Here is a 144,179-nt window from a genome sequence, read left to right as displayed (position 1 = left end):
AGCTGCTATTTAGCTTTACACGTTAGCAAAGTGCTGAGGGAGGATGTCATTACCCTGGCAGTCTCCTCATACCTCATGCCTTTTATAACTGTAGGTACAAGTTAGAATAACTTGAGATACGCTTATAAAAAGTCACTTTTTGAAGTACAAAACGATTTTAATTTCCCTCCTTGGAAATACTAGTACCCCGTTAATGACTTATCTTATCAGACCTCCCAAAAGACCATTGACTTCTCTTGAGAAGAAGCAGAAGTGCTAATAAAACATTAGGCATTCTCCCAAAGTCAAACAGTTGGCTCAATCTGTACTTTCCAAGCTCTGCCAAACCCATTAATACATCTCGTCTGTTTACTGAGATATAGTACACCTGCATTTCAAGCTCCAAATGTACAAGGAAACTTTTGAAATATAGTTTATTTAAACCAAAGATATCAGAATATTCTAGTCCATAGTTATCTATGGTTTTACAGCACATCTTCAGCACTGGGGGATGCACAATGCAAAGGAGCACTTACTGAGGTATAATTTAAAGAAAAATGCGTCTTGTCATAAAGAAGTGCTGTGGCAACAAGAATTTGGCCCAGCATTATTCTACATTTTTTGTAATGACATTGAAGAAGGAGCATACACCACATTTATTAAATCTGAAGATACTACTAAATTAGGAGGTGCTGGAGGCTGTGGGGAGGATGGGAAAGTAACAGAGAAGGAGCCAAGGTTGTCAGATATATGGGCTGGGAATACTTAGCTGAAATCCATCCTGGACACAAGGCAAGTCAAAAATTAAAGTAAAACACTTCAGCCTGTATTAAGCAGAAGGGAAATGCTGAAGAGCTGGAGAATGAGAGAAGATGATAGTTGGTTAAATAAAAACATCTGAATCTGATAAGGATCAGTGAAATATGAAATCCCAGCACTGACAGTGGCTCTCTGTGACCATTGTCTTTTTGTCAGAGACCAAGAAATTGTTCCTACATGAACATGAAACATCTCTGAATGAATCATCTCTACATGAACGTGAAACATCTCTGAGAGTGAGCTTATGAAAAAAATGTAGCGGTCCATGTAGTCAAAAATCCTGTCTTCAAAAGGGACTAATCCTACATAAATGAGGATAAGGGGTAAGGAATTCTGGAGCAGAGAGTTGTTGAAGGGATGAAGAAGTGGTGTGCCCAGAAATGCAGAAAAAGTCTTATATAAACTCTTTCAGGGACTGGGAAGACCCTTAGTCCCAGTAAGACTGTCAAGTGAGAGTACTGCTGTAGGAAGATTTTTCCTGCTGGAACCAGAGTCAGTGTGACTCCACACTTGGGCACAGGGCCTGGAGCTCTACCACATCATAAATGACCAGCCCACAGGGAGAATTTCCTACCCAGCTCTACTCATTGGATGTTCCTCAGTCTCCTGAAGAATGATGGTTTACATCCATTTCAAGATTCCTTAGGTAATATTTTAATCACTTGGAAATTATCAGTAAACCACTAAGCTCAGTGGAAACAGGATTTCTTCCAATGGATATATGTTATATGGCAAAATCTGTGGAGGAATTGAAATGGCTGCATAGCAGCCTGCTTAGATTCTTCCTCTTATAAATCTGCTATCTCCCTTTTGCTACTCCGGTAACAACTTACTCTCCCCAAAGGTAATGCCTGAAAGATATCAGATATCCATGAAAAATCGTAAACTAATTAATCAGGAAACTGGCCATGGGAATCCTTCATAGAACTCTCTGAACATTTTGAAATCTTGGTGCAGAAGCGGGGTTGTGGAGAATGAAACAAAGGCGTAAGAAATGAAATATTATTTCATCATTTTTGGCTTAAAATACACAAAGAGAATTGTCAAAGTTATCTTAAACAGAACAAAAATATTGAATAGACATTTTTGATTCTTCTCTCCCAACCTTTGATTGAAGTGCTACTGAAAAATACAAAAATGTATTTTTTTTCTGCACTGAGGAGTAGGGCACAGGGAGGTGTATAAATGAGTAATTTCCTCTAAACACTTAGTTTTAGGATGCTGTGTTTTCCCCAAAAGCATAATTTTCTATGTTCTACCCCACAGTAGCTGAACAGTACAACAAAGCTGCAAAGAAGGGAACAAGTGTCCTGTTAAATTTCATTGCTGCAGAAGAGGACAGCAGTCCTGGGTCAGCCTTCTGACCCTGTCACTGACCCTGTCACTGACTGCAAAAGCAGCTTTCTGTGCATCTTGCAGCCACACTGAGCTCACAGATCCAAAGTCTTCTTCTCTCCCCCTTTTTTTTTTCCCCTCTTTTCATTATTTTCCTAAAAACTTTGATATGCTAGGAATTTGTTGGAGTAATAAGGCTGTAAAGCTCACCAGATCCCTCAGTGAAAATAATCTACTACTACATAGCTTTCTTCACAGTCTTGCTATCTCTGCTTTTGTGATACTACTGCATCATATGTATGGAAACTGCATGAAAATTAACACTGCTTATGAAGTGTATCCTCTATAGAGATTTTATTCAGCACATTTAAGCAATAACTATTATTTGATTTCCATCAAACAATGATTTCTTGTGGCAACATTCCAGCTTCTAAATTGGCCAATTGTGATTTCTTCCCTTAGAGAAGGATGAACTAACTTCAAATCTGTTGTGTGGAGCTTAGATAGAACTGTTCTGATCACTTCTAGAACCAATCTAAAGTGAAAGACACCAGCTTAGTTTCATCTTCTTTTGCTTTTATACTTAATATTATAATGTATTCAAAAATTGAGAAGGAATATTTATTTTTAAGCTTTGACTTAAATGCAGACAATTTTTATTCAATACTATTATGTTGGAAACCAATAAATGCACAGAAAATGTTTCTTCATGCCAAAATATTACAAAATTATTAACACAGGTCACTACCATAAAGCAGCAGAGTAGAGATTTAGGAAGTATTTCTAGGATTTATCACTACTTATGACATTTAAAATTTTTGCTAAGTGAGACATATAAACTAAAATGTGTCTTGGTTTCCTCATTCATAAAACTCAGATAATTATAGTTTCTTTTCTTATGAATGTGGTAGGAATTTACTTTTCTGAATATTTTAATGTGCAACAGATTATTATTTCTATATTCAGATTGAACACTTGGACTCCCATTTTCTGTCTGATTTTGCTAATGTAGGGTTTCATATTTTTCTCAAACAATAGCAGGACTCTGCAAAGAGTGGGATTGGGCTCCAGTGTTTTCTGGTGAAGAGTTAGATCTTTATTAGCTGAGTCTCAGTGAGGGAAGGTGGACTCACGGCTTGCAAGTTGTGGTGCTCTCTGCAGGAAGCCCAGATCATGGACTGCAGAGTTCTCTGGATTGAGGCATTCCCAGTCTCACCTGTTGAAATTGCTCCACCTTTCCACTGAATATTCAAACCCCACTGGATATTTCAAAAAACGTTCCCCCAGGTGTCTCTCCTCTCGACACCCTACCTTTTCTGAAACTTTTTCTTTGTCACCAGTTTTTCTGGGTGTTGAATGGGTGAGCACATGCAGCTGCTGCAATTCTCTGGACTCCATCCCAAGCCAGAACAACCCTTATCTAATCTTTGAGACCCCTGGGGACACATCTTTTATAATACTTAGAACAAATGGCTACTTTTAACTGTTATTATGGAAAATGACAGTGGTTGTTGAAACAGTTTTTACTCCAAGGGGTCAAATTACGATGCATTCACTTCATGGGGTTTTTTTGTTTGTCTTGGAAAATGTTGTTCCATTGATTTTTATGATATTATGCTAATTTCCATCTTCTCAGGTTGATTGGCAGATTGAGGTTTTGTGGAAACAGTGAGAGATGAAAACTGCAGTTAAATAGGAGCAGCAGATAAACTACATAAGAATGCTGGCAGATAGAAAGCAATAAAAACCTATATACCTATGAAGTGTGAGTCTGCTTAGTAGGTAAGAATAGTTTATTTTCCTAAATATTTTATTTTTATTATGTCTTTAATTCTATAAACAATCAAACAATAGATGTCTGTTGTATTGAATCAGCAGCAACAACAAAACATCAAGAAGGAATTAGATATTTCTAATTTTCTCCTTATGGGAGTGTAAAAGTCCAGCAGCTGCTGCAACTGGCAGTAAAGTCACCATTTCAAAGAACTTATTGAGCAGTAACTGTTAAAAAATCCAGGTTGCCACTAAATCACAGTTCTTCACTTGGTTCCCACACTATTGCAATGTCTTAAGCTATACACAGCTGCCACACATCTCCCCAGAGGTGGCTGCATTTCAGTGGCATGCAAAAGAACACCCTTGTTACATCAACAGGCAGATTAATCTACTCTCTTATTCTACATGACAAGCAATAAACAAATGCAAACTATCATTTTATTCAATAGGTGACAGAATTCCTTCTTGGACAATAGAAACTAGTGTCCCAGCATATTGCTAGAAAATACTGTATGGTTACAAGTATTTGGCCACCTCTCAAGCCTCACTGCACTGTGTGTGGTCACTTAGAACTATTTTGATGCAGTCTTGTAGTGGTGCAAAATCAGCGTGGTAACTTTCTATACTAACTTCATTTTCATTTCCACAGAGACAAATAGTCATGAGATGTAAAACGCAATGTTGAATGAAGTTCAATCTCACTGAAAATCCCAAAATATCAAATGTGAATGCAGGGCAAAATTCTAAGAGGACTATTTGGACTGGAAAGGAGTATTATGTAAATTAGAAATATGGTAGGGTTAAAGGTGCATAAGAAATAGTGTGAAAAGTAAATTTTATGAACATCAGTAAAAAATTCTTCTGATGTATACGTATATCCTCTAAACACAAAAAAGTCAGTAGGTAAAAATAGAGATTAATAAATATACAAAAAAGTGTCAATAGCTTATTTTGTTGTAATACAATTATTTTTACATAATTATTTATCAAATTCCTTTTCTGTGCCTGGAAAAGCAAACAGTAAGCAGCACTTGACTTTCCAGCAGACACAATTTTCCCATGATAATTGATATACAAGGTTTGTGATAAATCAGAGACTCAGTGACATAAGGGAAAAGAGTTCCTAAGGGCACAGGTAAGATGCCAAAGGCAGCTGAAGAGAAAAAGAAAACCAAGTTTTTGTACATCTCACCAGAAATAAAAAGTACCCTTAAATATCTCCATTATTACAAAGTGCCAGTGTACTTAACAGATCCCATAACTGCTCTGAAAATGAATAAGAACTTATACAAGGTATTTCACAAACTGTCTTCAAAAATAATTTCACAGCAACCCTGGTATCATCCCTCCTGTTTTTCTGTACAGGTTTTATTTACTCCATATTACTAGAGCTCCAGTCTTCAGGGCAATTTTTCAAAAGGAGTTGGTGTTTAACCTCACAATTTACTTCTCCCAGAAACCTAAAATTCCCTACATTAGCAACAAATTCACTATAATTTGGAAAAGCCCCACTCCTCTAGCTTCTCTTAAATCAGAGCAGAGATTCAGGCTCTAAACTACAGCTGCAAGCTCAGTAGGAGTGATTTATTTGAGCTGCTGCCACCAAGAACGTATTCTTTTAGTAGTGCTGTGTGTTGAAATTGTTTATGTAATCTCAGTTTGTCATTTTTAGGGTTTTTTTTTTTTTTTACATCTCTGTGTTTGAAGTGAATATCTGGAAGGACCTTCCTCCTCTTGAACTGCACTTGGTGACTTGTGCTGTAATAAAGTAACTTGCCTTGCTCTGTTTGGACAATTTTGGTAGCCAATAAACAGGAGAAGTTTCATGTTGATTGCACAGAGTCAAGGCCATGTATTCATCAGTACATTCTTTTTTTCCCAGACTTTCTTCTCTTGTTTGCAATATGGAATGAAGAAGAGTCGTCTCCAAAGCTAATCTGAGTTGACAAGCTTCCTTCATATTTTATATGTGCCTGAAACTCATACAGGCACAGAGCAGCTGTTTTCTGCTTACAGTGTCAATGCACGAATGTCTTCACACAGCCACTGACTGTCCCTGGAAAACCATGGAACAGCAGCAAAACCCCACAACTCATTGTCCTGGATTGCCAAGCAAATTGTATTCTATTTGCCATCTGTATGGCAGTTGTCTCCTGTTAAGTGGACAGTTTTCCTTATCTCTTCCACACCCACTCCTCCCTCCTGGGGTGACATCTGCTGATAACAGGCTATGGAATGTCACTGCATGGCTTAGAAGAACGACATAATCCCATTGGGAGATGCTCCGCCCAGAGGGAGGAGCCAAGCATTCCTACCTGGATATAGTCTTGAGTTTGTGGAACACCAGCAGAGCTTTTCCACTGGATTTCCCAAAGGAACAGCTGCCTCTTCCACTGAATCTTCAGAGGAAGACTACACTCTTTCTACAGGATCCCTGCTCCAACAGAACCATACCTGACACTCCAGGGGGGCTGCTGCCACAATTCCAATTGGACTGCTACCACCACCCTGACTAACAGGGTGTCAGGTCATATTCTGACTCTGTCAGTGTTGTTTTGGTTTACTGCATTGTTTATTTTATATTTTTATTTTCTTCCCTAGTAAATAACTGTTATTCCTGCTCCCATATTTTTGCCTGAGAACTCCTTAATTTAAAATTTATAGCAATTTGGAGGAAGGGGGTTTACACTTTCCATTTCAGGGGAGGCTCCTTCTTTCCTTAGCAGACACCTTTTGAAACAAAGACATTCATACAAAAGCTTTCTTCAAGGCTGGACATGTAAGGAAAAGGTGCAGAGGGTTTTTAAGTGCAAGTCAGGGAAGACTGTGCAATCATAATCTCTTTGGTCACATCTTTGGTGGTCATATTTTACACAGTGTTCACTCCAGACCAGATTTCCAGCCATGAGAAAGATGTGTTCATTTTTTCTTAGATGTCTGGGCTAGGTTCTAAATGTGTCTTTAGAGGCTGTAACCAGGACTAGCTATTCTTATGAATATAATAAAAATGTTAATAAGATTGGAATAATGAAGGGGAGATATGAATCATAAGGAGGGTAATTGGTGAATTTGAAATGGTAGAAATATTATTAGCCAAAAAGGTTCATATTTTAAAACCAATGATTAATCACTTGCAAGGTCCTGGTTAACCCTGGCATTTAAGTAGAGTTTTATGTTGCCTGTGTCATCAGTAATTCAATATGCTCACACAGACATTATACTTTCATGTTTTTTTCTGTATTTGACTGTCCCAGTCTGCTTCAACGACACACTGGAAAATGTACAAGAACATGTGGTTCTTGCACCATTATTTCTTATTCATATCACCAGGCCACATTAAGACATCTCAAATCAATTCAAAATTCCAGATACTGCAGTTAAAAAAAAATTCAGGGAGAGCAGGTGAAAGGATTAAAAGCATGTGCAAGATAAACATAAGAGAATTCTATTTGGAAAGTCTTAAATAACAATTTCCTAAAAGAAAAAGCATTTGAATTTGGATGGTTTGACAATGTGTAGTTGTGAGCCATTTCATTTCTTATTATTCATTTTTCATAATCCCTTCTTTGTCTAGGCCCACGGCTTGTGTAGACATTCCTACTGCATGTGCACACTTCCACAAATACACATGGAAATTTGAGTCTATAAGGAAAGAATATATTAGGAGCTTCTTAATTCATAACCATGTTTGGGTGTTGGGTGTATGTCCTTTTGTGGTTGAATTTTGGGATCTGACGCGCCTGAGCCTGATATTTTTTACTGCCCTTTTGACAGCTCCAGCTTGCTGCTTGCAAAAAACATGCTTATTTAAATTATCTGAATCAGAATGAACCAGGCCAGCAAAATCTGTTTTAAACGGCTTCAGCTAGCTGAAGTCTTTTGCAGCTGAGTTAGGTTAGGGGGCATTCAGAGGAGCAAACTGGCTGACAGACCTGCAAGAGGTGTAGTCTCCTGCAGACACTGCAGCAGGAGGAAGGAAAGGTCTACTGCTTGCCTGGAGTCTGGAGAGTGTCTGGACAGTTCTCAGCCTAAGCCAAAACTTGCTTGTTCTTCAGCCATCTTCACTAGCACCTTGTCAGCAGGCAGAGACCCTGAATCAGAACCAAAAAAATGTTTAGGTCAAAAAATCTTTTCCCATATCCAGCCCCCTTACAGCTCTCTGCACAGTCTAATCTACATTTTCTGTCCTCAGATACTGCCAGACACACACAATTTGTCTTGTTTTTAACTTGCAGATTTCTCGTCACTCTCAGCTTCTCCAGAACGCTCCTCAGATGTACAAGTGCTGAGTCCTTCAGGCAGCTCGCCATAGGTGAAAGCCATTGCTCTTGCAGTGGTGGCAGAAAGGCAGGTTCTTCATTCTCCCCTTGTCTTAGAAGTATTGCTCATGTCTTGTTCCATGCTGTGAGGGGAAGTGATTGACCAAGTCCATGGTCTGGCAAAAACTGAGCCCAGGGATTGGCACAACCTCCCCAGTGGTGCTTGAAGGAAATTCTTCTTGCCTTGGGGATACATAAAGTGACAAACGTCTTAAAATTCTAGGTTGTGCTGACTTCCGTGCCTATTGCTGCAGCATTTATTACTGCAGTTGCCAGAGTTCATACAGAGATTGTCTTCATGTAGAAGTCTCTTCCCACCACCACGGTGATGGTGAAGATGCTGAGGCTGAGGAGATCTACACACTCACCTGATGCCAGAGCAGAAGCAGTGCTCTATTCCACTGCAAGACACTTATGGCCTGCTAGAAGTTTCATGAATGGCTCAGAGCAAAGCTTGGTGACTCTCTGAATCTCTCACTGGCAGGAGGGAAGTAATTTCTGCAGCTTCAGCACATGATGAGCTTATTGTGGCTGGAGCAAAGAGGTGGCTGAGGTGAGCTGCTGGGAAGGTGTGCAGCAGAGGGCAGCAGCTCACAAGCACACACACACCTGCACCCACAGCTGCCACACTTAACACACACCCCAACAACACTTCTTCCCGTCAGACACAGACTGGCAAGTTTTGGATCTCTGCAGGTCAGTGAATCATGTTCAGTCTGAACATATGAGCTCATAAAAATAATATCCTCATACTGGGCAGAGGATCAGGGCTGTTTGCTGTGTTTTGTTTCTGTGATGTAACCTGCATCCACAGATGTGCTCAAGAGTTCTGTGCTGGCTTTAGGGTAATGAAGGATACACCTTTACAAAAGAAGCAGGGGTATTTATTCTGAAAGTTCACATGCATGCCTTGATCAACTTTTAAACAACCAGCTCCAACAAGACCAAGAGATCAGAAAGTGTTTTGTAGACCAGAAAACTGATCATGATGCTGGACTCATTAGTCAGTTAATTTGTCATCCTGTTTGGTGGATTTTCTCAGTCTGCCTTTCTGAGGCTAATAACCACAACCTAATAACCACAACAACACACTGCATTGAGGAGTGAGACATTACTTTAGGTATGGGTCACGTTCTCTTTGTACAGGAAAATATAAATACCATTTCTTTCTATGAAACAGAGACAGAAGTGTAGGGGGGGGAAGCCTGCATGCATTATGGGCCATTTCACCAATTCTGAGGTTTTCAAAACGTTTGTGGGAGTCTTCCTCCCAAGAGTGTTCCAGAAGTATATTCTCCCATGTCAATAAAAGGTACTGTTGTCATTGATCACAATGGTTCTGATGTTTGAAATGCATCCAAACAAAATGGTTCTGGGCCTAAGAGTGAAAGTCAGGCTCAGATATCAAGTTTCTTTAAACTTGATGCTGGTTGCATTTAGTACTGTTTGATAATAGAGGTTCAGCCAGCTGGAATCAAGTAAATGCATATAAATTTTTTTCCATAATCTGCAAATTATTTGGATCCAGTGTTTCAGCCTGTGTCTGCCTGATTAAAAAAAAATATATTTAGTGTATTTAGAATTGCTAGGGTGTGTTGTGGAACCCAAGACATTGTCTTGCCCAAAGTGATGAAAGAAATCTCTGAATGGTTAAAGGAGAATAGTCTGCTCATAAAGAAATTGTTTCTAAATATCTAGTGACTGATTTATATATTTCCTTCAAATTGTTCCAACAGCAACATTACTATCCAGCTCCCTGTCTTTGCCTTACTCATATGAAATTGTTACTCCCCGTGTTAGTTTTCAGAAGTAAGATTTTTCAGGATACTTGCATGCAACAAAATTAATTCATTTTTAAATTATGTAATTTTAAGAACTGATTACAAATATATAGGAGCAAAAAAAACTCCTTTAATTTCTATGTCACCAGAAAGCTTTTAGAATATCCTTGCATTTTTACAGGGAAAAACTTTAAAATGCCAATCAATAAGTTTAACAGAGGAGAATACAAAATAGTATTTTTTAGTCTTATAAGACATAATTTAGTAATATAATCTCTTGATTTTAAACCTGTATCACAAACTGAGTGCTTATTTCTGCAGTGGAGCCGTTCACAATGTAAGACTCTAGCAAGCAACAGCTACATAGGAAAGAAATGAGTTACTGCTGGCTCTGACTCAAATAATTTTCATGGACACCCAGGCAGGATTACAATAAATGGTGGTTTCAATGCAACCAGGAAGTGACAAGCAGCAACAAAAACTGAATCCAATTTTTCTGTGGGAATTTCCCACTGACTTCTCAGACACAATTCCATCAACTTCTGCACTGCAAAATTCTGGCACTGCATTGATAGTGCCTTGAGATTCATTCCAGTTTACTCAGCTCCTTCACCTCATTCCTCTGTGTGGGGAGACTTCAGTAGAATTCTAAATCATTTGAACAATGTCAGATACATGCAAATCTGGCAGAGTGAGCAGTCCAAAAAAGGACAGAGGATTTATCTATAACCTTCTGCTCTTTCTGGCTGTATCACTCACTTTCATCAAAACCTTTTCCCAGTGAGATTTCAAAACACCTTTTAGAAAAAGTTATCCTGCCACTCATTCACCAGTACTTTCTAAGGTTTGTCTGTATCAATACTTTCTGTTTTATAACTCTCACAAACTGCAAGAATTCACTCAGAGCCCTTTACACTTTTTTAAGCTCAATGATAATGCATCAATTGACCAGGGTACAATATGTTTACAAAACTTGGAGGGATCTCAATTGAACCTGGCTTAATGGAGATCAGAGTGCAGCCTGATACATAAGACAAATTAGTTGAAATGTTCTTTTTTCAGAATAAAATTTTATCCTTTGGACAGACTCATTACAATGAGTAAAATATCTTTTGTTCCTAGAGTCATAGAATGGTTTGTGTTGTGCAGGACGTAAATATCCTTTAGTACCACCCCTCCTGCCAGGGGCAGGGACACCTTCCACTAGACCAGGTTGTTCAAAGCATCATCCAACCCAGTCTTGAACAACTCCAGACATGGAGCGCCCACAGCTTCTCTGGGCAAAGTGTTCCATTGCTTCACCACCCTCACAGGGAAAAATTTCATTTAAATTTGCCTTCCTTTAGTTTAAGGCTCTTCTCCTTTTCCTATACCCTTGTGAAAAATACCTCTCCATCTTCCTTTAGGTGTTGGAAGAAATAGTCCTAACTATTGTTTGAAAAGCATTATTAAGAGTGGCTTAATTGCAAGTAAAACATTTGTTCTTTATAGCTCAACCATCAAATTTGATCTTGATTGAAGTGGGTTCATGACTGTTGAACTGCAGGAATTTATATTGGTTTTGTGATTTTATGCCCTTTGCACAGGACAGATGCCTCTTCCATCAAAATATTAAATCTGGTGCAGACAGAATAGTTTGAATAGCTCTGAACCAGCAGCATGAGTTTATAGCACATTTGAACTTTCTTATATACCTACAGCATTTTTCACTTGGCAGTAGTGGAACCTGATTATTCCAGAGAAAGTCAAGAAAGCAAATCTTCAACCAATAACAACCCTTCAGACCTGCTTTGATTATATTTTTGCTAACACTCACTCTGTGAGATACTTGGCAATTCAGTTATTTCAAGTAACAGGATTCTTTTCAAATCATGATTTCATGAAATCATAACTGTCATTGCAATAGCTCAGACCACTATTGTGGACTCACTGACTACAAACTGTATCTCTACTTCAAAAGGACAGTCAATATAGAAGACAATTAAAAAAAGAGGATGAGCTAAAAAGGGGTCAGTATATTACTCAGAAAATAAAGAGGTTTCCAATGTCTTATTTTAGAGCAGTAGTAGAGTAAGATATATATATATAAATAAGTCCTCCTGGAAGTTCTTTTGGACCCTGAATCATCTAATAACTTCAAGGACAAGAAGTCCTTCAATTTAAGGACAAAAAGTCATGAAAATAGATAATTCAGTTCAGATTCTCCTTGTTCACCAAAGTTCATAAAAATAAGTTAGCAATTATTCTCCAGAGTGAATTCCTTCTTTCTATTTTATGTTTTGTCTTCCAGTTTCCTTATTTACTTCTAAAGTTTAATTTTAATCTTAATATTAATTAAAACAAATAATATCTTGCACCTCTTCTATGTCCCATTGGAGAAGTGGATAAACTTGGATTTGTAAGTCTCAACACTCTTCCCCTTAAGAAAAGTTGAACAGGTTGGCTTGGTCCATCATGTGAACAGCCCTTGTCCTGCCCATCCTGCACTGTCCCATCCCATCTCACAAGCTGGGCCCAGGCACTGCCTGGCAGATTTTTGGTTGGCCCAGGCCAACACTTCCAGGAAAAGGGATCAGCTCCTCTGATTTTCCTGATCACTAATCCATGGGCATGATGGTGCCCTGGGCCAGTTTAGTGCAGAAGCAGAAGATTTCCAGCTCTCAGGCTTCCCCAGAAATCTCCATTTTTTATTTACTGAGATCTGATTCTCATGCAAGTTAAAGGAGAACCACAGCCAAGTATCTCAGAAAAGTTTATAACTCTAATAAAGACAATTAATAGCAGATATCTGAGTAAGAACAGACAGAGCATGGGTTATAATACAAGCTAATAAAAAATACCCTGTATATCACATGAAAACAAAGAGTGAATAAAGCCCCAGATCATGCCCTGTGAAAAACATCACATCAAGAGTAGAACAAAAGTATTGATGGCAAGAAAATGAGAAAAATAAGTAGCAAGTTAAGCCATAGCCCAAAGGTTTTAATTTCATGCTTTGAAAGCCTCTTGCCTCTCCCTTTCCAATTGTTATTTCAGGTTCCAATATCCAATCATAAATTAACACTGCCCTTGTCACTCAATAGCTACTCTGGATGAATTAAATGTAGGGAGAAATGCCGATCCTTGGCAAAAGCTGAAGTTCAATTTAGAGTTCAACAACCAAAAAATGTTGTGAATTAGGCTAATGAAGAAAATGCAGCTGAGAATGTCTTTGGATAATCACACAAAAAAACCCAATAAAAAATAAACAAAACAGGAGCGCATTCATAGGATGTGTACAATTTTACCCACTACAAAAACACCACCCAAACTGTTGTTTTCAAACCAGAGCTGTCATCTGCTCTATTCACTCTCCTAACTATAACATCAGCCATGAACAATCACATAAAAAGACATTGCCTTGAGCAAACAGGGAGTGCTTGCTCACCATTCTGAATGAATGAAGCCAGCCAACAAGCTGTATTTACCTCCACCTTCTCCCATCCCTGTTTCTGGCACCTGGTATTCTGCAGACACCATGCAGGATGCCATCACTGGAATGGGATCTGTGTGAGTGTTGTTCCTTCTCTTCCATGAATTATGTGAAGCTTGTGTGCTCATCCCACTGCCAAACCTGTCGTGAAAGCAATGAGGGCACAGCGAAGGGTAGAATCTATGTATTGGTTACTTTATAGAGTGCACAGTGTTCACATCTGTACTCTTTGGATCATCTAGCCTGAGTAAAAATGTCTGTAGAGATGCAATTTTTACTTCCCTCCAGGATGATGTAGCAGTGTAGGAGAGTTTAGGATAAGCTCCTCTCACCAGCACAGAAATTATACACTCATACGCTGCAAGGTTCAGAAACCAGTGAGAAGTGTGATTTTTTCAAGAAGATCATAAAATGTTTGCCTGAGGATGCAACCATCCAACCTTTAAGCACTGTCTTCATAATCTAGGAGCATTCACTTTTCTTAAATGAAAGAACCTAACCCAGTCAGAAATGGCCTTGTGTCTTTTGGTAGAACCCAATGTCAGTACAAAGGGTACAATGGGATTATTTTTTTTTTTGGGGGGTGTGTTTTGTTTTTGTTTTGTTTGTTTTGGTTTGGTTTTTTTTTTTTTGGTTGTTGTTGTATTTTTTGTTTTGGTTGGTTGATTGGTTTTGGGTTTTGGGTTTTTTTTTTGTTTGTTTTTTTCTGACTGAACTGTCCAGTAACCATCAGTGGAAAAGAGGCATTGAAACAATGAAATGTCCTATTCATATTATACTGCAATCACTGGAGGCGCACATCTCCAAATGATGAATCATTTGAAAATCCAGGATTCAAAGCCTGATCTCAAATACAGCTTATATCCAAGAAGCATTTAAAAAAAAATTCTAATTGTAATTTTGACCAAAACTATCAGGAAAATCTGAATCAAATCTAAAACATGGATCAAGAAAATAAATATGTTTTAGTTTTTTTGAGATTTTCTTTTCATCAGCTAAAATAATAATTGCAATGACAGTTATCATGCTGTCAGTAAGGCTGTTAGTGGGATAAATGGATCATTCCTTGTCGGTATTGCTTTGCTTCAGCACAGTAGGAGTATTTTATCTGCTTCCAAAATTATTTCAGACAGGGAACAATGATTACCCAAAGAAAGGTTTATTTGAAAGTAGAACCCAAAGCATTTAATGAAAATTTCCCTGTTTTATCTGACAAATAATCATGCGGCCAATCAGGCAGAGAGTGTTGGAAGTTCTTCAGTCCATGATACAGAGTTAAAAAAACACAGATAGTTTCGCTAAAATGTTATTATCACTTAAAGTTTTTCTTCTGCATACTCCAACCAACTAGTTTTACATGGAGCCTGTGAACAGCTAATTATAAGATCAGTTTTACAGATGGGAAACAGATATCCACAGTCTAAGGGATCTGCCAGAAGTCACAGAATGCTTGACCCACATCCTCATGAAGCTGGTAGTAGTCTCCACATTCATTCTGTAGTTATGCTTAACCCCATGGGGAGCCGTGAGTAGAGCTCAGTTAATTGCAGGGTCCTGTGCAAGCGTGTAACTATTGCCATTACAGGAAACCCAGGTCATTTGTTACGCCACTGGAGCGTCCAACTGATCCTGTCATTAATCACTATGACATCACAAGACAGCTACCATATGGTGCAAAACAATCCCCTCCCTTGCTACAGAAATCAGATATCTTTAAAGACAAAATCATTTTTATACCGATTGGAAAGTACATTAGATTTTGCTTCCTTTTAGAACTTTGTCTTAAAATGCTGGTTAAGACAATTTGTGAAGGAAAAGAGAGACCTTCAAACATTTCTGCATGAGAAAAGAGTCAGCCAGTGCAACTCTTACTATATGAAAGACTAACCTATCCATAACCCTAACAATATCAATCTGATCATTAAAAATCTATCCCTCCTAATGCACCAGGAAAATATTGGTCAGAAGCAATCATTCACATTCTCACACACACTTACCCTCCTATTCACATCTTTCCTTCAGATGGAAAGGCTTGTGAAAAGTTCTCCAGTGGTGGCTACAATGATTCTTCAAGCTTGGGCCTGTTGAAATGAACAAGATGATATCCCACCATATGTTGTTTAGGTAAAGCTTTACTCCCAATTCAAGCCCATTAGTTACACAGTTTTAGTTTTGATCTTATATTTCAGTTGTCTTAATCAGAGGCTTGGATGATAGCACATTCTGGTTTCACTGCATTTCAAGCAGTAAAGACATTAGCAGCTTTCAAGGCTTAATAAGTCTTCCCTCACTAAAAATATTTTCCCTTTACACAGGGAGAGTTGTGCCAAGTCTACATATTGCAATACCCTACTTTGGTACTAAGTTTTTGCAGCAGAATCTGGTACAGCAAGTACCTTTGTATAGCATATTCAAAATACCCAACTTAGTCAAGGAGGAGGTGCTGACGTCAGCCGGGGCAAAACATTAAGCATGCCCTGGTACTTCATAGACTTACATTTATTAGAGAAGAAGTTAAACACCAGAGGCTTGTTTCCACTTCTCATTAGTCCCCATACCTTTTTTCTTCAATATGCTGCTAATGACTCACCTCCTTGTAGGCTTTAGGTACCCCTTCAAGTACTGCACTGTGTTGCAGTTTGGGATTTTGGTACCTATATTTTTCTGAATTCAGCCTTTAGTCTCCATGTAAAGGAGTGAGAATGTGGCAATAGAGGGAAGCACACCTGTTGCCAGTGGTCTCCATGCTTGTATAGAAGTACCACCAATTTTTAGAAACCAAGTAAGTGTGATAATCTTCCTTTTTATGCACACATTCTGGATGGATTCTGGCTTGGCAAGACTTGTAACTTAAACAGAAAGTGGGAAAGGAAAGTTCAATCACTGCTTTACTAATGGAAAACTGAGGCACAGAGAAATTAAATTCATATAGAACACCAGATCATTCAAACCAAGGAAGAAATTGGATCAAGACCTCAATCGAGTATGTTAACCACAGGATCATTCTTTTTTCCTCAATCTTTTGTGAAAATCTTGATGACTATAGTGGATTCATTTCTTTCTTCTTCATCTTCCACAGGAGATTTGAAGCATAACTGGAATTCCTAAAGTTCTATTTGATCAGACTCAATTTGGTCTAATTATGAGAACAAATGTTTCAAGAATTTATTCTTATTTCTCCACCACAATAAGTGAAATACAAAAAATCTTACAGTACTTCATTTTGAAAGAGAAAGCTTGTAGGAGAAATAATGCAAACCATGTGATGTCTCTTCTCTGTTTAAAATCTTGCTGAAAATACTATTTCCCAAGAAAAGAAGGTTCCTCATGTATAACCAAGTCCAGATTATTATTTCATTTGGTTCAAACATATTGTTAACATCCTGCAGTATTTCACATATATTTTGCATACATACCTATGGCTCAAAGTTAAAAAAAAGAATTCTCCACATCAATGGCTGTAATTGCATTTGACTTAGAGGGAATATTCATTAATATCTCCACTAAAATCTGTATCAGCAGGAATGACACTCAGCTGAATAATGGTAATCTGTTTAGATGTTTAGATGTTACTGGTGGACACTGCATCACTATTTGAAGGTGATAGAAATGAAGCCAAATATAAGTCAGACTAATAACTTTCAGGACTACATGTTAAAGCAGATAAAATATCATGGGATTTTTCTGCACTTGTAGTTAGTTTGAGAAACAGACAGGAGCTCCTGTTGCAGGGATGAGTTGCTGTCTCTTCTTCTAGTTGAGAATCTTAAAAACCAGATAACTTCTGCTGTCTTTCCTCTGATCCACAAAATAGATTTTAAAATTACATCTTATAGGAGTAATTATGATGTTCATTCAACATCTATGAAAATATGTTATACAGAGGTGAACCTGTCAATAAGAGCAATGGTGCATATTCATGACTATTTACCTCCCTGGAACCTCTTCAGTGTGTCCAAAGGGTAGCAGAGGGTATACCCAAAGGAAGCAAGAGTGGTGTTTTGACAGGGATCAGATGTGTCCCCACAGAGAAGAATTGTGACCTGTAAAACTTTCTGACATGAACTAAGTCCTCAGCAAGCTGAAAGTTTTCAGAGCATTTGTCAAAAACAGGTTTTCACAGAATCACAGAATGGGTCAGGCTGGAAGGGACCACAGTGGGTTGTCTGGTCCAGCTCAAGCTCAAGCTCATCCCACAGCATATGGCACAGACATTTCTTGAATACCTCCAGTGAGGAGACTTCACACCCCCTCTGGGCAATCTGTGCCAATGTTTGGTCACTGCACAGTAAAGAAGTTCTTCCTCATTTTCAGGTGGAACTTCCTGGGCATCAGTTTCTGCCCATTGCCTCTTGTCCTATTGCTGGGCACCACTGAGCAGAGCCTGGTTTGTCCTCTGACACCTCCCTACAGACACTGACAGACATTTTCAGTTTTCTCTTCCCAAGGCTGAACAGGCCCAGCTCCCTCAGCCTTTCCTCATAAGAGAGATTGTTCAGTCCCTTAATCATCTTTTTTACTCCACTGGACTCACTCCAGGAGTGTCTACGCTGTATGAGGAGCCCAGAACTGCAGAGATCACTCCAGATGAGGCCTTGCCAGGGCTGAGTAGAGGGGCAGGATCACCTCCCTCCCTCTGATGACAAAGCTCCTCCTAATGCACCCCAGGACACCACTGGCCTTCTGTTGGCTCTGAGAAGGGTTTTGTCTGAGTATACTGAGGAAATCTATTTAATCGCTCATGTCCAGTGAATTTTTATTTTACTGTGGTAAGATAAAGGTCTCCCAACTGCCAGGAATTTTGGTCCAGGGATAGGTGACTGAAATGGTTCGGGGGAAGGGCAATCTTGTTGTTATATATTTGTAATAAGCTTAAATGATTTAAAGCATTCATAGTAAGATGGTTTCTCAAATTTAAAAACACTTCCTTTCATTTGCATAGATAGGTAACTGTTGCTCTACACAGTTATATAAATATGCAGTAGACACATAAAGGCATACAAATATAACAGCCAATAGATAAATTTAAAAAAAATAAATATTTTATTTTGATGAATGAAATATTAACTTGGGATCAAAAATTTGATGTGCTTCATTCTGTCATTTTCCTATCAGCATTTTTTTTAAAATAACATGCTCACGTCAGTTAGACTTACCAGAAATAGCAATTTTTTCATATTAATCAACTGTTTTTCTTTTTCTGCTTGAAGAGTATGTAACCCAGGTAACTAATTGCTTGTTTTTTCTTTTTCTTTTTTTTTGGTAAGCCTTCCACAGTACTCATGAGCTTTAGTTATTTCAGTAAGTAAAATTCTATATTACTCCAGCTGAGATAACATTCTTTGAGTTCAGTGCTGATATAACATCTGGATAATGAATTCATTCTACATTAATGGTAACTTGTAGTCTAGCTTTTCAGGTCCTAAGCATATTGCTCATGGAGAAGAAATTCTCACTACTTATGCATTTTTCAGATGATTCCATCTTAAAACAATCAATGACATCATCTTCCTCTCTTTAAGACAATTAAATCTCCATATCCTCTGCAACTGATTAATTGAATAATCCAGAGATAGTATTAGAATACAGTGCTATGAAAAGCAACATAGAAATGGCCAGGCTGGGTCAGAAGTTTTGCTGTCCTGTCTCTAATGGCAAACACCAGCAGGGCAGCAGTAGCAACATGAAAATGAACTTCTAGTGGAAAAGAAATTTGGCCTACAGAGATTGACCAGCAGTCATTCTTTAGACTGTTTGAACTTGCAGTTTTTTTCCAGAAAGTGTATCAGATCCGAAACATACTCTATGGGGAAATATAGGGGTTAATGATAAATAGATGACAAATAGATGTATTTTTGTAAGAAGGGGAATAAAAGGAATTTTAGGAATACTAATGGCAGTTATTTGCCTTGGAGTACATTAACTTGAACATCTGAAAATCCTTCCCCAGTCCATATGCCACAAGTCACTAAAAAAGTCTTGATTTTCAGCAGTGATTAAACTTCACTTGTGATGACCTGCATCTCTGGAAACCAGGCCAGCTTTTCCTGTCAAATACAGATGACATTTATCTCAACCAAACATTTAATATATATTAAAGGATGCTTGCCAGCATGACTAAAAGTGCAAACTAAGGAAGGTCTACGTGCTACATGTAGGACGTTAGTACAAGCTGAGTAAATCTAGGTCTAGAACTGAGAGCCTGGAGAGCCCAGTTTAGCTGATGAGTCTGATGTCTGAGGGCTGCTCCTGTTTCAGCTGTACATTTTTACAGGTAGCTGATGTCCTGCAGCTGCATGTACCCAGCAGAATGTTGTTTTAGACAAAGATGAGTTTAAGCCAACTACTTTTTGTGGCCAGTCAAATGCCTTGATGGTAAGGCCACTTCCTATTTGGATTTCAGCTGTGCTTTAGTAGTAGGAAGCTACCTGGGCTGCTTCCATGCACATGCTGACAACTAAATTAATACAGCTTAGAAAACAACGAGTTAAAGAAGAAAGTGCTCAATTTCCTAAGCTGTTATTTATGTATAAAGCACAAGGGAGCCTGGCTGTCACACAGGATATGGATAATACAAAAATTCTTGACTGATAATTTGTATTATGTCTAATTTCTTAAAGGAAAAATAGAAATAATGGGTCATTTGCAGATTTTTTTTAGATAGGCATGAAATGCATCCAATAAATAGTAGCATAGGCAGGTGCTACATCCTGTGTAATGTCCGTCAAGTCCACAGCCAGCTCCTTGTGGGTGGGGGAATGTGTCCAAAAACTCCATGTGAAAGGTTGGTGTGATATATAAAAGCTTGAGACAAACTATTTGTCTATATTAAAAATAAGTTAGTGATGCAGCATGATTCACCTTTTAGGTGTATGGCCAGGTCAGTTCCACTACTTCAGCCAGCACCTGCCATGCTCATTTCCCTGTGATCGGAAATCCAAACGTAGAAGTTGCTGTGAATTCAGTTGAAATAAAGCTTTTTTTTTTTTTTTTAAATTATTCTACAAGACTCCAATGTATAAATTTGCATTTGGCTTCCAGAAATATCCTGCTTCCTAGAAAAGTGGTTAAGCATGCTTAATCTATGAGGTCCCTCTCCACAGCATTCCCTGGTTTTGTCTAATAACTGTGAGGAACAGCAGAGGGATTCCTGACAGGATTTCAGATATTTAAGCAAAAGCAAGGCTGGAACAAGCCAGCTCTGTTGCAAAAAAAAAAAACCCTTTTCTTGCAGCTCTCCTATTTGAACTTTGTGAACCCCGGATAGCCCAGCTGATTCCTCCAAATGCCAAGTATAGTTGTCATTGTTCAGGTCTATTTCCAGAGAACACCACACGAGGCATTAAAGCACAGAACACATATTTATCGTGTTACGCACTGTTGGATGAAAGCCCACATCTGTTCCTTGAGCTGACTAGACAAAAATGGGTCAGAGTGAAGGGAATAAAATCATTAATACAGATCTCTCATATGTAAAATAAAAATCTAGAAAACTTCTGACCTTTAACTAGAGCATTTCTCGTTCCTCCTGCCTGTGCCTCCATGAGAACACAAGTGCTGAAGCAGCCCCACAGAATGTTGGCTGTTTCTAAGAACTGAGAAAGTTCTTCTCAGAAGAGAAGAAGGTTGATGCAATTTGGAGGCCACAGATCAAAATACATTTTCAAGGAAAGTGTTTTGTAATCATCACAGCTTCCTATGCTTAGCTCAAATTCTACTGCACACAGAGAAAACTGAGAGGATGAGCACTTCTCAGCCAGAGCATTTGCCTGGGAGAACACCTTTGTCTGCTGATGACAGCAGATGGGAGCTCTGGCAGGGATTCTCATATCTTTTTCCTGACAATAGGAGGTTGTTAAGGCCTCATTTACATCCATTTCAAAATGCTTCAGCAAGGGGAAAATTATGTATAATTTCCCACCTGCAGTGGGGGAAACCGAAGCATGTGAGTTTATGTGCTTTACATCACTACAAAAGTCCAGCCTCAGATCTTCTGTTGCAAACCCATTTGCTTGCTCCAAAGTGATACAGCTGATTTTAGTCTGAACTGAGCTTTGTGCTCTGCTGTTCTCACAGAATACTTGGGAGATGTTCTTCATAGAGACTTCACTCTGTTCTGGATTTGTGATCATTTTATGAACATCTCTGATTCTCTTTTTAAGGATATTGGAAAGATGATTAGTTTTCCTCAGAGCTGGCTACTACGCAGGTCATTGTTTGAAATCAGTGCTGAGTACTTGGATATATCACAAGTCAGGCTGCTGATAAGTTTACCTGCATGTGTTCACAAGACCATTTAGGATCATTTTAATGAGTAATATTGAAGACAACAGCAGAAAAAACCCACAAAATAATAGGTCAAGTAAATAATAAAACATAATTTTGATACCCAAAACACTGTTCTTTGTCTGAAAGCAAAACTTTTTCTCCACAAAAGACCATCACTTAAAATTTTAGTAAAAATATAATCTTAAAAGCAATAAAGGTCACTGGAAGCTGTAAATATAGTATTTTAAATTAAAAATAAAAAAAAAAGAGACTGCAATTTACACTTTCTGTTTGACAAAACTGGGTAAGATTCACTAAAAATAAATGAACTGCTTCTTGGAATAATACTTGCTTTTATGTTGAAAACACAAGGATTTAGAAGAAAGAGCAAAAATACCATCTTCAGAAGATTACAAGATCATCTCGTAGTTGAAATACATAAAAGGAACAACTCAGTGAAAAATATATTCATAGTGCTGTCACTGCACCCCTGCAGTGTCTCAATGTCTCAGTTTCCCCACGCAATGCTCACATTTTCCTCTGCTCTGCCATCATTCACTCACCTTCACAGGACACCAAAAAACTCCTCTTTGTGAGTGAAGGCTTGGAGGTCTGGTTATCCTGGGCAAGTGCAGTGAAAATAGATAGTGCTTCAACTGCCAGATGATCACAGAATAATGGCATTTTTCTGACAGTTTATGAAGATGCTCCTTAATATTTGGATTTTTCTAAGTAGTGAGAAAAAGTTACATTCATTTTCTTTGCAGGAAAACTAAAGTAAATCTCCCCTAAAGGGGGACCAAAGTTCACCTTCTTTCTGTGGGAGAAATAGGAAATTAAATACCATAGAGGACAGGGCCTAAGAATTTTGTTCAAAATCTTACCTGTGGTGAGAAACCTGTGGTGAACCATCCCTGAACTCAGGGGTTGCAAGTCCCTATCTTAATTTGGACTCGGGGTTGTCAAGGCTCTCTGGATGTGGATGCCAAGATGGTAACCTCTCATTATGAGTTCTAGGCAGTTGCAGCTCACACATTCCTTTGATTTAGGTTCATGAGAGATACCATATGCATTCAGTCTGCCCTTCAGAGATGAACAAGAAAAAAGTGAGAACAATGCCAACTTTTTAAATAATAATTATACGTATGACATATTAAGACTTGTTAAAATACAATACTATTTCAAATAATAATGTAGAAATGAAAAGCATGGAGCAATCTGTGTGAACCATGTTATGGAAAGACAGTCATTATTAATTTCAATTTTAAAAAATAGCTATAGTGGATTGATGATGTCTAGTTTTCCAAAGGTAACTCTGAGATCAGTGCATGTTTGTCTGGATCTCTTTGTGCTAGGGACCACACTTGTGCTAGGACTGAGGCTAGCCCGTGTCTGGAGCCAGAGCTTCCACAGCAGAACCGGAGGAAACAGCAAAGTCTGTGGGTGAGCAGAGGGAGTGAGGATGGGCAGAGACAGCACATCGTGAGTTGCTTGCATTTGCATTCTGATGTGACAAAGGGGGATTACCCAGATGAGTCTAAAAGCTGCTGATTTAGTAGAATCAGGAGACACCTTTGCTTGGGATTTGCTCTGATCATTATAAAGAACAGCTTTAGGAAAGGGTCCCCCAAAAGCCATTGAATGCAGCAGAGAGGATCCAGTTGATATCATTGATCATGGATAAGCAGTAAAACCAAATTTGTGTAAAACTCACACCTTCCAGGGCTACATATCAGGGACCATTACCAGAAAGCCAAAGGGAAAATACCTGCCACAGCCACAACACTTTTGACTAGAGATGGTGAGAAAATGAATCATCAGTATTATCTGTGTGCTGTCACTCTCTGGAAATTCTCAGTGAAAATGAAAGCAATGAAACAATTACTGCATAGAGAAATCCAGAGAAGAGCCAGTCTCCCACACTCAGCAAGGGACAAGGTAGTGGCACAAGCATGCAAGACAATTTCAAAGACCACAAAATATGCCAGTATTTTCTAAGGAGAGCTCATAATTTTACCAAAGAAGTCAAAACTGAAGTATTCTGACTGTGAATGTCCCTGTTTCTTGTAGATCCTGGAATACTTTCCTTAGTAGGTTAACTCTCTTGGTCAGTGGCCTGTGCTCTAATGAACCATGGTCTTTTTGTTAATAAATGGGAAGGATGAAATGGAGACAGTCTTTGTGGTGAAGCATGCAAGTCATGGGTCACATAATATGTCTTATAAGAATATATAAAAGAACAAGGAGGTGAAGAAATGTGTAGAATATTGGCCAGGAAACTCAAAAGAATTGTTTCAATCCATTATCTGACTGAAATATTTTGGTGTCTGTGGTATCATTCTGTTTATAATTAAGGAAGTCCAGCATGTCCAACAAAAATATACTGTAAGAGGAAAAATCCTTTTTTTGCTTAAAAAAAAAAAAAAAAAAAAAAAATTTCTTAATTGGAAAGCTGTTTCAGTACTATTTTAGTCTGAGAAAGTCAAGATAGAGTACTGTTGGCATACTTTTTTCTCTACACTTAGCAGGATAAGACCAGAACCTTTTTTCCCTCCAGAATTAGGGTTTCCAGTTGCTATCTTTGTGCCTTAAGGTGGTGTAAGCTGCCAGCTGGATTTCAGCGTCTGTAATTTTTTTGCCAGGTATAAACATGCAGCATGAAATGTTTCTTGTCTCAGATGAATATGGGATAGTGATATACTCTGATACATATACATATACAGTGATATCCATTCCTGAGAAGGGTAAGAAACCTGATACAGGGAGAGAGAAGGAGGGACTCTATCAACAGCTTGGATCTAGTTATATGTGAGTATTTGAAATGAGATTAAAATCAGTGGACGGATAATATCTCTGTGCTTGCATCTTGCTGAAAAAGCAGCCTTTTCCTCTCCCTTTACGTCACTGGCAGTGTCACAACTGTGAGTGCAACCACATGAAGAGAATGAAGACTGCCAGCTTTGATGGGCTGGCTCTGCTTCCCACGGCACCACGTAGGAAAATACGTGGGACGCTCGGCCGAGCCAGCAGGCACACAAGCAGCACTCTGTCCTGAAGTGTCACCTGTGCAGGGGACTCTGGTATTGCACTGCTTCTTTGTCATGGCAGAGTCAGAGCCATGCCTCTCTCATGCATCCTAACAAAATGTTTCCAAGGCGAGTGTAGAGGAGTGATGGTATTAGTGACCCATCATCTCTGCTGTTGAGTTAGCAGCAAAAATAATTAATAATAAGCAGAAATATAGTTAGGTTGTTTCCTTTAAGATATGCAAAATGACCTTAAAGATAATTTAATGTTAGCATTCAAAACCTTTCATATATCCAGCTTAGAGCGATATCATTAGCACACACTTTCAGTTAAGTCTCAGAATTGGTGATCTAAAAGAAGAGTGATGTGGGACAAACACTACTGGGAATGGCTCTCTAGCGTTAGGAGAAGTGCAGATGCTGAAGCAGTGACACACCATTCACTCATTAAGTGCAGCAATTTACAGCATCGAGTTTCAGGTCGGACACGTGTGCTGGGAACAGAGACACAGAAACTCATACATGATATGGGCTCCAGTGGAAGCTGAACAGCTTCTTACTTCAAAAAAGATTAGTAGCCTGGGTCCCTAACTAAATATTTCATTGGCCAGGAAATAAACCAAAAATCTCTCTGTATAGCAAGTCACAAAACCCCAAAACTTCCCGTTAATCTTCTCATGGTGTTGTTGTAGTTATTTATCAGCTTCTTAGATCTTAGAATGAGCCAGACTGTGAAGTTTATAGGAGAGTGATCACTTCATATATGCTAATATACCAGTAAGAATTGGGGCACCATAATTCTTAACAAAAGTCTAGGTACAGTAAAATTCTCAGTATAGGACATATGTACCCATTGCAGCTTATTTCCTTGGGCTTAATAATGGTCAAATATTAAGGAACTTTCCAATTTAGACTGGACTTATCCCTCAAAATATCACGCTGACATTTTTTATCTCTTTTAGTTTTCTAGACCTGCTTTTAATTTTCGTTCTTAGTCCACAAGACGGCATGGAAATGTTATGAGGAAATTCAGTTTCTCCAAGCATTTTTTACAGCCAGATAAAGACATGCAGTAGACCTGTAATATTCAGTTCTATTGGGTTTTTACCTATAGCTTCTACAAATCTTAAATTCAAATGAACTTTCAAGACACATCTAAATTGCTAGATGCTTATCTGACCTGTATCTAACCTCCCAACCTTTTGTGGCTGACACCATCACTTAATATCATCTGTGCATGTGTATGCACACCAGAGATAGATGCATACACTGCTAGGACATCGTTCACTTTTTGGTTTTTTTTTTCCCTTTGAGATCCATTTACTCTTCATAGAGAAGTTTATTCCCCTGCATCATCAGTTTCTGGGGCTGCCTGCCTTCCAAGGATGACAGGTTGAGGAGTATAATCTTCTTGGTTATATGCCAGGAAGAAAAAGAATCTAATTTTAGCAAACAAGTGTTGATACAAAAGGTCACCAAAGTCTGTCATCCCTTACGTGGGAATTGGGAATGAAGCATTTTAAAGTGGGGATGTTGCCAAGAACATGACTCTAATGGCTTTACATACTGCCAGTGACATGTGGGAGGGGCAAAGGCAAGTGGATGGAATCCTTGAAGGACAGGGGGTATCTTGCCTTGCTGATCTGGAGGAAAAGATACTACATGTATACAATATGTAGTGATATTTACAAGAGAGCTAATAAAAGCAAAAGTAAAGGATGGGTTCCAGTGATCTGAAAGAAAAAATACTGTTGGCCAAATGGTAATTTAAAAGTTTTTTCTTTCAAAAAAAATTTTTTTTTTCTTTATTATTTCAAAGGTAAAATTTCTCATGAAGATATAGCTTTTTGAAAAAAAATTCTCTATCCTTAAATTTTCTGCATTTTTTCACTTGTCCTCTCCCCATTTGCCTGGGCCAGCATGGCTGGCAGTTAGAGAGCTCTTTCAATATCTACAGTGAGAACTGCTTGTTTGTTTAAGAGATCAGTTAAAGGGACGAGGAATGGAAGAATTTCAAATTCTGCAGCAAGAAATCAATACTAAAGTTTTTCTTTTTTTTAAATATTCCTTAAAATAATAATAATAATAATAATAAAAAAAACACAAAAAAAACCCCAACACATTTCTTTTTATAGCATTTTCCTTCTCAAACAGGGACTTTAATGAATTTGACCTCACCCACTCCCCCTGGGAGGCAAACAAGACCGAGGTCAGTTACTATGTTCTTTCTTTCAATGGGAGATCACCCTGCTTGATCCTTAAGATTGTACCTACAGAACTCAGTTATTCTGGCTAAGTCTGCACCAGTAAATTAACCTGCCCAGTACTGGTCTAACAATGTTAGTGCATAGGCAGCCTCGTCCCTGTGCCCAGGAAGATTCTCTGGCACTGTTTCATTTATTGGTTCATTAAAAAATATCCTGGGCCCTTCCTTGAATGAAAGTACTTAGTCACTGCCCAGACAACAGACTCTCACAATCTCCAGTATTTCAGGTGTACATCTGCTGATAACAAGTTTGATTGCTTTCACTTACTTGTGGGGGACCTCTTAGAAAAGATTCAGGAATTGGTGTTTGAAAAGCACCATGTGACCCACCCCAGTCTGTAACCCTGCGCTCAGTGTGCCCCAAATATTTTTTCCCAAATTCCCAGAAAGATCCAGTTGTTTCATCCTCTGAACTGCTAAGGATTAAATACAGTTTGTACGTAGTCTATCCTGAGACTTAGAACATGGGAGAGTTAAGAAAAATGCTTTAAATTTGTCCAAAACAGAGAGTGACAAAACTCAAAGTAAGCAAGGACAAGAGAACAAGAAGAGAGAAGGGAAAACCCTAAACACACTTCTGATAAGAAATATCAGGTGAAATTTATGCAAAATGGTAGACTTGACAGTAGCCAGGATCTATTGCCCTATGTCCACTGAACTCAGATATACCACTTGAGATTTTAATATTAGACATAATTTTTTTCCTGATTCCTTTCCTTATCAGAATCTTTAAATTTCTTGCAGGATTCTAGGAGAAGCCAGTACAAGCACTGTTTTAATAGAAATTTCTCTGGTGACTTCCCCTCTTCTCTCCTTTTGTGCACACGCACACATTTGCTATATATAAAACCAGCTTGGTTAAACTGATAGAGCCAAGGTCATAATTTCTCAGGGAAATGGCAGACTAATGGGAAAAAGGTTATAAATATAATAAAACATGAGTCCTGTGACATTTACCAAGGACAATAGTTTCATAATAAACTATCGGGCACTTTGAAGCCTTCAATTAGGCCCCCGAAAGACATCCTGAATCATCAGCAGGGAGGGGGGGTGGGAGCAGGAGATGGAAGGAAAACCAAGAAAACTTTGAAATAGCCAGAGGAAAATATGCCTCTGGTTTCCAAAGTGTCCTGAGCTACTAATGCTCTCTGATGAGTTGAAGGATTAGAAGTTCAAAAGGTCAGGTCACATCAGGGCACCAAGGTCATGCAGTGCTGTGACCTAGGAAATACTGACTGGTCAGAGAGTGAACCCTTCCACAGCATGTTACCAATTAGTGTTTAATGACCAAATGTGGAATGCATTAGTGCTTCTGAGAACTGAATATGTTTTCAAAGGGTCCAAGATGTTCTTTACAAACATTCCTGTGTGGTTTGATTCACACTGTGTTTGGGGAAATCTTCAAGCTTTGTCCCGACTACAAAGCAGATATGTTGCGAATTCCAGTGGATGTAAGAATGGAACAAACATGGTTTAAATTTCTAAAGGGACAAAAAAGTTTCAGCTCAAGGACCCAGGAAGGGCCTCTAGGAGTTAAAAAGGAGATTCTTCTGTCATTATTCAGTGACTAACATGCTTGGTACTTAATTCAATACTAAAGAGTATGCAGATTCAATGGAGCTCTCTCAGTTTATACCAGCTGACAAACTAGTCTGTTCTATAAGACCTTGCTGTTATAGAGGTCTGATGCTGCAAACTCTTCCTACCATACACATTGTTTTTACACCACATCACAGTTGCAAATTGCACACATGAATAGATTTCAGGAAACATACAGGGGAAGAAAGGAAGGAAAATTCACTAGAAACCAAAGCTCGAGCTGTACCTTCCTAAAGTCCAAAGAAAAGGGCAAAGAATTGGGCCAGAATCAGCATGCTTCACTGATCCTTAATCTTCCACTTCTCCCCCCATTCTAACCTGACCCTCAGTTGATCTTCTCCCTCCCTTTAATCCTTTTCAATTTCGTACCATTTACTACTCACAACATTTTTTTTCCAGGCCTCTTTTTCAGCCTTCTGCTCCATTTTCAAAATTTTGTCTTGCTTATCTCTTCAGCTCCTGTCTTCTGAGAAATCTTTGCTCCCACTTGCTTCCCATATTACCATACATAAGACTGACTCACCTCCAGGTCATATATCAGGCTAAGTTTTGTACCCACTGCATTTCAAATGCATTTTTTCAACAGGCACTCTGTCTGAATGTCTATTTTTTTGTGAGCCAGCCTACAAAGAGAGATCAGGAAGTCCAGTCTTAACTAGTGAAGGACAAAAGGCAAAAGATAGGGCTTCTTCCTTCTTGGTTCATTCTGTTTCATTTTCTTTATGTCATCTGAAAGTGGTGTAAGGTATTTCCACTCTATCTCCTAAAGAGTTGATCCTCTCAGTGTATATGCTACAAAAAAAAAAAAAGACTGCTTTCATTAGGACATCCTCAAAAATCTTGGTAAGGGTCAGGATGGGGGAGTGATGGACACATTTTGGTAATGTATGGTAATGATGCTTGGCTGGACTGTCCTTGTAAAAGCCAATTAATTTGGAACTGCCTCCAGGAGGTCCCAGGAACAAGAAGCAACAATCACTTGAAGTCATGATGGTATCTCTTGGTTCAGAAAAAACACTCTGAAGTGTTTCACATCTGTGGAAACCGACCAACAGCAATGCTGCGCTCCTTCCTCCTCCGCTCAAACACAAGATACAACAGCTTAGTTCAAACCATGAATATGCATGACTTCCAGTTGTCAGAAGAAATAGAAGGAAAAGTTTGGAAGATCAAAACTTGGGCGAGATGATGGCAGTCATAGAATCATAGAATTTGACAATGATGTTACAGTAGAAGGTGTATGATGGTACAGCTCTGTGTTTATATAGGAGAGCATAAACCATCCACAGACTAGACCTTCCATCCCTAGTCTAAGCCTTTCTGCCACAGGGCTGTCACAGAATCCATACATTAATGATATTTAAATAGTCCTTGTGTGGTGTTACATAAAGCCCATTCCTACAGGGACTGTAAGATTTTGTCCATCTCCCTGTTAGGCTGCTTGAAAAAAAAAAAAATCATGGTTTGTTATATAAGGGGCCTTGGGTAATAAAACCCATCCTTTGGATTTATTTGAGGTCTTAGCTGATACAGCATAGTTAGACACCTAATTTGGGGGTTTTTCTGGCTGTAGAGGAAGAAAGAATTAATTCTTAGTTTTTAGCCCTGTTTGTCTAACTATGTAATAGGTGTTAGCAATTGAACAGCCACTAGAACAATTTGAAAGTTAACCAACCTGAACAAAAATTGCTTTTTTTCTGATTTTACCACTCTCTTCATACATATATTCATACTGAATATAAATCAGTCATAGCTTCTCTACTCATTTATAGATTCTTCCAACCACCATCCCTTTCCAGCTGTTCACATATTCACATGGGTACTTCCTAGAAGAAGCTTTGAGGTACAGTAAGACAGTGCTACCATTTTTGGTGAGCAGTTTAAAAAGCACACCTTTAAATGCCTACGTTTATTCATTTTTTGAAGGTTGAGTTCTGCTAAGACAATTATTTGTAAATGAACAGAGTGGCAAAGAGATCAAAAGCTTGGCTTGTATGAATATTCTCTACTAATAGGTCTGATTTATTTTCTTTGCTAGAAAAAGGCATCCTGATAGCAATTATATTAATTATTATGCTTTCATGTGGTGTGATAGCCAGTTATGTGTGTCTCATAACACATCCAGTGCTTCTTGAGCCAGAAGATAGGCCCAGCTCACTTTCAGAGATGCACATCAGAGGCTGTTGAGGATATAAAATAGGCTTTAGAGATTTACTACCTATGGGTGATAACACACAATATTTTTCCATTGCAATCTTCAACTCAGTTCCTGTTTAATTGGAAAGGTTGAAATGCCAAGTCTGGCTCTTGAAAGATGGACCAGAACTCAGCCCCCCAGGATGTTGAAAAGTCGCTTTTCTGTATTCTTTTCTAATTGCATTGGAATATTTCTAGTCTCCAGAGCACTGACATGTTGTTGGATACACAAGCACACTTCCAGTCCAGTCCACATATTCTAACACTTTTCAGATATCTGGATTGACAGGACTATCTCTGTGCTCCTTCCAAAAGTTTATGTGGCTTAGCCACCCAGCACCTGTTCAGGGTGCACTCCTCACTTTGTTGGAGGATGTGAATCAGAGCTACATTTCAGTGTGAGGGTAGAAGAAGAATCACTGACTCAGCTGACTTGACCACGTGCAGCTGACCCTTTCATTCAGGGGCTGCTCAAAGTAGCAGCTGGTGAGTGCCAGAGTGATGTTAATGGCTGTGCACTCAGGCAGCAGCTCGTAAGGAAACACACGAAATGTCTGCTCAGACTTTACTGCACTGTTCCCTGAGCTGCGGGAGATCACAGTTGGTGAGACACTGCTGTCAATTTTCACTGCTCATGGGGACTCACAAATAGAGCATCAGGCATTTCAATCATCGTGGGGTGGCACTGAAGGATCAAGAAAAAATTAGGGATAGCAGTAACTCCAGAGACAGTTTAATGGAACAATGAGATGGGATGGACCAAAAGCTCAAGAATTACTGTTGAATTTAGGAAGCAGTGATCTGATTCTTTGTTACATCATATTTTCTATGAGACTCTGAGCAAACTTCATAAAGTCGATCAAAGACAGTGGTCAGGGCAGATCTCCAGAGGCATTCTTACTCAGCTTGGCTCTGTCGGCTGCTGCAATGACTGCTGTGAAGTGCAAGCCACCTTGATGCAAGTCTTCTTGTTTATTAGCAGGAATAAGGGATCCATTAGATCTTCCCCAGGATAATATACATTTAGGGGCAACATGATTGGCAGTGAGAGACCTCAAAGGGAGGCCAAGAGCAGTATGTTGATTTTAAGTATTAACTCATGTAGCAGGAAAGCAAAATCTTCACAATTGCAGAAATGGTAGAATAGGCCATTGTGACCATGTACTCTTATTTTCACCAGGCTGGGTCACAGGCTGAGCCCTCTCCAGTTCCCTGGTTAATGCTGACAAGTCTTGCAATGAATGGCAGTGTTACACCATTACGATACCTGATGATTTCAAGACACTGAATGGCAGTGGCTGCAAAGAGTTCTCCATCACCTACATGAGACTGTGCTTGGCAGACCATCACTTGATGAGAGAGGGCTTCTTTCTCCTTCAATCTGGTCCTCTCCAGCCTGTGGAAAATTTGCTCTTTTCACAGGAATAAAATACAGATTGGAAAGATTCTCTGATCTACTAAAGAAAGATGTAACAAATTCACACATGCAAATCAAAGACAGGACACTTAGAAAGGAAACAAAATGAATGAATAACCACCAGGCAAGGATCCCAGAGGAATTTCCTTGAAATCAATAAAAAGGTCCAAGATTACTATCTTCCCGTACTGATTATCTGGGAAGTCCAAATTTGGACTGTCATGCTGGGTCTCTGTTAAGAGTAATTCAGATTTTTCCTTTGGGAATGTCACCCTATGCAGGAGTTCACCCTTTTCCATTGAATGTGGAGGAAACCTACAGGGACTGTGCTACTAACTTAGACACAAGTCAGAACTGGATTTCATTATTTCCTGGATGAGTGCTGCCACTTATGAATTGCTGGGATAATTACAAGAATAAATGGATGGAAAATAAGAGGCTGTGACTGAATGGAGAGAAGTCTGGGCACTCCAATAATTTTTTCAACTTTAAATGTTTTATAGTATTAATACAGCTCTATAGAGGTCAGGTTTTCCATACAGGAGGAGTATGCAGGCAGCTGCCTCATCATTCTTCTTTATTTTACTGATGTGACACACAAACTCAATAGTTGCTGTAACAGACACATGGCTGTAACTGCCTTTTCTTCATCTTCCTCCATCCATGCTGCTCCATGCAGCATGCCAGGCTGCTTCCAACCCTGACACTGCAAGTGGAAGTCCTAATGTGGTGATTGCAGGGGAAAGTTCGTGTCAGCCCAGGCAGGCAGCCAAACACTGAGCTCATGTTAACACTTCCACCCAGGCATAAGAAGAGCTACACTACAGACACACAGATTGATATCAGCATTTGGTGGGAACTGGTCCAAGAGCTGGATGTGGATTTTGCAGTGGAAAAGGAAAAATACAACATTAAGAAAAAAAAATTAAGAAATCAAAGAGAAGATCACACAATCTTCCACAATCTTCTGGCCCCAGGTTGCTAAACTGGAGAGGGTTCAGAGAAGAACCACTGAAGTGACTAAGGGATTATAAACATACTTTGCAGAAATACTCAGCAACTCAATTTGTTTAGTTTAACACAGAAAAAATTGAGGGATTACATGATTACAGGCCATTAATAGCAATTTAAGGAATGAAACTTTAATAATTATGTCCTTTTGTGCAGCACAAAAAGATTTAACAAGACCTGATGGCCGAAAACAAGACCAAGAGCCCCACCCCACTCAAAAATCCCAAGTATTGTAAACAGTTCCCATAACAACTAAATTGTAAAACAAAGTTAGATTATTTTGTTCTCCATAAAATATTATATGATAAAATACTATCTGTGTTGATATGACCTCTTTGTTTCTCCACTCCCCTTAAAGTGCCCTAATTTGACTAAAGATATTAATTTTATCCAATATAGGTATTTACATTGGAGACATCTAATCTAATCAAATTGTTTTGCTTCTATTTATATGGTCAGAAAAGAGAAGTAGGCACTTTCAAGTGTATCATTCAAGCTAATTTTCAACTAACCTCAACAATAAACCACATGAGGTGAAGGCAGGTTCAGAGGGCTTAGGCAGAAGTGGAAGCATTTGAGACCCACATGTAGAGTTACAGAGACAGATGCTTTAACTCAGACAGGCATTAGCTCAGAGGAATTTGCAATATATATTAGCAAGAAGAACCAACCAGCTAGAGTATTGCAAGCTTTTCTTCCTCTTTTTAGATTTTCTTCATAGTCCAGGATACTGAAACCCTACAGATGTGTTCTGCAATTCTTTGGGGAAGGATGGAGTGCAAGAAGTTAGAGACAGCATTTCTTAACCTTTTCCATGAGGGCCAATCTCACCTCACATACTCCTCCTGTGTAGCAGTGTGATTCTGACAGTACAGCCTTGTGGTTCAAGAAATCAACTGCTGAAAACTATTTATTTGAGGCCAAAACTGAGACCTTGACACTGCACTACCAGAAATAGTTCAAGCAAACACTGAGAAGCACATTCTTCTCTGTTTATGTACAATGTTATTAATATATCTATATACTGTTATGTATGGTCAAAACAGACAACTAATGGGAGAGGAAATATGCAGTTATAGGCTCATAGATTACATCCATCCAGAATGAAGCTCACCAGGTCTGTATCTCAACCTTCTACTCAAGATGTTAGTTTTAGACACCCAAGTGTTAGTTATGATGTATGAACAGATCACCCAAGGTACCCAGAGTTTTGTTCAGTCTGGTCTGGAAAACCTTTGAGGATCCAGAACACTTGTTGAATCTCATGAGGTTCACATGGTCCCACTTCTCAAACTTGTCCACGTGTTTATGGATGACATTCCATCCCTCAGGTGTGTCAACTGCACCACTCAGCTTGGCGCCAATCTGCAAGTTTGCTGAGGGTGCACTTAGTCCCAGTGTCTGTGTCTTCGATGAAGATATTAAACAGTACTGATCCCTAAACAGAGCCCTGAGGGACACCACTTGTCACTGATTCTCATCTGGCCATGGAGCAGTTGACTGCTGCCCTCATACAACAGCTGGGGGGCTGTCCCAGGTCAGCTTCTTTTTGTTCTTTTTGTTGCTTCTTTTTGTTGCTCGCCCAACACCAACTTTCCTGGTAGAGAGACTGGGTTAATAATATATTATTCCCTTTCTCACACAACCTCACCAGAATTGTTTTGCTGGGTAAAGCATCGTAATGGAGGCATTCTATTATGGGTCCAAATCCTTTCTGGTGTTGAACTGAGAAAGTAAATTCAGAATATGCCAGAGGAATTTGATATGTGCTGATGTCTGCCTACTCTCTAAAGCTACCAGAAGCTGCATAATTCTGTCGGCACAGTAATGATTCCATGGTAGTAAGCCATGCTCAGTGGCAGGCTATGTTTGCTCCAACATAGCATTCAGATATCAGGATCACACATTTTGGGTTAGGGCTGACTGATATCTTGCCACTGTGGAAGGAACTCACATATGTGCAGACCTAGACCTATCCACTTCCCAGTAAGCACAAGGCTGTCTTGTCACCCAGGGTTATCTGACATAGCTATAAACGGCAAACATGATTTTTCCTGAGAAAGGTTATTCTGTTTTCCTTTTATCAACTTGATGGTTTAGAAACTGGAATGATACAGCAAAATAACACCAGTCTTTCCAAACTCTCCTGCCACAGTCTCTGTGTCAAGCACTTTTCTGGACACTGCACATATAGGAGACATTAGATCATGTGGAGGAGGTAAAGGGAGAGATTTTCAGATTCAAATTGTCTGATTCAATATCCTGCCTTGCTTCCTCTACAGAAGCAAGGAAATACCATGCATTCCAGTTCATCATTGCTATTGTATACAGAGCACACATATACACATATTGTATATGTGATAGTGTGCTTCTGAAATGTCAAAAATCCCCACAGGGCAGGAGATTTTGGAGACAGAATTCCTACCTAATGTGTAAAATAAAGAAATAGGGAAAGGAGAATGAACATGTTCTATCTCCACCTTTAAAGCTGTGTACCCAGCGCTTTCATACCAGTGTATGAAAGCTGGTAAGAGAAGGGTAAGAGAAGACAAACATGATTGGCTTCATTTATTTCTGTTGAAGAAGCTCAGAATCTTTTAGGATTGGACAGAAGCCTTTTAGCTTTTCAAAGTACTCAAAAGTTTTTAGTTGGTTGATCTATGTAGTTTTAATGTTCGCTCTTCAATATCTGAAGGAAGAGTTTATTTTTGGCTAACTCCCCAAAATGCACATTATTTTATTTAAGTAAAAGAGAGAAGCTAGGTAGAAGCCATCTGTACCTTCTTCCCCTTTTCTTGCTCCACCCTTATGAAAGAATGAGGAAAATAAGAATGAATTACCCATTCAATTCTTGCCCCCTAAGGAGACAGCTGAAACTCTAAATGGACAGCTTTCTTCAGACATAAACCAGCAGAAATAGTGTGATGTGATTATAGTAAATCACTTCCAAAAAGTCAAGCACTGGCTCATAAGTGATCTTGGAATCACTTAATAGCTTTGGCAATTCTAATTTTTTTCCCCCATTCAGGAGAAGGTGCTAGGCCTCAAAGACAGCTACCTCTAGACCGGGCAACAAATCTCAGCCATTTTGGCTGCTTGCCTAGGCAAAAGTGTGGTATAAGTTTGTTCCAAATACACATCACCTCCAGGCAGAAACCAAACATGGAGAATTGCCAGAAAGACTAAAGCATGAGGAAATTATTAACATGTGAGAACAGGAAGTTATAAATGAAGGCTATATTGCAGCCTTTATTTTGGAGGGTGTTACCAGGCTCCTCCCAGCCCGGCAAATAATTATGTAGCTATCTAAGAACCTGAGTCTTCTTCCATAGGAATTGAGACAGTACTTACTACTGCTTTCACTGGTACAAGAGTCAGGTCATCAAGCATTTTAAATAAGCATTGCAGGTTTTTTTCTTTCTCAAGTAAAAGAATTTTGAAAAGCAAGTATAAATGAGTTTACAGAGACTGGTGTTCTGAAGTCCTTATGACAAGAAACTGTGATTTTCTAAGGAAAGTGAACTTCTTGTCATTTGGAAAGAGGTTCTGAAAAACACACATCACACATTAGAACCTGAAATTAACTCATGCTGAAATTTTTGGTTTTCTGCTTTACATCCATCTAATTCTGTCCCCACAACAAGACTTGATGTGGGAAGATGTTTGATCCTACCTATTAATAGACACACAAACCCTCAATAAGACTTGTGGCATAGCTTGAAATGCAATTCTGAAGTCAATGTATTTTAAAATTAAAGAGGAAAAAAAAAAAAAGAAAGACAAATGGAGATAAAGTTCATTTCCCACTTATGAAGATCTCATGTGGATCTGGCCAAGGGCATCCAGCCCAGATTCCAAGAAAATGCTGCAGTAAAACAGAATTACTTTTTAAAAAACATTTGCTTGAAATACCAAATCTAAATGTTCTTAAGATGAAAGAGCCTCTTTAGTTAATTTTAGACAAGGCTGTCCTATTTTGGTTGTGGACTGGAAGCAGAGAATAGTAAAATGTTTACTCTGAGAACAGCAGTGCTGGGCATTGAGCCCAAACACAGCTATCTGCTATAATTCTCTTACCAAATAAGATATAGCTCCTTCTAGAAGTATTTACATCAATCTGTACTACCACAAAATGACCACACAATTCATTATCAAACAGCAGATCAGTACAGTCTGCTGCACTTCTGTACACTGGAGTCTTGCCACGTTATTCAGCCACTGTCCAGGAGAGTCACTGCAGAGTGTACAGATGTATAATCAAGAAAGCAAAAAGGGGATGGCCCTGAGACCTGGGTGAAGCTTTTGGCTTTCAACATTGTGAAAGCAAGGGCAAAGGCACTAAACCTGATAAACTAAGCTTGTGTCTCATGGGACGTATGAAATTAATAAGAGAGTGTGAATGCGTGGGGAAATTAATAAGAAAGAAGGTGGTCTGGCTCCAGCAATTACTCTCAGATGATAATGAAAGCAGATCAGTTTTGGAATTAGTGAAAAATTCACAGGTTCATATTGCAGACCAGGTACAAGTCTGTCAGAATGGGAGATGAATAAGAAATACAGGGAAGAAGACAATTCATTTTGCAGATGACCAAATTCTGCAATAAAAGGCCTTGGTTGGGTCTTTTGGCCTTTTTTCTTTCTATGAAGCATAAAATAATACTTCCTCAAAAAACCGGCTTGTAACAACTCACTAGATGCTTCTTGTAAAAGACATTGATCATGAACAGCGTGGTAAAAATATAAGACATATTGAAACAATGAGCTACAGGGCTTCTATGGTGGAATGACTGCATCAGCAGACAAGGGAAAAGCTGCTACTGTCGTCTACCTGGACTTCATTTAGGCCTTTGCTACAGTCCTCTGCTACAGTCCTGCCTCTCAGTCGGAGAGCTAAAGATCTGATGGATGAACAATTTGAGTGATAAGGAGATGGTTGGATGGTTGTATCCAAAGAGCTGGAGTTGAAAGCTCAATGTCCAAGTGGAGACCAGTAGCAAGTGATGTCCTCCAGGAGTCTGTACTGGAAGAAATATAATTTAATATCTTCATTAACTGTATAGATAATGAGATCAGGTGAACCCTTAGCAAGTTTGTGGATAACATGAATATTAAGTTGTGGATTTGCTTAAGACAAGGATGCCTTCCAGAGGCATTTTGAGGGGTTGGAGGTGTGGGACCATGTGAACCACAGTGAAGTTCTCCAAGCCAAAAGGTAAGTTCCTGCACCTTGATCAGTACAATCTCCAATATCAGTACAGACTGGGGAATGAGTGAGAACAACCCTGAGAAGATTTGGGAGTACTGGTGGATGAAGAATGGATGTAGGTCAGCAGTGTGTGTGCACGCTTGCCTTCCAGAAAGCAAACTGGATCCAGATCTGTATCCAAAGAAGTTTTGCCAACAGGTCCAGAGAGGTTGTTCTCCCCTTTTACTCTGCTCTGGTGAGGTCCCATCAGGAGTAATGGGTCCAGTGCTGGGGTCCCCAGAACAAGAAAGACATGAACATACTAGAGCTGGCCCAGAAGAGGGCCATGGAAATCATCAGAAAGCTGGAACATCTCACCTATGAGGAAAGGCTGAGAGAGTTGGAGTTTTTCAGCCTGGAGAGGAGAAGGCTCCAGGGGGACATTATTGCAGCGTTTTAGCACTCATGAGAAAGATGGAGACAGCTTTTTTTAATAGGACCTATAGTGACAAGACAAGGGGGCAGTTGGTCTAAATCTAAGCGGGCAGATTTAGGTTGTACATAAAGAAGACATTTTTTCAGTGACGGTGGTGAAACGCTGGCACATGTTGCCCAGAGAAGTTGTGGATGCCTGGAAGCATTCAAGGCTATGTTGGATGTGGCTTTAAGTAACCTAATCTAATAAAGATATACCTAACCAGGGCAGTGGAACTCGACATTTAAAGGTACTTTCTGACCCAAAACATTCTATGATTCTATGAATCTATGAAATATCTATGGTGGCTCCTTCACAATAGAACATAAAAAAGCAAATATTTCAAAAGAAGAAAGCAAATTCAAAATGCTGGTCATTGTATAGCAGTAGCCAAACCACGTTAATTTTAAATAGCAACAGCTGGGAATGGGAGGGGGAAATGTTTGTTTCTCTTTTTATTTATTTTTTTTGTTTTTATTTCACCCAAGGGCATTTTGGTGGGTTTGGTGTTTTGTTTGGTTTGGTTTGGTTATTTTTTTGCTTTTCGAAACCTTTTTCTTACTTGCGCCATTCCAACAGTAAAAATGAAAAGTCAAAAAAGCAATCGTAAAAAACTTAACAAAACAAGCTAAAATGGTAAAGACAAAATAAAAGTCATTATTCACATGAAAATTTGTAATTTTGTTTCCAAATTGCCTGGAAAAAGACTCAACCACAAACACAATTTTTCCATGTAAACACGTCTGCTTTTTCTTAATTTCCATTTTGTCTTGAAGTGCCACTTCAGTGTTAGGATCGACCTGGGACTTCCCTGTCCATTAAAAAATGAAGCAAAAGTATTTAATTAAGGAAACAGCACCTGAGTCCAAAATAGATCAATACACTTTAATTGCCAATGCACTTTGTTGCGATTTTAAACTGTATCTCTAGGAAGCCCATTAGACAAGTCTATGATCACTTATCAAAGTAAACAAAGTTTTCTAGCAACTGGAGATCAAAAAATAATGGGTCTTTAGTCTACAGACTGCATCATTGCAGTTCTTCAAAGGCAACTAAACTCCTCTGCCCATGACTGCAGAGCACTTTGAGGTCCTCTGGGATTGTAGATGTTGGGTTTCAAAGCACACCAAGAAGTGTGAAAGTCACAATTACAGAACAGTGTTCTGTCATCTGGGAAGAGATTTTTAAATTAACTAGGGACAACTTCTTCATCATCTGTGTGAACTCACAGAAAAGCTTGCTTTGATATTTCCAGAAAAGACCACTTGTGAGTCCTGAGGAAAACAGCATCTGACCTTAGTGAGCATCTTAGTGCATTTTAGTGGAAGAACTGTACCTTCCCTTGCTTCCCCGTTGCAGATCACAACATCAGGCAACCATCTCTGCCCAACACAGAGACGTCTCTTCTTAGTGGGGACTTACAACTGGTATAACAATAGATAGGTTCTATTTTGAATGCTGCACAAATATTCTGTCTCCAGTACTGAAACAGACAGAAAGGTCAATTCCTAAGGCAACAAAGATGTTTTTCTGTTCAGAGCTTTTGGATTGGGAGAAAATACCATTAAGTTTCATCCTTGGGATAGCAACAAAACTCCTCTAGAAAAGGAAGTGAGATGAGGCTTTAAACTGGACATGTAATAGAGACTTGACTAGATGAGCAGGTGAAAGATGAACATCACCTAACAACCTTTTGGAGACATCACACTCCAAAACAGAGTATATTCTCACTACAGGGATACAAAATCATTCAAGATAATGTCTTTTAACAAGATTAATTCTAAGTGTCTTGCTGTGCTTTCTACAATATTTCTCTTCCTCCTGTCCTGACTGAGAGATCTCAGAAAATAAATAAGTAAACACAAACAGTTAGCAAATCTTCTGATCCTTTACAGAGTTTTTGTGTGTGTGTGTAACTCGTTAGTTTTCCCAACATTTGAGAAAGAATTAAAATATCCTTATCTCGGTCTGCAGACGTGGCACAAGGAGGGAGGGTAGCTTGATAGTGTTGGAGTGTATCTACAGTTCAGCTTGCATTTAGGGACAGGGTGACATTCCTCTGTTATCCTGACTTCCTAGGGCACCACAGACTGTGCTGAGTATGAAAGTCAGCAGGTATTTCACCAGTGGCAAGACCTGTTCCTCTAAGCTCTGGGCCTGCACCCCATTCACTGAGCCACCACTTGCTTTCTGCAAATGGGTCCTGATACATTATGTAGATTAAGGTCTTGTCATGATCCACTGAAGTATATGAGAAGGCTTTTTTCAAGAACACTTGAGTGTTAGACCCATCTTTTTTCCTTCCTGGTTACCCATCATGAGTTGATGATGCCTTTAGACCCTTCCCTACACAGACCTGGAGCCCTCCATTGTGGCATTGCTTTCCAAACCACACTTCCTTGCATGAGTGACATAGTCTCTTCCATGCAAGACAACATGAAAATGGTGAGTCAAGTGTGATTGAATATGTGGAGTCTACAGACAGAAATCATTACCGTGAAAAAAAAAAAAAAAAAAGAAGAAGAAAAAGTACAATTTCCTCTTTCAGTTAGTTCTCAACAATTTTAGCCTGTGAACAATTTCAGTCCCTAAACTATCACATCTCACAAAGTGCACAATTCCATTTTTTCTTGACTCATGAAAACTTGTTTGCTGTTTGAAACACATTGCTCTAGTGTAGCCTGAGATCAGTTTGTCCTTCATACAAGATTCTTAAGGCTTCTTTAGAAACTGTTTCTGGTCCAAGACTGATGGCAGGGCATTTGAGATAAAGGTTCATAAAAGTTGTGAAACAAAGAAACTGTTGTATCATCTCAACTCCCCATTTCCCCAAATGAAATCATGTATGAGTTAATCTGAAAAATGTTCTTTCTCAGTGAGAAACTGGATGTTCTCATCTCCAGCTGATCAGATTGTTTTTGAGAGTATGTGGGCCCTCATTGCTGTTTGAAATTTCTAGCTTTTCCCAGAGGACACTTCCTGCACTGACAGGCAAATAAAAACTAGTAAAAACAGGCACTTGCACGAAGCACATTATTTCCTGCTACTGTGCTGAAACATAGATGTGCAGATATCCAAAAAGGGCAAAAGTGTGTCGTAAAACTTCCAAAATTACCTTGCTGTTTTTTTACTTCCTCTTGAATCTTGTTTCTCAAGAATCCTAATCAATGAAGTACTGTAAATAAAAATTAGTCACAGAAAATAATCTGTCATCTTTTAATTAATAGCATTGGGAAGATAGATTCCTCATGTGCTTAAACCTTTCTCTGAAAGGGGAGCATAAAGCTCACTCAGCTGGGGTGATAATGAGGAAAAATACTTCTGAGAGCTTTTAAAAAGCTGAACATCAAAGTCCTACCCTTAGTGTTTGATAATACGTGAACTGTGCTGCTATTGGAAATTTCTGCCTGCTCCCAGGGGAGGCTTAGTGTGCTGTGAATGAAGACCAGCAACCTTAAGGCCAACTTCTGTGAAGTTAGTCCAGGATTTGTTTGATGCTAGAGCATGAAACAATCCTTCAGAGAAGGGGGCATGTTCAAGAGCTGCACAACAACCTCTGTTAAACACAGGCAACCTCAGCCCCACTGGTATATTCCATTCAGGAGTTTGTTCATAGCACTTTATTCCATAGCAGTTGGTGATATTACATAACTCATCAAACCTGCAATAGGTTGACACATCTCACACGAGGGGTGGGTTTTTAGTACTTATTTTCTTGTCAGATAAGGTAATGATATGTGTAAAAGTAAAAAATGAACATTGCTGTTGTCTTAACCAAAATACAATTTACTTACATCAGTTTAAAATTTTAAAAATACTCAGTTAAGAATTGGAGAATAGAATGGACACAGTTTTATTTGGTCTATCTGAATGTTTGTTTCTACCACAAAGCACCTCAGAATATACTTTTTTAAGTCTCATCTTGTTTCACAAGTGACTTTTCACTAGTCAGGCTGGCTTACTTTGTGAAGAAAGAACTTCTGATGTTTCACTCCTCAATCTTAAATGCTTACTAGCATTGACAGTGCTCTCCTCTCCTCTGTCTCTTCACGTGAGACCTCCAGAATAACTTGACCGCAGAAATATCTGCCTCAAGTTTCTCTCCCTAATTCTTTCTCTCCAACTCTACAGAGTTGGATCACTCTGTACAGCATGGTTTTCAGATTGATTTCCAAAACATGAGGCAGTAGCAAACAGCCATCCTTGCGGGTCTTTCTCATTCCTGGGGTCTCAGAGAAAGGTGAGGGATGATGTCACAGCTGGGGGTTTTCTCCACTCATCCCTTCCCTACTTCTTCAGCTAGCATCCAGGATTATAGTGTTTCCACAAGAAAGCCAAAGTGTTCAAACACAATTACATTATATTCCAATTTAACTCATTTTAATTACACTTGTAGGAAGTTTTTCACTTCAGAAGCACAATATGGACTTCAGTTGTACAGTGATGGAAAACAATACAGAATAAATAGGTTTCCAGTAATACTTTTGCATGAGATTTGAGGGAGTTTACACAGTTTTTGTTTTATATGTGAATTTCTCATTTTTTCAGCTTTCAATCCTTTGACATTTTATTAATTCTTTTGATTCTGTGTCAAACACCTTGGTGTTGAGATCAATAAACAGATTTTTAGATTTTTTTTTTAAAGTGTGCAATATAAAAACATGTATGTTAACCTAGAAATAATTGCCAGATTGGCTGGAGCTGGGATCCAGCTGGGAAAAGTTCACATTCACAAGCAATTATGGCTTGTTTGCTCCCAGCTGATCTGATGCTTGTTGCACACAGACTGACATCTAAGCATAAACTTCTGGATCCCTAGTAATGAAAGTCCTCTTGGTAGTGGAAACCACTGTTTTATGAGATTCCTGTTCAACACTTATTTTTCCTTTATATTCGTGAAAGCCTAGTTAGCTTAGATGACTAAGGTCCATAGTCACAAAATACAGATGACACGGTTTTGCAGGATCAGGTGACTCTGAGTGCCCATCATTGCCTTGTCCAAGATCACAAAAATTATTCTTCAGCATAACAAAATGCAGTAGTATTATGTCCTGATTCATGGGTCTGAATCTCTAACACTTTCTCCTCAGTCAAAACTTAGCATTTGTTAGAATTTAATTTTATATATTATGGGTTTTTTAAAATATTAATGGTATGTAGTATATATAGAGTTCCACAAATATGCATATGTATATTATACATCTATAATATGTATATACATTACATGTTATATGTATATTTCCACATATATGTATATACACACACACACACATAAATATATATATATTGATGTATTTTTAGAGTCAGTAAGACCAAACTTGAAGGACCTATGAGGAAAATACCCTAAACTCTTAATCAACCCAGTTCATAATATCTCGTCTCAAAAATAGCCACAGTTGTCACATTGGTAAAAATCAAAGTTATATAAAGAGAGAATAAATTTCTTATCAGCGCCGGGCACTGAGTGACCCTATCTGCCTAAGTTCTACTAAGCCAGAAGAAAATTTGACTAAGCACTTCTAGTGCACAGGAAGGCTTGAACAATAGTCAAAATAGTGAAATAAGCACATTTTTACATTGTCACATGTAAGCTTTATTCTACTGAATTGTGTGAAAGAGCTGATGGGTTTCTAAGATGTCAGTGGAAGATCTGCAAGAAAGCATGAGTGTAAGGAAATGGTATCAGAAGACAGAAAATTGGCATAAAATCAAGTATTTCCAGCAAAGGACCCCTCGGGTGTTTATTTCAAGGTATTTACATTTCTTAGAAAATAAATTTGTCAATATCACAAAGGTGTAGATAACTGTTTCACTTTATCTAAGAAATTAACTATGGCAGCTAAATAATTTTTAGATAATGGAACTAATGGCATGACAATAAATATGTGCATGCATTGAGGTGTATCCTCAGGTCAGCACTCCATCCAACCCTTCCCAGTCCTCCATCCTTGGGAGCAGTTGAAACCAAAGACTTTTTAAAAAGGGGGATGGGGGTAGGAAATGCAAGAAGTGACTTCAAAATTCACCTCTACAAGAGAGGAATCCTACAGCAATCGAGTTAGCAGTTTCATAGTGAAGAAAGAGAAAAAAAATTAGACTAAGATAAGAGGTGTGTGAAGCAGTAGAAAGAAACTGAAGAACAATCTAAAGTCTAACACTGAAAAAATTAGTTCATCATATCAAAGTTTGACCTTGCTTTGACTCTGTTATATACTAGTTCTGAACATCCTGGAATGAAAAATATAGAGGCTCCTTTTCTGAAGGAAAAAGCAGGTGTTCTATACCAGCTGGTTTTCTTTTTCCCTGGAAACTAGACTTTTCAAATTTTCTACCACTGTCTGATTAAAAAAACCCATACAGAAGGTCATTGTCAAAGAGTGTGAAACTGATAAATAAAACAAAAAAAATTCACAGGTTTTACACAGTCATCACTTCTTGATGAATAAGAAATAGAATATTTAAGGGATAAAAAAAAGGGAGCAGAAGAAAATGACGGTGATTCCATAACATCTGAAAAGAATCATTGGAATGAAATATAAAAAAAAAAGAACAAAAATCCAATACTGAGATAAATTCATTCTTTTATGAATAAAATTGAATATAAAAGTAACCACAATTCTCCTTTCTCCCTTTTGTTCTTCAAGGTTGTAAGGAGAGCACAAATCCTACTTAGTAAGCCCTGTGAAGAAAACTCAGCATGTTGTAAAGCTGAATGCTGCGTATCTTGCTGCCTAGGGAAAGCTTTCTTGTTGCACTTAGGGACTCAGATGAAGGTGAGTTCTTACACTGCTCAATTTCAGTTGACAGAGTTGACCCTAATTTATATGCAGTAAAACAGATTAAGACCTTCTCCCTAGTTTTAGCATCACCGTTCTTTAAAATAAATTAATTTATCAGTGTTTTCCTAATACATATTAACTTATGTTTGAAAGTACTTTTGTATATTACTAAAGGCTGAATCAAAACCACCATATATTGTCTTCTAGAGCTAACAATTGGCTGAGGTGTGAAGAGAATGTTTCTATAAAACTTATTTTGATATAATATTTTAGTAGTCTACTGCACAAGTCATCCTTAAGGCTATTTGGTTAGCTATAATTGTTGCTTGATGTCCTTCAGCCACAAGCACCTAATAAAGTAGCAGTAGAATGTGATAGTAAACCAATTACTGTTCACTGTGACTTGGGATTCATATCCAGATTTATTCCATTTTTTGGTCCTGTATTCTAGAAGTATTTGTAATTCCAATTTGTAATAATTTTGAGTCCTAATTCAGCATTCCTATTATTCAATCATATTTCAGTACAATTAATTGTCATTTAACAACTCTGACATGCAAATTCTACGTGTGAGGATATTCTTAAATAAACTTCCCACCTTTGTATATGAAGTTTTATTTATCAAAAACCTGTATTTCATCACAGTGAGCTTCTAGTAACATACTTTAGTTTTAAAAATTAATTGTTTAATATTTTAGGAATATGTGCTCCAATATATCATTTTCTCCATCTTATATTTTCTTTACTCTCTAGTTTATAGTAAGTAAACTAGAAGTTTCTGAGAAAAAAAAATTACAAGATTTGGTCCAGTATTTTGGTTAAAGGCAGAAAAAAGTCTTAATTTTTAGCTCATAGCACTCCTTTAGGAAGGCAAGCAAAAAATGTTGTGTGTGATGAAACTGTGCAATCCAGTTCTTGACATCTGTCATTAAAGAAGAGACAAAAAAGAGTTTTACTATATACATTGATAGATTAGAAAAATTAAGTACAAATGTTCTTATAATTAGAACAGATATTCAAAAAAATATTAGAGAAACAGTAAATTTTATCAATCTATCATGTTAATTTAAAGAAAATGGCTTCAAGAAATGTAAAAAACTATGAAATCTGTAGTATTGGGTTTTGATACTAGTACCTTTGCAGCTCATTGTGAGTCAAGACGTGAAAGATAAACATCAATTAAAAATTTTACTTATTCCACACAGAAAAATAAATATTTCATGAGTACTGAAGTGTCTAAACCCCTCTTCAAATGAAAGCAGTGAATTGTTGTATTGCAAACCCTTGAGTTTGAGTATTGCACCACTTGCTCACCATAACCCTGAGATTCTCCACTTGAATTTTGTGAAGTGGTTGAGTGAGATCCCCCGCCCTGTGCTCTCTACAGCACTGCCACTCAGCTGTGCCATGGCTCCAGCCACACCCTGGAGGAAGTTCTCCAGCCAAACTTCCTCCCTTCCCTTGCTCACAGTGCTGTCACATACAGCTTTGATGGAACACAGTCCCAACACCAGCAGATTATCTATTCAGTGCTTCCAGAACAGTTTTTGTTTTGTGAGATGTTTTGCAGTATTCTGGGACAACATTACATTTTCAGTGCTTCACCACAAGTGTTCTGACCAGCCATACCTGTCTCCATCACACAGCACGTGGCTGCTCTTATTGCCTGTCTCATGGTTTACCAGGCTTTTAGGAAGATGGCCAACATGAAAATTCTTCTGGAGACCTAAGATAGGAAAACACCTTTTTCTGCCCATTTCCAAGGTTTCTTAAGACATAGTGCACAGAATTTCTTTGTTGTCCTCTCCTATGCTACAAGTTGCCACAGCTATTATTCAGACTTTGCGTGGTGTATTTTAAGCCCTCTTGATTGCATCTCATGTATATTGTGTAATACAGCTCACCTACCAGCCAGAATGGTTCCAAGTTTCTTGACATAAGTTTTATTAGCTAAACATTGTATAGCTGATATTGTGTGGGGAGAAGCAGATTGATGATCTTCAAGAGCTGGAGTTGACACTGCTGGACTGATTTTAAGACAAGCTGTTTCTCAGATGCTTAAACAAGGTTAAAGCCCAATCTGAAAGGCTCTTTAGTCAGAAGGAATCACTTGTGTTGGTATTTTGTTGGTTTTGACATACAGCTTAATTAGGTCTTTAATTCCTGAACCACAAATTTTTCTTAAATTAGCAAAGAGGAAAAAAAAAAAAAAGCCACAACAAGAAAAAAAAGGGCTTTATGCCACCTGGAAGAAATTAAAATAAATGTCCTTTCCCACTAATCTTGTTTCAAGTCACAACAATAAATATGCTCTGTATTCAATAGCATTGTTAGCCTGAAGCTAAGGGGAGTCCTCTGTGCAAATGAGCCCTTTCCAGCACCAACACTTGACAAGAACAAATTAGCAAATTCTGCTAAAATCACAAATGCCTGTGATGTACCCCAACTGGTGCTATCAAACTGTGGGCAATTCTGGGAGATTTTATATTTATATCCTGGGTATTTTGCTGCTGGTTAGGAAGGTATCAAGGGAGCTTAAAAATTAATTCAAGCAGAACATGAGTTTGAAGATCAAATTTTACTTGGTGGACAGGAAAAAGGAAGGGGAAAGTAAGTTTTGCCTATACCTTCTACTCTCTGTACCCGAGAGATGCTGCACCAGTGCTAGGGAGCAAGGAGAACACAACAGCCCTGCTAGTTCAGACTTCTCCCCGCTGCTAACCCCACATATTCCATATAGGACAAGGTTCTCTCTCCTACACTGCCAGTACCTGGTACAATTAAACATTTCCTGGGGCTGCCAGTTTTGAGCTTTATTGCAGGACAAGGATTTGCAGCAGGACAGGGGTTCCCAGTAGCTGTGAGGTCAGCTTGTTCCCCAAGTCCTCACGTCCCCATGAAGATAAACCATAAGTTTCTTGGCTGACCTGAGGTGTAGTGGGTGCCATTGATACACATTATTTTCTAGCTCTGCATTTGAAGTCTATAGTATCACCCCTATTAACTTGTGCTCCCTTTCTTCCCTCACTTCCATATCACTGGACTCACTCAAATTTCTGCTTTGTACCCCTAATCTGAGTACAAGGGCCTTTCAGGTTCAGGATGCTCCTCTGACCTTTCTTTTCCTGAGGAAATCAATAGGGACAGACATTTACAGACAAATATATGAACACTGCATAGAGTGAATAAGTTGGTTTATGTCTTCAGTTTTAACAGATGTGTGGTTAAAGCCAATATGAAATACTTGAACACACTGAAATGAAAATATCTGATCAACAAAATATAAACCTGCTATGAAAATGCAGATACTCTTTGCTGGTCTGTGAGCTTGACTACTTTATAATTTAGGTGTCAGATTCCCATTAATACCTTTACCTCCCACCTCATGCTCATTAATTCCTTTTATGTAACAATTCATGACCCTCACCATTTCCTCACAGTTTAATGACTTCAGAGAAAACCTTTCATCCCATTGTCAACCCCCTTCTTTAGCTATTGCCTTTTGCAGAGAGAACACCATGGTCTGCTAGGGCAGTGGTGCTCATGTCCCCCACATGCTCTGAGAGAGGATTCCCTTAGACATAATTGTAGCTGTTTCCCCTGTGGACAAATCAGTCCCAAACCAGCCCGAGTACAAAGATGCACAGTTGGGCAGCCAATTGTGCTCTGAAGTCATTAGCAAGACAAAACACTCTGTGGAATTTAGGCTTTCAGAGTCTCCTCTGCAAGGAGGATTTCTAAGAAAAACCTGGCAGTTCCAACTGGGAGAGGAATTTCTCCTGCTAAATAGAAGATAAGGAAAGATTAGTTTAGTGACAACAAGCTTGGAGTTAATGCTCTTCAAGTGGGAATGTGCTCCTTCAGAAAACGGAATCAAATTACATTGATATATATAAATCCATTTTCAGATATTAGCATTTCCTATTAAATAATGTTCTCTTTAACTGAAAACATCTTTTTAACAAGAGATACCCGTTGTTCATAATATTTTAAATTAGCAGTACTATTACCAGCACTATTAATAAATTTATGTCAATATTCGAAACTCAGAGAAAAATAATGAAGTCCCCACATTTGATATATCATTAAGAACCCTGAATTCTCTTTGTGGCTTAGCAAAAAAAATTGGGTTTTTTTCCTTCAGTTTCCAATTTACAGGGAAACCTAAACTTATGGAAAGTCAAAGTTCCTGTCACAAGGCTGAAAGCAACATGTACTGTCAAAGAAAAGCCTCCCAGAGAAAATAAGACAACTATATCTATACACCAAACTAACCAGTTAAAGTAAAACTTTACCATCCGGTTTATAAATAAATCAAATTATTTAAAACCAAAATTTGCCTTGGATCTCATTTGCGTTCACTGCATAATTCCATCACTAAATTACTGTTACCAGTGGAAGAAATATCTGTGCACATATGAAATTTGTTATTAGTGCTCGTGAATAATTTCATTGCTCAGTTACACTGATGGAAATAATTCCAAAAAGAGTCTGAGTTTTCAAAGTTGTTAAAGGGGAATGTTAACATAAATATGAAGAAGAAAAAATATATGCAAGGCAAAAGATTTCTTTTTCCCCTGGGCTGGGCAGGAGGATCGAGGTTAAGCCATCCAAAAAAATCCATGTCTAATATTTTAAATAATGAAAAAAACCACTCAAATGCTTAATAAAATCATGTCATGAAAATGATGGAAATGTAAATATACTTAAGGTTATGTTTGCAACAAAAATTGTGCTGCAGTTGATGGGGAAGTCATTATTTTGCCCACTTTGAGCAAGATTTTTTCCTTAGGAAGACTCACAGTGGGAGTGTTGAGCATGCTTTAAAATGTGACCCTTATGTGAGTTCTTAATTGAGAGTCACTCATTTTGTAGGGGAAGCAAACAAACAAAACCAAACACCACCATCCCCTCACCCTCCTTACTCCAGGGTACAAGACTTTGAATGAAGAAGTGGAAGCTGAGGCAATTTGAAATCTGGCTCAAGCCAAGTCAGAGAACTCTCACAAAGGCAACCTGTGCTGGCTCAGGAGTTAATTAATGCTGTCATCTCCATTTGCTAGGAACAATGCTGTCCTCTCAACTACATTCCTTTTTTCCAAGATGAAATCCTGAAATGTTCCTAGATTAGGGGGATAGTTGGTGCAACATTCTCAGCACCAGTTCATATGATATGTAGATTATATTTATATTTGAATTAACCTACTCTGGGTTTACTAGAATGAATAGGCCATAGCTTTACTTAGACTGGTTGCATTACACTGACCCATTTAAAAGTTGGAAGCAAACTACTGTAGCTTCACTAAATGACAAAAATTTTGGGAAAGAGGATTATTTCAATTCTTGTTGTTGTTATTATTATTATTATTATCGCAAAATACCACATAACTAAGAGAAGAAATTATAGAATAAAACCCAGGTCCTTTTATAAGTTAAAAACTGGCATTGTTTGGCCAGAATTTAAATTAATTTCTTCCTCTCAGTTCATTTGAGATGGTTGATTTTAACTACTGTATGAAAAAAAATTGCATCTGTTTCACACAAAAACTGTTTTTATTGTGGCATAGCTTGCAGACAGAGCTACCCAGTGGGGGTCCCACCCCATTTGAAGAGATGCTCCTCTGAGGCTACAACTCCATTGCAGTGAGTTTCAGCTTTCCTTGAAACAAATGAACCATCACAGGTTTTATTTCAGCTTTTGTTTGTTTTTGTTTGATTTTTTTTGTTTGTTTGTGTGGGATTTTTGTTTTGTTTTGATTTGTTATCGTCAATTAGTGTAATTTTAATTTTTTTTTCTTTCCATTTTCCAGCATCAGCCTACTAATCACAGTGGATCTGCAACTGCTTCATGAGCAGCAGGAACACTCTTGCATTTGGATGCAGGGTTCCAGAAGACCCTTAAAAATAATGTTTAAAAGTTTTGGGACCAACTCAGATGCTGAGTTGGTCCCAGAATTCCAGCGCTTTTGGTTCAGAACTCTTAGAGTTCTGAGGTCCTTGCACTGCAAATAGATTCATACAAATTCAGGTGAGTATGAATAAAATAGACTTAAAATAATTTAGATTCTGCCTTCCACTTTAAGTGGTTTCTCCTGGCTTGCAGCTGGGCAGTTAAATCGATTATGGTTACGCATTGCTATGTGCTTCTTATTGTGTAGAAGGTCTGGCACACTGCTAAGTTCTTAAGGTGGAACTGTGTCCTGATATAATTAATTATATAATTAATGTTGCTTCATTCAATACCAATGTGTGTGACGGAAAGAAAAAAAAGGAAAAAAGAAAAAAAAAGCATGAAAGGACAATTTAAAAAAATCAGCGGTGGATCTGAAGGCTTTTCAGCGTGAGGCTGCTATCTATAGATAGTTATCTCACATGGCAGCCCTGTGTTTTAAGAAGCAGAAAGTTTTCAGTTTGTGATTACATACATATGGTAGCAGAAGAGGCCCTTGGGGCTGTTGCAGGGACCTCACAGGAAGCTCAGAGCTTCAATCCAGGGCATGGGGGAGGAGGAGGGATGCATGGAACTCAAGACTCAGAGATAGGAAACAATTATCATTCAGCTGGCAAAAGGCTAAAAATGTCCCTCAGCAACATTCCCGGGATACCCCAGAGCAAGACCTGCCAGTGGAGAGAAGACCAGGAAAACGGAAACTCATTGTTTCACCCAGGCTGAATTTTACATCCTATTACCAACTCTAACAAACTCTATTTTCAGTGAGTGGGTGCTGCAAGACACAGTTTGAGAGCAACAAAAAATAGCAACAAATTCTGGCATGTTTTATTTTGGGTGGCACGCTCATTGTGTGGTTAACTTGTGTAGTCTGGATGAAGAAATAAGCATCATATAGGCTATATACATTTATTTCAAGGCTGACCTGCTGCTTTGCAAAGAAAATGGAGAATTAAACAAAAAATTGTTTAGCCTCAGTAATTTAGAAAATACAGAAAGTGTATATACAGAAAATATACTTGAACAGTTAACTAAATGTCCGAAATTTGTCATAAAAACAAATAAACAAAGTTTTGAGAAATTAATATTTTTTATTGTTTGACAATGAAAAATATTTGCCAGCACCAAAAACAATTGTTAATGCAGTTGGAGAACTGAAGAATCTATTGTTTGCACAGTTCATCTATGCATGTGAGCATAAAAACAGAAAAAAAAGATTCATAAGTTGAATTATAATTGCAATATTTCTTTAAATAATACACAAGTGAAAACAAGCCTAAAAATGGTGTCTTGTGGAAGAAACTGAAATTTCTTGGATGTATATGGTTCATGTGGAGTATGAAGACAGCCAAACCACCATTTAGATTTCCTGGGACAGCTGCAATTTTTCTCCTAGTCTACATTTTTTAAAGTGTAATTCCATTTTTTACCAGTTATTTGTTTCTCTTAGTGTTCCTACAGACTGTTTAAACAAAGATTGCATTTAACATCATTATCCATTATTCAACTATAGCAATCTTGAGGCTTCAAGTGTAAAATAATTCATCTCCATCTGGGGAAATCTAGTGCCAGAAGCTCTACAACAGTAACTGTTAGGGTGAGATTACTGCCCACTTATACTATTTTTTCCCTGTCTCAACTGATGCAAAGATTAGAAGTTCTAATATTCTCCATTTAGTTGTCAGAGGCAGATGCTCTTGTCAGGTGAAGACAAAGTCATCAATTTAAATTTATCATCAAATTCCTAAGACTGTTGTTTCCTTTCTGACAAAAAGTTTCTACAAAATACTGTAGCAACACAAAAATGGAATTAGGATTATAATCCATAACTTCCTACCATCAACTAAACCACTGTCCATTCACCTTTCAGGAATGTTTTTTAAAAGCATTCACTGGACCAGAATGCTTTTGTTTCTCAATGCCTCACCTTCTATTTGTCTTCCTTTAGCAATAAAAATGCTGAATACAATTTGAAGCTTTTGAAAAAATGGTCTTCAGGAGACATTTCAATCTTCAGCAGTGGGCTAAGATTTGTCATAGGAAGCTGGAAGATTATTATGCTGTAACATCAATGAATTTAACAAAAAATTAATGAATAGAGTTCCAGAAGGCTAATGCTCATTATGCTTCATGCATCTGCAGATCACCACTTGCCATGCTGTGGGTAAGTCTTGGATAATAATTGTCACAAAATTACATTACATTCTCAGTCATGGAAAAACATGTGGTGAATGTATTTATTTTTTACTCCAGTGATGTCAGTCCTTCATTAGCAGGATGTGAACTCAGTCCCATGAGCCCACTTCTATCCATGCAGCCACTAACATGTTTCAGCAGACAATCTTCAGCATGTTCTGATGCAACAGGACACTTTATTCAGAAGCTCTGTTAACTCCTGGTGAGGACATGTTCTGACTATGCCTTCTGGACTGAATACTAAAAAATTTCTCATATTTTCTCCTCTGTCTATTGTGTAATACCATTACCCCTTTTTTATCCTGCATTTTATCCCACCACCTTATTGACCAGGAGACATTTCCTCCACTTTCCTCCACCTTTAACATTGGGAACTACCAGTCTTGCTCTCATCTCCAGCATAGAGTAAGCAGGTCTCCAGCTTTGATGTAGAATGTTTAATGCTCTCTTCCCAAAAGCATTCAACACTATTTTTCCAAAATATAAAATGTACTTATTGCCTTCTTGAAGACTCAAGTGCTTGTATCCAAGTACTGGGATGATGCAACAGGGAGAAAATTCTTTATGAGCCAAAGTTTGTGAATCTTTTTAAAGGACTTTACTTCTCTGGAAAATGGAACATTACTGAAAAATAACCCTGACTATTTAAACTTAAAATTCCGAGCACTCCACATCATCCTAGCTCAAGGGTCATGCTCTCTCAAGTTTGTCACTCCTCTCAGAAATTCCCACTGTTCATTGGCATTTATCTAGAGTGCCTGTTAACTCTTCATGTGGTAAATGTCTCAGGAAGCACAAGTAAGGATACACAACAAATGGAGACACCATAAGACTGCTGTTATGCAGCCCTTGCACCTATTTCATCTTCCAACTGAAGGAAAAAAAAATCATTAATGATAAACTAAACTACAAATTTGCCATCCAGGATGCCTGTCCCAGATCCACAAGTGCATTATGACAGACCTCACTGAACAACATCAAGTCCTGATGTGTGAATAAATGTTCACCTTTGGGGAGATGGCCCAAACTGTTAAATTTCATTAAACATGCCTCAGAGCAAAACCTCTGTTCCTTAGAAAGGAAACCATATGATTATTGGAAAAGCATCTTTTCTGCCTTGAGTTCCAATTTAAATAATTTCCATAAGTACAGAGATAATTCCCTAGAACTTGGTAGAAGTAGCAACTCAAGATATTTAATTTCTCTGCCTGCTGCACTTGTTGGCCCCTACCTTGGAGTTTCTACATCAGTTGAATTACATTTACAACTCCTGCAGACCCTAAACTGCTTTTCCCTTTTAGCTCTGGAGCAGGCAGGAAATGTATCAGACATCTCTTGGGGGAAACAGCAGTGAGCGATGTTCTCCTACATGGATTCACCCCCTCATTAATATTCTGTTATTTTGAGATGTGCTCTGTGCTGAGTGCTCTGACAGCATCAGTGCAAGGCCTTTTTTGTGCGACAGTGCTTCATGAACTGCATGAAGGAAATGGTAATTGTAAATCACAGAGAATATAAATTTAGCATATTTTCTATCAATTCCAGAAAAAGCTGAGGGATACTCACAGTAGCTTGGCTTGTTCATGTGAGTACTGCAAGCACACAACAGCCCTCTGTGCATTTCCTTACCAAATAACAAAAAACCTTTATGCTAAAAAGCATATTACTCCTTAAAAACTTGAAGTTGACTTCTGTTGGAATTTGGGGGTGTAGGATTTTGTGTTTGTGGGGTTTTTTATTGTTATTGTTGTATGGTTGGGGTTTTTCCTTAAGAAAATGGAATTGTTCAACGAGGAGGAAGCATTATAGTTGTCATGAAGAGCTGCAAAGCACAAAAAGCTCAAAGTAAATTTTGAAGTACAATCAGTAGAAAGTGAAATTAAGATTTCATCTCCAGCTCTGGTAATATGATTTTATAACTGCAGAAAGACATAATTCCAGAATGTAAAATGTAGGCATAGCTTTCAACATATCTTCTTTTGCCTAAGATTTTGTGTACGGTGATAGGAAAGGCAAAAATGGGTTGACTTTGAGATATTCATCTAAGTATTTACTTCTTTTGAAATTCTGGGTACTCACAATACTTAGAAAATTAGCTTTGTCTTTGCTTTATCTCAGTATTTCTCCACCAGCTGACAAGAACATTTTCCTACTTTTTAAAGATAATAATCAGACTATATTTAATTTGATTTTACCTGTTTCACTTTTCCATTAAGGCAGTTGGATTCTAGCATGTAAAAATCTTAAATTTCCCCCTTTATATGGCATTAAAAAAAAAACAAAAAACCAAATATATATATATATATATATATATATATGCATTAAGATAGATGTTCAGTTTTTAAAGGGGGGGTTGTGGAGGAAAGAGACCAACAACAAGAAAAGAACAGTAAAGATCATCTCTGTACCAAGAATTTCTGCTTTGTTAGTGACATTCAGAAAAACATATGAAAGTGAAGGAAAATTTCTAGTACAAAAATAGATAATATTGCTGTATAACTATTTAGAGATATGGTCACATTTCCATGTTCATTGTGCAGTTACTCTCAATTGTTGTGTTACTTCAACAGTCCAATACAAGTGACAACTTCTTGCATGAGGAAACCTTTCTTCAAACTAGTCCATGCTGTGGTAGAATACAAAACAATATGAAAGTTAGTTATGTTCACGAATTTGTGGTTGTTTTACAGTGTAACAAGAGAGTTTGATCTAAAGTTAATTACTCTTGAATCTAATTCCCCAGCCGTGATTTGTGTATTGATTTATAAATAAATCTATAGAAGATGCAGAGATTTAAGGCTTTGGTATGTTTGGCCTCCAGAGCTGGTCATTTTTCGTACTGATTTATGTGACATCTTACTTATCAGTCATGTCCTTCTAACTATTCAGCTAATAAAACTGCAGTTATTTATTAGAGACTATCTTATATGCATTAAATATCGCAAACTGGCAGTAAAAGTAAGTTAAACCCATTGGTTAATCAAAACACCAATATAGTGAAAGCAAGAACTTTGAAACAAGGCTTCAGAATGCACAATGAAGTCTTAAACTTGATTTTGAAACAATAAATCTTTACAGGATTATGGTTTCAAGAACCTGGATAAATCACCTGTTCATTCTGCATGATAAGCACCTATCAGGTCCCAAAGGCATGAAGGAAATTGGTTGAAGGCTAAACATTGTTTTAAAATGAGGAATCTTATTCACATGCCTAAAATAAAGGTTAGGGAAATAGCTGAAAGAAACCACTATTTCTTTTAGTAGCAACATGTTCTATAAAAATAATTATTAACTTCAAGCTTTGTATATTTTATTTGGCAATGGGATCTCTAGGCTTGGTTGATCTATTAGCTTCCACTTAGTTCAAATTAAGCAAGAATAAAAGCTCTTAAATCTCAGTTAAAACATCTCCTGTCTCTCACCACCCACACTTCACAGCTTTGCACACAAATACAACTGAAGCACAACACATGATGGAATGGAAATGGAGTGCACAATTTTCCTACTCAAGCTGCATGGCATGGGGAATGTGAGAACATGCATTCTGAAAAAAAAATTTAAATTATAACCAAAGTTAATAATATTCACCTCTGTAGAGAAAAAGTAAGGAAGAAAGTCACAGACTAACCAACACAGTAGCAATCTGTCTTTTCTAAACTTAATTAAGCAACTATCTTAAAAGCATCCTGGAAAGAAATGTCAGCCTTTCAGTAGAAAGCTGAAGTAGGGAGTTAAGTAGAGAGAGAATATCTGTAATAAATTCATTCCTAAAGCTTACTTGCTTGTTAGTTTTATTAGAAAATGGGAGTGAAATGTGTAGTCAAGACTTCCCATTTTCTCTCTCCTATGCTCTCTCAAGTTCATCTCCTTTCTTAAAAAAACTGTCTGGGACACTGCAGGCAGATTTTAAGAACCTGATCTGGCAAAAGTATAATTCTCTGTTTAGGGCTCTTAGATTTAGTCAAGGGACGGTAGTACTAACTTGGCTATCAAACAGAAAAAGGAAGTAAATATAAGGCAGCCCTGCAGAGATTTGATCTGAATGGATCAATGATCTTAATGGATCTCTTCCCACCTCAGGAACTCTATGCTTCTGTAAGCACAGGAGTCCTAATGTCCTCTGGTAACAGGAGCTATTCACACTCCCCACACACCACATGGAGTAGGACAGTCTTCTCTAACAAAACTGGTCAGGCAGGTGTGGTCTTACCTCTTACCAGACAGCTGAGCTTCCTCCTGCCATCTTTGTTAGAATCTACAGAGACTTTCACTAAACTTCTTTGCAAAATCCATATGGATGGAGGAAAAAGGTTCACCCTGCTTGCACCAGCAGGTGTAACCAAAGCAAGTGCTTTTAATTGCCCTCTGGAAGCACTTCCCTCTTTCTATTTGGGTTTTGGAGGACCAAGGCTTTGACTTCAGGTACTCTGAGGCACAATCAAGTTAATGGCCTGATTCAGAGCCTGAAACAGCCTGGTAAAAATATCCCACATGAGCAATGGGCAGGCTTTCCTCAGCCAGTTGCATAGACAATTTTGTTTGTACAAGTTCATTAGCTCTCAATAAAGAACCTTGCCTACTTCTGTAAAATACCTCATCCTGCACAGCCTACATGAAGCAAAACTTCCTAATGAAGTGACTGTAATGAGAAACTTTCTCCCAGAGCACCCTGCAGATCAAAGCCCTGAAGTCACAGAGTGAATATGACAAAATTACACATCAGTGAATCAATTAGGGATGATCCTGGCAGTTGTTCTTACCTGGAAACCATTATCCCCCCATCCCTTTAGAAATGTACTCCTGCAGTCCTGGGTCTTCAAGCAGGTGCTCTGACAGCAATAGTTCATCTAAAAGACAGCAAGGAATGTGCAGTTATCACTCAACTGGGGTGAAAATCAGGAAATAGTATTGTCTCAGGAATATGGTGTTTTTGTTTGTTTGTCACTATGCGAAGTGTATGTTGTATCTTGCTGTCCACCTTTAAGTGGAGAAGACAATGCAATGTGTGTGTGTTACTAGGAGAGGGAGAAAGCTCTAACTGCAAAGATCAGACAATGTAACAAAGCTGGACACCTCAAAAATTAAGAACAGAGACAGAACACAGTTATCTTCACACAATATAAATATTTTATTTCCCAAAGACACTGAATTACCTCCAGGGGGATCTTGCAAAAAAAAAAATAAATAAATAAAGGTGAGTCAATCAAGAGTAAAGGAAAATCTCCCAAAACTGAGAGCAAAAATTGACATTTTAAGTTTTCCTTAACAAAGATCAAGGGTATTTTTCATTGACATGCCCATCATTACTAGACACAGAGCAGTCAGCAATATGTCATAGGAGGATGGTAATTCACACTGGACCAGTTACTCCTTCCCTATGTATTTATGCTCTTACATAGATGGACATGCTTAAGCATGACATGAATTTTTCTGATTTCATATTGTCTTTTCAACAAAACAGATTCCTTACTGTTGGTCTCTGGGAAGACATCACAATTGGCTGCATTTTTTTCAGAGGAGCTGGACTTGCTGGGCATGTAAGCAATTTTGGAAAAAACAGGTTATATACTGAGTGCTAATACAAATGTAGGAATCTGGCCACTGTTATTTTAGCTTTCTGACATTAGTCTTGAAAAGGCAGCATTTGCACTGGGATAGCACTGGTCTCTTGCCTGTAGCAGAGAAAAGATGTCAGGCCTAGACAAGAAATGCTTTGGTAGTTCAAGATACTAGGAAATGAAAATTTTAAGCAGCATCTGAAGAGGACAGAAAAAAAAAAAGAAAAAGAGGTTGGAGAGCAAGGATTAGATAAATTTACAGAAATATAATCTCTCTGTGTGCATGGTTCATCTCTGAAGGTACAACATGAGTTTTGAATATAACCAAGTGCATTGATTATAGCTGAACAAAATATAGAAAATGGTTTCAGACCATGAAACGTTCAATGGGCTTTTCCATTGTTTCTAGTAGTGATCCTTAATGTCAACAGCAAAGTGATACAGTGGAGCTTCAGACACCATTAGAAGCTGTGTAATGTCTAACAATGTTTTGTAGAGGTTCTTGAATTTCAGTGCTTGACAATACCAAGGTCAAGTATATTTTGGTGCCAGTGAAGACAGGAAAGGGCAAAAGAGAAGTAATGTCTGGGGAAGGAAAAAAAGAGGGGAAATGCAGAAGATGCAAACTTAAAAGGTTCAGTTCTTAGGAAGACTTCCAAACCCCCTGACAGTACAGATAAACATAGATGTATCTCCCTTTAATTTTATATTAACTGATCAAAACTAATTTTGTCTACTGAAGAAGAACAAAAAGAAAAGGCTTATTCCTGTCAGTGCTGGTAGGATGTCTGAAGGTAAGGTGAGGCAAGAAAGGGAGGTGCTTTTAGGATAGAGTGAGAGGGGGAAGAGTGGAAGGAGTGAAAAATCATCTCTAATACTAGTTGATAAGATAGAAAGGTTGTGTGGGGAAAGGAAATGTGAGGAAAATTGTATACATGTGTTTCCAGAGGCTCTCTAGAATATAAAGGTAAGTTCTGATTAGAAATCAGAAGAAGTCTGGAAAATTTTGCCAAGCACCAAAAGATGGGGGAGAGGTGGGGAAGAAAAGAAAGATTGGTAAACTGTTGTGGTAAGAATGTTTCCATTTCTGAATCAAGTCACAACTGAGCATGAAGTTTAAGGGAAGGCATAAGAGAAAACACATATAGAAAAATGGCTCACACTTTGAAACCCAAAATATCATATCAGTCCATTGCAGTAACACCCTGATTTCCAGTGAGGAGAATCACTTTGAGAGCTCCTCTCTGAGTCCTCAGAATCATTAAGAATTAGCAGATTACATCCTTCTGTAATTACTTTAATCATATTTGTTCTGTGGTTATCTGTTGTTAATAGAGCCCTTTGATCTTCTTAACTGCCTTCCATGCAATTAGGCAGTGGTGTAAAACACATGGATAATACTTTGCTAACGATGCACTACTTGCACAAAGGAAGATGTAAGAGCACGTGGTAATTCTCTATGAGGTTTTGACTCAAAATGTTGTGGACATATTTTATCATGTTTATTTTGCTGTTAACTGAACATCAGGCATGATTGCTTGTTACATCATTAATTGCATTGCTTGACAGCCAAGAGGTTCAATTAGATCCTGCTAATATTGCAAAGGGTTTCTTTGTTCTGAATTGGGTCAGATTCCAGGATGTTTATGTGTTGACCCTGCAGCCTTGTTTAAATGTCTGGGTTTTGCAGCAATGACACTTTGAAGAATTGCACTCCTTGCAGCAAGAAATATCATCCAGGAATCCCAGTCCTATTGATATTTAGTGTCTTCTTTTGGGCCATGTAATCCACTCCTATACCCTATGCTGCACAGTTTAGGGTCATCATTTTCCCTGGAATCTTTGGCACAGCTGGTGACTAATTCCAGTTTTCTTTTTCAGAAGCTACCACCTTGACCTTCTCATCTGGAATGAAACTACCCAAGCTACCAAGGTACTGTAGAATTTCACATTCAAACCACCTTGTCAATACATTCTAGTCTCTAACTGAAATCTGTAAATGAACTTCAGAAGACTTGCAGATGGATGGAAAAATTCAAATGTCACAAGAACTTAAAAATGTGCTTGTGATTCAGACCTAATGGGACACCCAGATCAGTATTCTGCTTTCAGGTTCTGCACAAATAAATGAATATCAAGAAGGACGTGAAATTTGGTCACTAGTGTAATGAAAAAGAGTGAGAAGAAGACAAAGGAGAATTTGGAAGAGTGTCTTATTTTATTAATGTCCAATGTAGGCCTACTGATTATAAGAATTTCTTCCAAGACTGAGCGTTATGAAGTGATTCAGGAATTACTCTGGAGAATTCTGGTAAGGAGGTGACAGAAACAAAGACTTTAACTAAATCCATCATACAATCCCTATAAAGATTCAAATAATATTTGGATTGAATAACTCCAAAGGCACGTATGTCTCCTTGTTGAAGAGAGAGGGAACCCACAGTTAATACAGTTTTGACTTTAATCTTTCTGATACATGTCTGAAGCTCCTGGCCTGAAGTTGGTTTACCAGTATTTTTCCCATCTGGTGTGTTCTCTGTCAGTAAAACATATAATTACTCGAAAGAAGGAAAAAAGTAAATCAACATACCTTTGATTCTGTGGGTATTACTAAATCTACCTTTATAACAACAACAAAAAAAATTCCTCAGTGAAAACATGCTCTTTAGCAACATTCCAAGAAATATGCAACTAGTTGGAAAAGCTGTATAATTTGCCTTTCAAAAGGCAAATAAGTCTAAATATCTACCAATAACCACGTTTTTCTGCAGGACAGACAAGCAAGATTTTTCTCTGCAAGTTAAGGGCAGGCAGATAGGAGTAAGACAAATACAGAATTTTTGGTGACTTGAACCAAAATGAGCAGAGCAGTGTTTGATCTGAAATGACTGAAGGTAGCCCTGACTGCAAACTACTGAGTGACGTTTTTAAAAGCTGATTTTTTTGTTACAGTAGGCACTATAGATGAACCTGTGGAAAGGATAAAAACAATCAGGCCCTTTTCTGAAACAGTCAAAATACACAAATTCCTTGCCTGGATTAGACTGTGGAGCAACGGGAAACAGTGATATTTCATTATTTTTTAATCAATATTTCTATAAAACAGCTTTTTTTTTTACATTTTATTTTTTTTCTCCATCTTTTAAAACATACTCCTCCCTTCAGTTAGAGGCTTTCTGCTCAAGGAAATTTGATTGCTTTTATGCTTTAGATTGCCCTCACATCCTATAAGACTACAGAAGAGGACACAAAATGTAGAAAGTCATATATTGAGACACTGTGATTTTGTTGTCATTTTATCAGTGGTTAAACGTGCTTCCTGTTGTGTAGCTAGAACAGATTCTGCCAATACAGCTCACACCAATGCCTAATTTCAAAAGGGATCTCTAATCCAATGGTGTTGTTCTTTAGTGTAAGCCATGACACTGCATGGACATGGCAGAACTTCACCATCCCTGTTCCTCCATGGTGGACTCTGTGCCTGCTGCTTTGACAGTAGAGAGTTTCAGGGCTTCCATCTGATATTACACTGTTTTACAGCTGCTTCCCTTTAACACAAGGCCAGACTAAGTTACTGCAAACAAGAGGTCAGTTGGACAGAACCTCATTGGTTTGCAAAGCAATCAAGTCACTGGATTTTCTATTAACACATTTCTTCCAAAAGCCATACCATGAAATACATCCCATACAGTAAATGGGATTCCAAGTGAGCTGATGATTTTGCTAAAATATGAGGATACTCCTTCTGCCCAAGCTGTTTTACAGATCACCACACAGGTGCTGTCTGATAGACCTGAATCAATGTAGAACAAGGTCTCTGAGAACAAAACCTGAAGACAGCTGAAAGCAGGCAGTACAAAAAGCTTTATGAGTGTAGTGAGCATGATGGATTCTTTTCTATAGATTCCCCTAGTTACATCAGGTCCAGGCTGCAGTAAACATGAAGGCAGGTATTTTCCTCACCTTGGCCTGCTCTTCAGTGGATAATATAGCACAATTAATTTTAGTATAATTAATTTTGGCAGTAAGAGGGTTCAAAATGAATTTAAGCCTTCAGTTAATCCTAATAGGTGCTGCTGAATCCATTTATCACCACCCTTTGTGACTGGCAGCCAACACAAAACACTGTAGTAAATGCAAAACTGGCTGCTTGCCCACAGAGCTGGCAGGCTCTGAGACTCTGAATGAATGAGAACATGAAGCAAGCAAAAGAACTTTGATTTTATATGCAAGAGCCCACTGGAGCTCCAGCAAAACCCTGTTCTGTTTAAATGTCCCTGCTAACACAACACAATAAACTGACAAGAGACAGCAGACCCACTTGACTAAAAATAAAACTGAAACCCAACATGATATGCCTGCAACTGCAGGATGAGCATTCTTTCAGCCTAAGAGAAACTCTGTAATTATTCCAGGAGTAGGATGGAGGCAGAAGACAGGAAACCTGGGATGGCTGGATTATTGATTGCACCTGTTCTACTGTTTGCATTATAGTTGGTTTTTGTTGCTCTCCTTACTTGATAACTGCATAAAGATTTAATTTGAATGGAGTTTTCCATTTATGTGGAAAAATCAGTAATAGTCCTACTTCGCTTGGATTCACAAGTAGCATGCTGAGAAAAAGGCAATAAATCCTTATTTTATTTTATTTTATTTTATTTTATTTTATTTTATTTTATTTTATTTTATTTTATTTTATTTTATTTTATTTTATTTTATTATTTTATTTTATTATTTTATTTTATTTTATTTTATTTTATTTTATTTTCAGAAAATAAATATTCTTATTTTTATAGTAGCACTGAGGAGTATCAAACAGGAGTAGGATTCTATAACCAGATAATACACATATAAACATTAAAAGTGAGCTATGAGGCATAGGGTATTGTTTTCTTTACACTACACATGATGGGGAGAGAATGCACATGATTTGCTCAAGAGCACACTCAAGATAAATGTAGCAGAGCCTAGAACCAGATCCACATGCACTGGATAGAAATGAACCATAATCAAGAGTTGCAGTTGATACCCAGTAAATCTAGGTGTGTTTCTCCAGACTTTCAAATACATCTACATGTTTTTGTGTAAAATATCTGGGCACCAATCACTAAAGTAATTGCTGCCTAATCTCAGCCTCGGGATGATTCTGTTTAGAGCTTGTAATGCACAAGAGATGTCTGAGGTAAGGGTACCTGATGCTCATTTACATAATTTTACCTCTTACCAGTAATGAGTAAATGCCCTGAAAAATTCAACTTTTTCTACTCATACAGTCTCAATCACAAGGAAAATATTCCCAAAAACTTCCTGAAGGTTAAAATAACCTCTATTTTCAGTGCCCTAATAATGGGAGGAAGGAGGTAATTGAACAGGTAACTGAAAATTTCTGTTACTTGTTGGGATTCAGGAAACATGACATAAGTAAACAAGAAGTGCTGCTTTCAGGGGTAGATGCTCTGTGTTGAGACTCAGCTTTTAGACCTAGAACTGTCACAATTTATTTTTCATTAATAGTGTCAATGATGCATAACTCATCTCCCTATCTCAAGAAGAAGGAATCATCTAGCTTGGATTTTACTTTCTGCTCCACTTCACTTCCTGGCTATATAAAATGAGAAACCTTTTAAAAATAGCCTAATAATTAAAACACATTAGCATTTCCTGACTCACCATCTGGATTTGACCTACTTCTGGATTAAACTTTGACAGCAGTGGGGATGGTGTCCAGGATATCCTCTTGCAAAAAAACACCTGCATCATAAAAAAGAATTGCTTAATCTGAGATCCTAACATGAGACAACACTTTGGGTTGCTGACTCAGTTTTCAGCCTGGGGAAATGGCTTGATCATCAAAATTCCTTCAAACACATAAGAGGCAGTCTTACCACTTGAAGTAAAATAATCGTCTCAGGCTGTGTGAAAGGTTCAATTCCACATATGAAAACACTTCCTATGTTAGTGAAAAATTTCCCTTGTGACTTCCTGCTGATTCCAGTGTGGTGACTCTTCAACTCCACAAATAATGAAACAATTCCAGTATCCCAGTAAAGCCTTTCTTATAAAGTATAGCACATTCAAGCCTCCAATAAAAATGCTTCTGTGATAACAAACACTTGGTTTCAGCTTCTTAGACTTCCTGACATCCTGAAGACCATTTAGCATGCTGCCTTTGTCCACATCTCCATGCCCCAGAGAGCTTAGCAATTAAGCCAGAAGGATTTATTAGGATTTCTTAGGGTGGCCCAGCAGTATATATGAGGTGACAGAGTTTCAGATCAGTTCCACTCCTCTGAAGCATGTATTCAATACACACTTCTTCTGATCACAGAAAGGTGACAGAGAGTGTGCTTCCTTCTCTTATTTTGTCTCAAAATTGCTATGGGTACAGGTAGGTCACACAGAGAAGCAAACAAAATATAGATATGCAGTTGTAGTTCCTTTCTCTTTTACTCCATCATAGTAAAGCTATCATGTTGGGGCTAAACCATGCATCTCCATCATGCAGGGAAACAACACACATAAGAAGACACAAAACTATCTACCAAATTTTACAACCTGACACTGAACTAAGAGTTCAAATGATGACCTATTGATTAGTATTTAACAGAACTCATGCATGTGGTGGAACTTGACTCTCAGGGCACAAGCCCAGAGCTAGAGAAATGAATAGAGCTCTCCTCATAAAGACCACAACAAGTATGGATTAGCCCCTGATTCTGAGTGTCTGAATCTGAGTGATCCAGAAAGAACTCAGACACTACCATTTAGTCACTATTTTTCTTGTCTTCTTTCCAAAATAAGGACCAGTGTGTTGTGTTTGGGTGTTGGTACTTCCCACCTTGCTTCCCAGTTGTCCTACCTTGCATGGGGCACCCACAATTTCTGGGATCAATAATACTTTGAGCAAAGGTTAAAAATCTCAGTGGGTCTTCTCAGCGCCCTCAAGATGTTTTAGTAACTTTCCCACCACCAGTTTGTAGCTAAAAGGCAGTGGGGAAACTATTGGGGTTTTTTTTCCTTTACTGAATTTCTTTTTGACCACTACTGAAGAGGGAAAAAAAAATATGCTCAGATGCCTTTTGCCTACAGAAACACTGACAAGGTAAAAGTCTCAGGTCTGAAAAGGAGTAATGAACATATCAGAGGCTGGAGACAAAATATTTTTCATCAGTGTGTGGTTGCTTCCTGACTTTTGACAACATATGATATAAAATGACAGGAAACTTTCTTTGGAAGAATTCTTTACTTTCTTCATCTTGGTAGGGCAGGGAAAACTCAAGACATCTGGTTGAGGGATATATCAGTGTGGTGAAGTGAAGGACGAAACCTCTGCCAAGGTTGTAACTTCATGGGGCAGCTACTCATGTACAAACCACAGTCAGCTCACTTCCATTTGGGAGCAACTGATTCAACTAAAGGTGAAAAACGTCCCTGACTGAGGGGAGAATGTTCACTTAGAGACACAATCACAATGTCAGTGGTTTGGCTGGCCATGTCACAGGGTCCTTGGGGCCTGGGGTCCTCAAGGAGGCCACATCCCTCAGCATGTCCCCGGAGTGTGCAGTGGGAAAGACTCATGGAAGCACCACACCTCCACCCTAGGAGGCCCAGCTCTCCTTGGGGAGCCCCCCAAGTATTTTCCTATTCTTGATGAATACAGCTGATCCGTCAGGTTCTGGAGCCACTGATCCCTCAAAGGAATATTGAAGCCCCTCTCTCTCCCTTTGTTAGTCCTCCCCAACCCTGGCCGGATTTCTCACACGATCTCAACATCCACATTTGCCTCAGCTGGTGCAGCAGCAAGTCAATATGGAGTCTCTCCTTGTGTCATCTACAGAGGAGCTACAGGATTTGGCTCATCTCTGATCTCTACTGAAATAATGTTTGCATTAGGAACAGGAGAGCCAGAATGGATGGAAGAGAGTAAAATTAATAGTATGCAGAGCTGAAAGACAGCACGGCCTAGGGAGCTGAAAGAGAGCTCAGTGTGTTTCACTCAGTCTGGTGAAACTTCTGTGATTATGAGGAGGTCATTCAATGCTCAATATCTTCACCTCTCTATGAAGGGTGGTGCTGTCCATTATCTGCAGACAAAAATACCAAATTATGATATTTAAAGTTATTTGTATTCTGATCTGTGAGGCTATCCTTCTGCCAAGAGCCTTTCAAGTATGTTCTAGCTGTCCAATTTATTTGTCCACATCTAGGTATTGATTTTGCTCTCTCAGCACACATAGTTCTGTGTGATGCTGAGACATGTGCATGCACGCTCTCCCAAATGTATCCCTTATGTCTTAGAAACTCACACCTAAGGGAAGAGAAGAATCTAGACCACTAACAATCAAAAGAATGCTATGGTGCTTTTTGGTGAGTGTGTGAAACACTGGTGACCAATCTCCCCTTCCAGCCTGAAGCAAGCTTTTCCCCTGCTGCAGCAAATTCACTCTTTGCTTCCTCCATTTGCCACTACCATTACTCTCTGCACTACTTCCTTCACAGGATATCCTGAGCTGGAATGGACACTGAAGGATCATCGAGTCCATTCACTCTTAAGTGAATGATCCAGACAGAGTTTGAACCCACAAGCCACAACCATGGCATGATTAGCACCATGCTCTACCCAGCTAAGCTAGACTCAGGGTCCAGTGTTTAAATTTCACAGAGGCAGTAACTGGGATAGGGACATCCTGGAGTGAGTACATTTATGAGAAGATGCTTAGGTTTGTAAGAAGAGCCGAAAAATAAGATGGAAATTATTTTGCTCAGTCACATTTGTTGCTTCACAAAAATGTCAAATATGTGCCAATGACCTAGGAGGGACTGGAAAAAACCATTTTTCTTTCACTCCCTGCTACATAGTGGCAGTCATATGGTATTTCCATTCACGTACCACTTGAGAGTCTAATTAGTGTGGAAGCTTGGTGTTAATGTACTGACTGGGTCAGAGTCAGAAAGGAATTGTATCCCAAAACAGAGGAACAGCTGGGATTTGCCCACTAGTTTTCTGGCTTTCCTTTGTAACATGACTTGCTTTCAAGAGTCATTTGGTAGAGATGGAGCCAGTCCTGTACTGCCCACAGTCTGTTTCCCTGCCCTCGATGAATCCAGAAGCTTCAAACTCTACTGAGTTCAGATAGTCCATTGGAAAAGTCTCACACTGCTTACAAATCTAGTGCCAGCTGTCCTTGAGTTTAGAGGCCACTGGAACTTGATGTGATTCTGACATTCAGAGCTGAGTTTCCATTTAGTTTATGAGCACTTGGACCCACGATTATTTGGTATCTCTGGTGTCAACACAACAAAATGGATGTGATAAAATGAAATGAAAAACCAGCAGTGCTCTGTCAAGACCAGCCTGGTTACCACATAATAGACATTAGGCCTCAACAAAGAGTTTTGCTTCTGTAATGCCCAGAAGACCTTGTGGATAAGATAAACCCTAATTTATTTAATGGTTTTCATGCCCAGAAAGAATAAAGACATGCCTTACCCACACATCAGCAATTGGACCTCTGTAAACCTTTGCTTGGAAAGGAAAATTAAAAGGGATAATCATCTTTTTGTCACAAGATTTTCCTGCTTCCTTTCTTTTCTCAGGGCAGTCGGCAGCACTTTGCAGCTAGTAAATCTGTTTGGCAGGTAATCTGCCACCCATAGACCAGATGCTGCCTTGGCAAGGTTAGCTTCCCTGTTGCCATGGCAAAGCTCAGGCAGGGATGCCATGGCATGTTGCCAAGGTAATCCGATGGCCCAGGCCTTTGTTAATTGAAAGAGGGAAGCAGGCTGGTGCAGCCTGCTTTTCCCTGCCAATCAAGGCTGAACTTTGAGCAGGGCAAAGGACTAATTAACTGCCTCCACCAGCTGTTGGCTCTAGCATGCCAAATCTGACAAGTGGCCAGGGCCATGCATTCTTAACCCTTGCTGTCTATAGAGTAGAGGCAGCAGTTAGTGAAACTGTTGGAACACTTGTAAATTTTGCTTTTCTTTGAAAGACTGGTGGTGAGGAAGAAAAAGTAAAGTGGTTTTGTTCCTCCTGAAGAACTTCAAACATGGTGTTTGGTTGGCTCATGACTCCCCCTCTGAACTGCTGAAGCTGTAAGGACACAGCAGCATACCACTCGTGGATAGACTCTCCAGGTGCCTTGCAGAATAAAAATGTAATGCGCACTAAAAGTTTCAAGACTGACTAGTTAAAGGGATCTGATTCAGCAGTTGCAGGGAGAAACATCTCCAGTGCTGACTGTGTTTGCCTGCAGACATCCCTAGCTCTCACTGTGCTACAAGAGCAAAGCAGTTTGTGTTGAAGGAACTGTGAAAATAAACCTTTCTGAAAGTGACTGGGAATAAATCATGAGTCCTGAGGTTTTCTACTCTCATTTTGGGCAGACTCTTCCAGCATCCTTTGCCTTTCATAATGTCTATCCAATGCATATTACAATAACTGTCCATTCCAGCATTCTGATATAAAACTTTTCACTTTCAGGTGAATTAATTCATTTTCAGGTGAATTAACTCAACTTAGTCTGCTAATATAACAATAGTTACCCAAGCTGCTTCTTAAATGACAGGCAATGATTCTTGGCCCAACCAGTTCATTCCTTTAGCTAAACAAAGGGAAGGTTTTTTCTCTGGGCATCTGACTTGCCTGTCGTATTGCTCAGCAGAAAGAATCAACAAGTTTCAGCCATGGGTCTTACAGTTGTAATGGATAAAATCTCTAAACTAACAGCATCTTTACTCAGAGGTTAATTGTGCCAATGTATGTCTACATAGAGAGAGAGAGAGAAAGAGAGAGAACGACTAAGAGCTATAGTATTCTGTTGTTTGAAATAAGTCTGTTGCTTAAAAGGCTCTGGGCAGTGTGATTTTTACTTTTATAGGCATGTCTTAGATGTGTTTGACTTTTCAAATCCTCTCTTCAGAGATCCAGAGGGGTCTGTTTATAAAATCTGCCTCTCAGACTCATTCCTATATGAAGTTCAGAGAGAAGTTTCTACTTCTATGTATAAATGTGTCCCTGATGTTTTCTCCTTGGAAGAATCTTCTTCCAATTCAAACACTTCCTTTCACAGACAAAAAGGGTGTCTCAGACTGTGTTTCCTATGCAGCCCCCTGCACTCACACACATGTGTGTGTGTGGTGTGTACAGAGAGAGATGCTCTGGCTGCTGTGGGAGCCTTTGCACAAAATCTGAAACATTAACTGTAAAAGCCACAGAGGGAAATAAATGCTCCTCCTCATCAGTTCATCTGTCCTGCCAAGGAACTGCCTCTGTCTTTTCCTGCCTCAGGCTGCCTGCATCAATTGTCAAGCCTCAGGGGGACTGAGCTGACTCTTACCTTCTGCTCCCACCAGAATTAGGAATTAATGCATTTACACAGCAGCACCACCACCACCTCTCTTGTGCTTGTTAGCTGGCTGGAAGTCTACTGTGGAAACCAACAGGTCAAGGACTGAGCTGAGGCTGGGAAATGCATCATAGCATGGTGTCCTGTTTTCAAGAGCCTCCTAGTCACTGGTGGAACCTTGTGTTTGGTTTCTCCTCAAACTAAGCAGAAACTTGCCAAATACCTGCAATACATATATACCACCATACATGTGGGTTTTCCCACTTCCACACCCATTCTGTACATGTGCTTAGTGGGTTTGAGTGATGCCATGAGCCCACTGAGGAACTCTACCTGAAAAGAAAGCATGGAAATTTATTGTGCTTATTTAAGCTTTTTATATGCTACAGTATTTAGCAATAAAAGATAAAATAATATTATTTCACCATCTTTTTCTGTGTAAGGAGAACATTTTTTTTCAAGTTTTATGCTATAGTAATAGAAATATAACACTTCAAAGAGCTTCCACTAGCACTGTGATAGATAACCACCTTCCCCTAATCTAGGGGGGAAGTTTCTGTTCCCATTTCTTCTCTTTGCTAGAATTAATTGGGGTCCTTAAACTTTCTCCAGAGATCAGACACTGAAGGAAAAAAGTGAACAAAGTCTCAGTCCCCAAAAATTTGTTAGTGCTTGGAAGAATACAAATCACACATGAAAAATCACAGCCTAGGGAATAGCAATTACATATTTTGCCTACAAACCACACGGTAGATTGATTTGCTTTTTCAAGATAATTAGAGGGCTGGAGCATCCCTCCTGTGAAAAAAGACTGAGAGAATTGGGATTGCTCAGCCTGGAGAAGAGAGGGTTTTGGGGTCACTCAATTGTGGCTTTCCAGTACCTGAAGGAAGCCTACAGGACAGATGGAGAGAGACTTTTCACAAGTGTGTGGTGATGGGACAAGGAGGAATGGCTTCAAACTGAAAAAGAGTTGGTTTCAATTGCATATTACAAAGAGATACTTTTTCCAGTGATGGGGCACCCACAGCTTCTCTGGGAACAGGTTGCCCAGAGAAGCTGTGGGTGCCCCATCACTGGAAGTGCTCAAGGCCGTGTTGGATGGGGCTTTGAGAAATCAGATATAATGGAAGTTTTCCCTGCCCATGGCAGGAGAGATGGAACTAGATAATCTTTAGCCCCTTCCAACCCAAGTCATTCTATGGTGGTCAAGCACAGCCTGATATCAGGAATAAATGTAAGAGCCAGGGCTTTTGTGCTAGAAAAATATTAATTTACACAGAAGTTAATGTGTGATATCATGTTGAGGTAACTCATGACCTGCACTGTTATTGTTCATATGGCTGATAAAGAAATGATTAGGCCATTTTCTGCTCTGTGGGGCTATAACAGTACAGGAAAATTTTATACATTGTTTACAACTCTTCAGGGCATGGGCTTGCTATGGGTATATGAACAGCAAAAATGAAGGAGCAGGTTAGGACTTTCATTGTTTCTGTTGAATGCATGCCCCAAGATTGAATAATTTCTCTGCAGTTGCTAAGTTCTTGGATCAGTCTCCTTGTCGCATAATGGTTAGAAACCAGATTTAAGGCTTCACCAAAGTCTTACATATTCCTACTTGTTGCATGTACAAGGGTGTCCTTTCCCACCAGCACATTTACACATGGAATGCATCCTGGGTTTTCCAGGGTTATAAGGCTGATGTAACCTGTGCTCACTACAATTTGTCACCCAGATGCAATCACTGTTGCTAAAATGGTTGTGCATGCACTGCAGATATTGGGAGTCCATCAGAGGCCTGTGCAGTGTTTGTGAGTAGTTACTTAAAATAATATATTTTGACACAGTAGCACTTTCCTCTGTGTGTTAGTGTAAGCAGTGTGACCATGGTATCTGTAGAAAGGAAAGTATTCATCTGTTAGCAGCAATTGTGCCATGTATATAGATTTTATCATAGTGTCCATATATAGATTTTCTTATAGTGTCTTCACTTTTATTTTCAGTCTTTTACAGAAAACTTTCATTTTTCTGTAAAAATGAAAGTTTTCTGTATCCCTGTGGGAACTCAGTACATCACTCCGGATGTCCAGAGCTACCGAGACAACCCTTGGGGGGCTCGGAGGCCCTGGAATGTTGCCAAAAGTACCTGGTGGCTTGACTTTGATCCTTTTAAAGAAATGACACCTGAAGATGAGGAGATGAGAGAATTTCATGTCTGAATAGAGAGGGGATGTTATTCACTTGTTAGAACTTGAGTTATAATGCACTGTACAGGGGGGTTTTATGTGTTGTACAGGGGGGTCTAGAATTCTGTGCATGGATCAGGAGTCCCAAGATGGAGGAATTTGGGCATGCCCTGTCCTTCTTCTTTCTTCTCCTTGGCATCCATGTTCAGGATGATGTTGGCATGTGTGGATTGGTTCATAGAAAGAGTACACTTGCCAACAAGGGCAGAAAGTATTGGGAAGTAAAGGTAAATATCGAATACGTAATTTTCATTATAAAAGAGACAACCGCCTCGTGGGCGGCGGAGAGTGCCTTTGGCTGTCTTGCTGGTCAGACCTCGGCTGGACAGACAGAAAATATTTGTAGATAAGAAATAATAAACTCGACTGAAGACCGAAAGCAAGAGTCCAGACTCCTTCCTCGAGAGCGCGGCCTACCCAGAACCACTTTTTCCCGTGCTGGGGCAGAGACAAGCAACAGCCGACCCCGGCATATCCCCTTATTCCTACGAGCCTGAATCACAGCATACATTTTATTCACACAAAAAAAGATCTTAAATGAGCCTGCTATTCCTGGTTGATATGACAATTTGTGTATGTGCAAAACTAAGACCAGATAAACCACTTTAGCAGAAATGCAAAAATCTTGTCATGGTCATAATACTGTAGCATTTTTTCATCTTCCTGTGAATTAATATGAATTTGAAGAATTCAAAGAAGATTAAAAGTCCATTTAAAAAATAAAACCCCAAGCTTTTTTACTTTCTGTCTTGGCTACCATTCAAGATTGCTCAGTATCTCAACAATTCTGTTTTCATTTGGTTCTTGATGTGTATCAGTAGACAGAATGGAATGAGTGACAAACTGTTGCTGATGACACATGAGAATCAGAAGTTAATGACAGAGGAATGTTTTTAAAACCAGCTGCCTGTGATAACATTCTCTTGGATTTCAGAACTGAACATGATCCCGTTGAAACGTAATTGAACACAGGATATTCTATTAAAAGTTGTTGTGATGACAAAAACTTAATCAGTTTTGTTCTGAATCAGGTAAGTAGGGCATAACACAGAAATCAGAGAAACATTTAGCTTCTCTGATTTGGAATTGGTTTTAGCTGAACTATCATCATTTTGCAGGGCTCTGGGCTTCAGAGTTGTGTTAAAACTCTTTATTACAGAAAGGGACTATTTATGGAAATTCCTTTGAAATGGACATCTTTTTGTAAATACAATTTTGATGAACCAGAATAAAGGAAACAGATAACATATAATAAAAAAGGTTCTGATAGTCACTAGATTTTGTCAATGAATACTCAGCTACTACTGATGTGTTGTGTTTCATTTTTGAACTATTATTTGCTTTTTCTTTCATTTGAAATTTACTGTCAGTTATAAATGAAAGCAGACAATTCTTATTCTCTGGAAACCTAAGTATAACTGACCCAAAGTTATACAACTGTCAGGTAACAGAAAATGAAAACATTCTTGGAATTGACCCGTAAGTAGTGCTCGTTCTCAAATTGAACATGGCTTTGGTTTTACAATTGTGGTTTCTTTGCTTTAAAAACTAACTCGTTTCAAACCTGCTTAGAACAGGAAAACCTAGTGCAGTTGCTTCCTCCACCCAGTATGGTTCAAACACAAACTTACAGAAGCTGTGAGGCTGTTGTAGGTGGCTGGAAAGTTAGGGGAAAGAATTGGCTGAAATTTTATTGATGGAGTAGGTTAAAAATGCATCAGAAATTCCATCCCCTTCTATAATCAACTTCAGCACTGGGTGATGTTGACAATGGAACTAGTGCTGGGAAAAAATATCTTGATAATTCCCACCCCAAACCTCAACACTTCATTATCATTCATAGAAGAAAAGCAAATAATTTCTTACAAATAAAAGTTTTCTCCCTCCCCCTCACAAGCCTTGCTAATTTTAGGATGAAGAAAAGGTCTTTTGTGAGAAACAATTGCTTGTATGATGAAAGCATAAGCTTTAGGATTCACTGGGCAGGGGAGAGGTATCTTTCAAGGAAAAATATTATGTTGGGGAAAGGGTGAGAAAAGGGGAATGGATGTGCCAAAGTTTCTTATAATTTGCTAGAAGTCTTCAATAGCAATCTGTACATGAAATTTACCATCTCCATGCCAGTAAAACACTGTTTTGTTTCAGTAAGTAAGTGACCAAAGGATAAGCATTTCTACCACTGCATGGTATGCTGTAAGGATAAACTATTTTTTGTCAGGTTAGAAACAAGCCTGGGCTGAGAAGGGCTTACAACAACCTGGATTGATTTCCAGTAACAATCTACATGATATGGAAGAACGTTTTTTTACCACTGCCACTGACATCTGTCTTTTGGGCAACTAGGAGCACCCAGACAAGACCAAATATAAGTCTATTTTTGTGAGACACTAAATTAATGTTTTTACAATGGAGTCCTTATTTGGAATTTAGTGTTTAGAGGAGAATGGCAGGTTTGTTTGGCTGTGTGAGTAATTCTAATACTTCATTAGCTCAGGTAATTTGTAATACTTATATTTCACTTTCACTCTCCAGTCAGTAGCAAGGAACATATCCACTGCTTAAAGCAAGATGGTCTGGAGACAAGGAGCTTAGCACAGACCTGCCATTCTGCCAGAGCGTCATCCTTGCTTATGTTTCCTCTGAGAGATGGAAATCCACTTTCTGTGAGACTGAGTTAGTCAGTAGTCCTTGTCCATGGAAACAAAAAATAATTACACCCCAGAAAAAGCTAAAAAAAGTGATGGTGTCGAAATTGGTAATGATTTACCTTCTTCTGAGATTAGGGTTTCAGTTTTCTTCTCTGGCCAACAGCACAAATTAACAAACTTCCTATTGCTTCTGAAAGCAACAAAGCACTGTACATAAATCCCTCTCAATTTCCTTCCTGCTACCTCCCACAAAAAAAAAAAAAAACTGAAAACATCTCTGCTTCACAAGTTTTTCACAGAGATACTGAGCAGAGATAAAAGAAAAAAGAAAAAGAAAAAAAAAATAAAATAAAAAAGGAATGAAAAGGAGTTTCTACTTTTTGGTTACCAGATTTTTCAGTCTTCATGCCTGCAAAAATGCTCATTCTGTACATGAGCACTTTAATTAACTCTTCTTCCTCTTCTCTGCACTCACAGAATCCCTATCTCAGTTCTAAGACTTACAATGACCCTCACATTACACTTCACTTCCTCTGCCAACCATCACAGTATCCCCCCACCCCTTTTATGCCTCCTTCCACACAAGAAGAACCTTTTCCTGCAGAGCTTTTCTGTTCAGCAGTCCTTATCACGTTAGTAATTACAGAAGATTTTAATTTCTTCATAAATAGCATTCAACTAGATAATATCAGTGGGCAGCATAAGGCATCCTGACATCATCTAATCCTGCCCTCAGCTCCTTGAGCAAGATTTGGATGATTCCTGCAACTTTATTCTTACACCATAAAAATCTTTGTAAATTTTGCCAAGTTACACATGCAGAGCTGAAGACTGTGTCAGCACTGTACATGACAATAATCTCACTCTTTGTTCAGTGAAATTGGTTAAGAGAATGGCTCTGGAAATGTGTAAATGCATTGATGTGCACAGGACTCAGAGGATGTCTGCATACACAGACAACACCTGTGCAGACCTTTCTTTCTCAGGCTTTTATATCATACCCACTGTTTTGGTGAGCACCCTCTCAGTCATTATAAGAAATACATGTTTTCTTCAAGATTTCCCTGTGGAGATGGATCCCCGGATGATTTTGCCCTCATTTGTCTCAAGGGATCTCTGAGAGCTTGTGGCTGAGTCTCCCAGGGTCATATGGGTTCACTGTGGACATTTGCTTGGCAATTGTGGCACTGCAAAGGACTGTGAATATTGATCCTGGTGTGAACAAGTTCTGTACAATAAATAAAAGAGGCAAGGTGAGGCTGCAAAACCAAAAATTATTTCAATTTCCCTAAAATCAATTAATGTTGTATAAGGGTTAGATGGCCATGTGGTTGAAAGCTAACTGGCAGCCAGTAGATGAGTGTATGGGTATCAGACAAAGCAGATGGTTGCTTTAGCTGATCTAGAATCAGATAAATTGCACCATATCCCACTGAGGAGCTTTGACCACTCATGTAATGGATATCTCAAAAACTCATAAGACCGTAAATGTAAAGATGGAAAAACTGAAATGATTTCCCTGACTGTTTTTTGGTGACTATTTGAGAGTTTTGGTGTGTGTCTTTTGTTGGAAGTATTGATCATTCTGATCTTTTTCACTAGCTACTGAGTGATTTCAGACCAGTGCATCCCCCACAGTCAGAATAAGCTTTATCTGTAATGTGTATGTGTAATGCAGTGAAGATTGATTCCTTTGTTTGGGAAGTCATATGTCTAAAGTAAAAAACAACTTCCCACTTCTTTTTGGGTCACTTTCTACAGAAAGGAAGCCAAACCTCTGACTTAATGATAAAAGAAATGAAAAACAGTGTCAGTTGAGACAAATTTGATTTTCTTAGCTCCTGAATACATGATTAATCTTGTACTAGTATCCTGACATGGCAGTACAACAGACAGTTACTTTTCAAAAAGACAATTATGAATATTGCAGGTTAACATATTAAAAAAGCAGTGACTTAAATTAGGTTTCTAGATCTGTACACATAGGAACAGAAATTATTAGTGATCATTTGAAAATAACTCAGTCTGTACAATGAGCCAGCTTTATAGTCATGTTTTGTAGGACTTTTCTCTAGTTTTTAGGAACACCTGAAACTTTTCTGAATTATCACCTTAGAACATGTGATTGAGATCCCAGAAAATCTTCAGGCTGAAGTTTACAACTCTTTCCTTCTTACTCCTGGCTATAAAGTCCTCTCCTTTCATTATTTGTGACTTCTCTGAGAGAGTGATGTCCTCACCACCATATTTCCCCATGACAGAAATCACTTGTTACTCATCTGTTCTTTTGTGGAAGGAAACGTTAGAAAAATACCAGAGCTATTGGCTCAGCCACAAAAGGCAGAACTGTGTGTGTGCACAGAGAAATACCATTTCACACTTCCACCTGGGTGCAGAAGTGAAAGGTTTGTGGTGAGTAACTGATGCTGCCCTGGTTGTGTGACAGCTGATTATACCCAGAAAACAGGAAAATTCCCTCAATATTTCTCACACAGGTGCATAACCTAAGAGAGGAAAGGCTTTTCCACTAACTATAATTTGAACTGTATCTCATTTTTTTTCCCACCCATCTTCCCACAAATTCAGCAGCTCAGAAGCTGACGAGGGTTTTTAGAAATGAAATAGTTGATACAATTGGAAATTTCTGAACTCATCACTCTGTTAGTAAATAAGTTGACAAAGCAGATGGTTTAATGTAGCGGAAACACCATTAATGGAGGACAGGCTTTTAAGTAAAAAGTTATCACTGGAAATATTTCTCTCATCTCAAACCTTGGACTGAAAATGCTCTAGACAGATGTAAGTTCATATATAAGACATTGACTCTGGCCAGCTAATTTCAACTTGCAACCCCAGGTCTTCTGAAGAGCTTGTCAACTACACCATGGTGGGCATCTTCTTGGGAGGCTTAAACATTACACAGTCTTGTTCTTCCCCTTGAAGATAGGGAGTTACAAAATTAAAACAGTTTGAAAACACTGATTTAGACTGTTTGGGAAAAGACCAACAGAGGCTCAGACACTCAGACACCCTGGCTATGTTGTTATCCTCAAGAAAACCCTTCCTGACAGGAGGACTGAATTGGAGACAATAAAGAACCATTCACAGCCAAAGAGGAATAACAAAAAAAAAAAAAAAAAAAAAAAAAAAAGGTGGAAGAAGAAAAATGCTGTTGGTTAGTTGGCAGACTTGAAGCAGCTTTATTGGCACTGAGTACCTTTGTGTGAGCATTGCTTTAGCCAAGGAACAGCTCTCAATCCTTCTTACACAACTCGGTGAGATGTAATTCCCTTAATACAAAGCCAGGAAAACCCAAAAAACACCAATGAATCAGAGAAGTATCTGCCTGAGAACAGTGCTCTGGAATTTATACTGAAATCTGGAATTTATACTAAAAATCCAATTGTAGCTAATATTTACAAGATGCAGGTTAGTAAACTATCCACACAAACTCTTCACTTTCTTTTTGTATCACTTGCAATCCTAACTGCTGGATAAGAGAGGAAATGTTTGCATTAATTAGAGCATAGACTTGAGGGCCAGTAGTCCCAGGTTATTTTCCAGCTCTGGCACTGATTTGCTGTTATCCAACCGTTACATATATATATATTAAAACCACATTTACTGAAATGATTTCAGAGTGCTTAAGGCTACAGTGACTTAAGCACAGTTTAGCTGGATGGAGTGAGGCATTATTAAAGTGAGACATTACTGCCAATAATGCTCTTTTGCAGTAAATCATAGTAGCAGTAACCTTTAAAACCAAAACTTTTGTAGTTGACTCACCAAAAGGCACACAAGCTTGAACAAGAGCTTCTGGGTGTGAGTCGTATCCTGTGTGACCCCCCTTTCTACCCTTTCTCATCTACTGAGTCTCAAATTCAACACTCCAAAAGGTTTCTTTCTTACTTCAATTTGTTTGCAGAGGAAGATGAGTTGACCACTATAGAGTGCTTTTGAAGGTCAAAGCAGTCATTGTGTACAAAAAAAGTCTCTTTTTATTTGATTTGGTAAAATTTACTTCTGTAAAATCATCCAGCCAATAAATACTGAGATACTACAAGTAAGACTTTTGAAAAGCTAATGTCACTTGTGTCTTCTTCATCCACATCATGAAAAATATATGCCATATTTTTTATTAATACACCATGGTATTATCTCAAATTTTCATCTTCTGAGAGTTTTGTCCCATTGGAACAAAATGACAATTTAAAACATTAATTCAAAAGCAGTTCTGTTACCATATTTATCTATATTTGCAAGACAAAGAACTCTGAGACAGCCCTGAGATTTGACCAAGCAAAAAGTAAATCAAAATTGTAATTAGGTGAGATGCTGTAAGTGTAGTGCATATAGTTAATGTGTTCAGTCACAATCACCTCTGCTCATTCCTGTTGGAAACAGGTAAAGGGTGCTGTTAAGGCAAGGAGAACTGCTCTGCTCTTCCCCACATTTCTCAGATAGGCTCAACTGCAGTGAAATATCTGGATGCACTAAATTTAATGTTTTGCATCTCTTCAGACTTGCTGCACACATGGACGTCACATATTTAATATCTGAGCAGTAAGTCTGACATCTCCAGAACCAAAATATTCAGGGGTAACACTTCTGGGAAGTGCTGTACCAAGTAGATATAAAACAGAGCTGAGTGTGTCCTGCTGAAAGACTTAATATTTTTGGACCCAGTTTGATTGGAGTTAATACACAGTGGATTTAAATGAGACAGAAATCCTGGAGTCATGTATAAATCCAGAGGGGTTTTTTAACAGAAATATAGGACATATTCATGGAAACCATTATTGAGAGGAAGACAGAGTTTCACTTGTATTAGGAGTCGGGAAGTGTTGGCTTGCTTAGTATGTCAAAATTAATGCTGAGAAGGGATGTTGTTCCTGACTCTTTATGCATCAGGGTACATTCCATGAAGAGAATCGATTATTAAAGCTTTAGAAACATGTCAGCATAAGGCTGAATGAGTGAAAACCTACCATGCATGACTCAAGGCTGGAAACTGGCTGCAAGGTTCTTATTGCCAGGGGAGGGAGTTTCATGGAACAATGGGAATAGTGGGATTGAAAAAAAGACTTATTGTGCTCATAGTGGCACTTGATCTGTTTGGGAGTGGGACTGGGTGCCAAAGGATGTCTGTGACAGTCAGATGAATGCAATCAAGATCCTGAAGTCACATAGACTGAGAGGTAAGCAAGGATTTGTGTGTGGTGGAGTTCACATCCAAACCATAATGGGTAGCACCACACAGATTGGCTCAGACACAGCTTTGAAGATGTCTGACACTTCCACAGTGGAATTCCTCTCTTCATTTACTTGGAGCCACAACATTTCATCCATACAGCTTTTCAGCTTGTGAAGTAAATCAATCAAATATATAACTCCAATAAGAAACAGGCAGAGCTCAAGTGGTCAGACTGTAAACTTTTGACTTATTTGCATTAAGAACTGGACATTGCAATACCAGCTCACTTTCCTTCTTTTTTCTTTATTTATTTTCTTTTCTTTTTCCTTTTTTTTTTTTTTTGAATAATCTTTTCTACCCAGTCTTACAGGTAAATTTAAAAACAGGGTTGTATGATTTCCACCTTTTTATCTCATGAGCTGGTAAAGCTACAAATTTAGCCAAAAAATGAAAGCAAAGCTTACATGGAGGTCAAACATTAAAAAGCAAACATTCGTGAACTCTTGTCTGCTGGAAAGAAATGTAAAATGTGATTTCAGACTTGTGATCTATCCATTAAACTTTTCCTAAATTTCTTCCTATGCACAGTATTTATTTTTATTTGACTGAGGGCTGTATTTCTGTAACTAAGCTTGAGGGCCTTGCAGTTCAGAAATGCTGTCTCAAACTACAAAAGCAAAATCTTTCTTCTATTATCCCTCTCCTGATATTTTCCAGAGGACTTTTTCCCTGCATTTTAGATATAAATATCCTAGCAATGTATAAATCAGTATGGGAGAGTGTAGTTATACAGAAAATGGATTTTAGAGGGTATTGACAATCCAATAGAAAAATGTATTTTTCTATTGAATGTTGTTTAATCCAAACCAGAATATTTCCCCTGGCTTAATCATGACATCTCCTGTTAGTTTGGATTTACTCTTCTTCCCAATTTTACAGGATATGGAGTGCAAATCCCTATTGATTCACATAATCACTGAAATGTCTGTCAAAAACATTACAACACATGATTATATCATCCATAGGTGGAAAACTTTGTTCTTTAACCCTTTTTTGACCCTTTCCCTCCTATTAAAAACAAAAAATTGGAATCAGTGTAATGAAAATCAACAAGCTGTCTCTTCACTTGTTGTTCCATAGCCTGATCTGAGGAAGGATGTAAAGTCTAGGACTTCAGAACTATTATCTGCATTTCATTTGCCTCTTCATTCCACAAAAACTTGCCTTGTTCTATTCAGCACTTTAAAAAACCTTTAAAAAAAGCCTTTAAAAGTGGTCACTGAAATATTTAAACCTCAAAAAAAATAGATTGTAGCCTGAAGGCAAAGTTTATCCCAGGTAAACTTAGACACTGAGGTCTTGGCAGACTGTGAAAGAGGAGGACCTAACTGACCTCGTTGTTGAATTCTGGGAGTTAGCACATGGACCAGCAGCAATCCTGCTGGAAACCGTGCCAAGGTACAGAAAATAGAGAGATGAGGGTTGAACCAAGCAGTGCCTGCACTGCCAATCTGTGATACAGAGGGATTGCACTTTCCTCCTGGGATTTGCTGCTGTCCATGCTCAGAGGTGTCTCACCTATTTTACTGTTGTCAGGGTACTTTTCCAAGAGTGTGAACGTTCCAGTAGCTGGGAAAAGGTTCTGCACTGCTGTTCAAAGAATCTGAGGAGCTGGAAAAGCAAAACTTTTATCCCTGATGGAATGAAAACAGGGGTAATGAACACACCAGAGAGTAAGAACCTGTATTTCTCTAAAGAACTGGTGCCTGATTTCCACTCCCCTCTTCTCAGCCTGGAAGGCTAAGATCTATATTATATCTTGGTTCTGTAACTAGAATGATGTGGTGAATTTGACATGATTTCAAAAGTGCACTCATTCACTGTGCTGAGGATTCAGGGAATTTCTGAGCATGGACTGTAATGCCATGTGTTAACTACCTAAGGGAACACACAAAATTCCTAACATCAACCTTGAAGGAAACATGCCTGTTCTAAACACTATATATGGACATACCTAAATGCCCCGAATATGACCAAATGTCAGTGTTTTAATGAGTCAATGATGTAACACTATTTCTGAGCCCAAATAATTGCATTAGCTACTAAATGTTTCTTTAATAATATATAGCTATCTTTTGTTAACAAGTGCTGTTATTGCTGTGACTGCTCCATAAGAATTTTGTCATAATTCCACAGCACTTGTCTTCGTCTTTATTTATACTGTCCAGAAGCAATATTTTCTGAAATTGCAGTCTTGAAAGTTAAAGATGGAAATTTTTTCAGACTAGATACTTTATCAGCATGTGAATATAATGTACTCCATAATAATATTGACAATTTTACAACTTGATAGGAAAACTAGTTACTAAATAACTAGCAAAAAAAATCTGTCTTACAATTCTGTGTGTATTCCCTTCTGTCTTGGGAGATGGGCCACAATGCTTTTGCTGATAATAAAGTCAAAAAAGAAGTGGTCATTTTCTAGACTACTGTAAGACTGACCTGGAGATTGTTAAGTCAGTGGACAGACTCCAGCTGACTTATACATACTGTGGATGAGGCCCTCCATCCATTCTGTTACCAGCTGTTAAGCATCACTGACAAACACCACTTTTCATCTTTAAAGTTCTTCTCCCAAGAGCAATTTTGTGAGAAAATATTAAATGTGTAAGAGAATATTTTTAAAGTTAGTTTGATCTTAACTATGCAGTGTTGTAGAATAAATATTTAAAATTATCCAAAAGATGTTGCTTCAGTTTACCCAAGACAGATTGAACCAGAATAGCTCCATATCTTTTAATGAGGAATGACTTTTAGATTAAGAAATTTTGGTAGATTAAATTTATATGGCTTTCAAGATTATAAATTGTCACATGGGAAGTCATAAATTAAACTGGAAAACCTGTAAATGAATAAATGAATCCTAAATCCAGTAAGGATCTAGTTGAAAACTCTAAACCCATGAATTGTGTTAAATTGGGAGTTCCTCTAGAAATAGATTTGAACTACCTCTTACTAAGTATTTTTATCAGAAACTATGGCACAAATATAATAGTAAGAGACTAGTAGAATTTGCTAATGACATGAAGTCTGGAAAAAAGCATAAATTAGAAGACTTAAAAAGCAAAAATATGAAAGGGGGAAAAAAGGGGAGATTACATGAACACAATGAACTACTTTAGTAAAATATGGAAAATCAGTTGAAAATGAAGGTAAAAAAATAATCTGATCTTGATCAATGACAGGTCAGTAATGATAAGGTTTCCAATATTCACAGGAGTGAGGTTCTTGAGCAGTTTTCCAAAATAAGTACAAAGTAATAAAAGGAGATTGAGGGTGGAGTTCGCTTAGTTTGTGAAGGGGATTATATGAGTTCTTGCTGCCTGCAGTAACAGGAAACTGGAACAGTGTAGTGGAACCTCATAAAAATCTGTTATTTCTAGCATTTCTCTCATTTTTATTTTGCAAACTTTTAGGTGCATTTTTTTCCCTTGTACTCTCCAACAACTCAGTATTTTCTTAAAAATTTCAGGAACTCTTGCAAGACAGTGAAAAGTGTAGAAAAGTACTGCAGGAAATCACTATTAAAACACAAAGCATAATTTTGCTGATTTTCTAGGCTTGCCTGATTTGAAACACTGGAGTGATACTCTGGGGCTGTTTCCATTGCAGCACATGAGGTGATTATATTTGGATTTGTTTCTTGGAGAAGACCCAGAAAAGGAACTGTAATGGAAAGTCCTGCAGTCGTGATACCCCTGAGACTCCATTAACAAGCACCATTACATCACTGCTCACTTAAAGAAGGTCAGTGCACCCTTCTTTTTTTTTGCAGAGTGTTGTGGGGTTGAGGAGGCTGCAGACATACATACAAACCTGTCTTGTTGGCTGTCTGGTTTTCATAACCCATAGACATGTGGGTGGAGAGAGTGGGCAATATTACTCTGTGTCTCAAAGCAACAAATATTTTACCACCTGCAGATAAGTAGTTCCAACTATGGGAGCTGTTCAGGGGAAGGGTCTGCACTGAAAAATTGGTGAGGACATGACCAAACCAGACAAATTCAATGTTTGGTTCTGTTTGTTACCTTCTAGCAGAAAACTAGCTCAAATCATGGTTTTAGATCTAAAATTGCAAAAAATAAAAGAGCAAACAAATCCTCAAGACTTCCTGCTCTAATTTTTTGTTATTAGATTTCCTTTCTTTCTCTCACTCATGTTTTAAGATCCTGCTGCATTTAAAAGTTTTGGGATTTGTTTTGGTTTTTTTTTAATTACAATTTTCTTTCCTATGTCTTGACCTGCACAAATTACTTGGGTTTTCTGTGTCAGTAGTACTGTTCTGTCCCAGGGTCTTTTCGAGTAAACTTCTAGCTGAATAGATTGTAATTGGTACAAAAAAGTGTGCCTGAGTGTTCAGAGAATAATATAGACTGGAACTATCTCCGTGCTTTTCAGAGAGCATTAAGTGAACTCTGGTGATCTCAGTGCAAGCAGCAACAAGGTTAACTATTGCACTCATGATCAGGATGTGTGGAGAAAAAGCACTGGCACCTGTAATGATGAGCACTGTTTGCCATAACTGGTAACTCTGCTCTGCCAAGCTTGGCTGGGCACTGAGGCCATCCAGTGAAAGCTTTGGGGTTTTGGGTTTTCCCAAGCTGACTTGGGAGCAGCACCCTGGAAGGATTCAGGAAGAACTTTCATCATTCCTTGAGCACCTGCCCAAACCGTGGTGCTTGACACCATGTGTCACTGCTTGGGTGAGGCAGACTGCTTTAATGAAGGTTTGTCTGCAAACGACAAATATTGAGCCTGGAAAAATACCATGCCATTTTTAACTCCCCAGGAGTTATTGAATCATACAATAATTTGGATTGGAAGGGACCTTTAAAGATCACCTAATGCAACTCCTCTGCAGTGAGCAGGGACAAGAAAAAGAACAAGCACAAAATCAGATCTCACCTGAAGAAAGCAAGTGTAATATTATGTTTGGATTGATTAATCTCTTGCAAATGTTTTGGTAGATCTGAATTTTCAAGAGCAGATATATAAAGATGTTTGAGAGATAGTACAAGCACAGCAGTGATAATACAACAGTCACAAGTATTAAGAAGCAAGACACCATCTCTGCTGAAGAGGGAAGAGAAAATTTCAAGTAGGTCAAAAACAGATCCTGAGAGGTGGAGAAATATTAAAAATATATACCACAAAAAGGAGAATTCTCCCTTATGTATTATAACATGCAGCCTCTTGAACCTGACAGGAGTTCTTTCTTGAGGTCTTTAATATTTAATTAATAAAGAAACATCATCAACAACAAATGATTTCACAAGCAGAAAAGATTTCAAGAAGTGTGACAAAGTGTTGGACCTTTCTGAAAGAGATCATAATTTTAGCAGCCTATTTTAGGACTGGACAGAGACTTTCAAACACTGAGATATGATGTTGTTTTAAATAATTGCAGGCCATTTTTAAGTCTTCATATTTGAATTATGTTCTTTATTTGGCCATATTTCTAAATACAATAACAACATTTCTAGGAATTATGATTTGCTTCATATTGAGAAATAAGGTGGAATAAAACTGTTTTCTAGTTATATAATATGGACTGGGCTGAGAGAGATTTTCAGCTTTGTCTGGAGTTTTGTCTGAAACTGAATAACAAAGTGGAATTTGCTTGGAAGTTCAGTGTTTGCAGGTGTTGTATGCCTGGAATTATTTCAAGAAAAACATCTGGAATTTCATCTTCAAGAGAAACAAAGCCCTGGAAGCTGCGATGAGCTGTCCAAAATCACACAGACTCTCAGAGTAAAACCAGGAGGAAAACCCAGCCCTTCTAACCCTGTCATTACATGCATCTTGCATTTTCATTCTTACCAATCAGTCACCCAGTCAGCCAAAAGTCTTCCTGGAAAGAAACAATGACAGAATCCAGAAGAAATGCAGAGTTTGGCTCAAAACCATTTTCGACAATAAACAGATGTAAATAACTTATAGTTTAAAATGGATCAGTAGCTAAAGAGCTGATTTATTACCTAAAGATCAAGATATTGGTGTCTTTTCAAACATAAACAATACTCATTTTCCCCCAATTATTTTTATTTGACTTCTTGTTTGGTCTCCTACATCTGTAAGATATCATGCCTGGTAAATCCCAGTTGCTGTTGCCCTTCTCTGATCTCTGCACAGCTGTGTACTGTGAGAGCTCTTTGGGCAGGGACCAGTCCAGCCTACTGAGGGGATGCTCTTGCACAAAAGAGCTGGAGCAGGTTTGAACAACAATCTTTTAAGTTTCCTGAATACACAAAGACTGTATTTTTAAAGTTGTAATTCAGTTCAGATTGAAATTACTGAAAATTCTGCTTTAAAATTTGTTGCTTTTGAACATTTCAGCTGGATTATTTAATCTTGCAATATAAATTGCTCGTCAGTGTGAGAATGCTCATCTTATCTCACTCCTCTTTTGTCATGAACAGGTTTCCTAGTTCTCATCATGTTGTTTAAAGATCTTTGCAAGCAACTTCCACAAGACATCTCCACACTGTTTTTTTTTTTATTATCCTAGAAAAAAAGACTATGGAAGATGCTATATGGAAGGTGATAGAAATGTAAGAGTTACCCTTCCACTCATCCCTTCTTTAATTGCATTTGTTTCAAACCCACCTAACAGGACTATAATGCAGGTCAGATACTCAGAAGCAGTTTTACCCACTTGAGCTTTTATTCCAAACCCCAAATATTTCATATTTGCAGACAATTGGCATAAAAAAGCCCTTTTGTTTGTTTTATTGTTTGTTTATTGGGGGCGGGGGGGGAGGGCGTGTGTTGTTTTTTCTTTTAATGAATAAAAAAACAATTCACAAGGTATTTTATTCTATTGGCAACTATTGGCAATGAAATTGTTAGACTTGTTCAGTCCTTCAAGGAGACCCAAACCAACAAATTTACTCAATCTCTTTTTTTTTTTCCAATATTTTTTTTCTTGGTAGCAATTGTTCCAATTCCAATTAAGAGATCTTGACATACAAAAGCAGTCACAGAATTTAAATATTTACTGCAGAATTTAGAGGTGTTGGAGGAATCTGAATACTTGATTCTCATTGACACTGAGGGGTATCTGAGAGTTAATGAAAAACAGAAATCACTGGGCTTATTTTGCAGGAAAATGTCTACACTAAGTTGCATTGAAAATTTATAAAACTGCCACAGTTTTATTAGTACCTTCTGAGTATAAAAAGCTAAAAATGTTATATATCCCAAAAATATAGGTTGGTTTACATTTGCTTATTAATTTTTAATTGAAGTCTGTTAGACAGAACAAGTTACCAAAAATTATAATGTCCTTAAAAATCAGAAATTCTCACTTTAGGAACTTAAGTACCTTTGGGAATCCCACCTTTAACACTGTCTTAGCAGATGGTGAGGGAATAAAACTCTGCAATTCATATGCAACATTTTTAATGCTTAATAAGAAACCGACCAGTACATTGTTGCAATGAAATTATATGTACTATACATGGAACCTAAATTCTAGGTTTGTTTTATAAACTGACCATCATAAGTTTTGGAAAACATTCCTTTTTAAAATTCTTTAGTAGTTTGAATTTATACCAACTACTCTCTGTGCCACTGTGATTTAATTTTGGGTGCCACAGAGAAAAAAAATCTGGGTTAAAAAGAGGCTTAAAAAAAACCAAGAGAGGCAATTATTACCTATTACCTCTGGTGAAGAATGTTACCCTGGTCAGATCCCACAGCTGAACAGGTCACATGCACTGCCTACTGCATTTTAGTGAAGGACATATTTTTAAAATGTATTAGCTCCTCTACTCAGACTGAATAACTTCATGCTTGCCTTCATTGGGCAACTGCTCCAAGCTGTGCTGAGAGGACATGAACCTCTGGCTGGAGGCAGTGGCAGGCAGCTGAGATAGGCAGGAGAGCAAGAACCTCCTCAGACAGTGCTGGACTTGCACTGGGAAAGCTTTTAGTGATTTACTGGCAAGTTGGCTGGGGACAGAAGCAAGAATTCTGCTTATACTACAAAATAGATGCCTGTCAGTGCTTTTGTGCACACCGGCATTTTTCAGCAGTGAACTCAGTCTGAAATATGGAGCTCAGTCATAGTTCCAAACAACACATTTTAAAACAGGTTTATTTATTCATTTTGTTATCTTCCTCAAACCATATAAACATTTGTGTTTGAAAATCACAGCCCTTATTTTTCCTTGTGCTTTCTCCTTCCAGCATCACATCAGTGACCTGATTTCTAGAGGAACAGCTCTCAAAGTCCACAGGAGGTACTCAGCATGTCTAAAAATCAAGCCATAAATAGACGTGAATCTCTCTTTCTTTTTTCCTCAAAGAACTGAACTGCCAAGTCTCAGCAAACAGCCAAAGAAACCCAGCTTGTTCACAAATGCTAATTTAAAGCTGCATGCGTGTTTGCACAGACTGGATTGGACTGAATAAGTCTGAGTCACAATAAAAGGGAAATTTATTATTCTAAAAGGAATCTTTAAATTCTTGGAGGTTTAGGAAGGGGGAAAAAAGGCTGTCATTTGAGAGATCTGCATCTGTGGTATCTGTGAGTAAGCCTGGAGCGGAAGTAAAGAGGAAATCCCCCATACTGCTTAATTAAATAGTTGTGGGATAATCACTGCCAAAGAAACTCATCAGTTCAGACTTTGAGCATCTTTGTATGTTAAAGTGCCTGAACAGAGCAAGAGAAACATGCATTTCCTGTTTGGGGAGCCCTTTTTGCCAATATTAAGATCGGGACCATTATTCTGTAGAAAATAGTACCATTTATATTGGGGAAAGTAGGGGAGAGATCTGTATTTCATTATGTCACCTCTCTCAATGGATTGACTTTCTGTTTGTTTTGAAGATCTTGAGAACACGGGACTCTTTCCTAGTGCAAAAGAAGTTAATAGTTGCACTGTCATGTTCCTCTCATGTCTCTTCTTAAATCTTTGGTTTTTTTCGGATCAGAACATCATTATGTGCAAAGTAGCTATGAAAAAACTGTAATGGAGGAAGAAAACCCCTGTCTTAAATCCTCACCAAATGTACAGAAAGAAGAAAGAGAAGTCATTTGTACTCCGGGCAAAGGAACTTTAGGATTCTTCCAAATGGAAGGCACTGAGCTAAAATTAAGGTACTGGTGTTTCTCCAAGATGTCACAGGTCCAGAAAACTAGATGCCAAAACTTATTTACCCGAAATAGGAGGGTACAAATACGTTCCAAGTCAATCTAGCTGTACTCTACTTTAATTTAGTAAATGATTTGTAAATTGTCCCAGATATTGCATGAACCATTACATGGTTAATGTTAACAATTCCACTCCTGCATATAAATCAGAATTACTCCACTGATCACAACAGGCTAAAGCATAATAAAGGGATACATTCTTCAGTGCAAGAAGAGGGCACAGAAAACCCAAAGGGGTAATTGAATGCAATGCTAGCAAGCAGGCTGATGATACTAAACTGGGAGGTGGTCACCCTTGTAGAGGGTGAGGGGAAGTTTGAGCAATGATTAATGGGATCGAATTTAACAAGAATAAATGCCATATTCTCAATCTGGGATGCAACAACAGGGGGCACAAGTATGAATTGGGAGAGCAGTGGCTGAGATCAGCCCTGCAGGCAAGGATCTGAGGGTGCTGGCTGGGCAGCAGCTCTCCAAGAGCCAGCAGTGAGCCCTAACCCTATCCTGGGGTGCACAACCAGCCAGGAAAAAGAGAAGATTATCCCACTTTTCTCAGCCTAGGGTGAAAGCCTGGGACTCACCACTGAAGAAAGATGTGAAGGTCCCTGAATGCATCCCAAGGTCGGCAACAAAGCCAGTGAGAGGGCTGGAAGCCATGTCCTGTGAGCAGTGGCTGTGGGCTCTGCGTTTGTCTGGTTTGGAGAAGAGGAGGCTGAGGGGTGCTCGTGCTCTCTAACAGCTTCCTGAAAAAGGGAAAGGGGGAGGAAAGTTCTTCTCCCTGTGGTCAAGATATCTTTACCAAGAGGGTGATCAAACACTCAAATAGGGTCCCTGGAGACATGATAGATGCTCCAAGCCTGCCAGTGTTTAAGAGCCATTTGGGTAATGTAGATAATAATATGTTTTAACACCTAGCCATTCCTGAAGTGGCCATGTAGTTGGACTAGATGGTCATTGTATTTTCCTTCCAGCTTGAACTATTCTATCCTAGTCTATTCTTTAGTTTCTGTTCTCTAGCCTCATTTTTGAGTCCTTCCATCCTATATCTCTCTCTTGCCATTGCAAGCAGTTAACCTTGCTCCATAGGAACAAGAATTTCAGCCAACAGTCTCAGACACAAGATTATCCTCTCCCTCCCACAGTATCTGTCTTTTATCAAATAGATTGGATGCATAATTTTCCAGGTACCAGAATGCCATGTTTGCCTGTTCTCAGCTGTTCTCTAACTACTATTCCATCCCCTGCCCCTGCCAAATTCTCATTTGCTTCAAATCTTGTCCACAAATAGGTGAGTAATCAATCTCAACAAGAGATGTAGAAGGCAATTCTGCTTTCTTTGATTCTCCCAAATAATCAACAACCTGGTGGTGAAGGCCAGCCCAGTGTGCTGAAGTCACACATCAACATGCTTGCACACAAAAGGTCTCCTACTTTTAGGAGTTGTTGAGCTACCATGACAGAAGTGGGCACTGGTGTCACATCCCCTTTAACAGAGTGGGGATGTTGCTGTGAAGGTTATTTAGCCTCAGAAGAGGCTGCAGGGGCTCAGTGGTGAGTCATGAGTCACAGGGAAATGCACTGGGGACACACTTCTGGCCATTTGCTGATGGTGACTCTGAGCAGATGCCTGTCTACACTTGTGGACATTCAGCCCTGTCTTCCAGAGACAATCCTTTCTCTCCATTAACTAATGCCTAATGAACACCAGCAACTGGCTGAGGTGCTCTGCATGACTGTGCTGGGATTAATCATCTATATTTTTGGTGTTGTTGTTTTTCTTGACTTCAAAACAAGAAGAAAGTTTGTTGTAAGTGTTGCAACATAGAATCCTTATACAGAAGAATGTGTAACAAAAAAGAAGGCCTATATTCAGTATTAAAATACTTCACTAGTCCATTTTATAGATCTAATCCCTTTGTTTTGGAATCTGTAGCATAAGGAAGTTATAAGGAATTATTCTTCAAAACAAAAAGATGCATCAGTGAATAATTTTAAACATACTGAAAATTATTCTTAAATAATCTGTAAAAAAAATCAGTTCATATCATAAATATCTTGACAATAGGCTTTTTAAAAAGCTTCATTAAGCAGTTGCACTTGGTGAGTTAATTGTTTCCTTGCTCACAAATATCTACATACTACTATGCATTGCACATGAAATCTATTTCTCTTGCAGCAACCTGACATAAACCTCTGTGCTGTTTGGTTCACAGTAATTTTTTTCAGTGTTACAACTGAAGGAATACTTTGGGTTCTATTTAATTTTTGTTCTGAAAATTTCTGATGAATTTGGTTGAATCATCATAAAAAAAAATACAAAGAATAGCTTTGTAAAACAAATTCAGTTCATGTCAAATGAACACAATGCAGAACACTTTATTTCACCTCAGTTTGAAACTGCTTGGTATTACCAAGTTTACTTTTATCAACATTATATTTAAATGAAGTAAACAAAGCTCCACAATCCTGAAAATCAAATCACTTATTTTCAATACAAGGGTTTTATTGTGGAATTTGAACAAAAACAGTTCCCTAAAATCCACGCACATTTTTCCTCTGTGTGATCAATCTAGTCTTCCATTTTTAGTGACGAAATTTTACTCACTTGATCTTAACCAAGCTTTATTTAAGCTACAACACAGAACTCCCTCACAACAAATTGAGGCAGATTGAAGCCAAGATGAGTTAAAGAAAAAAATACAGACAGATACATGTACCTGATTGACTGTCACAGGTTGTCAATCAGATTACTCAGCATCATACCATTATTCCACATCATACATCAGAGATGTTAAAGATCCCACTGAGTCTACTCTGGCATTCATAAAATGATATGCTGTAAAGAGCCAGCATGGTATGGAGTTATAAATGAATACCTTTCAGGCACTACTGCTAGCAAAAATGTTTCATATTCATCAAAACTGTAAAATATTCACCTGAAATTCAGTGAAGGTCAAATGTAAAACTCAGTTTCTATTCCCCAAACAAGCAAAACAGTTCAAGCTACGCTGAAATTATATCCAGTTTGGCATCTTACAGGCAAACAGTTTTTACCAAAAAAAAATCAATATCAGTGTCTTTGATCTGAGAACTCAGAATTGTTTAATGAGGCTTTGTTTGGCCAATACATGAGAGGAGAAATGTGGAGCATTTTAAAAAGGATTGAAATGGCTGATAGGAAAATACCATACAAAATAAATCTAAACTTAAAAGATTTTCTTTAATTTTGGCTCTCAAAGAGACTATTATCCCACTGGCTTGAAAGTGAGTTATGAGTTTAGGCTTCCAAAATTCTCTTTTCCTCATTTAGTAGGAATTAAACCATTAGTATGTCTTTGGCTATACGTCTACATTGTTGGCCATTGTGATGACTCCAGGGACCTGTTTATGCTGGTATTCTATATTTAAGAGCTTCTGCACTTTTGAATAAGAATGAACTGAAGACTTAAAAGTGAGCACTGTTCCCACCAAAACAAAGAGGAGAAAATTGCAGTCCATACCACTTATTCCATTTGTCCTTGGAAAGCAGATTGGGTCTGAAAACCCAAGCCACAATTTTTCATTTATGGGTTGTTGTAAATGTGACCTGCTTAGCAATTATGGGGAGCTTGAGCAACTCAGAAGAACACTTGTTTTAGAAAGACAGGGAAGAAACAAGGAGAATTCCTCTTGTCTTTAAGGGATGTTGATTAACCTTTGTCATTATCTTTTGGCTTCCTACAAAAAGAGCAGAGGTAGATATGATGCTACAGATGCAATTTGTGTTGTGATGAAAGAGAGTGATGACAGACTGATTTGAGTAAGAACATAGAGAGACTATTTAGACAAAAAATGAAATTCCAACCAGGAATTTCTTGTAGAGAGAAAACTTGAGTCCAAAGAAGTCTTTGTAGAGTCACTTCAAGGGAAACTGATATTGAACAAATTCAGAAGAAAAATAGACACTTTTGAACAGTACTGGTGCTGAACAAATGTCTACCTTAACCACGAAACAATGATTTCTTCTCAACTCAGTTTTCAAATAAAGGACTTCCCTTCTGAAATACTTGCTTTTGTGTAGAGAGATGTAAAGGAAATCAAATAATACAAAGAAATCAGATTACTAGATTAATAGTCTTATCTCCTGAGAGACTTGTAAGAAGTCAGTGGCCAGATTTTTGATAACATTACATGGGGAATGCATTTCTTGTGTTGTTTGGTTTATAACTAGATACCTAGAGTTTCACCAGCCATGAACCTCTTTAATACATAGCTTTTATGAATTTTTTTTTCTCCAGAAATTATATTCCTTGATCTCACTTGAGGCCTTGGAGCAATCTTGTGCTATGTACAATGTCTTTGCTAGAGTGAATGCAGAAAAGGCCTTCTGTGGATATATGGAGTACTATATGGGAAACTAAGAACATGGTTTGAAAAACCCTAAATGGGATTTTCATGAACTTGTCACTATCACACTTGCATAGATGTACAGTTTGATCTGATAAGTGGGTTTGAATTTGCAGTAACACCATGCAAACTTTTCCTGTGTATGAAGCACTAGATATTGAAGAAGAAAGGCATAAAAATAGATCAAACTTTGATGTTTGAGGTACCAAGTAAGACTTGGTTTCACTTGCATTTTTAAAAAGTTTTCAATTCTTTTGATACCAAACCTCAAAACAAAAGACCAGGGTACCAATCTTCTGGCATCCATGTGCTTTCTCATTTTTAAATGTCACCAGTCATTTCCTTAAAAGTCCTGCAAACAGCTACAGATCAGACATCAGGATCAACATTGGCCTGTGTGAGACCTTTCAGTGCTCAGGTACATGTAGGTAATCAATGCTTATAGCTATTAGCACTCAGAATAATGGGTGCTAGAACTCCTTAAACCAAAAGGAGTTTCCAGTGACTCAATTAGCATTTAAATGCATTGTTGACATTAATAACTTGAAATTAAAAAATTATAAATCTTCATTCAGTCTTTTGGGGAGAACAAATACATTAAATTTAAGCATGTATCAATATTGGGTAAAAAAACTAGTTCTTAATCTGCACAGATGTTCCTTGTTCTTGTAATTCTGATCTTCCAGTTCCTGTAACCATGAATTCCTGTAGCCACAAAACCTCATGGAAAGGAAGGCCCTGAGCTTTTGTGAATTCCATTTTTACTCTTATCCAATCAATCATTTCCATGTCCTCTAGGAACTGAAACCTGATTTTTATACTCATCAAAATTACCCCAAATCCTTTCTTAATAACCTTCTTTTGCCACACCTATGGCTCTGGGGGCTGTGCAGCTCACATCAGAAAATTATACCATTACTCACTTGTCCTAGAAGCTGAGAGGTTGCAGAGACTTGGTGTATTTACCCTTTTCTTACTTTCCACAATAGCTCCTTGCATGGACATTGCTAGCAGGGGTCAATGGGCTAGATGGACACTTGGTATGACCTAGAGCAGATGCAGAATCATAGAATAATTTAGCTTTTAAAAGACCTCTAAGAAGCATTAATAACACCCTAAACTGAATTACATGCAATCCTGCAAAGAGCTGTGAACCAATTAATTTCACATTTGAGGGGAGAGGGGTGTGAAAAACAAAATTCTGAATATGCCAGGGTCATTCTTTGCAAAGTTATGAGACCAGAATAAGTCACACAGATGGAGAGGATGCCAAACACAGAAATTTAGAAACTCTTGTGGTCATGAAAGACCACCATTGTATTTGTGCATGACCTATAAGCTCTGGGGCCATGTGTGAAGTGAAACACACAAGATGTTACTTTAAAGAGAATATTTACTGCAGGTTTGGCAGCTCCTGCTGAATGCTAGAATATGTGACCTCTTGATAATTCGTAGTACAATTTTTCAAAGAAAGCAGGAAATGGAGGCTTACTGCAGAAAAAAAAAAAAGGAAAGAGAAAGAAAGTCCACTCTTGCTTGAAAGCAGTCTCTATATATAATGTTCCAGAAAACCCTAACTGAACCATTCGATTTAACTATATTTGTTGTTAATTTAATTATAATGTAGAGCCTCTTGAAAGAAAGAGAAACATGGAAATAAATACAGGGCTGGAAGAGAAAACCTCTGTGTTCTCATTCTAACTCATTCTTCATGTAAGCCTAGTTTTACAATGATGCAGAGGAAGTAATTTAAGAACTTCTACTTCCCTGTCTGTAAACTGGGCATAAAAATATTTTCCTTTTCTACTCACAGTGGTGCTTTGAGGCTTCTATCCTTAGAAAAACTCCACTGCTGTAGTGGGATTCCATGGGAAGAAATTGTTCAAGTGTGGAGCAGAAGCATTAAGAAATTTAAATGTGTGGTTGGTCACACCTGTGCTGCAAACCATGTGTCAGAAGCTGTGGAAAACAGACCTTACACTGCAGTGCTGGTGAGAGCAGGACAAGCTGCTAAGCAGCAAAACAGGAGGAAATTGTAGCAGCCCCCACCCTCCCCATACCCTGCCCTCCATGGAATGAACGTGTCTTGCACTGTCCAGCCCAGAAATATAAGGAACTAAAAGGCAGCTGTGGAGTCATCACATTCAGACTGTAATTAGCAGTGACATGATAGACTACTGTTTCTTCCAAGAGATGAGTTACAGGTGAGGAGAGATCTACTTGACATCTATGTAGATGTCTACATATGAATTAGGCCAGTGTGTGTTGATTTAGGCAGGATTATACTTATTTATACCAGAATATTTGGCTTTCATTATAACCATATTTTTTCTTTTTTCTTTTTTCTTTTCACTTCAGTACTGCCAGTTAAAATCAAAACCAAACAGATCTCTGCTAAAATGGGTCACAAGTCTTTGTGCAAAGCCAGGAAGTTGGCCCTTGGCAGCATGTTCCCATTGTGTCCAATTCCACCACAACATTCTGCTCCCTGCTGCACCCACTCCACTGCCTTCACTGATGCTGGGCTGTCTTTCCTGCAGGACACAGCAATTCACTGGTTTAAGTGCTCATCCCAGCATTTGCTATGTTATTGTGATCCACTGGTGAGTACCTGAAGATGAGAGATATGTCAAAGCATACTTTGAAGTTGTTAAATTCTGTTGATTTTGACTTAACACTTAAAGCAAGGGTGAGCCAATCTGCAATATTAGAGCTTTCCCATCTATTCTTGGGAGCTGTGGGAATGGACCTTTGCTGCAGGCACACTCATACAGGTTGCAGTGGTCCTATGACTACTTGCAGAGATTTTGGAACAACTCACTGAGACTCCTGCAAGCATCTTGCTCAGCCTTATTCTCTGTTGGTGCAGGTGTTAAAGAGTTGTGCTAAGAGCAGTCTGTGGTGTAGAATGAGTACAAGGGGTGGAGTCCAAGTTTCACCTGTGGATAAATCATAGCAGATAGGTTGGGGCTGCCTTTTTCACTCTTTTCCACTGCACCATACTGACCACTAGAGTTTGCTGTATTAACGTTTGAGTGAACAAATCCAAAAGATCTGAAACAGCCCTACAAACAATTACCAAAGAAAGCATGAATTCCCTTACCACAAGTTGCAGAAACTACAGTGCCCTTCTCCAGCTGTTGAGATGAACTCAGCTAGAAATGTAGGAGAAACTGCAGGAAGTGTATGATTAAGTAAATGGCCCTATATTCTCTCTGTTGGTACTGTGCCAATGTTCTAGCAGAGTGTTAAGGGACACTGTGCTATTTTCAGATTAAGTGAGAAATCAAGGTCCTGACTGCTGGTCATTTTAGCTAATTAAAGATCCCTTGGTATTTATTTGCAGAAGGAGAGATATTAACTTTGATGAGCTGGAAAAACTCCAGCTAAGAGAAGAAAATGTTGCAGAACAGGTTTTCCCTGAAGTTCTGGAGAGTGAAACATCTATTTTCTTCTTTCACTCTTAAGAGTGTAGCATAGAAAATTAAATATTATAGCAAAAATTAATTTGGGGGTTTTGATTCAAAGTGGACACTGATTTGGGCAAGTAGATTTATTTCTGGATGAGTCTCCAATGCAGTTACAATATTTTGTCATTTAAGACTTCCTAGTAAGATTCATATATTCCCCTTGACAGGTACTGGACAGCTTGTTCTCACCTCTGCTCATACCCTTGGTTCAGCTGGACACAGTCCTAGTGGTGGCATCAGCAGAGGGAACTCTGACAGAGCAGACAATCATTTCTAATTTTCTAACCTAACACCACAGTCCGAGGGAACAAGATACAAGGAAGAATAATTCTAAAGAAGTTTGCCCCACCTTGCAGCTCTGGCAATGGGTGTCCTTGCTCACTGTTGGGATGGAGCCTGTTCTTCCAAGACAAGGAACTGTTTCCCCTGAACTTAAACAAGGTTTCAGCTTGTGGAAAGTGATTCTTTTCAAACACTCATGACTTGGCCATGTTTTTACACAGAGAGCAAAAGACTCTGCATAGCAAGGCCACCCTTTGCCAAATTTCTATTCCCTGCTTTGAAGCCTGTAAGGGCCAAAGCCTCTCTTCAAAATGGCTTCCCAGCAAAAAGCTTCTAGGGTAAAGAAAAAAGCATTGTCCCCATCCTCATACCTCACAAACCTTCTCCACATCATATTTTCAAATAATCCAAAAGAAAAGAAAAAACAAATGAAATTATCCACAAAGTACCAGAAACAGACTAAATAATTTTAGTCCAAGCAACTACTGTTTAGCAAAGTGATAAGCAAGTGAAAAATGTAGCCAAGCACACCAAGCAAACTTATCTTCTACTTCTAGTTACTGGGAAGAGCAATAATATTTACCAGGCTGATGATACAGGAACAAAAGCAGACCCTGAGATAACAGTAATATTCAATTAGAATTAGAATATTGCCTCTTTTAACATCCCGTCCATGTGTTTCAATTATTCACTGCTGCTGTCCCCACTGAGGTCATAACCCAGTTCACTCATGGTGAGGTAAACAGAGTTTAATGGGACTACTTGTAATGAGTGGGTTACAAGATGCCCTTTACTGAATCACAGTCAGGAGTAAAATTCCAAATATTCATAGGTGCATTTTCCAAGCCTGAGATGTCCAGTCAAAGATCTCCTGCATATTCTTGATTTTCATAGAAAACCAGCTTTCTAAGTGCCTAATTATTTTGGAATAGAGCCTAAGTCATCTAGCAATAGTGTTTTGAAATTGTGACTTTCTGTCTAGTTATCTTTCCAGAGCCATGCACTTAGGGAATTCATAAACAATAAAATCCAGCCATTGTTTTTCCTGAACTGAGCCCCAACCCAACAGATGCAGCTATTAAGAAATTAGTTAAACTAGAAACAAACACTTTAGGAATTGCCTGAACAAGCTAAAAATAAGAGCACATGACATGATGCAGAAATAAAATATTCTGCCTAAAATCTTGAACAACAGGGATCAGAGGCAGTTTGATAGTTTTAGGGCAAGCCAAAGAAGCAATGGGTTTTCAGGAGTGACAATTCAACTTAATCAAATGCTCTCAATTGTGACAATTTGGAAATACACAAGGCTGGCTGAAGAGGCCATAGGGAGAATTAACTAGGTGGTATATTGGTAAAATGGGGAAATGAGCAAATAAATTCCTCAATGAAGTTTAGGTGACTGGGAGAATGCAGGAGGATGCTCCATTATTTCTCCTGGTGTTCATGAAGCAGCAACGAATTCAACTGCTCAACTATTTTCATCAGCATCACTCTAAGACTTTGCTCATGCTTTGCCCAGACACCTGGAATTGTTCTGAGTTTATAGTCTCTTACCTTCACATCCCCACATGGAAATATAGTTTCTTTAACCCCTGTCCTTTCTAAATCATAAAGTTGTAAAGTCAATGAATCTTTAAATATTAGCCTTTTCTTTACCCAGTATGCAAATATTAGGTGTGCCCTTTAAAGTCAACAAGAAGTAAGACAATGTCTTTCTGTCCAAATTTTTGGCAAATGTCCTTGAACGCTTCCTAAACTCTAAAGCACATGGTATTTTATATCCAGCTTGAAGTCAAAGACCATATCAGACAGTTCTCTGCTTTAGAGTTGAGGCCACAACCTCCTCCAGATAATGACTGCTTATAACAATAACAAAAACACTCAGTGGCTGCAGATGGCTTTCCTTGGTCTAACCATTCTGCAGAAGTGATACTCTCCTTTAAGGGCAGTGATCTTTCTGCTCTTCTCCAGCTCTCACTTGCAAACTGGCAGCAGCCCTTTAGTAATTCCCACATACAAACTCTGGGACCAATGAGAGGTTTGAGTCTATTGTGTCAAAGTGTAACCCTTAAAAGGAGAGTTTCATTACATTTCAAGATAACACAGATCTCTTATTTCTAATAAGTCTGCCTGAGCACTTGTGTGATGCTTCTGAAATTGCTGATCCTGTATGTCTTTTAGCACTGTCAGAAGTTTCACCTCCTAGGAAACCCTTCAAGAAAAGTAACTCTTCAGGCTGCTTGCACAGTTGTCATGGGAATTGTGTAACCATAGGCACAAACAGGAAGGTATCCTTAAAGGGATTGTGGCAAGAGGTATTCACAGGTGCCAAATTATGCAGCCAAGCGGGGCTGAAAGTATTATTTTAAAAGTTTAGAGTGAAAAGCCTAAATCAAAAAAAAAAAAATAGCTGTTTTCCTGTGTTGATTTAAAATAAATGACATGCAAACCTCAAATACAACTTTAAAAGAAGAAGCTTTGCTTTCCAGACATGGTTCACAGATCTTAGATAAAAAACCACAGAGTGCTACATTTCTAAGAAAAATAACCTATTTATGGACACACTGTCCTGTGTGATCCCCTAAACCCACGGCAGCCTATATTTATCAGAGTTTTAGCACCATTTTTGTGTGCATTGCATGAACAGTCTTCAATCAGTGAGGCAGAAGCTGTTGAATGACTGGTTTAGGCTACAACTTTTTAGGGGCTTATGGGTAAGCAGCAGCAATAACACTACAACAGCATTTCCGAATCACTTAACCCAGAGCCTAGTGCAGGGGAAGGCACAGAGTGGGATTTAAATGGCTACTAGCCCATACTGCATTTTCACCAAAACCATTTTAAGTGGATCCCAGAAACCATCCTCCCACTGAATACTCTGAGCCTGGGATATGTACAGGTGGTGTAAATCTAACCTTGCCTGTGCTTGGGGGATATGACATGAGTCCCAGCCTGTCACTTGGAGCAGCCTGAGCTGGAAAAGGACCAGGATGCTCCATTGGCACTGCCACAGGTTCACAGTTTCCTGTAGGTAAAAGGCAGTGCCATCACAACAGAGTTCTTCACTGAACTATGATCTAGGGCACAGATATTTCCCCTGGCATGCATCTCACAGCTTTAAGTGGGCCATACATTCACCTTAGTATAAAGGGCAGTGAGAGGATCACACCAACCTACAAAAACAAGCATTATCTTTTCCGATTTATCACCACATTTATAGTCTCTCACATAAGTCATAGCCATTTCCCTACAGACTGTACAATGTACCTATGACTATATTACACTCACCTACATATCAAACACCTCCTGCAGGAGTATTAAATATTACATTGGAGTAAACAGATAGGACTGTACCTGTGGATGAATTCATCAGTCTTTGCTAATATTCTGGCATTTATAAAACCAATAATTTGTGTTTTTTCCAAGTATTTATTGTTAACTGCTGGTGATTGTTTTCCTTCTGGAACATCAGAAGACAGAGATCAGAGCAAACCCAGAAATATTATTCCTAGTCTTGACACGCTAGGCTGAAGAGTCTGTGTGTAATATCTTATACGTAAACGTGTGTGCATGCCTAGTTATGTGTGTACCAGGAAGTGCTTTAAAATCCTATTCTGGTATGTGATAGAGAGACATATAAAATAATTTCCGTTTCTTCTGGAAAGTCTTGAGAAATATTTTTCACTGATTACCCTCAAGTTTGGGCAAATATAGTTTTCAGTTCGTTCTGCAAAATACCTTTTTACTTTTTACAAGTTTTCTGATGGCTGTGGACCCACAGATATATTGTCTAGACCAGTAAATTCCATGGCTGGGTGCAGCTGGCATAGAGGTGCTTTCATTCTTAAGGATCCCAAGCACATCATAAACTGTTCACAGAGCTCACACCCAGCCTATCATTTAAATACAGCCGCTGCTGCAGTGAAATTCAGCAGCTGCTTAATGGTTCATAGATCGCTCTTGTTCCCAATTAGGCCAGTAGCAATCTTTCTGCTGCTTTCAATGAGAAGGTTCTTGTGTGCTAAGCCAGGCATGTGCTTAAGTACCTTGTTAAATCACAGTCTAAAGGCTTAGACTTTCTCATATTGCATTCATACTGGCTTCACTGGATGCAAATCTGAGCCTTCAGGGAGGAAATAGGTAGAAAGATCAAATGAAAAGACAGAATTTTAGGTAGAAGGAAAATAAGGTGAAAGTGGAGTACACACAAATGGTAAAGCAGATGATCCAGATGTTCCCTGTCTGCTCTAGCTGGGCACTTGAGACATCAAAAACGAGCCAGTTTCATTCTTAGAGCAGTTTCTAGTCTCATAGAGGGGAATACTTGGAAAGGTGAGTTACGAATGACTGTTAAACCTGAGCAAATGAAAGCACTTTGAAAACTGTCTAAACTGAGAGGAATGTCCATTGCAGTAAGAAACTTTTCCTGATTTTCTAGAGGAAATTGTCCCTGCCCATGGCAGGGGGTTGGAACAAGATTATTTTTAAGGTCCCTTCCGTCCCAAAACATTCCATGATTCCATGATTCTATAGCCTAGTTCTCACAGTCTGCTGCAGTAGTAACTCAGTGTCTTCAGTGCCAGGTATGAGCACGCCGGGAATAAGTCTCAATTACTCAGTTAACAAGCAAGTTTTAGGTATGTTTTCACCTCTACAGTCTTCCCTGGTTTGATCAACTGCACACTCTACTTCCTTCTTTTATTTGCTAACATAGAGAAGATACAATTTCAAAGTAGCCATTTATTTCAGCAATGGGGGTCTTTGATAACCAACGACCGCAGGAAAACCCACTATTTCTAATTCCCTCTGTAATTTCCCCCTCACCCTCAATGTCTATATATTTTCTTTTTTTAATTATTATTATTTTTAGTGAATGAATTGAGAAGACAGACTGCAGAATCTCACTGACATAGCACTCAATTCAATAGACATGATTTAAAAATACTGGGGATTTTTTTCTTCCTGTATAACCACAGAAATTTTTGTAATCCCTTTCCAACAAAAAGTAGAACTTCCTGTCAACTGTGAAAAACAGCTGCTTTTCAAAACAGTTTGATTACTCATCTCTCTCAAAACCTTTTGCCACATGAATATCTTAAACCAATAATCACAATTAATTGATGTGAAATTAAGATGTTACAGTATAAATTAGTGATTCACACAAACTGATGGAAAATTTACTCATGCTCATCACCAACAGAATATGCCTCAAATTAAAAACTACCTAGTTAGAGACTGGCATTCATTGTAGTTTTTACAGCATCTAGAAGAGGGCTTAAGCTCGTTGCATACCTTTATATGCAGCTAAAAATAGCAAAGTTTAATCAGGAAACATTGGAAATACTTGTAGATGTTTAATTTATGACCACATCACTGTGAAATTAAAAATATGGAAGCGAAAAACAAAGAAATTGCCTTCATTAGGAAGTTCACAATACTTTAAATGAGAGAACCATTTGAATAATATGTTGAAGGGTTTAAGACAAATTATTTTTGTCTGGAAATTTTCTAAAGGACGTTTTAAGAAATTATTAACTTCAGATACTGGAAAAGCTGGAATTTTTGCTGCAACATGATTTAATTTGATTAAACTTGCCCTTCAGAGAAGGACTCGGTTCGAGAAAATACTTTGTATTGAGGGGTCTGCATCCTGCTAAGGATGAAATGCATTACAGCTACTGACGACTTAGGACTTTATTTAATTTCTTCTCATAGTTTCTTAGTTAAGTATCAAGTCAGACTTCCAGGTGCCACTTCGTGGTTCTGTGCCATCTCAAGGAGATCATGAACCTGCTTGAGTGGGTTCAGAGGAGGACAATAAAGTTGATGAAAGACTGGGGTGCCTCTGCTTTGAGCACAGGCTGAGAGAGATGGGGTCATTCAGACTAGAGAAGTGAAGGTTCCAGAGACCTTATAGTGACCACCCAGTACTAGAAGGAGACATACAGGAAAGGTGGGAAGGGAATTTTAAATCAGGGAGTGTGGTAGTAGAACTAGGGGTAAGAGTTTTAAATGCAAATAATATGGAGTATAAAGTTAGATGAGACATTAGGAAGAAATTCTTTACTGTGAGAGTGGCAAGGCACTGGAACAGCTTGTCCAGAGAAGTGGTGGATGCACAATCCTTGGAAGAGCTTATGGCCAGGTTGGATGGGGCTCAGAGCAACCTGGCCTAGTGGAAGATGCCCCTGCTCATGGTTGGAAGTAGCTGATCTGTAAGGTCCCTTCCTACACAAACCACTCTACAGCTCTGTGACAGGTTTCTAGTGGCATCCAGGGGGCTGTGTTTTCAGCCACACTGCACTGTACTTAACTGCATTGCAAAGTCTTCCTGCAAAATGTTTACACAGTGCTGCTTTTACGTTTTTCCCTGTAAAAGGGGGGATCTCTGGGGAATGGTGAAGATTGCACTTATAAGGAGGACATGGTGAGTCAGATCAGTCACCAAAGATTTCCAGCTGTTCAGTACAATCTCCCTGAATATCACTGATCCTTCTGAATATTTTAGAATAGCATGCAAAGAATGAGTTAAGTAAGTTTTTTTAAAATTTAAGAAAGACTAACAGAAATCACTAGCACTGATTACTTTGAAGCATCATTTGTCATCACAAGTCAGATAGGAACTTTCCAGCACTGCCCCATTGTTGTGGATATCTTCATTGTTTCTCTCTTGCACTATATTTGCCCAGCATGGTCAGAAGGAGCAGGAACAAAAAATTAAGAAATGTATTGACAAACTTGAGAAGACATTTTCCCTGCATATTGCCAGCAGAAATTGTAAATTATCTGTAACTTTGGGGAGAAGGAGAAAACAAGTCTATCTCATGATTTCATGCTAACAATCTTGTTTGATTTTTATTTTTCTACAAACTTCTGAATCCTAAATTTTCACATACATCTTAAAATTGAAAAAGGTAATCTAAAAAGACAGGATGATATGTACTGTAGTAGATACTTTACTGTGACCCAAGAAGTGTGGTCACTTCACTGTTTTTTCCTGAAATAAACCTTTTGCCCACACAGACACAGTCATTTTTCATGACATTTTTCATGAGACTTTTGAGGTGCCTGAACAAGGTGTGAGAAAAAACTCTACCTAGATTAAAGGCCAGTGATCCTAAATTTGGTAAAAACTTCTTATATTACTTATACTAAGATAAAGGCAAGGTATCATATTCAGTGTAACTACCTTAACCAGTTCCATTTTATTCACACCTTCTTTCTTTCTTTCTTCTTATAATATTTTCTGGTTTTCAGATTTTTCAACACTTCAGTTCCTTGCCTGTGAAGGTATGGAAAGACCAGAGGAGGGCAGGCAGAGTCTGGAAAGGAAAAAAGCAGAAGCTAGAAAGAGATGCTTAAAATATGTCAAAGAAATCAATAATCCAACTGAAAGAAGAGAGCTTTTATAGTGAATCAGGGAATTCACCTTGGCTTTCCACACAGAAAGAACCCTGAAGCTGAATGCTGCCTCTTCTTACAGTTGTGTTCAATTAACAAACATGAGGCAAGGTGACAGCCAAGTTCTTCACTTCTTCACTTAATCTTCCTGCTCCTTGGATTCTTATTCTAGAAATATCTAAAAGTTGCCTCTGTGGATTGATTTCTCATTTTAAGGACACAAAGTTTCTGGTTATTTATTACACTGCTGTGGCAGATACTTCAAAGAATGAATCAGGCACAGACAGCCTTTCTTTCTCATTTGACATATGACAAGACAAATAGTGCACACAGAGATCTATGGGGAAAGTAAAGTGGGAAGGGTCACTGGGAAACTAAGACCATAAATGCTTCTGGTCTTTGCATAACTCCAAGGAAAAAAGGGAGAAGAAACCCTTGCCTCTTTGCTGGCATATTTTGAACGGTCCAGTAAAAGTAATATCTTTCTTCTGAGGAACAAAGAGATATTTCTCAGGGTGGGTTTCAGAGGTCACATGGTAAGAGGTGAGAAGAGACATCTGCTCATGAACCTCTGGACTTAGAGTTTGCTTAATTGAGATGTAAGGAAGGCAGTCACAGGTCTCTTTTCCTCTGGAGAACAAAAGACAGGGCACAGACTGCAGGAAGTTTGCAGGTTGACTCACCAAGATTCTCTCTAGGGGTAGTGCCACTTTCTGTCTAAAGGTGCCATAATCCTTCAAACTACAGCTAAACCCAGAGGTCCCACCTAGGGGTCATGACTTTCTTGTGGTAGAAGCTCCTCTGCTATTCAATACTGGGAGAAAATCTAAAAGTGGCAATGGAAAAAAAATGTGACTCTTGGGACATAAAGCTGATATCAATAGGGGAACAGATGTTTAGTCTTTTGATATCCAAAACCAGAATAGGTTACAGAAGAAGATTGAAAAGAAGACAAGCTGTAGAGTTTCTTGTGTGATGAAAGCAAAAATACTTATGATTCTTTACTGTTGACAGGAATTAATGTGTAGAATTAGTTTGCAAGCAAACAAAGTGAAAGGTCAGAAACCAGAATGAATAGGAATACTCACATATTTACTATATTTTGTTGCTCCAGATGAATGTTAAGAACACACTCAAAAATAACATTTTACTCTAAAAGGTACAATTTTTACTCACATCTTCTGCACATAACTTTCTTTTTCTGGCTGAAGCCTCAGATAAAGTCCATAAGCAAGAATTGACAATTTTGTAGAGCTATGTTAATGCTAGTAGGTGAGGAATGTCATGTGATAAAAAACACAAAATGTTAAAGAGAAGACTAGGAACCAGGGTTCACCTGTATTCTACACAGCTGGAGACCAAGTTTACTATTTTGCATCTGTTCAGAATTTGGTCTTAAGTCAGGATAAAATAAACCCAAGGTGCTAATAGTTGATGAGATCACTGAGAAGACATCAAAACATTCATGTCTGTGTAAGCTTCATGCCTGCAGGAAGGGGGCAATTATGGCAACCCAAATGAGTTTCAACTCCATTAGGTGTAGCCATCTCGTGTGCCTGGTGTGCACAAATCATATAAATTATTCTCTCTATACATTAAGAGGAAAAAATAAGCAGCTCCACAGGGGGGTTAATCCTTCTGTGATACAAACCTGTCCCTGTGGGGACGACACCTTTTCCACAGATGGGGAAACTGAGTTGGTGTACATGCATTACTTTTACCCTACCAAAACAGGTGAAGAAAATCCCACCAATTGTTTTTCCTAATTAACTACAGTTGAATATTATTAGTCATCTTACCAACACAACTGGAAAATATTGCCCATATACTGCCCAGTTTCTAGACCACCTGAAATATGCAAAACATCAAATATTGTCTTTAAATCTGGATAGTCCACTTTCCCATTAAACCACCTGAATTACATCCTTTTAAAAGAAACTATAAGCATTCAGCTAGAAGCACTTGAGTTTATTCCTTCAGAAATGAGAGATTAGCAGCATCAGACTAATAACTATGCACAAAACCAATCATCTGAAAGATGCCATGGCAGAAAACTGTGACAGGAGCTGGATTATACAGTCATAAAAACTTGAGAGATTTGTCAAGGGAATGTATAAACCCAGAGTTGTTCCTATTTCTGTTCAATTTAATTTCTAAAGTATGCCTGTTTTTCTTTCTAACATATGATTCTGTCTCATTAAAAAAATAGGGAAAGAAGCATTTTATTTTCTCTTTTTCCATATGCATATTAATAGACCAGCACACTAATGCATGAGTCTCATTTTCTGCAGCTAGCTGTTGAATTTTCGCATATATTGCTAATAGAGGTGGCAACGCCACCTAAATTTGAAGTTTCCCAACACTCTTAATAAATTTTTATTTTCAGTGGTTTAAAATTCTGTCAAACTGTAAGCACTCAGGCAAACATTTTCCAGACTTGTTATCTGTCTTAGACTGAATTTTTGAAGACACCGTTGCTCAAAATACCTCACCCATTTCTCAGAAAGACAGTCAGGTAAAACTCAGTGGTTGCCCATTTCAGACAAATAAAAACAAAGCAACTGTTTTTTGGAGTAACATTGAATACGTTATTTTGCATGGTAGAGACTCAAAATGTAACACGTAGAAAGTGAAGTCAGGACTAAGGATACTTTGCATGCCATTTCTGTCCCTTAGTTGTAGCCTTTTAAAAGGTCCCTGAGTTTGTCCATGCTCACACAAGAGCTGAGGCAGTTGGCAGCTGCATGCTTAGAAATTCCTTCCGCACTGGTTGTGTTTTGCTGCCTGCTGCCAGCTCTCAGGGCCAGGAAGTGCCTCTTTCTTTCTCACTCTTTGTGTGAACTCAGTGTTTCCTCTGCTGATGGCTAAGCCCAGGTTCTCTGAAGTGGGATACAGTCCAATGTATCATAAAAATTTATCTAAGCAAAAGTTTGGAAGTCAGGTGTGGCATCGTATAGTAGGACAGGTAGCACTTGGAGAAAATGGAACAGATGTATCTGAAGCTTCACAGCTCCTAAACTTCCCAGCAAACATTTTGTGCAACTCCACTGGGAAAATGTGCATTTTGGTATCTGCTAGTGCCACTCAGCAGAAAGCATGACAATATCACCCCGGAGTCACAAAACTAACTCAAGAGACAAGAGGTCTCTGCTGTAGATGCAAAGGTTGCTGTCCTGAAAGAGTATCTGTGCATGCCACTCCTGCCATTCCATGATGGAATTTATATTTTGCTTTTCTCTTTTTTCCTTTATTAAAACCCTAGGAAATTAGCCTCCTTCTCCTTCATGCACAGGCACCCTTTTGAAAGAACCCTGACATTTCAAAGTCATGAACTCAAAACATAGAAAATAGCAAGTGAGAAATGCAGTGCAGTTAAGTGCATATCATAAAATAAGGATTTTAATGTAAAATTTTAACTACCTTGCTTCAAAATAAACATGTTGCAAGGTATGTGCACATAAACAATGGACAAGTTACACTCTTAACTTAATCTCATTTAAATTCATTTTGAATGGCTCTTCCTTTTCCATGTCCTGCACAACACCAAAATTTGGCAAAACAAATGTCTTCAATTTTGTAGACATGCTTACATTGAAAATCCTACCTTCTTGAAAAGTGACTCCAAACTTTGGACAGATTTGCAAGAGAGGATAAGCATATTTTGCCATTGCTTGGCTAAAAGCATCCAACAGAATATCATATAGGGCATAGCAGTGGAGATTTTTTTCTTGTATGGTACCAATTTCCCCAGCACCAACACTGTTGACTTTATTTATTTTGATGGTCTTTTTCTCCATAACTCAGCTGAGAAAATCCACACCAGTAAATATGGAATGTATTTTAGTCATTATCATGGTCTTAATAAAGTTTCTTCTAACTTATTGTATCATACTTTACTGGAATCTTTGCTGAAGGCATAGCAGTGCTTCAGTAATTTCCCTTCTTCAGGACCATAGACTGACTCAAAGTAGGTTGGGTCATCAAGTGGGGGTTGGATGATCAAAGTGGAGTTGCAAAAAAATCCTTGGAAATTAGGTCTTGCTGAGAAAATTGTCCTAGGGCCAGGCTGGGGCCCATGCAAGAAACAACATTTCTAAAGGAGGGGAAGAAGGTGTGGCCTTGATGGAATCAGTGTTCATTGGTACAGACTTGATGACTTTGAAATAATTTATTTTTTATGAAAACAATGTTTTTACAGACATTATATACCATAATCCAATAAAAGGTATCACATCTTCTACTGAAGTTATTTATTTCCCTATGCTTTGGAGAGTGGACACAGCAACACAAAAAATTGCTATTACATAAATAAAAGCCTTGAATAATCCTTTTATCATGTTGAAGATGATCTGGTCCTAGTCTACACAATGAACGATGCATAACATCTGTCTTCAGCTGAGAACATATTAAGAATTTGTGGTACTTCAAACTGAACAATGTTGAAATGTTGGGTATAAATAAATACATTATCTCTTGGACATGTTCCTCACTTGATGTCTAGTTGGAGCGCTCTGGCATGCAATCCACAAATAAGGAAATGCAAGGACTGTTTTTCTCTAGGAAATATTTTCATATGGTTTTCAAAATGAAATATGACAGTACTGTAGACAAGAGACTACTGTAACTTGTTTGCATATATTGCCCTAGAGACTGATGCCACAGTGAGTAGACCAAGATCTCATAAGGAAACATAGGCTAAAAAAACCCCAGAAGGTCTATCTATTATAAGCAAAATGCACTTAATTCCCCAGGAGCACAACAAAATGGCCAAAGCAAGACACAGATACAAGGAACTGTATGTGCATTTTTTCTTCTGGTTTAAAATTCTATTTGGTTCCTCCAAATCTACACTTTTCTATGAGAACGGCACCTTCCCTTCAGATTTTCCAAATAAATTATATTATCCTGTTGTACCAGGACTTATCCCACTGTTGCTTGCACATATTGCAGTTTGCTACACTATGCAAAACAATGCTGAAATATTTCTACCATTACCTTTATTGTTTTTCTCTGGACTTCTAATTCTTTGTTTATTGCATCTAATTGATCTGTAAGATCAGTCCTAAATAAGGTCAGTAATACTTGTATTGTACTTTTAACAAATAAAACTGCTCAGTACATCATAGCAGCATGTTTTTCACCACAGCCTTGAGCATCATTAGAACCAATGTGACTTTCATTCATTTATTTGCATTTTGCTTTATGCAGTACGCAGATCAAGGGCCTCAGTATTTCAGTACCAGAGATCCTTTCTGGTGTTAAAGGGTGTGTTTAACTCCACTTACATTTTCTTCCTTTTTCAATTAGAAATTAGTAATCACTAACTGATAGGAAAAATTTTCAGCTTGAAAAATAATTAAATAGATGTGTGTGTCATCTCAAGCTGATTAGAAGCCAAGGGGAAAAAAAAAGTACATTTATTTACCCAAAACTTTACACTCTGCATGTGGTGGCTGCCTGGCACCTAGATCCACCCACTTCAAGTTCTCTTGCCTGCTACTAGTAACTGGGACACCCATTAAGGGGACAGTGAGTATACCCACAAGTGATACACATCCAATATTAGAGAAGTTTTTACTGGCTTCTGAGGTAGTTGATTTTATTTTCCTTTTTTTTTTTCTTTTTTTTTTTTTTTTTGGTGTGTGTGTGTGTATGTGTGGTTTGTTTTGCTTTGTTTGGTTTTATTCAGATGTTTCTTCTAAATAATTTCCTCTAACCCATTTGACAGGGAAGAATAATAATGCCCTTTTCCTTGGCTAAGCAGAGGTACTTAGCACTTCATTAGTCACCCTGCTATACACACATTCCAGCAGGAATGGGAGCACAGCTCACTTCTTGAAATTGGGCTGTGGGACATTCTGCACTGACTTTTTCATTGTGAGGGGAACATCTTTCTTGGTTTTATGCATTTTCACTCCTTTTCTCTCAAGAGAACTGAAGGCACAACCAAATGACATTGAAAGTATGGAAAGAACAAAATTAAGGAATTGCCTTGGCTCTGGTTCTCATACAGGAAGAGGTTCTGCAAATGCTTTGATGACACCTGGCACTAACTGGGATAAAAACCCAGAGAAGTGTCATTTGGGATGCAGGCAGAAAAAAATGGGGATTTTTGGAGTGGTAACAAAAATTTTTAATAGCTCAGCAATACAGAGGAACTTTCATTTAACTTTTCATAATAAATGTTAAACATCCTGAGAAAACATTTCCAACATGATGGTTTTTTTGCTTTCACCTGTCAGGTTTGCAGCCTGCCTACAGGACAACTGGCTTTCTCTGCCACATGAAGATCTTCCTGCACCACCATCAAGGTGCTGATGTCCCTGTGCTACCACCACCACATTAGTAACCATGTCCTTTTTTTTAACTGTTATTCATTGTATGTGGTCCTAATCACAAAACAGAAATTCAGGAGGGCTTCATCTGCTTAAACATGGATATTTGCAACTTAGGTATCAACATCTGACTAAACATTCTTTGGTCTGTGTCTTTGGTTTTTCAGTACAAATGTGAAACTTGCAAAATTGTTTTATTGTGACAAACGTATAAATTCTGCAATTGCTTTCCTCAAAGTTCCTAAAATTCTAATTCAAATGCTATGTTACTGTAACAAACAGCATAGAAAGAAGGGAAATGGGACAAGTAGGAAAAAAACATGTCACAGGATACGGCCTGGAATATATTCTGACCTCACAACACCCACATTATCTCCCAATAACAGTAATGGAAATTTTGCACACATCAAGGCATAATATATAGCTAAGTCTTTGACTGCTTTGATATGTATTTATGAATGTAGTTATACATTTATTCCCTCAGCCAATTTAAACACCTGTGATTCAGAGTTTAAATTTATTCATTAATACCATTCATTAATACCAAATAGAGAAAAACAGTATGGAGACAACATTCATTTAAAGAAAAACAATCTGATGATATAGTGAAATATATCAGGCATAAGGAAATAAATTAAGGTTAATATTTTTTATCCCATTGGGATCAATTGTTTGGGAAAAAAAACTGCATGCTAAAAATTTATGCTACAATTATAGATCATTTGTATAAGAAAGGGTACATGTTGTTTTGCAGAAACATTCATGGACATAGGTATCTAGAATATGGAATTATATAACTACATGCCTGCAAATGTGAAGAGTTTTGATTGAGACACATCCTATAAACAAAAACAAGCAAAAGTATGGACATATATTTTAATTTATGTAATTGAATCTATTTGGACTAGTTTTCCCAATTGGTTTGAAATCACCTTGTGAATTATTGTGAAATTAATATGTTTCAGAATTAGAATGCTTTAGATTAATGAACCAATTGAAAAGTGAAAGTGGGCTGTAGATCATGCACCCACCCACCTTCTCTTAGAATTGCAGGTAAAAATTTCTGCATTCTAATATACTAACTACTATTTTGCTTTATTTTGACTATTAAAAGAATTGTACCTAAAGGCACCAATTTAGAAATAAATAAAAATATTGTAAAAATTGCAGACATATACCCAAAACAACTCAGAAAGATTCAACATTCAGATGTAATGGGCTTTTTTTAAGTCTTACATCTGTAACTCTGTGTTTGGAATTTTTTTAGATTTGAAGAATTGCAATTTATCTTCTCTGCAGACACAACTTTAAAACACAAAAGTTAAGCCTTCACTTGAAAACATGATTTTTTTTTTTAATGAAGAAGAATTCTTTTCCTGATATGAACAACCAATCCAGACACTAAAACCCCCTTGCTGGATAAAAAAACCCAAGTACTAAGATGTGAATACTTTGCCTCTCAATGGGAGTTTCTAGAAGGTCAAATTTCATCAAGCCTGGCTCTTTTGTTACAGCCTTGATGATACATCCTCATGTTATGGGCATGCCAAAATGCTGAAACACTCCAAAACTGATCAACTCTGCTATCATAAAAACCCTCAAATGTGTGTGTTTTAATGTCAGGAAATGATATAATCTCTTTTAGAGCTCTCTCATAACAAACTGACCCAATTAGAATGTAATAGTGATGTTCCTGAACTTTGGATGGTTTTTGTTGAAAGGGAATTTCCAGATTTGATAGCTCTGAAGCTGTTTATGCTGGGCTCGACAGCCCTGTCTAGTTCACAGTCCTCCAAATTGCAACAAATCAAAAAAATTACCCAAGCATGACATTGGAACCTGTTGCAAAATATCAATCCCAACTTCCCCAAACATGAAATGAGTTATTAGATCACAAGGCTGAGTGTATTTATTATAAAGATCAGTCCAGTTTGACAAGATTTGTCTTAAATCTTTTTCAAGGCCTTGTTTCCTTTATTTCTATGCAAGTTTTATGCATATGTCCACTGTGAATTTTCTTGCAGTTCAGTTCACCTCTGTTTTTTCTCTTCTCATTCCAGTTTGAGTGAATAAAACCTCAGTCTGCATCACTTTGTTTCATTTGGTTTCATAATGAAAGGAAAATTTTCACAGAAGGTAATGGAATTTTCAAATAAGACTGATTAACCTAAAAATGAAATTCAAAAGTTTTTTTCATGAGAAGCTGGAGAAACTTGAAAAAAAGAAAAAGCACTGAAAAAAATGCTTTGAAGAAAAAGTTTGGAAGGAACTGAAAACAGATTGTTTTGGTGTGTTTTTTTGCCTAGACAAAACAATCTCATTCCTAAATAATTTTAAGTTTAAAAAGAGAAATGTATTTTTAAACCTGAAATATACAACCTATGAGAGTTTTATTGTTAAAATAGGTCAATTTTATAATGAAGAATTTTACAATAAAAATCAGTTTTTTCTTAAAACTAAGAAAGATTTATTTTGCTTTGGGGTTTTTTTCTTTGGTTGAAAGTGATTAGTTCAGAAGCAATTTGCAAGTCCTGAAAATACCTGATTGGTATTCCTCCAGAGAAAAATGGATAACTGAAAAATTTCAGTCTGGTACATGGAAGGCTTTGAAACATTAACAAGAGTAAATTAGCTAGTTTCAAAAAAACCCCTAAAGTGTAATGTAATTGTTGACATAATCATATATCTTACCTTCAGGATGCAGAAGAGTTTCAGATGTAATATTACAGAATTAGTAGAATCCAGTCATCCAGTCCATTCTATTTCAACTGGAGAAAGGAGATTCTCATCATCAGTGTTGAAACATAGATTTTTTTGTTTCACTGACCTGTAACAAAGATGATGGCTTCATTGTTACTGAATTTCTGTGAAGTGTAACTGACTGCAAAAATCAAAGCACTGAAACACAGTGTTTAACAGTGGTGCTCTCTTGCTGTGGCCCCCACATATAAAGACAATTTCCGAATACACCACTGTCAAAATTGATTAAATACCCTCTGAAAATTTAACTCTGCTTTGGGCAAAATCAACCAGAAAAATACATGTCTTTTCTTCTGCTCCTGAGGTGATCAAATCAGGTGAGAAAGCTCAGCTGGCCTCCAGGTCTCCCTGTAGAGATTAAGCAACAACTGGGGCACTTGTGCAGGACAGCAGCAGAAAGTGGTCATCACTGGGAAAGCCAGTTTAGGGCTCTTTGCAGACTAACATCTGAAAGATTAATTGTGTAATCTTTTAAGTGCCAAATACTACATTGACTACATACTACATTTGGTCTCTACCCAAAGAAAACCCAAGTCACAAGATATGTGAAAATATATCAGTCAAAACAGCACTAAAATAAAATGCTCCCTGCGTGCACAAGACTTCCCTCCTTGCTTTTCTAAGTAATAGGATGGAACTACACACACCAGAAGAAAAGGATGATAAGGCACAAACACAGAAGAGAATCAAGATGTCTAAGCTTTTTCCACTGCTAAATGAGATGATTTCTACCAGTAAAGACCTGTACCATAAAGCCTAGAACAGAGGTTCTTTACTCAAAAAGTAAAGAGCATGCAGATTTTAACTCGAAATGTGAATCATAAAAAATTTCTCAACACATTTTTTCCAGAAGGAGGAGATGCAATACAAATGGAAAATTTATTGGATTCCACTATGTTTTCATCAGCAGGGTCTGGCAACTATTCAATTCATATGTGTTAGTACACTGTTTCTTTTCTAGGGGGTTCTAAGCAATCTTAAAGACAGTAACTTCAGTCAGCAAGGCTGAATATTTCTTCTTCAGACATCCAGATTCCCCCCTGAAAATAATGAATTTTGTTAAAAGCTTATGGCTTTTATCTAAATATTAATAGTAAAGAATAGAAAAGAATATGAGCCTTTCAAACCTAAATTCAAGGTGAGTCCCCAGACTGTTTAGCACCTGAAGCTATATTTTCTGAGTGGACTTAGTACATTAAGTGACAATGAGAATAAATTTCTTTTCCTCTTAAAGCTTCAAATTATTTGTATTCCCTCCTTTTATTAAGTTTTCTTTGACATTCACACTAATGTAATTACTTCAACAGCTGACATGCTCAAATAGAAAAAATTTGAATAGGTACTGTGTATAATTAGAAGAGGAATGAGTTTGACCTTGCTGACATAAAGAAAAATCCAGGAGAGCTAGGGGTAGATACATATAAGAAAAATAGACAGACAGGTTGAATATAATTCTTTAGTGGAGTAGTAGTTTAAAAATGGAGGTATGTGTTGCTGAATGACATGACACAGGTCAAGATCAGCCAAATAACATGGAACTCTGAAAGAAACAGGCACCAAAATGTCAAGTCAAATTAGTCACTGGAATCAGTTCTGCATAATGGCTGGCTGTGACAACTGAGCACTTAAAAATGTAAATAAAAAGAAAACTTGCTCCTCTGTAGGTCTTAAGAGCTAAAAACACCTGTTTACCAAGCTTACAAAAGACAAATTACAGCTAATAAGCAAGTTTTAAAATAATTGATAAAGAAATAATCAGAGAAAAAAGATGCTTTCATCCTAGAAACCAGCACTTCTACTGATTCAAGGAATTTGCATGCAAAGCCAGTCTTCTCTGTGACTCACTGCCATGCTTCATTTGTTCTGTTGTGAGCTGTGAGGTCCTGGTTTGTATTCTCCCAAATACACATGCAGAAGTGCAAACACGTTATTGCACACGCCAAACGGGCAGTTACAAGCGCAATCACTTGTTGGCACAAAATTGGTCACATTAAGCACAAAACAAATCACAGCTCCTGTGCAATTATATACTCATGAGCACACATATGGCATGCAGAAATTAATTATAAAGAACTTATTTAAATTTTTTTTTTTCCTATAGATGTACAAAAACTACTAATAGAGCATGTGGTGCCTGTTCCCCACTAGTTTCCTGGATAGCTGCACAGGAAGGTTGAGATCATATTAAGAAGTTCATACAGTTGCTGAATAAATCTCTTCTGCTAGGCCAGGAGCTTTGCCATGGAGTTTGTCTGGCATGGTTGTGGCAGAGTGGCTTCTGTGAGGACCTGGCAGAAGCTTCCCCTGCATTTCACAGAGCCAGTGCTGGGCAGGTGGGGGCACAAAGGAGACTGTGACCCCATGGGATGCCTGTGCTGGAGCAGGCTCCTTGGCCTGTGGCCCATGGCAAGAGGAGCCCACACTGGAGCCGGTCTGCTGGCAGAACCTGTGACCCTGTGGGAGACCCTGGCTGGAGCAGTTCATGGATAACTGAAGCCCATGGGAAGGAGACCCACGCTGGAGAAGTTTGTGATGGACTGTCTCAGGGGAGGGATGCCATGCTGGAGCAGCTGTGAGGAGCCCTACCCTGAGAGGAAGGGTGGCAGAGATCATGTGTGATGAACTGGCCACAGCCCCCATAACCCATCCCCCTGCACTATTAGAGGGAGGAGGAAGAGAAAATGAGGGGTGAAGTTGGGCCCAGGAAGATGGGAGGGATGGGGGGAAGGTGTTTTAAGATTTATTTTAATTTCTCATTATCCCACTCTGATTTGATTGGTAATAAATTTGTGTCTCTTTTGCCCATGGCAGTAACTGATAAATGATCTTTCCCTGCTCAGCCCATGAGCTTTCTTTTATATTTTCTCTTCCCCATCCAGCTTTGGTGGGCACTTGGTGTCCAGCCTGGGTCAACCCACCACAGTAGTGTATCCAAAAGCTGAGGAAGAGTGAAGGTATGAATGATTCTGAGTAAGAAATAAATATTTTAGTAAATGGCCTGCACTAAATATGCAAATGCAGAGAGGGTAGACTCTCATTCTCCAACACAGAGGCTATAAAATATACAGCACAATATCAGTTTACTTTCCAATAAATTAATATGAATATTATCTTGATTTGAAGGTTCAGCAGATCATGCTCATTGAGTTCCACTTGAAAAGCTGAAGTTTCCAATTGAAACTCAGTCAGAGCTGACAGTTTATCTGTGGCCTCTTTTCAGGCTACTGTTATGAAATAAACAATGCACCCCAAAAGTGAATAACTGAGTAAATATTTCCAGAAAATAAGTGCCTCAATTCTTTGTTACTCAAGAAAAGTGCTAATAGGATCTTAAAATCTATTGCAATTTTTTATCAGTCTTACAATGACAAGTGTATACAAACATTAAAAGAAAAATCGAAGTACATGCACATTAAATAAGAAACTAATTATAAAGACAAGAAGGAAGCAGATCATTTTAGAGGTTCAATCAGCATCATAGACAGAATGTTTTTACTGGTAAAAGAGGGAGAAGTAAAGAGCAATTTATCAGGGCTTTCTTACATTTCAATTTTGACTTGGCCAGGGTCATGAGTTGCATATATTATTGCATATGCAGCAAGCTACCTTCAGAGCTCTTCCCCTTCCTTCTCCCAAAAGATGTTGAAATACATACTGTCATCCATAAGCTAGCAGAGCAGTGGTCTGAAAAAGAGAGGAATAATTAAAACTGGAGAAAGCAAATAATCTCATCCTGACTTCTCTGAGTGAGTCAACACACAACAGAAGTCTCAATAAGGCTGAAGGTTGTGGAGCCCCTTAGAAAATCTTAATAGAAAAACCTTTGTCCCCAGGCAAGCTTATTTGCAGACTTTACAATCATATGCTCCCACAGAGAAGAAAATAATGTCATGAAAACCCAGATCCTTCTGTTTCTGATGCCACAAGATCATGCAAAGAATTGACTCTCTAATGGGCAGGAAGAGTCTATGTAAAAATGAGCATGTTTGGCAATGATGGTAAAGCTGTGTATGCAGTTAAATCATACCAGCCACTCAAACACAATTTTTACCATAGCCACAGCAACATGTGGATTTGAGAGAAACCAGGAGCAGGACATAATGTGCTCAAATATAGAGGCCCTTCCTTGTTGCCTTCTTTTCCTTCTGGTTCAAGCAATTAAAACCAGCACTGTCTGACCCTGCTATGTTTGTTTTGAGGGAGCTGAAAGTTCCACCTGAATTTGGTCTGCTTCCTCTGCCATGTACATTGAGAAAGCCTATAATTAAAGCTCAACACCTTCTCTTCATCAGTCTTTGAAACTTTCATAAATTTTAGTGCTGGATTTTTGTAGGACGCATGTTTTTCTTTTGCGTAATAATCCCCTTAAGCCACAACCCCAGGATCCTATTCATTGTCAGCACCATGCAGGACAATGGAAAAAAGAAGCCTTAGTTTTAACCAAATGCTGGTCCATGGAACCAAATGGGGAGTGAAGCCAGCTGTGTGACCCCATGCAGGCTCCTATTGTTGACTCTAACCCTTTGCAAGTTGTCCAGATCCTTTTTCAGTACAACACACTGGCTAATAGAATAGGTGAAACCTAATCCAGTTATGCTCATGGTCTGAGATAATCTGAGTATCAGTTGTGTGTCTTGGTTCTCTGGTTATCCCTGCCTGTTTCACATATTTCATAACTATTATTTATTCTTGGAATTTATTTTGCTGTGAAGAAATAAGTTCCCTTCAGAACAAAGCCTGGGTGTGCCTGTGAGTCCAGACAGTTTGTGGGAGGGAATTGTGCTGGAATGGCATTGAACAAGTGTAGCTTTTTCTTCCCCATGCTGTCCTCCAAGCTGCCCCAGAAAACTCTTCATGTTCATTCCTGCTCTTATGAAGCACCCCAGGGCATAAAATGCATGCCATCAGCAGTATGCCATGAAAAGAGAATTCAAGTCCACTCCAGAAACCAGTTGAAGCTTTCCTCACAATTTGAATGGAAAAGCATCACTAAATATTGTGAGAACATTACAACAATAACAGCAGATGCACTTAGCAGTGTTGAATTTAACTACTAATACTACAGCTTTCCATTATCTCATTAAAAGCTCATGTTTTGGCACTAATGCAGCCTATACAATGAAGTACCTGAGCAGAGGTGGCCAGTGTCAGAGAACAGCATGAGAAAATCCTCATGGCTAACATGAATATGCAGAAGCACTAAGCAAATGCCTAGGCTGAAATGTATTTGAACACCTCTGAATTCCTTGAAAGACAACCAAAAGCACCTCATCAAACTCTGATCTCATATCACTTTCACTGTTGTGAAACTGTGTTGACTCTGCTGGCTTGATCTTCAAATGTATGCCAGTGTAAATAAGAGAAGATTCTGGCCCAGGGTTTTTGATCCCTGTGGCTTGGCAAAATTACTAGAGAGCTGCTGGAAATAAAGGCTTGGGGAACACTATAGCCAGGCTGTATCCTTCCTATTGTCACGCTGTGCAAGGGACAGAAACACCCTGAGAATTGCAGATGATATTACAAAAGCAGTAGACCTCCAAATGACACATTTTCTCTGTACTTTCCTCCTCCATTATCCTATCAATAGAAAGGGTTAGACAGGAAAGTTATTGTGGTGGAGATTTGCAAGAGACCTTCCTGGAAAACCCCAAATAAACTGAAATATAAGTAACAGGATCATGCCAAAATTGCATATAAGTAAAATCATCTGACCTCATTGAAAGCACAGCCTTTGTGGGGTGACAGAGGCATTCCCAGGGAGTCAATGAGCTGTGATGAGCATAGGCAAAAGAGATGGATTTAACAAGCACAGCTTTGGGAAAAACACTAATCTTTGGGTTTTAGTCTGCTGGAAGCCTTTGGGTGTGATTGGATCTAATCATCCTCTAAACCTGATTTCACCTGTGCCTCCTAACATTGTTGTGTTCTTTATCCTAGAGTAATAATTAGAAAATGTGTATACACATAGCATGTTTTAACAAGACGCATGCAGTTTTAAAACTGTCAGAGAAGGGAAAAAGAAAACCTTACTCTTTCTTCAACTTCTAGAGAAAAGATACAGGATTTTGCTTCAAGTATTACTGAACAACCTGTCCTTCAAGAGAAATCTTTCTAACTTTGAAACTTTTTGTTTTGACCCATCATAACAACCCATTGTCTCTACCAGAACAAGAAGTTATGCCATTTTCTGTAACCATAGCAGCAACAGGAGTAGGAAATTGAATTTTCTGGATGAAATGTATCCATCAGCAGGCATGGCTAACAGCTAAAATGTTGCTGTAAAGAAAAACTTGGGAAAGGAGGACAGACTTAGATTTTTTTATGGTTGTCATGAGAGGTGTCTCTTTGTCTTCCAAAAGCACAAAAATGCAGCTAGAAGCAATGTATGAGTCTGGTTAACTTTTTACTACCCCAGACACCTGAGTAGCACTTAAAAATAAGGTGGCTAGATATTTCACATCAAAAAGCATCAGAACTGCTGTGTTCTTAAAGCTTTTGTGGATTTCATTTCAGAATCATATTTTATATTATTTTTCACTATCTTTCTTCGATTTAATTGCCCATAAAACTTAGTTTTTCTAAAGATTAAAAAAGGTTTTGTTATCACAGTGAAGCTTTCCTAGTTATTTGTTAGAAGAATAGATGCATTCAACTGAAACATTGCTAAAAATAAGAAATCAAATAGTAACGATCAGCTGGTCGTTTTTTAAAAATATTTTTTGTTTTCTTGGGAGTGTTTTAAGTAGCCACATAAACTGAAATGTATATACATTCAATATGCTCTCACAGAAGACATAAAATACTAATTTTTAAAATTAATTTGTTTAGCATTCTTACCAGCACTCTATCCACTTCCTCAAGAAATTATTTGTGCAAGGATTCCCTAAATAGGCAAAAAAGATATTATCACATCACTTTGGAAAAATGTTGTAGATAAGGGAGGTAAAAAAAGATTAACCGTTTCAATAACCATTAACCAGGACCATAACTTATTAGCCAATATAGCTCTTGTATTGCACTGATGGGCTTTTCCAGAGACACAGAAGGTACATTCCTCTTTAGTCATGCCACACTTACATCAGCAGATCTACCTGAGTAATCTTTTTTCCACACCTTCTATACTTAATGTCTCCCACAGATATAGATGTGCAATCCTTGTTGAATGCAGTTCCTCTATTTTATCACCATAACTTCTCAGAGCCTGTTTGAGTGGCCACAAACCACCTGCTTTGGTGGTTGTGAGAGCCATGGCCTTGGTGCTGTCCATCAGTGCACACAGACACGATGTTTTTGTGAGATGAGGGGGAATAACTGAACTGGAAAAGTAAGCAGTAACACTCACAGAGTGGGTGCATAAAAATAACAGTTAGAGACATATTCTGATTTGGCCTCCAGATCTTTCCACCAGATCTGGCCTACTGTGGATGGTGTACTCGAATCAGAGTCACAATTTCATCCCTGCTTTATGTGCTATTAAAAATATATGTAACTTTAGAGTATTCAGAGTATAAAGCTATTCATTCTGCAAATTTTTTTTCACTTTGTCATATCCAAGATCCAGAAACCACTTCATAGTGGAAGAGAACCATCTTTTCCCAAAATGTCATTTTGTAGTTCTCAGAAGGAGGCAATTTTGGCTTTCTCCAGCCTTGTTTGCATTTACCACCTGTGGTCATGTTTCAAACTGAAAACATATGACACAGCTATATCATGGCTGAGAATACTTGCCTACATTATGTCCCATTCTTAAAAGTTCAAATATTATCTCACATCTAGTCTGACAATCTTTCCACTGTAACAGAGGCATCATTATCTACACAGACCTTGCCATTCTAACTAGTAAAATATTGTTATTTACATATGTAAAGTCAAACCTCAGTGCTGAGGTTAAAGTTATCTCATAGGCATTCACAAATGAGTAGGACTGCATGTAAATAATAACTGAATTCAGTCTCAAGAAAGAGATATTCATCTCAGTCTGGTAAAAGTGCTGACAATCTTCTCCCAAAGTAACTAGGTTAAACCTATGAAAGCAGAAGAATACAGAAAATGGAGGGAAGAGGTAGCACTAACCATCAGATGGTTCACATAGTGTACTTCTCTGGTCTTCTTCAAATCATGGTAGACTACAATAAAAACCCACGTGTCCTTTTAACAACAGGCTCATCAGACTAAGCAGGATGTTCTTTGGTTTCCTGTTGCCTCTGCTACTGCTGCCCTTTGGAAAAGGAGCTGTCCAGCAACACCTTGGAATGTCTTTAAAAACAGTCCAAAAAAGAGATAAAAAGCAACCAGGCAAAGCTATAAGCTACTTGCTTATAGCTAGACATTATCAAGTGAAGACAAGTGAACATAAGATTCTTGTTTTTCTAAGTGAGACATCTGTATCATGCTAAAGGTGAACTAAAGCAATCTGTCTCCTTAGACAGATAGACTGAAAAAGAGAAACTGAAAATACTCATATGAGTAATTTTTTTCACATTCACAACAGATATACAGGAAAATTTTAAGTCACATCCAGTGTTGTTTGTTATCTGAATGATGATGCAAGGTTAGTGATGAACTGTGGTACTTCTGTGGATACAGAACAACAATTGTGTTACCAGAGGATACTAAGTTCTTTTTCATTGTCTTAAAGAAATAAATGGAAGACCAGGAACCCTGGTGCATGAGTCTATTAAGAGATTGATTGACATTCCATTAAAGTCAGGAGAGAGGAGATACATCTAACTGCAGTGTAGACTTCTATATCTAAATTTCTGGCCATGAGCTTTCTTCATAATCAATAGAGGAAAGGCCTGTAAACTCAGAAAACTTTAAGGTGCAGCTCTCCTTATCCTAGAGAAGGCAGAAGCTTTTGATCAGATCAATCACACTCTCAACTCTATTGTCTCTATTAGATTTGACTACAATAGGATAACTCTCTCAGACACAAACTCATAGTGTGCATAGCAAAAGATAGATAAGGTCATTTCCACCAGGGGAAACTTTGCTTGGGAAAAAGATGGCAAAAAAAACCCACAGAAATGAGTCAAAGCAAAAGAAATATGAAGATAAGAAGCAAGTATCTTAATTGTTATCTGCTGTTGAATTTATTCTCTTATTTGGATTGCCTTCTATTCTACCATCCCTTCTTTGATAAGGCTGCTTTCTAAGAGGTAAATCTTATGCTGGGGAATATTTCTAAGACATGGGATGAAAGGCACAATAATCCAAGTCATAGATAGAGACTAGTCTTCCAAATCCTAAAGGCTTCCAGAGCAGGTTAACCCAGCTAAAACAGTATAGGCATTACTGAAAATAAACAGTAGTATAACCTCCTGTTGCTGGTTGATTTTTTAATTTTTTTTTCCTTAGCATTGGCACTATAATCATTCCCTTCTCTTCATTAGATTAATCACAAAGGGCAATATTTTCATGTCTGGAATCAGGTCATCTTTTTAATGTATGTTTTTATGATATTTACACAGCAGTTTGAATTAGAGAAGGTTGTCATTAGAGCTCCATTCCTACATTCCATCAGATAAACAAAAAATTATCTGGGTTGATTAGGTTCACCTTGACAAAAGGGTCAATGTCTGAGGCTTCATCTGACAAATTCATAACCATAGACTTCAAGGGGAATATTTGTTAGCAATTAACTTGAACTAGTTTCTGGAATAGGAATTTAAGGGCTTTACTTTGGTATTGTTTATCAGATCAGACATCTAAATTTTACTGACTTCTCAAAGAGGTGAGCATGCAGAATGCATAATATTACTGCAGTGTTTTCCTTGGGATATGAACTGTGGGTTTGTGACTGCTAATCAAATGTATGGATTCTTCAAACCACTCTCACAGTCAGTCTGAAATAGTACTCACCTGCTATTACTGGCAAAAACATAAATAGTCATGAAATTAAAAACATATATCCATCCATAACCTGAAAAAAGTTGGATAATTCCCCTAAACCTTGTTACATTAATTTAACCAAATAGTAACAGAATTCACTCATGGTTTACCAGATCCTAATAAGAAAATAAGTTAGGTGTTCCTCTTTTACTGGAGAGGCAGAAAGAAAATTCACATGCATAAGCACTCATATACATATACACTCACTCTTACATACCTTTTTTTCCCCCAGAAGATATTTTGTTTACACTGAGAGTGAGCATCTGAGCCATCATATGAGAGCATCATCAGATGTTTCCAAGTTCCTGTGAAGGTTCATAATATTTTCTGATTGTCTGCACTAGAAGGAAGATCTACCCTTGAGAGTGAAAGGAAACCAGGAAACAGTTTTGGGGATGCATTTGTCTTAAATTCCAAGCTGCTAAAAAAAATCACCTTGGTTATAAAATTGCACAAGCCTATATGTGTTCTGAAAGCAAGAAACCTGACTTCCTTTCTGTGCTGATTTCTCAGCCCACAAGCTGTTTCCTTAGTAAAACCAGTTTATGACAGAACTCTGTTTAAGTGTCTCTCAGAGGAGACCATGGCACCGCTTTGCACTCAGAGGCACTGTGTTACTGTACCTTGGCAGCTGATGGTTTTCACCTCCTGCATTCAGCACCTTCCCAGACTGGGTTGTTAACAGTTGAGTTCCTGTGTGAAATTCTGACAATCATTTGCAAAAAGCTGAAAAAGTGAATATATTCTTTTTTTTTTTTATTTAAGCTGGAGCCTAGCTGGATTTTAAGGCTTTCTTATACCTGCCTTCATTGATGGCCTGAAATTGATTAAGAAACTCAAGTGAAGTAACCAAAATTGGAGGATCATTGGATCAGACAGGATTAGAAAGGTCTAGGACCCATTTGACTTTCATTATTTCCTAGTACCTTGACCCACATAGTGTGCCTAGAGGATGGTTTCAAAGCTTTGTAAAAATATGGCTTCTTTATCATTCCTGGATTGTTTCCAGCAACAAATATTAGCAGCTCACCATGATCTTTCCTCTTGGCAATATTCAGCTAAATGAGTGTCTGCTCTCAGCTCTGCTGACATAAATCAAAGGTAATGTCACTGAACCAGAGGGGGATATTTAGTTCTGCTCCTTCAACTCTATTGACTTTGGGGATTTTATCAGTAACTCAGGGTGTAGACCAAACACTCCTCCCTCTTTTCAGATTTACTCTAGGACCACTGAATTCAAATTTGACTCATAGTCATGTCATCACTTGAAATGCATCCTGGCTGGAGAAACTAGATCAGGTTGTTGGCATTGCTTAAAGTAATTGTCCTTTCTTGAGAATTTTTTTCCTTCCTACCAGTGACACATGCTCCTTTCTAATGTGTGGGCTGCTGAAGGTATTATATCAAAAGTCAATATAAAGAGCAATTTTGGATAAAGCACAAAAAACTGAAAAATATGAAATTCTGGGAACAAAAGCCAGAAGATGGCTTAATGTAGGTAACATCTAAATGAGTACATAAGCAAGTGTCTTGCTCAGACATAATCCCTGCATGGAAAACAGTGGCCGTAGTGATTTAAATATATGTAGGACACACACAGAGAAATGTTGGGAAAACATGTAGACAACATTTCTGAAGGGAAGATCGGTGTTGAATTATTAGTGTTTCTAATTTCAGTGCCAGATTTCCCACAGACTTAGGACATGCAAGCCTTCTGTCCTATCCTTGATGATCACAGATTGTCACAAACGTAATTTTTCATTGTGTCATCCAACCTGGTAATGACAGTATCTAAAAGTTTTTAAAGTTCGTCTTTAAGGTTGGAGTTTGGACAAGTAATAGTTTTACCACTTTAAGGTAGATTTTTTCTGTCACACAGAGGAAGAGTCACAAATCAATTTCTATATTAAAAGTGAATGAATACAAACACCACACAAGGATGAAATCTCAGTATTATTCTCTTTGCTTTGCTCTGAGCAAGCCTCAGGAAGCTATCCACTCAGTTGTAAAGGTTTTTGTGAGAGCCACACAGGTCATCACATCAGAGGGAAAAACTCTCTTTGTGCCATGGGTTTTGCTACTGCAGTTCATCTGCCTGTATATTTGGTCTGCTACTCTGTTTAATTTTCCTGGAATGGTCTTGCCAGGAATGTATTCACACTGTTCAGAAATTCATTTCTCCTGACTCATTTCCTTTCTACAGTGACATCTCTTGTCGGAAGTGTCAGCAGAAATAAAGCAGTTATCTTGGATCATCAGTGATTTGCATATCTCTGTTAATCATTTAACCCGAAAATCTAGACAAAATAGTCAAAATATTAATCAGCTTCAGTGGGATTTGTTGCTCTTAGTTGAACAAAGATGTTCCGATATCTTTGAAAATCAGGCCAATGTGGGGAACCGAACTGCAGACATGAGAGGGAGCACATGTTTGTGTTTCAGTTCTTCAAGTTCTGGCCTTCATTAATTTTAACAGAGAAAAAAAATCAGGAAAAAAAACAGTAACAGTGCATTTTGCTCAGGAACTATTGCAGTATCAGTTCAGAAATGAGAGACATTGTCAACAGGCCACTAAGCTGACCTAGTATAATTTCAGCTTAGTAGATTGGCATTTAATAGCTTTGATGATCATTTGCTGAAAGTTTGTCATGTTACCTGTGTGCCATGCTGCCCTGTGCCCAAGATTTCTAAAGCTCGCTTTCCAGGAGAGAAAAAAAAAGAAACTACAGATTTCCTGTGCAACAAATGCAATCTATGCAAGGCTAAGAGCAGTAAATGCAATCTGTGCTGCTCTGGTCCCAAGACAAGAAGACAAAGACTTGATCTGCACCAGGGGAGGTTCAGGTTGGAGAGCAGGAGGAATTTCTTTATGGAAGGAGTTGTAAGGCAATGGAATGGGCTGCCCAGGAAGGTGATGATATCACCATCTCTAGAGGTGTTCAAGGAGCAATTTAGTTTATGGTCCAGTTGACAAGGCAGTGATTTGTCAAAGACTGGCTTCAGTGATCTTTTCCAATCTAAATGATTCTGAGATTATGCGGTGTAGCAACAATGCTACTGTTAATATCCTGATCAAGAAGCCTTCATGAAATCCTTTCCTACGCAACATTTTTATTATTTTCATGATCATAGTATTTCTGGTTTCCCTTCCAAGTATAAGAAAATCCAGGGAGAAATAAAGTCATGCAAAAATTATTTGGGCTATTTTTTTCCTATGCACATGAATGTGGAATGAGTATGATATCATTGGACCTGGGTGAGAAAAATGCAGACCCAGGGGTGCTCCACACCATATATTCCCATCATGTAAGAGTTTGATCAGTGTACTCTACATTTGTGTCTACATCACTCTCCACATGCACAGACAGCTCATCTTACCTCTTGCTGTGTCCCTGGCAGCTGACATGTGTGATCTGAGGCTTCCCCAAAGGGACAGAGAGGATGGAGTAAAGCTGATCAGAGCTGTGCTCCCTGACTTTGTTTTATTCACAGCTAATGCATGATGCAGCTTTGTAGGACTATCCTTGTTCTCTCTAACTTTTCCCCCAGGGTCCTTTGGCCATGCCAATCATCTCAAGAGAAGATAAAGGCAGATACATAAATGCACAGTTAGGAAGGGGTAGTGTGCCCTCCAGCTACTTTGCCCAGACATGTTTTTTCCCCACACAGTTTTGCTCCTCTAGGCATGATGGAATACACTTTGATTTCCCATCCTTTCTGAACTCATTATCATCTGGAGTCAGTGACATTGGCACAAATTAACACCTCATATCCATTTCTAATGAAGAGAAAATATACCAGGTGGACATTTTAGAAAAATCAATTCCCATGATAAAGCCAAGGATATTAAAAAGAGAGAGAGAAAGAAACACAAAGATTACCTAGTGCAGCTCTACTGCAGCAGCAGACAGAGTGGCAGCCAGCCATTGTTCCAAAAGGCAGCATCAGCACCAAGAATCAGATGACTAAGCTCCTGATGAATGAAATATTTTTACTATGCTGAAAAAATTCTGGCACTGCAGGGGGACTCAGGATAAAGGATGCAATTCTGAAGAGCCTTTCTGAAGGACACCGTCAGATAACCTTCTGAAGAAGAAATTCCAGTATCCTGAAGAGAAATCGTGGTTCTGGGTTTCAACAGGGGTAAAAGGATACAGGCTTAAATTAGGTAGACTTAATGAGAACACACATGAATAGTGTTCTCTCCTAAGTATCACCAATATTGCTGCGAGAGACAAGATGCAGTGCTGGTCAGGGCTCAAGCTGGCTCTGAAAAGGCAAGAGAGCCTGGGTATCCCTGAGTCTAGCAAACAAAGAAATGTCTGCAGCATCCTAAAGTGTTACTCCCTGCTCATTGTTGCCCCTCTGCTGAAGGCTGAGGAGACTCTGCAGAGCTGGAAGGCAACAAGGTGCCTACAGCTCAGCTGCTGTCATTCATGTCTGACAGCTCTGCACAAACCCCCCTCATCACAGAACTGGGGAGTGCTAAAACCTCAAAAGCAGGTTCAGCAGTGCTCATATCCTCACTTGTCTGGCCATCACAGCCTCCTGATACCCCATCCAGAGGTAGTGTGGGTATCTGCCTTGAATTGATGTGTCATGGGTGGACCCTTTTTGGATACCCAAAGTGTCATTGCATGGCAGTGGGACCCCATGCCTGGGAAAAAGAAGACAGGGACCAGATGAAGATTGTTCATAAGCCAATGTCATTCATAAGTCTCAGAGTGTCAGCACCATTTGATTAAACTGGAATTACAGAAAGACACACTTCAGCTCACCCTTACAAAAATGAAAGACAGAAACAGAAGGAAATTAGGTTTTCAGTGTTCATATATAGTCATACCTATATACATATATCTATGCAGTAAAAAAAAAAAGGCTATATATATATACTTTTTTGTTAAGAAAATGCTAACAAAAATGTTTAATAGCATGAACTAAGTTTTAAAATATTCTGGGGGGGGTTTTGTTTGTTTGTGTTTGTTTGTTTGTTTGTTTGGGGGGTTTTTGGGTTTTTTGGGGGGTTTTTTTGGTTTTTTTTTGGTTTTTTTACTTTTGGAAAATAGCTTCTGAACTACAACCCCTTCACTGAAATACAAAAAAAAAAAATCCCCTTTGATCTTACATATTTCAATTTTTGAGCTAAAAAGTTTGCAATGTTACTGAAAATGAATGTTTTGGGGTTTTTTTAACTTGCTGTGCTGCATTCTCTGAGAAGAGTTGTCAGAAACATTTTGTAAAACAAACCTTCCCTTCAACACATTCTAGCATGTGCATGGGTTAGGTATGAACTTGGTTCTGGAGGAAAAACGTATTTAGGGCTGAGAAACCCATATAATTCCATCACATAGGCCTAATTCCATTCAAAAATCAAACTTGGTCACAACCTTGTCTCCAACCCAAGGTTTGGTCTTGTATCTGAAATCCAATATCTAGGATACCTGCTTTACAGATTAAATGAATTTGTAGCCTAATAGAACCACAGAATGGTTTGGGTTGGAAGGGGCCTAGAAGATAATCAAGTTCCAACCCTGCTGCCATGGGCAGGGACACCTTGCACTAGACCAGGCCATGAACACTGCCGGGGATGGGGCAGCCACAATTTCTCTGGGCGAGTTGTTCAGGGTCTCACCACTCTCATAATAAAGAATTTCTTGCTAACCTCTAATCTAAACTACCCTTTATTTTAGTTTGAAGTAATTTTAAATGGTGTAAACAAATTTGGGATCAGATCCTAGCAATTCTATTCCTTTTTATGAAAACTGGCTAAGTCCAAACAGTGTTGGGTTTCTTGCATTAAAGACCAAACCCAAAATCCAAACCTTGGTTGGGCACACAGCATCGACAAAGCCTTCATTAACAGTGCTGTGAAGCTTTGAAGCTCCGCTGTGCAACTATTAACTGATCTTGTTTAACAAACAGTGCTCCAGGCCTGTGTGTTTTTTGTGGCTGAACAGGTGATGATTTTCTCTTTGCTGCCACCAGTCAAGGACTTTCCACTACCAGGACCCAGGCTCCAGTTCTGGGATCAGAGGTCCAGGCTGTAGCAGGGGAAAAGAGAAAGGTTATCTCCAGTGATTTCTAGCTCAAAGAAAGCTTTTTGCTTTCACACTTTGAAAAACACCGACTATCAGATCATCTCACAGCCACGTTAATAGTGGGCTTTGTTTTACTTCATGGCTAGCACGACTGTTATGTTTTGTGTTTGTAGGAATAGGAATTGATTAAATAAATGGCAGTTGCCTCTCTGTACATTCTAAATTCCTTTCCAAGTCTGTAGCCTGCTTATACTGATGACCTTGTTATCATTGATTCACAGACTTAAAACCAAAATCTTGGGACCAGTTTTTTCTTGCAGATGAAAGCAATTGTATATATCAGGCTACGGTATAGTGATGAAGGGTAGTAAGTTATTTTGCTTACTTTCAAAGAAGATGTCATAGGTAAGCTCAGAAAGTGTGTCTTGGGTGAGTGGACAGTGAGATGGATGGAGAACAGGCAGAATGGCAGAGCTCAGAGGGTTGTGATCAGTGGTCCATTTGGAATAGATCAGAGTCTATTTGGAAGCCTCTAGCTGGAGGTGTCTCCAGGGGTCAGAACTGGGTCCAATCTCATTCATCTCATTCATCAGTGGCTGGAGAGGGACAAGTGGACTGTCAGCACATCTGCCTTGCTGATGGTAGAAGAATGGGAGGAGTGGTCTGGAGTGAGACCTGGACAGACCGGAGAGCTGGGCAGAGAGGAACATAAGGAAGGTCAACAAAGAAAAGTACAGGGTCCTGCACCTGGAGAAGAATAACCCCAGGCACCAGAAGCAGCTCTGTGGAGAACGACTGAGGGTCTTGGGGGACAACAAGCTGTCCATGAGCCAACAGTGGCCTTGTGGCACTCAATGGGATCGTGGGGTGTGTTAGGAGGAACATTGCCAGCAGGTCAGGGAGGTGATCCTGCCCCTCTGCTCAGCCCTGGTGAGCCCTCAAGTGCTGTGTCCAATTCTGGACTCCACAGTTCAAGAAAGACAATACAAGACAAGGAACAACTGCAGAGGGTGCAGTGGAGGACTACAAAGACAATTAGAGCACAATTGGTGGAGTGGAGCACCTCTCTCACTAAAAAGAAAAGCTGAGAGAGCTGGGCCTGTTTAGCTGGTAGAGGGACAACTGAGAGAAAACCTCATCCATGCATACAAATATCTCAGGGCTGGGTGTCAGGAGGATGGGGCCAGACTCTCCTCAGTGGTGCCCAGTGGCAGAAAAAGGAGCGATAGGTTCAACTGAAACACAGGAAACTCCATCTGACTATGAGAAAAAACCTTACTATGAAGGTGACAGAGCACTGGAACACACTGCCCAGAGAGGTTATGAAGTCTTCTTCTCCGGGGATATTCAAAACATACCAGAATGAGATCCTGCTGAACTTGCTCAGGTGAACCTGCTTTAGCAGGGAAGGTAGACCAGAGAATCTCTAGAGATCTCTTCTAGTTCCAGCCATTCTGTGATTCTGTATGTTACATTTTAGAGACCAGCTATAATGAACCAAATAACTCATGTGCATCCTTGTTTGGGTCATGAAACTCCATCTTATGGTGATGCTCCTTTGATGGGCAGATGGTAAGAGGTATGTATTTGTGCACAGATAAGGTCAGATGCCAGGATGTGTTAAGCATGGCACATGGGTACAATTAGTCTCAAGTATGTCTGAAGATGATTTTACAGAAGACAAACAGGAAGACAAACAGGATACAAGCTAGGAAAGGTTAAGGGATTATTGCTCTGATCATGAGCACTGGATTACTTAAAGCAAGTGTAGCATCTGGTTTAACCTAAAAGAATCCTAAAAGGAACACAAATAATGGCTAGGCTACGTCACCACATTGAGAAACTGTTTGGAAAGAGACATGTTTTCTGACTGCTTTGTAAATGGTCCCAAGACTTGCATAAAAGCACTAGCAAGCATGACTAAACAAACTCTTTACTGGCAAAAGCAAACAAGATAAGGATTTTCTGTTCTGCTGCCACTGAGTCTTCAAAGCAGTTGTAGTCTTGACAAACCAAGTTTTGCTTAACCTCCTATTACAGATAAAATAAATAGGTCTAGAAGGAGAATAGATAAAGTTACTATATTTTAACTATAGGAGGAAAAACAAAGTAAGAAAAAAGTCCATCTCATACAACTCAAAAGGGTTTGTATTTTTCAGAGTCTATGGTCTGGCAGCTTCTTTCAGGGATTATAACTACTTCAAGGAAACAACTGATTTTTCTGAGAAAGGTAGGAGAGTGTAAAAAGAAAATGGGTAATGCTTTATAGTGAATCCAGACCTTTGGCACTCACATCAGTGAAGTAATACACACCTCTGAAACCATGCCAGCCTGCACTGTAGCTTCCTATCTAGCTGAAATGGAGCGCTGTCATTGTGTTTTTTCTAATTGAAAAAATACCTTTTCATAGCTAGATGGCACCTCTTAAATTGATCAGGCAGCAAATGTAACAATGCACTGAATGGGTTGAAAAGGGATTTGGCAGATACATAAAAGGGTAGCCCAGTGTGGGTCATTAAAGATGATTATTGGAAGACAGATCCCAAGATGCTCACTGTCAGGGAAGGGTCACCTTGCCTAGTAACCAAATTCCTTACACCTTTTCCTGAAATGTTCTCCAGTGGTCAACAAAAGAGTCACAACAGTTGAAGCTAGTTAAAGTCAGTCTCATGTACTTCAGCAGTTTTGCTGCTGCTTTATCTGCTGTTTCTCCTGCCGTTCATGAAGATGATTTTGAAATGCCGGGTTTCAGTTCAGGGCCTGCCTCTCCCTCTGCTCCTGAAATATTTCCTGGTTTTGTTTCTGTTGGGATTTCTGTATATTGCCTGATCAGGTCTGGTCATAACATAGAACCACACATTTATACAGGACAAAAAATGCCTGCAAGCTGGCATTCAACATATGCCTGACAGCAAAGCAGAAGAGAGATGGTTTTGACATGCATATGAGGCCAATGAAAAGAAATTACTAAACTCACAGCTTAGTTTATCTACAATTGAACTCAATTCCACCAAGGAGGAAAAGAAGATCATTATTTTAATATGTCATAAAACCATGAAAATACCTGAGCTGGAACTTGCAATTTCTAGTTAGTGTTTCAGCAGACCCACCTCCTTGATTACAGGGAGATTATAAGTGTTCCACTTTTTAAAACCAAGTTTCACCTCCACAGCGGAAATGTCTTCAGCAGGAGACTAATCCACATCACTTCATGAGTTTTCCCCCCAGGATCCATCTCAAGTAACCAACTCCTACTACAAAGGGTTTTTCCAGGACCTCTTGGGGGAAAAACCTGCTTTTTTTTTCTTATTGTTTTAAAAAAAGATAATCCACTACCACTTCCATATTTACACTTTTACAGTTTCAGAGTAAGCCTTGTTTGTTTATGAGTCAGAAGTTAATAAATATCCTGCTTTTTTATGTACTCATAAACTTCCTCAGGACCTCTGCATAGCAAAGCTGACAATCTGCTGGTTCAGGGTTGAACTGGGAAGGGAAATAAGCAAGTTGGAACTCCTTCTCAAAAATCCAGTGCATCAGGGAGATACAAATAAATAATTGCAACCTTATCTTTGCTATTAAATACAGAGGAAGTTTTTGATATTTTGATTTTTGATATTATCTTCTTTTAATGGAGAAAAGGTAGTCACAGACAAACCAAATTAGTGCTTTTAGTTCAAGATGTACGGGGTCCAAGTTTTATCATAGTACCTGAATTTTTCCCTGCACCTTGATCCCAGGTCAAATGTGGATGACTGATGAAACTCTTGTTTGATGCCTCAGTCTTAAATTTGGAGTAAAATTGTGTTATTATGCTGCAAAAGAACTTAATACGGGGCAAAGAGTGTCTTAGCACCAGAGATTTCATGTCTCTGCTTCAGGTTTCCAGATGTGAAATCCCTTCAGCTGGGTCCAAAAGGAATGGGGAAATGGAAGTAGAAAATAAATTTCCTTTATCTTCCTTGTCAATCTTCAGGGGAGCAGCTCATCTTGGAATTTGCTAACAACCAGTATTCTTCTGAGAAAACAGAAAAAGAGAGTAAAACCTCCCCTTTCCCTCACTGTGAATCTGCTGCAGTTTTCTCCCTCATGCCCAAAGAACATAGAAATTTTAATCCTAAAAGTAACATAACATATCTTCCCCTCTTTTGCCTACACACTTTTCCATTCTATTGTTCACTGTTTTGGGGCTTAAGATTAATACTAGTATCAGAATTTTCTTGAGTCTGTGACATCGAAGTTTGAAAAATATGATGCCATGCTGAATTTCACAAATATTTCAAGTGTCACTGACTTGGTTCCCATCACTACATGTTTAGGTTTTTCAAGTGCTTTTGTGAAGTGGCAACAGTGACTTGGGCACCTTGACTCAAATCTCATCTGCTCTACCTCTGTGGTATCATCTTCCATATATTTTCCTCATCATGGTGACCCAAAATTCTCTGTGATATGGGACAGCTGACAGCAAGGAAGCACGTGCTGAGAAATAATGTGTATGAACAGAACCGCAATCTATTGGTCATACACCTCTGTCTTACTTATTTAGTGTTCATCTTTTCATTTTGGGTCACTTCTTGCATTTTTCCTACATTTCCAATTCCCATTGCTATGTGGGCTTAGGCCCTTCAGTTTTTCTTCCTGAATACTCTGCCATTCTTATTTCCCTTATATTCTTCACTTGCCAATCCTCTCTGCAGGGGTCCCTGTGCAGAAGATTGATACTCTAATTTCAGTTAATTACCACACACAAATGCACACTTGCCCAGTGCTGCCTCTGATCCATAGCCAAAGCACTTCTTCATACTTCTCCACAGCCTGTCCTCTGCATTACCTCCACTAATCTTTATCCCTCCAAATTTTTCTTCATAGTTACTCTTCTGTTTCTTTCTCCTCATCTCAGACATTTTCTGGAGGTAACTGTGTGACAGGAATGAGGTGCTTTCATTCCACCCTACCTATTTCTCAGTAAGATAAGTAGGAGTTGTCCCTGCCTGAACAGCTCCTGTTCTTGTAGCTGGACGAGCCACTGCTCACTCTGCCTCCTAAGGATCTCAGGCCAAGCTCACCCCTGAGATGCAGGAGAGTCAGATGGGGCTTTGCTTATGGAATCCAAAGCTCCAGATGTGGCTTAGGCAGCTGCTATAACCTACTTGCTGCAAGGAAGTTATTCCTGCTGGGGGCTGGAGGCAGGTTAGCTAGACAGTGAATTTGCTGTTAATATCAGAGCTCTGCTAGCTTTACATAATCTCAGAGCTCTCCTCCAGTGAGGAGATTCTCCATGTGGGTCTTACAATCAATTGGCAGCTTTGACTTCTAAAGAAGCGGCTCCAGGTGAGAATCTCCCCTTATAATTATTCTATGATTTTTCATTTCCCAAATCTGAAATAATTAGGCTATGCTAATAAAATGCTTTAAGCTGCACATGAGGAAATGCCATGTCCTACTTCTCCTTCACTGAAGGTGCTCACTCCACTTCTTCACACCTCTCCTGCTTTGTCTATGTTCCTTTGCATCTAATCCTGAGATAGAAGATCTACTGCTTATTTTGCAGCATCCTGATTTTCTGCCAGAATCTTTGTGTTTTAATTGATCCTACTGTGCCATGGTAAGTTTTGCTTCAGCTGCAGCTTATGAGGTATGAATCCTTTTTTGCCAAGTGCAGAGCTCATACTCTCCCTTGATCTACTGGCAGTAAAATATTGTCTGATCAGATGTCTTAGCACAATGCTATTCTCATCTAAGGATGACATTTTTACCTTTCAAAGAAAAACAGAGCTTCACTCAAAGATAAAAAGGCAGAGAGCTGAAGAATGTAAACAGAGTCTAGATTCTCTTATCACAGTTAAAGAAGAAAAAAATACCCCAAACTATTTTAAACAGAGGCCCTATATAAGGAAGCCTGAAAAACCACTTCCCATTTCATAGGACAGGATACGCCAAAGAAATGATACAGCTTGGCACAAATAATGAAGATAATTTCAGCTTTATTTAAATACTACAAGGACGTTTAAAGACATCTCAGGACATAAATCCCATTTTGATTACATTCTTCAGCTTTGCTTTAATGTTCATCTTTTTTTCTGAGTAGAAGGGGAAACTAGAAAGATAGTCAAAACTTGTGGTTTGTAAAAATTATGAGCATCCTGTAAGCAGGTCTGGAAATTAAAACCTTAAATTTCTTCCCCCTAGAAGCCTGGAGAAGGAAGCCAGCATGTAATCTTCCCTTTGCTTTACTGGAATACTTCTATAGCTCATGGCTGACCTGGAAGATGAGAGGTAATTTAAACTCTAATTGTCTCAAAAAGAGCCAAGCAAAGAAAACAAAACTATATTAAAACAAACAGTCTGCAGTCACTGAATCTACCCTCTGTCAGACTTATCACCCTGGGGACACTGACGGATGGGTCAGAACTCAAACACTGTAGGCAGGGATCACTGATGAGAACAGCCCGTGCTGGCTGCTGAACAGATGGGCACCTCCAACCTCCACATATCCTCAGCTGATGGAAATCAGCACCTCTCTGCAGGAGTCAATAAAGAAATATCAATATTATACAGCCAGGAATCCAGCCTACACGATTTTCAATTTGGATTAAGCTCAGGATTCACAAGTGTTGAATCCAGGAACAAGGCATGAGAGGTCCCTCAGGATTTTGCCATTTGCAAGTGCCAGTTAAAGCCACACAGGTGTCAAGTAAACCTGCACCAAGGCAAAGCCTCACGTCTTGCATGCATGCAAGGCTAACAAGAGAAAAGACAATTTGAGTGAGCTGTAAGAATTTAATTAGCAGTGCAAACCTATAGTCATCTTGCTCTTGAAGCACTTACACTAGACAGATCAGTGATGATATTAAAAGCCAGTAGCTTGTGTGCCACAGGGAATTTTTTATTGTTGGGGAAAAAAGACCCATCTGTTTTCCATTAAGGAATAGTTCTTCAATGTGCCACAAAAAAGTGTGCTTGGTTTAGTTCATCCTTCTTTACTGGTTTCAATTCTACTCCTACAATGAAACTCTTTAAAAATCATTGTGTTAAGAGAGTAAGGGGAAGCAGTATCAGAAAACTCAAGGCAAAGAAAATGTATATACAAATCACAGGTTCTGCATAAATCTTATGCTCCCAGTCCACACAGTGGGGAGAATGGTTCAAGTCAAGTGGAAAACTCAATAAGGCCTACAGCACACCTGATATACTTTGTTTAAATAAACCAAGATACCTCTCAATTTTTCTTCAGTGCCAAAACACAAACTGAACATAAAGCAGAGAATCATCTTCCATGTTCTATAAGATGATAGTAGAAGCTTTGCCAAGATTTGCCAGCTTCTGAAAGTTAGAGTGGATGACGTCTGTCTGGAGGGCCTTCAGGCTTCATACAGAATGCTGATCAAGTAAATTCCAGAAGAGTTGGACATTTTGAAGTATTATCCCTTGTTAATATATATGTATACCTATATAGATAGAATTTTTAATATAGATATATAGAATATCAACATAATAAATCTCCCAAATATTCCAAAATCTTCCAGAATAATCCACAGAAATATTTGTAAGGCTCAAACACAGAGGGAGACCTTCACTCATTCATCCCTGTTCTATGCTGTCACTGGACTTTAAAATGGTCCAATGACTTCCTCCCAGGTGTGCACTGCAATGTCTGCAGGGCATGATGTGCACCATGGCTTGTGCTGTGCAGATTCTGGTGACATTTTCAAAAGTATCTAGTACATGAGTTGGAGTTGAGAATCCAGATTTTCTAGGTAAATCACCTGTCTTAAGGTGAGATTCATCAGACTGTGCCCAAGGGCACAAAGGAGGAAAAGCTGCTTGAAAAATAACTTCTCCAACATTGTGTGTGAGCCTGGGCACAATCTGCTTCCAAATTATATGAAGAGAAAAAAGGATATTTGTCAGAGAAATATTTTCAGGATGTAGTTATACAATAGCAGCTAGAAAGGTCATCATAGGGCATCGTCTGGTGTTTGTTCTTGTGCCTTTCTCTGAGCAAGCTTTTAAAAAAAGTTGGTTTCATATAGGTAATAACTCTGCCAATTAAAAAAAGAAAACTGAGAAGAGTCCTGTACACTGCCACCTTATAACGTGAGGGAACTGATGCAGAGATCTTATTGCAGTTCACTGATAGCATCTTTGCTCCTTATGAAGCCAGCCAGATAGTAGAAACAGCTGCCAAAAAAAAGTCCTGTCTCTCCAGGCAAGGACACAACCCTAACTGGGACAATAGAGGCAGGCTGGAGTGTCTGAAAAGTGAAAGGAACAGAGCAATAATCAAAACAAGTTTGTTTTGTTCTCAGCCTGGGTGTGTCCTCATTTTGACTGAGGAAGTAACTTGGTTTAACATCCCAATCAGCTGAAAAACCTCAGCTTTACCGTAAGTTCAGTTTTTCACATCCCGTTGCTCTTCTCTCACTCTCTGTTGCATTTTCATAATTGACCAGCTGTGTCACTTCAGTGCTGTTCAGACTGGCTCATTTGATGACCAAGGCCATCTTCCTTGTGAAGCAACTGGTACAAAAAAGCTGTTTCTGCACGTGTGCCAACTGTGCCTGCACATGTTGCCTTCCCATTACTCCTCAAACACAAAATGTGGACAAACATGAAGTACATGCTCTCTGGGAATTTTAATGGACAAAAGAGCCTTGTAAAGCAAGCCAGGAAAGAGTATTATTACAGTGGATAAGAAAATAAAAGGTTACAGAGTCCTCTGTCCTTGTTCCTAGAGCTTTTATATCCAGTCCAAGCCCCACTGCACAGGGGGCACCAGCACTCCCACCACTCCCACAGATGCTATGCTTTCTTCAAATACTTCTCAACTCACAGACATCAACCTCTCTACTTTGAATCTGTCAAAAGAAGAAGTTCAGCTCCAAATACACAAATCTCGATGGAGCACATGATTGGGAAGGCTGAAGTACCGTGGTTTTTACCCCAGTTATTTCTTCTCAAACATTTTTGCAAACAATATCAGCATATAAAAGAAAGAGAGAAAATATCATCATGTAGTCCTGGTGTGAAGCTTTGCTCTGTCAGTCTTAAGAACAGGAGGGGCAGACTGGAGGAATATGTTACTTGCTTGCTAATGTAAAAAAAAAGATGAGAAATCACTCATGTGGAATTGATAGAGCCAGCTCTTGAAAAATGAATTTGCCATGAGGGACGCTGTAGAGCCCAGCCATTCAATCTGTTGAAAATTTGAATTAAACTGTCCAAGAGAAACTTCTGGGCACTGCTTGATTGTGGGACCCTTGACAGTTTTGTGACCAACAAAAAAAAAAATCTTTGTTTTCTTGGGGCAATGGAACGTGTATGAGGAATGTATCCAGCAACTGTAGTTTTAATATTCTATAGTGTCTCCTCAGCTTTGAACTACTGACAGCTGCTGTAAGGGAGATGGCACATTATGAAGTTGTACCTAGGGCTGCTAAACTTTTATTTCCCTCTACTTTCCTAGAGGGAAAATCAGTCACTGGACTGGGATGTGGTGCCTTTGGATGTCCATTGCTGAACAGAGGATACAGAAAGGGCTGCTCCTGAAAAGAGGAATGCATCATGCAACACCAAGGACAGTAGCCAACCCAGAAACTCAACACATTTGAGGCACCTGACACACACACATGAGGCTTTGCTCACTTCTAGATGCTTTTTTAGGCAACAACCAAGGCACTGCAGGTGGTAGAAATAATAGCAGTAACAGGTTAATCAGAGCTAGCTGGTTAAAAATAAAACCACCTATTTTGCACAGGTGTCCTGTCTTAAAACAGGATGTGGAGTAAGCTGCAAACACCATCATAAAGGGCTTACTTTTTGGGTGGAGCTAAGAATATTGACACTTAGTGACTTGTCTATTAAACCTGTGTGGTTTCCTGAAGGCTGCTTTTCTGTGACTTCTGAGTAGAGTGCACAGGTCAGAGGATAGTTTTGTTTATGAACATAGGATTGTCCCCTGTTTAAACTGCTCAGATAATGATCAGGGGCTAAACCACATCAAGGCAGAGTCCTTCTCTGCTGCTTCCAGAACTGAGTAGCTTATTTTTCTTGACAGTGGTGCTATCTGAAGGTTGGATATATTTCCAAGTCCAGGCACATTTTCTCTCTCAGTCAGGGTTTCAAAACTTAGTTTCCTATTTTTCAAATGTGATTTGTGTATTAAACATAATCTTCCTCCTCCTCCCCATGATTCAGGCACTGCGAAATCTCTAACAAGATTGTAGTAGTAATGTAAATGAAAATCCATGAGGATCTTTCCATTCACAGGATCATCCACTGTTACCAGGAAGGAGCAGTCTCTGAATGACAAAAGTTTATTATTTTAGTTTACTAGTGGCTGTGGTTTAAAATTATTTGACTGTTGTGCAGAAATCACTGCCATAAAAACACAATCCACTGAGCTTTTGATACTCTACAGCAGGGAATGAAGCCAAACATATCAGCCTTGAGCTGTGTACTTTTCTGCCCTTAATCTGAGCTCAGCAGAGCAGTGACATCCCTTCTAGAACATCTGAGCCATTGTGTCTGACCTGAAAGGAATATTTCATAGCAACCTTTTTAGTGCTTTTATTGAGAACAGAGAGACAAGTGGCTAAAAGAGCTTTGAAAGTTCATCCTTTGGCCCTTCCTGCCACCCACCTCCTTTTATATATTCTCTAGAAGATATAATAAACATAACTGATACCTGAAACATTTATCAGATGTTATCATGTGATATGCTTCTCATTCATGTTGGCTAATCATCTCCATATGCATAGATATAGGAGATACCTGGTAAAGATTGTATTGCTATTTCTTATCTTACCCACGTTTTACTCTAATCCCTAGAGTAAATAGGACACATAACAAAATATGTATTTTTGGTAGCTGGGAATCTCTGGGATTCTCAGGTCTCAATATTTTGTAGTTTTGAAGATATGGATAACAGTGTTGATTGCATAAGAAGCAACTTTCTGCCCACAGAAAGGGTGTGGTGCTCGGCAGCTTCTGGGCCATCAATGCAGAAAAAAAGGCATGTCTCATTTTTGATCACCACAACCCTGTAATATTATTCACACACAAAACCAGAAGTTTGTAAACTACGAACAACATGGTGTTTGTTACAGCCAAGTGGATCCCAGAGAACTGTTCCTTTTGTTATTTGGCCTCAAGGTAAATAGTATTGCTAATGGCAATGCTATGAAAATTCAATACATTGACAGAACAATTTTCCCTGTGAAGTACTTTATGACCTAGAAATTTAGCTGCAGAGAGTCTGATATGTCATTATCCACGTTTCTACAAGGAGTGTGGGATGTGGCTGGTCTGAAGGGAAAAGTTGCTATCGACAGCTAATAAGGGGACTTCAGAGCAGCAAGTTTCACAAGTTGCCCAGAGACTATTTCAACAGAAATGCCAGATTTTCTTGCAAACAGTGTTGAGGTACTATTAATGATCGTAGCTGTGAAGGCCTTAGGCTCCTGTTTCACAGAAGTCATGACACCTTCAAACCAGCCCCTCTCTGTGTCCAGATGAGGCCCTGGGTCTGAGGAAGGATGAGATGTGTTTTGCTACTGACATTGCTCCCAGCAACACTTGCACACCCTCCACTCCCTGCTGTCACCCAGAAGTGACCTCTGTCTTCTGAGTTCAAATGTAGTGCAGCGTCTCAAAGCAGGACTCCAATTCAGGGAAGGGAGTGTGTGATTTTATGAAAATTTGCATGAGAAACAGTTAAAGGCTGACTCACAACTCACAGAAATTGTCTTGAAATGTTGTCAGGAGTGTTGTCTACTTCGACTTCAGCAAGACACTGTCTCCTATAACATCCTTGTAGATAAGCTCAGAAAACGTGCTAGATGAATGGACAGTGAGATGGATGAAGACCTGGCTGAATGGCAGAGCTCAGAGAGTCGTGATCAGAAGAGCAGAATTCATCTGGTGGCCAGTGGTGCTCCCCAGGGATCTCTACACCCAGGGAGGGATAACCCCAAGTATCAGTGCAGGCTGGGGGAGGACTCAAAGAGAGAGCAGCTCTGAACAGAAGGACGTGGGAGCCTCGGTGGGTGACAAGTTAGCTGCCAGCCAGCACCATGCCCTTGCAGCCGGGAGGGCCAGTGGTGCCCTGGGGTGCATGGGGAAGAGAGTGACCAGCAGGTCAAGGGAGGAGATCCTGCCCCTCAGCCCTAGTGGGGCCACATCTGGAGTGCTGTGTCCAGCTGTGGGCCCCTCAGTACAAGAAAGGAAAAGGAACTACTGCAGAGGGTTCAGTGGAGGCCACAAAGATGATTAAGGGAATGGAGCTTCTTTCTTACAAGGAGAGAAGTCCCTGTAGGAGCTGGGACTGTTTAGTGTGAAGACTGAGAGGGGATCTCTTTAATGCATATAAATATCTCAAAGGCAGGTGCCAAGAGGGTGGTGGCACCTTTTTTAGTGGTAGCCACAGACAGGATGAGGAGAAATAACCACAAACTAAAACACAGTAAGATCCATCCCAATATGAGAAAAAGCTTCTTTATGTTGAGGGTAACAGAGTCCTGGAACAGGCAGCTCACAGAAGCCATGGAGTCTCCCTCTCTGGATACATTCAAATTCCATCTGGATGCATTCCTGTGTAACCTGCTCCAGGTGACCCAGCCTGGGCAGAGGGGTTGCACTGGGTGATCCCCAGAGGTTCCTTCCAACCCCAGCAATTCTGTGATTCTGTAAAATTGATTCAGATCTCTGTAGGACTGGACTGAGCCATAAGCAAGGAGAGATCCTTCATATTGTAAACTTTTCTTGACTTTTATTGGCTATAAATCATTAGGTTTTGAATGGCAATGCCTCTCAACACTTGACTATTTACACAGCTCTTGTATCAACAAATATTTCCCCAAAGTGTTGCAGTAATTAACATATAAATAAACCATGTCTTTTCAAAGCTGGTGACATATGTTAGCAAGAGTTTGCCAACACAAAGCTTAGCATGGCAAATACAGAGAGATTCCACTTCTTCATCTTTTCAGGCAGGCTGTTGCTAAAACAGATCATTAGCAAGTTGTAGAACCTCCAGTTGTGATCCATATGGCAGGAACAAACAGCTATCAGCCACATCCATCCCAACAGCCTAACCAGTGCATGGGCAAGGATTTTCAGGAATGCAGGTTACAAGGTACAAGAAAGCAATACAGAGATGCATCCACAGCTAGTGTGATTTGACATGGCTAAAATCATAGAATCACGGAACCAGAGGCTGGGAAAGAACTTTAATGTCATCAAGTCAAACCATTAAACCAGCACTAAACCATATCCCCAGGTGTCACATCTACACATCTTTTAAACACCTGCAGGGATGGTGTCTCCACCACGTCCTTGAGCAGCCTGATCCAATTCTTGAAAACCTTTTCCATGAAGAAATTTTCCCTGATATAAACCTCCCCTGGCGCAACTTGAGGCCATTTCATTTTGTCCTATCACTCACTCCTTGGGGAAAGAGACAAACCCCTACCTGGCTACCTCATGGCTATCTCCTTCAGGTAGTTGTAGAAAGCAATAAGGTTTCCCCTGAGCCTTTTTTTCAGACTATG

General features: G+C 38.7%; 3 long non-coding RNA genes across 4 annotated transcripts; 1 reads left to right on the top strand and 2 right to left on the bottom strand.

Annotated features, from left to right (window-relative positions):
• Positions 1–56,311: 56,311 nt before the first annotated feature.
• On the bottom strand, positions 56,312–101,212 carry LOC135290046 (uncharacterized). 2 transcript variants are annotated; one of them, XR_010352781.1, is made up of 5 exons: positions 101,120–101,212; positions 95,373–95,496; positions 90,645–90,806; positions 58,610–58,696; positions 56,312–56,475 (listed from the first exon to the last, which is right to left on the bottom strand). It is a non-coding gene; the product is annotated as an uncharacterized LOC135290046 (long non-coding RNA). The 2 variants fall into 2 exon arrangements; XR_010352782.1 differs by lacking the exons at positions 56,312–56,475; positions 58,610–58,696 and adding an exon at positions 89,030–89,162.
• A 1,515-nt stretch (positions 101,213–102,727) lies between these two features.
• On the top strand, positions 102,728–114,204 carry LOC135290041 (uncharacterized). Its single transcript, XR_010352780.1, has 3 exons — positions 102,728–102,841; positions 111,848–112,057; positions 114,001–114,204. It is a non-coding gene; the product is annotated as an uncharacterized LOC135290041 (long non-coding RNA).
• LOC135290034 (uncharacterized) lies at positions 113,824–121,871 on the bottom strand. The gene is made up of 4 exons (XR_010352778.1): positions 121,778–121,871; positions 118,244–118,384; positions 114,632–114,767; positions 113,824–114,107 (listed from the first exon to the last, which is right to left on the bottom strand). It is a non-coding gene; the product is annotated as an uncharacterized LOC135290034 (long non-coding RNA).
• Between the last annotated feature and the right edge of the window lie 22,308 nt (positions 121,872–144,179).

Source organism: Passer domesticus, chromosome 1 (assembly GCF_036417665.1).
Source record: "Passer domesticus isolate bPasDom1 chromosome 1, bPasDom1.hap1, whole genome shotgun sequence".
Taxonomy (NCBI): domain Eukaryota; kingdom Metazoa; phylum Chordata; class Aves; order Passeriformes; family Passeridae; genus Passer; species Passer domesticus.
This window is presented reverse-complemented; position numbering and strand designations above follow the sequence as displayed.